The following is a 144,179-nucleotide window of genomic DNA, read 5'->3' as shown; positions in this document are numbered from 1 at the left end:
ATACAGGAGTTAAGGAGCAAGGGTTACTGAGCAGGCAGCTCAGCTTTACTCTTTTGTCCAGCTAGCCAGGCCTCCTTCCTCTTATGCTTATAGTCAAATCTGAATCCATTAGGAAATGGTATTTTGGGGCTTGAGCAACCAGCATCAGAGGATAGAAATGGTGGGGCCAAGAGGAGAGAAACTGTTGAATTCATCGGGCTGGAAGCTGGTTGAGATGGAGTTTTAGGAATGGGGAAAGGTGAAAATGGAGCAGGCAAGAGGAGGATGAGACATAGATTTTTGAGTAGATTTACTTTCTGGGCAATTGATTTATTTTTGCGGTGACGACTGAGATGGGGAAAGATGGATTTGTTTTGCAGTGGTAGAGAACCTAGCTCATAACACTGGGGGTAAGTTTGTGAGGAAGGTGGGCAGTGATGGCTGTTGGAATGAACCAGAATACCTCAAATGACAGGAGGAGGCATTTTCATCTTAGATAAATAACAGCGTGGTTGAATTCAAGAGAACATTTTTTGCCAATTGTTCTGAAGAACAATATTTTTACCAGCCCGTCCCTTTTAATAAGTACCTGCCTTTTCTCTATCGGCATTAAGATTGAAATTCACCCATCAGTGGAGAGTCATAAAAGATCTGTGACATCGTGGATTTGTAGTGGTTCTGCTCCACGAAGCCCAGCACAGAGAAGAGGACTAGTGGCCATTAACACCCATATGGGCTTTATAAGGTTTGCAGCCACTATTTCCATCCAAGGGTTGAGTAACTGACCTAGAGGGCCTGTAGGGCTGCCCTGAGCCTGCGGTTGTATAGGAGAAGAATTCAGTTCTCCCCGAGCACCTACAGTGCTCTCTGCACAAAACCTTTTTACTCCAGCATTGTGGAGGCAGCATGGACTCCTCCCCTGGGGGAATTGTATTTGGGAATTAACAGGTTAACTAATTCATACAAAATGGTTCTCCACAAATTAAAAAAAAGACTTCTGGTCTTCCTGTTTGCAAAGCACATGTAGAAATGAAGTTACATGTTCTCAGAGGCATATTTAAAAGGACATTATAAATAATCTGATTGACATTTAACTTCCTCAAATTTATCCATATTATCCAGCCCACACAGCACAATTAAAAATACTTAAAATCCCTTTATTTTATCACAGAATTAAACTATTTATTAACATATCCATTAATTGCAATATCTACCCTACATTTAATTTAATTATTGATATATCTACCTGTTAATAAATTCTAGTTAAACTTTGGATGTATTTACTCCTGCTAAGATCAACATTTTCATGCTGGGGAAAAAAAAAGACTGCTGAACTCAGAAGGGAAGAGTGATATATGAGTGAATGAAAATGGAATAACAGTAATTGAAATTAACTGAAAAATATCTCAATGCAAAACTGTAGTTTTCCTGGAAAGGGAAGAACTACCGTCTCCTCAGAGACTGGACGAGAAGGTCAAATCGCAGTTTCTTCTTCACGGGCAATTTGAGTTCAACTCACCAATCAGAGCCATCGCATTATGGCGTCACTAAAGCTGAAAATACTTAATATGCGTGAGCATGCTGCTACTGTAGGTGACTTGCTGGATTTCAAGCTGACAGATTAATACTAAGTAAATGGCTTTCACCTCAGCATTTTCCAAAATGTGGCTGGAATTTAAAGAACTTTCCAACTATGCCAATCTAAAGGAAAGTGCAATGCCTGCTTTTAGGGTACTTATCTGTCCAGCCTCAAAGAAAGGACAAACCAGAATTAAATCAGTGGTATTGACAACCTTAAGCATTCAAAAATCATGAGCAAATTTCCAAAAATTCATGAATAAATTTGAGTTCTTTTTATTTGCTTTTTGGTTTATGTTTTCAAGTTTTTCTCCATGATCTGGTGGACTAGCAACTTATTTTCATTTAAAATGATAGCTGAGTTTCTCATGTAACCACGATTCGAGGAGCTGAAATTTTAAGAAAAACACTAATATCACAAGAGTTGGCAACAATGAATCTGATTTCTTGAAACGGAAAATCAAAATTGCGCAAAAATCCTAGGCCTTCCTGTGAGAAAAGCTAACTGGGTTAGAATGTGATATGTTCAGTTACTAGGGGAAGGAGTTAAAGCAGAGAAATAAAGGCCTTACTTTGGATATAGTCAAGCAGCTCTAAGGAAAATTGTGACTCCCAGTGTTCAGAGTCTGATTTTGACCTCATACCAGTTTATATGAGGAATAAAATCATTTTAATGAATGAAATTACATCAAGTGGTCATGGTTGCTGAAAACTTTTGAAAATCAGGCCATAAATGTCTGTAAACATCCCTGAGGGCTTCTTCAAGCCTTTTTTTTTTTTTTTTTTCTTTGCTGCTCAGATACCATGGTGACATGAGCCTCAGTATTACCAAAATTAGATAAAAATAGAAGCCAGTTTATTATTCTACCAATCCAGTATCCACACAGGGACCTGAGATATTGCTGCATAGTCACATGGAGGTTTTGTATACCAAGAAAATAAAATTGCGCCTCAATTCTAATTCGAAGTGTCATATGTGCCTCTGGGCTTTAAGGTGTAAATATGGATGGCGTGCAGGGAGGGCATAAAATGCCTTTCCTCCAAACTTTCCAGTGTGACTAGAAATTATTGTTTGGAGTGGTGTCTCTGTTCCCCTTTATTTGTAGATCTGAGCTGATATAGAAATAATGACCACCCCTGGGTACCCAGAAGATGCCCATTTACTACATGAATTCTGACTAGTTGAGATGCATTGTGTTTTGATGTAATTCTAAATATTACTACTTTGGGAACATTTTAGATGAAGTGAGGCACAAACAATCTGATGGTGAAAACACAAGTGAGAGGTTCTCTAATCTCTAACCTAGCCCAATGTTCAGGAATTTTAGCATTAGTTGGATTGTTTTGGCTCTTTTTTTTTAAGAACTGTATTTTGTCCTAGCGAAAAGGGACTATGTGAAGTTCAGTGAATCAAGCTTTTGGATTAGCTGAAATGACAGTAAGAAATGTGCTGAAGTTAGCAGGAGTAAATGCATCTGAAGTTTGACTAGAATTCACTATCAATGGGATATTTTAATATTAAAAGTATATGCAAGTGCAGACATGGTAATTAATGCTCATACTATAGTATTTTGTAATTTCTTGATGAAGTAAAGAAAAGATTTAAGCTCAAGGAATGCTGTCTTCATAATTGAGCCAAGTGAGCTGGAAAACCAAATAAGTTTAATTTTTAATTAAATACATACAATTTTAATACCAGATATTGTGTTAAAGATGCTTAGAGGATACATGCACTTATGTAACTAATTTCTACATGTGTTTGCAAACAGAAATGGTAGAATGCTTTCCCTACTCTTAAACCTTTGTATCTTATTTGTATGTGAGCCATTTCCAAAATACATTAGCTTGTCCTAGTAATTACTGGACACAATTCCTTCATTAATGACTTGCATAATGGAGTAGAATGTATACATAGAAAATTTGCAGATGATACCAACTTGGAGAAGTTGCAAGCATTTTGGAGGACAGCATTAGAATTCAAAACAACCTTGAGAAATTTGAGATTTGGTCTAAAATCAGTAAGATGAAATGCAGTAAAAATGAGTGCAGAGTATTCATTCAGGACAGAAAAATCAAATGTACAAATACAAATTGGGAAATAACTGGCTAGGCAGTAGTACAGTTGGACTATGATCAATTGTTCTTCATGTCCATTGAAGGTAGGACAAGAAGTAATTGGCTTAATCTGCAGCAAGGGAGATTTAGGTTAGATATTAGGATAAACTTTCTAACTATAAGGATAGTGGAATAGGATTCCACAGGAGGTTGTGGAATCCCCATCACTGGAGGTTTTTAAGAACAGATTGGACAAACACCTGTCGGGGTAGCCTTGGTCCTGCCTCAGTGTAGGCAGCTGGACAACATGACTTCTGGAGGGCCTTTCTAGCCCTACATTTCCATGATTCTATAGTGACATTTAAACCCTAACTCCTGCATAGAGGTCAAGTAAATCTCCTTCATTCAGGGAACTCTGCAGAGCTGGTGCATGTATGGCAGATTTTCCTCTCTGTGGTCACCATTCCAGCGTCTGCCCCTACACACACCCTATACAGAGGTTTTGGAGCAGTGTGTCCTCTCCTGGCCCACATCCAGCCTACCACCAACAGCATTCTCTGCATTAGTGTATTCAGAGCCAATGCAGAGGCCACCTCTATGGTGTACCATGGGTACAGAGGCCCCTTATGCAGACACTCTATCCAGATATCTTCCTCAGCACCACCACCCCAGATCTCACAGGCAGAGCAAATATAGGGCTCAAATGGCACAGAGCACCTATGCAGGCCTCTTTGTTTACTTAGACTTTGCCTCTGATGTCAAAAGAGGAAAGACCCAAAATTGTAAAAATGTTCAATTGAATTAAACAAGGCTGTTTGTTTTTGAAACCTGCCCTGCCTATTGCTCTCCCCACTCTCTCCGCTTCAACTCAGTCTCTCTACCTGCTTTACCCATTCGCCCCAGTTTCCTTTATTACTCATCTCAAATTCCACATAATTTAACTATTTACCCTTTTGCAAAGTCTCCTTGTTCATCCTCTCCCATTTGACCTGATGTCATTCTGTATGTTCTTGCAGTGTGATTTAGCTCTATGTAAACAGTGTCAAAGGAGAGAGGACTCCAGTGAAAATGCTGCTTTTCAAGTGAACACTTCATTGGTAATTACACACTGTCAGAGGCCAGTACACGTCTCTCCCCAAATGCTACAGGTTATAACAAATGACAAGGGATGAACTTACTCTCCTTACTGTCCCTTGTCCCCACTCTTTGTCCTCCAATCCATATCAATTTCAAGGGATCCTAGAGGGCCATCGATACATCCATTGCACCGTGGCATGTTCTGCATATCCCAGTACAAACTCACAATATTTATTATTAATTTTACAGCACCCAGAAGTGTGCAAAGTGCCTTATAGAATAAATAATAAGGCACTATACATAGTAACAGTGCTAAAGAGGTTAGTCTCATCGTAAATTCAGTGTGATGAATGCTGCTGACAAACTGTAAGGAGGGGAGGGGATGAGGAAGAGAAATAGTTAAGTTAAAAAGATCACCTGTTGTGAGCATGTGTACATCTTGATAGTTCACTTAAATTTAACCTTTTAAAATTTGATTGTAATAGCCTAGATTGTACACCTCTTACTCATGCTGGTGGGCACTTATATGAGTAGTCCGATTGACTTTAGTGGGACTGAAGTCAATCATGTGACTAAGTATTCATCAACATGAATAAGGGGTGCATATTTTTATTGCTGGGGACTCCATCGCTACTCTTAGAAGCACGTTCTACTTCCTAGTCGATCTTCTAATTAAGAAGTGTCTTATTATTTAATCAAATCTCCCCTTGCTGCAGCTTCAACTTATTATTTCTCATCTTTTCACTTTTGGCTAATGAGAAAATTTTTTCCCTTTCCTCATTACAAATTATGAATGGCTTCTGCACACAGCCAGTAAGAAAGTTTAAACATTTATAAGTTGTAGAAAACACAAGTCACATTTTTCATTGCAGTCCTATACAAATTATTGTGAAGAGTTCAGTAGTTCGTACTTCACAATTCTATTGCACTTTCTATCTAAGGATTTCTAAGCATTTCACAAACATTATCAAGTTTAGCCTGAAGACTACGCCATTTCTTCAGTTATCATCCTCATGCTATAGAGGAGGGATATGAGTCACAGAGAGGGTAAATAGCTTACTAAAACTTATCACACCGGAAGTCTGTAGTAGAACTGGGAATGGAACCCCAGTGTGCCAGCTGTCAGCTGCCAATCCAGTATCTTAAGCACAAGACCATCCCTCTTATGGTTGGAGCACTGTTGCTCACTGTACAGAGATCTTTTAAGAGATGACAAGCATTTTTTACTTCTACAAAATACAAAGCCAGGAGAAAACCTGACCCTCTTCACATTGATCATGCCACACAGCAGATTAAAATAGTTCTAGTAAATTTTAATGCATATGTCAGCCCTAGGTCTATAGTAACTACCATGACCTCAGAGGCCCTAGCGTGCAGAGAGGGAAGGGACAAGAATAGGGAAAATGGTATTCTCTCTCCATGACTATACCCCAAAAAGCTCCACAATTCCCACTTGTGAAACTGGTGATGATTCCTTCTTCCCTGGTCTGATTTGCTCCAGAACAGGTCAGACTGGAACACAGCCGCATACGTAGGATTACAAACAGAGACCCAAATAGCACTGCACTGTATCTTGCAGTCAGAATAGGGCTCTGAGGAATATAATTTAGCAAATGCCATTGAATCAGCTTGAAAATGAAGGAAGTGACTGATAGTATATTCAAGCCTAAAATGACCAAATATATCCCCTCTTTCCCGTTTAAAAAAAAAAAAAAAAAAAAAAAAGAATAAATCTACAGCAGCCCTAAAGCAAAGGAACATATTAAAAAGGAGCCCAAGTTAGCATTTGTTGTCATCTCCCTCTGTCTGCCTGGTCCCCTAGCATCAATGAGAGCTGTGCTGCCAGAAGGCTATCTTTAACCTGTATTAGAGGAACTTTGACAGGACAATTGAATTTAAAAAAAAAAACCCAAACTGATTTGGATGCTGCAACAGAAGAGTTCACAAATAACAGTTCACAATGAGCCCTTACCTCATCCCGCTCCCTTTCTGTGCAGATGCCTTTACCTTGCAGTGGCTACCCCCAACACCTCCTCAGGCTTGATAGAGGCATAGCAGTATTAGTCACAAGATCTTTAGGGAGTGAAATGCACCCCTGGGTAGGGGTTTACGTGGGGTTTAAGAGGTTTATAGGCCAAGTGATAGTCCTACGTACAAGGGTTAATTTCACCCTAGGTAGTTATTGGGTAAGAAGGACCTGAGCAGCTTAGGTCCCACTGATCCTTCCACTCCCATCTTTTCATTCTTCCCTTGCCAACAACAAAATCAAACAACGAAGTCATAGCACCAAGAAGTGTCCTCTGTTTTACCACTAAGGTTTTGTCTACACTACCACTTTTATCAGTCAGGGTGTGAAAAAAACACACCCGACTGACATCAGTTTCACTGACAGAAGCACAGGCGTGGACAGCACTATGTCAGTGGGAGACGCTCTCCCATCAACATAGCTACCATTGGAGGTGGTTTAATTATGCCAGTGGGAGAGCTCTCTCCCGTCAACATAAAGCAGCTACATGGGAGACCTTATAACGGCACAGCTGCAGCAGTACAGCTGTGCCACTGTAAGGTCTGTAATGTAGACATAGCCAAAATCACGGCTTTCAGTTGTATCCCATTCTTCATCACTCATCTGTAAGCTCTTAGACAATAAACTCTTCAGGGCAAAGACTTTATTTTCTCACTGAACCTGATACAATAAAGAACCTAAGTGCTCTGTTAAATAGTGATAGATTATTCATGCTTAAAGTTAAGCATTTGCTTATACGCTTTGCTGAATCTGGGGCCATTGTCTGTTAAGTGCCTTATTCCTGTTTAATTTTCTCTGTTTCTATGTTATTTTTCAAACATTTAATTGGGTGGTGATAGTATTTTGAGTTTTCCCCTTTACTCTGCTTCTTAGATTTTAATATAGGATTTATCTTTTGTTGACAATGACCAGAGTGTTTATGTATTTTTAAAATATTAATTCTGGTATTAATCCTGCTATCCCTGCACACTCGAGTTTTCCCTTGATGTTTATGGGAGACTGTAGTGCAAAAAGACTGCAGGATCAGGCCATATGTTCTTAAAGAAGTAAATACATCCATAGCCTTAGGCAAAAGGCTCATAGTGAGATAAATAAATATGCTGGGCTTCATTCTCAATTACAGTACAGCTTTAGCAGTGTAAAGGGGTCTTACCCCCTTTAAGGCCAAGTTACAGAGCCTGAGCAAAATGTAAAAGGATCTTACAATAAATATGAATCAGGCTAAATTTTTAATGATGTATGTACTTACACTGTATGAGCATTATTCTTATGTAGCTGTATGTGTGTTATGTAATGCATAAACCTTAATATATAATGGTCCACTTGCCTTGTATAAGCATCCCTGGTGGGCAAGCATATTTGTGCCCCCTACTGGGTTTTTTTTTGGTCATTTTCCACCCCATTTTTCCGCCCTCCAGGCTTCGTGCTCTGGGCAGCTATCCCGCTCGCCCCACCTTGCTTGCGGCCCTGCCACCATGCTTACACTAATTGCAATTTTATTATTAAAAATATTTTAAAACAATATCTGTTGAAAAAATAAAACTAAGTTAAGGAATGATGATTTGGACTAAATTTCTTTTCTCTTTTTAGTTCCTAAAATAATTAATACTAAGCACAATCTTCTCCTTTCTTAATTTATAAGCAAATGCAGCTGGCAGTCATCAACTGTTTTCCATAATAACTATTTTGTCAGTTTCTTTTAATTTTCGCAATTTGATTTTCTGTACTATGCACAGAATTGTACCTTATAAAAGAGCAATAATGAAGATCCTCATTAGTCTGCTTTTGTTTTGTTACTTCTATCAAGGCAATGCCACTTAAAATTCAAAATACAGAAATAATTAGTGCTGTTAGTGTTTCTGGAGCACTCTGAAATGGTTTAGTTGAAGGCCACTCTAGAAATTCAATACTGAATTGTAACCTTTGCATATGGCCATAAGGAAATATTACATTTCAGTGTTTAACCAGAAGATGACATAAGTTTTTTCCTCACAATACTGCACCCACGTAGAAATTAAATATTAATATTTTTAGATTTATTTACTTATATACATGACAATGTCATCCTGATAGGACTCTGTATTTTACTATGCAATCATTTTATCTAACTAAATCTAATAGCTTTTAATGACCAAAACTAGGCAAACCTATAGACAACTCTCTCTAAAACAAGATGACCACTACTGGATTAAATGAGCACACAAATAGGCAGGTAATTTTAATCCTAGCATGTTCGTCTTTTCAGCACCTCAGAATAACCTTGAGACCATTCCTCCTTGATTTTGAAGAAATTCATTGATTAAAATGTGTTCCACTTAATGAGCATTTAAATTGTACAATTAAATATTAAAGGATAACTTTTTTCCCTTTCTAAATGATTAATGTATAAAAAATGTTAGTTAGACTCAATCTCTTTTTTCCTTGAACCTGGGAGGATTTTCATTACATCAGCAGGAGGTTAGGATTATTGGTTCCACTATCACATTCTGTCTTTTTACAGAATTTTCTGTCTTCAGACTCTCAAGTATATGCCAAGAGAGTGACCTTTTGTCAATCTGTAATTATGCATTTGAAAAAATTTAAAGAGCAATGCTGGGAATCGGCTTGTTAATTTTAAGAATCTTAACAGTGATATGAGACACATAAATTATCTTAAGAATAAAGACGATCTCTTACTTGGTCCTCAAAGGAGAGCGCCTGTGCAACATCTCTTGGAAATCCATCAATAACTATACCCTCTTCATCAGGAATCTGCATTAATCTCTGCTTTATCTCTGTTATGGTTGTTTCCTTTCACAGAGAGAAATAGTTTTAAAAGATTTTTTAGTGATGCACATTAACAGAGCATATAGAAACCCTTACAGAATAAATACCAAATAGACGATATTCTTAGGAGTGTTGTACCTGTGGGGCCAGTTCTCCAGTAGTAATTATTTTAGCAATTAGGCTCCATTTTCTGTTGCTGCTTGTGTTGTGGATCTTCTTCCTTAACAATTCACCAACTGATATGTATTCAAATCCGTAACGTTCTGCTATTTTCAAACTCTGGGTTCCCTTCCCACTTCCTGGGCCACCTATTATTAAAGATAAGCAAAAAATTGAGCTTTCATTTGGAATGCCAAATTCACTATGACATCCCTGCCATCAGCACCAACTTCCCAATGCACTATCAAATCAAATCCTGCCGCTGTTGCATGGTTAGCACGCTCATCAAAGTCAGTGGAAGTGGATCTATTGCAGGATGGATCCTAAAGTTAACAATCTAAAATAAAATATCTGCTTAGGACAAAAAAGATGAGCTTGGTCTTTCTGGGCCCGATTATCCATTCACTTACCTCCCTTTATAGCAGTAAAACTCTAACCTCTTTAATGGAGCTTTACCTGGTTTATATGAAGAAGAGTATCAGGCCCTCTTCTACATTTAGGTTAAGGAAAGCTATTGCTAACTGAATCCGAATGGAGGGACAGATATTCTGATGCCCTTACTCACATTAAAAAAGCACCTTAGTCTACAAGTGGGCGACTGAAGTCAATAGAGTCATGGAGTCAAGTCATGGAGTAGGATTATCAATGTCTACTCCTAAATATGTGTGCAGAAAATTCTGGAGTTTGTAATAATGAACACATTTAAAAATGTTAAACGAGTGGAGAAGATATTTCCCCACTGCCTGCCTCCCAGCTGCTGGAGACTTTCCCTGCAGTGGGCAAAAGAAAGGCTCTGGCAGGGAAGAGACAGCAGGGAAAACCTTCAGTAACACTCCCGCCAAAGTCTTTCTCCACAATGGGGGAAGGCTCCAGCAGCCGTGAGCTGGTGGAGCCTTTCCTCACTGCACATTCTGTTCCCCTTCCCCACCCCGGCTGCTGGAGCCTTTCCTTATGGCAGGTAAAGGCTCCAGCAGCAGGGAGGCAATGGGACACTACACTGCTAAAGAGAGCCATGTAGACGGGGAGGCATGGAATGGGTGTGTAGAGAATATGTACAGTATGTACTCACATACACAGCACATAGCACACCAACCTACACTGCTATTTACACCTGTGCTAGGGGGCTACGTGGGTACATACCCTACACTCCTCCAAAAGAAACGTAACTTAAAGGTGTATTTTAAACTGATTTAGTTAAACTGCCCAACTTTGCATATGGACACTCTGAATTTAAACCTGGCTTATATTATTTTAGGTGCAAGTTAAATTAATATAAATCAAATTTCTACTGATATAAGTGTCTGTGCAGGTGCTGTGTGTGTAGACAATCCCCAACACTTTTTTAAATGCAGGCATAGACAGGGCTTAACACCTTTTAGAAAGGAGTTAGCTGGTCACAATTAATCTGAGCTCAGCCCCATCCTTTAGTCTCTGTCTAGAATAAGAAAGGAGATGTTCTTTTTAAAATATGTTTGTTTTAATTAAGTACAATTTAAAACATGTTAGCAACCTATGGATTGCCACAGCCAGTTAAAATATTTTTAACTCTACATGTCTACACCAGTGATTAAAAATGTATTATTTAAAACATATTAGTTAACACATTCTTAAACCCAACCTCCTTTTTTCTCAGTATAACAGGATGTAAGAGATTGTTTCCACTGAGTCAGATACATGCCAAACTGGCTGATTCTATCTGGTTTTTTTTTAATGTCCAGGTAGAGCTGGTGGGACCACCAGGGCCATGGCTCAAACTCTTTTTGGCCTGGCCAAACCTAAGTAACGCTGCAACCCTGCACGCCAGCTTGCATTGCCACTCACTCAAATTTGGCTCAGACACCCCTCTGTCATGACTGAGGTTTGGCCAGACCAAATCTGATTGGCACTCTGACTCTGTGAGCCAGGTAGGATTCATGGGCAAGGGGGCAGCACACACTGAAGGGAATAGGAGGATCAGGTGGGGGGGAAATCTTTAAATGGCATTCTGCAGCCTCTGTGTCCAAGAACTTGGTGAATTGCTTTATAGCTTTATGGCTTTACTAGTTGCAGGTAGATCTTTCTATAAACACAGACAGAAAGAAGAGGGGGACATCCCCTTCTATGGTTTAGTTATCAATCACATAGAAGGAAGCTGATTTTTCATAACAGGTTGTTATAAGGATGAAAAACTTTATAAAGATGAGAAAATCGAAAAGCCTTTGTGGAAATATTAAAAAGACCTCAAGGTCGTGAATCAACAATTCACCTTATCTGTAGAAAAGTAAACTTCCTCCTTGTCTTTTATCCTTCTTCGTCCCAGAAGTCAGTGGAGCTAATAATATGCTTCAAGTTAGGGATGCACTTATGTAACTTGCTGACCTGCAGCCTTACTGGGTTTTTTATGCCAACTGAAAGGAACATAATGAATATGTCTAGTAAAGTGCTGCTGTTTCTACAGATTATTATTTCTGCGGCTGTCAGGACAATTGTTTACACAGTCCTTTTTCTCTCTGTTATTCAGCATTAATTATATTGACTCTTACTATGCCTAGTGCGCCATTTTCTCATTGTAGAATGAATTACCTTGGGAGGAAGTTGAGTTTGGTCAATATTTTCTGGATAATGTACAGAATTTGAAAGCAGCTGTTATACTGCACATACAACAGAGTTTCCATCAGATGATGGATGGATGCGTGGAGGATTCTTCGCCTGTTAGGCTTCAGAGCCACTCAACGGGGACTAGTCAGCCCAATGGCTGAAGTACTCTTTGTGGGCTGCTTACATGGTTCCGCTTGTAAGTGGGAAACAGAAAGATCTTCACAGCACCCATGCCCTGCTCCCTACATGCTGTCAGGCAGAGAGCTTGCACTGAATAGGACTCCACCCTGTTCCAGGGGTGAGTGCACACTATGCACTTCACCTACATCCAGTCTTCACTCACTTTCCTTGTGCAATGGAACCACATTGATTCCACTGCACAAGGACCTTCCATAGCCACAGAGTCGAGGCCTGCATTTGCTCCCTTATGAAAAGGACAACCATCTATTTGTTAAAAAAAGAAAAAGAAAAGGCATTGGTGTTATTTCTCCATCTGATGTAGGTCATATAGTTCAAAGAATATGAAGGCTCTGAAATCGTTCCATGTTTTGATTTCTGTTTCAGAAAGTAATAGCAATAGGCTGAAGAAAACACTATTGTCTAGCAGCCCTATGAGGGGTAGGCACCAGTAGCTATGAAAATGTGATGCTTTTTTGTTTAATGTGCATTGTACTTTTACATTTTTAAGAACTCTCCCTGTATGCAGAGCTCAGCAGACATTTTGTTCTCAGGTTTTTGCAGTATACGACAGAAGAGACACACACACTATCCTTGCTCATGGAGATTGTATTTGTTCCCTTCATATAACTCCTTTTAGACTGAGAATCTGATTCTTCACAGCTTTGCACCTTGTATAGTCATTTACACCTACACCTATGGAAAGTAAGTGCAAATACAAAACACTACAACCAGTATAAATGAGAGGAGAATTCTGATTTGGCAGCAATTTACACTCATTTTGCACAGCTATAAATGACTAGATATGGTGCAAAACATTGGAGAATAAGGCCCTGATATGGCATTTGGGAATCGGACCCTCTTGCCATATGGAAATATAACACCCAGACAACAAAAAACATAACCCAGATAAGTGAAATGCAAATGATTCATGGCCACTGGACAAACTATTGACCTGGATTTAAATTGTAGGTGTATTAAATGATTAACATATTTTACCTGAAGTTAAAAAATTATCAGTTTGCTTGCAAATGCGACGGAGCAACACACAATGGTGAATTTTGTGAAAAGTGTGTAATTAACTACTTCATTCTTAGTGAGGAGCACATTGGACACAATTGGCTGAATGTAGCTAGAGATGAATTTATCAAAGTAGTGGGCTGAAGAGCACACTTTCACTCAAATGGGATATGCTGCTTAATCAAGGAATTTTAAGTGCAGGTCACAACATACCGGTATTTTCTTCTCAAGGGATGCTGCTTATCTAATTTTACTTGTGTTTCCTTTTCTGTGGACAACTATATTTTCTTATCTGGCAACCTATGAGACATCGGTTGCACTTGGACCATATTCTTTTCCTATCCTAAGTAGAAGGTTTGCATTTAAACACTGTAGGCATCTGATTTATTTACAGTATAAATACCAGTGCAAAGAGAATAATAATAAGGGTTTGTCAAACAACTGACCCTCACTTTGCCTTCATACCTAAGACAAGGATGATTTTTGGTCGAGGTCTTGCAGGATCAAATACATCATACTCCTCAATTAGCTCCGCAGTTTCAGAGAGATCTGTGTCACTTTCTATGGAGAACTGGTGGATTGGAGGGAGTCGGTCATATCTTCGATAAGGAAAGTTAGGATTGTCAGGCATCACTGCAAAACAATAAAATACATCGGAAATAATGGAAATAAATAAAGTCAATGTCATTTGCATTTGCATTTTTTTATTAAATGAGGATGACACAAAGAAAATTAGTGTTTCTGTGATAAGAAATATGGTGGTAACAAAATTTCTTCAATATCTCGAATGCCATTTTACTCACTGGAAGTACTTGGTATTCAATCTCTCCACCCAGCTGGCTTATTCAATTTAAAACAACTATTTCTCAGTTTATAAGATATCTTGTGTGCCGTTTGAAATGTATAAGCTTGCATTTATGGTAAAGTATTTTTATTCTTCAACGAAAATCTGCCCTCCGAGACAGCAGGCAGGCACAAGCACCTGAGCAGACGGCCCTTATCCCCCGCAGATCCCCTGAGATCCATGGTTTTGTGAGTGGAACCGTCTTTTATATTCCATGTTGCAAACAGCGATTGGATGGGAGAAATAACTATGGCAACTTGAAGAGGAACTAATTACTGATCATTAATGTTACTAATATACGAATGGCATGTATTGGTATGACAGATTTAGATTTACTGAGACGCAACCAGTTCTAAATCATTTCTTCATATATGTTATATTTAGTAAATTAATGTACAGCTCTAATCATTGCTTAGAACATAAAGGGGCAAAATCTCAGTTGGTTTCACTGATGTCAATGAAGATGTGGCTCATGAGGATCTGGCCCAAATACTGTGAAAATCTAAGGCCGAATTATATCTATATCTATGCAAATAGTTAGGGAGGGTACAAGGAGATCTCTCTCCCACCATTCAGTGTACCCATACAACAAACACCCATCATTTGGCTGTGGGATTATGGTGGCCAATTATGGCATGGTCAGGAGTGTTAGCAGCCTGGAAAGGAGCACATGTGTGCACCAGCAGAGCTGCATTTCCTTTCTGTCCAACACCAGGTGAACCTTTTCAAATGTTTCAAGGGCTGCATCCCAGAGCACTTTCTCCAATACCAGTTGAGGCATAATGCCTCCAGGAACACTGCTTTGACAACAAACTTCTTCCTCATCTGTCTCAAACTACTTCCTCAAAGGAGGTATAATTTTGATCAATTTTTCCCCTACATAATAACCATTATGAGAAAACAAACACACACTCACAAATAAATAAAAGCCCACCCACTTCTACAAACCAAAAAACAACAAACACCTCTTGAAAGTAGTTTTAAAATAATGAAAGGAATTACCATTTCAGGCTTGATTGGTTATTAATTATAAATTTTGGTGTGTGTGTGCCTATATTTCTACAACTTTTCCCCCAAAGAAGTTTAACATCTAATTTGTCATAGCAGTACAAGATAACTTGTGTAAATATACATTTTTAAAATAGTGGATCTGAAACTGCCTATTATTACACTGATAAAATATTCAGCTCAAGGATATACATTACCATTCCTGAAAAAGGATCTTCTTGATTGTCCTCCATTGAGCGGGGGCAATGTCCTCTTTTCTTGACTAACAAAGGTGTCCCATTTCACTTTTTCTGACCCTCCCAGTTCCTTCACTTTTTGTAAACAGCTTTCCAAATATTCAATTGGGTCATCAGGTTTGTAACACATTAATCCATTCAACAGACTCTGCAACATAACATCCAAAAATAAGTTATAGTCCCAAGGAGATGAAGATAAACACAAGCTTGTATTTTGAATTTAATTTTACTGCACCCATTTCTTCATTCCCTGCACACCCAAAACCTCCAGTTCAAGTTGATATTTGGGGCATGCAAGGAATGTAGAATTGGGCCCAATGAGGTCACCAATACAATTTAGAATAGAAAGCTCCTGGGTATATCTTTATTTTCCTGTTTACAAAAATGGAATAAAAGCTGAAAATAGTAACAAGTTTTCTTTAATCTTTCTTTGAACTACATCTCAGACTGGCAAATATATATAATGTTTCTTGTAGAATCTAGATAAACCCCAAAGCTTATGTTTTCTAGTTTACTTAGTTCAATAAAATGCATAATTTTCTGAAACGCCAATATGACCACAAGCATTTTACTCATATTAATGTTTGAGAGACAACACTATAATAAAAACTAGATCAATTTTGAAAGCCCTGACTGGTGCTCAACCATCATGTTGATGGGTGTGGTATAAGAAGCTGAACTGACCACAGCTACAGTCATTTAGAAAATTTCCATCATGTAGTGATTTAATAATTTAAGCATTATGCCCCGATGTATAGAAAATCTCTTTAAACTGTGTATTAGATCATTTTAACATTAGCATTAATTAATTATAGTATTGCACAAAGTGGTGCAGGATAAATGTGTGTGAAGGGTAGAGTGGACTATGCCATCCTCTGGAGCAGACAGGATTGTTTTTTGTTGGCTGCCTGGGTAGCTATATCCAACCGCTATGTTGTAGATGTAGATGGGTAGACTATTTCCAATATGGCAATTCCCACTGTTAGCTCTTAAAATACGTTTTAGGATGTAGTCCTTTCCATTGCATTTTTCAGCTTTCCCTTATTTTTGTGCATAAAGTTGGATGCTACAGTCGAAATCAGTGTAATACATGAAAATACCTTACATTCATGATTCAGTATTTCTCTGTGTTATTTTAAAAGCTACAGTTTATATGATTGCTTCAATATTGTTTTTCACATGCATTTACAATATTGTAAATAATTTATGTGCCTGAGTTACACCATCAGTATAATTAAATAAATGAGCATTGCAACTATGTACATGTTTCTGTGGAAGAATGCATACCCTTGTGACACCTTTTATTTGCTAATACAAGTCTTGCATCTCTTTGATGCACAATTGCATGTATTCATAATTAAACCATTTATTTTGTAAAACTTATGAATAAAACATAAACATAGTGTTTATATATATAGCCTATATATGTCTTTTCAATCATTCATTGGGAAAATCTTGTTTCAAAATAGCCTAAAAATCATATTTTCATACTGATGAGACAAGAGATTAAAGTAGTTTACGCTGGAGGAAAAAATCCACCTTGTACGGGAAAAAGCAAATGACTGTTTATTAACAGATACACCAGCTAGCTTGCACTAAACCACTTTAAAAATCTGATGTTTAAGAAACCTCATTAAATGGTCTGGTTTATCGACCAGTGAACTGAGCTCTTGAACAATGAATGATCGCCTGGAGCTAGGCGATGATTTCCTTTTCCTAGAGGAACTCACGCCGCATAGGGATTTAGCTGAGAGAGAGAGAGAGTGTGTGTGTTTTAAACCTAAAAAAAAAAAAGGTTTGGTCACACACAAGCCGTTTTCTAGTGTTGGCTGGAGGACAAACCGCTGAGGGAAGAGCTACTACCAGCATGCACATTGCGCCGTCCACGCAAGGCTGACAAAGCGCCGAGGAGCTGCGCGGAACACGAGACCTGACACCCTCCAGATCCCGAGCGCACGTTCCGCGCGCCCAGCCCAGGGACGGCTGCGGGGCGGGCTGGGACCCGAGCACTGAGCACAGAAGGGCCGGAGGGGGGCGCATGTCTCAGTGCTTCATGAGGCAACCCCAGCCCGGTCCGAGGAGCCAGGAAGCCCGGGTTGCAGCGGGGGCACCCGCACGGCGGCCCCTCGCCCGGCGCTGACGGGGCGGGCATGCCACCCCCCCCCTCCCCATCTCCAGCTGAGGAAGGCAGCGGGAGCCCGGCCGGGAAGAGCATCTCCCGGGCACCGGAGCTGACTGCCATGGGGCAGGCTAGACGCCTTCTCCGGCCCTCGGGCTACCCGGGTGGGCTCCATCCCCGCCAGTCCGGCCCCTCTCTCCTGGATCGGGGACACGGAGAGGGCTCCAGCCTCCTCATCCCTCCCAGCCTAGGTCGGATCCTGCCGGCCCGGGCCATCCAGTCTCCCCCTCCCCAGGCCGGGCCCCCCTTGGCTGGCTCAGCCCCTTCCCCGCGCTGGGGTCCGGCCCTGGGTTCAGGTGCAGCGCCCGCGGGGCCGGGCTCAGACGGGCTCTCGGCACCCCCTGGGGCTGGGTCCGGGCGAGTTCGCCCCGGGGGAAGCGGCGCCGGCCGGGCTCCCGGTCAGCGCTGCGGGGCGGTCACTGGGCCCCGCGGCGCCGCCCTTACCTCGAAGAGCTGCGGGATCTCCCTGCGGGCCAGGTACTCCTTGGCATCGCAGGTGTTCATGCCGCCGGCCGGCCTGAGAGCGGGGCGACGGCTCCGCTGCTGCTGCTGCTGCTGCTCCTCCTCCCCCGGCCCCGGGGCGCCTCCTCGCTCTCTCCCGTGTCCTCTGCAGGAGGAGCCGAGGACACCAGCGCGGCGCCGGCTCCGGCCAGGGGCTGAGCGCTCCGGCGGGCAGAGATTTGCCGGCGGAGGCAGAGCCAGCCCCTTCCTCAGCTCCCCCGAGTTCTGATCTGGCCGCCCAGCCGCGTGTGTGCCGCGGGAGCCAGGCGCGCTCCCCAGCTCCGGCGGGCGGTGTGAGTGGGTGGCTGTGAGCAGCGCACACCCCCTCCTGCAGGCTGCATCGCGCACGCGGCGCTGCCCAGTTCAGGGCTTCCAGGCACCAAACGCGGCCCTCTTACACAGCTGGGTTAACCCGAACGTGCCGGGGGAGATCCCCCCCCCCCCGCCCCCGCTTCCAAGCCCAGGCTCCCCACTCCTCCACCCCGCTGCACAGATCTGCAAGGGCACGTAGCCGGCAGGCGGGACGGAGGGGCCACGGGGTGCACTGGATCGAAAGTCTTTCCAGCAGACCACAGTGGTCGAGACAGCTTCATAGGCTGCAGTGCAGATTGCAAGCCAAGTTAGGACACCAGCACGGGCAGCAGCTTCCCCTGGCCGTGGTTCTCCATGCCGTGCCATTGATGATACACGTGTGCAGCTGGGACACTGCTGTTACTGGGGGGGAAGGGGGCTCCATGGCAACCCGAAATGCTCCCGCGTGGCAAAGTCATCGTGTATTGCAATCATCAGAAAATATGGCTGAGCCATTTGCCTGTGAGTGGACGGTTGCACAGGAGAATGGAGGAAGGGATGCGATGAGTGTGTCCGTGTGAGTCTGGGGATGAGCCGGTGCAGGAATTGTGAGTAAGTGCCTGTGGTACCGAAGACATAGGGCTAAGGAGACTGCGCGTGCAGGGATGTGTAGATGTGGTGGCGAAGTCCATGGGCAATGACTAGTGTATAATGTCAGTTCCAGTTCGTTCTCCCAACGCTTCCCTTCCTCTGTGTCATCCATGATCCCAGCCAAATCCTTGGGACTCTTTAAAATAAGATTTCCAGATTGGGACAGTGCCCAGGCAAGGAAGAATTGTCTTCACAGAGAATCTTGCCTATTGGGTCAAGGCAGCCTAGATACTCTTCTTAGTGCAGATCATCAAATGCTGCAAGTCATTGGTTCCTTTTCAAGGCCTGTGATTTACCATATCAGATGTTGTTGTTGTCTTGTCCCCCAGTAATCATAACAAGCCGTGAAGTTAGAGAAATAATTTAGCATCTGGTACAGGGACCTTTGTAAGGGCTTGGTGCACGGTGTTCAATCTGAAAAGCTTCATTTTCCTTACAATATCATATTCAAAATGGGGACGTGTTTAAGCCTACTTCCACAGCACCTTGCAGAGTGGATATATGTTGGTCCCATCTCCCTGGTAAAAGCCATCTGCACCTTATGTGGTACTGGGGTATTTCCAAAGGAAACATCTAGCTAATGAGGCTGGGACAGCCATATTCCCACCAGCTCCTTGTGTAAGAGAGTTTGGAAATACGATGCTACTGTGTAGGGAAAACCAACATGTCACCGCTTGTGGTTTCTGGAGGTGGTGTAGACAGATATGCTACGTTGGTTTAGCATCGTGCATTTGAATGCAATGGGCATCTGAAACCACTGAGGCGAAAAAGCTCTGTTTGAATGCAAGTGCCAGATGTCCATTGCATTCTTTTTGAATGCAATGGACATCTAGAACCATTGAGGGAAAAAGGCTCTGTTTACTCATTCCTAGAACAGTCAACACCTTTGTGTATGTTGGAGGGGTTGAGATGTGTGTCATCAAACATTTCATCCTGAAATACTGAGTGCGATGGGGTGTTCACCCCACATGAGCCTATAAGGGGTTAATGAGGCTGAGATGGGGTCAACTAACTGGATAGGCCACAGCTGAAGGGAATTAGGTGGCCTAAGTAACCGCTGAGTGATGATGGAGCCCAGCTGAAAAGGAATAGCAGGGCTAGTATAAAGCCAGGAAGCTGGTAGCAGAAGAGTGCTACAGGGAGGGAGTTTGTGGCTTCTCTCAGGATAGCAGGTGTGGGAGGGAACCTAGGTGGACCCTGAAGGAAGGGTTTCTCCAGAAGGATATTGGAGCCTGAGGGAAGCAGAGTAGGAAAAGGCTCAATGAAATGACAGCAAGGTGGGATGTTGCAGCTCTTGCCTGCTGATTTGAGGGTCCCTGAGCTGGAACCTGGAGTAGACGCTGGACTGGATTCCCCCACCTGCCACAGGGGAAGTGATACTGACTGGGCAGTGGAGCAGAAGACTTCCTGGGACAGTTGTCCACTGGGACATTGCTACCCTGGATGGGAAGGACTATAGTGACCTGGTTGGAGGGCTGAGTCATGAAGTGGGAGCATGCAAAATCCCAGAGAGAGCAACAGGGACAGTGGGGAGAATGGAAAGAGGTATGGGACCTGGAAGGAACAGCCAAGAAGAGACATCTAGGGCTGAGTGACACCTGTTGCACTGAGGCCAAATATCTAAAGGTTATTAAATCTAGTTATTCACTTGTAGCAAGTACAGTAAAAGAAACAACAAAATGTTTCCTAGAGGGAAACATGATGCAATTTGAATCACATTGAACACAGATTACATTGATGTAGTTACTTCTGTTGGTTGGAGCTGCTCTGATGCTCTGAGGGTTACACTGGCATGCTTTACTCTGGTCATTTACTGAATTAAATCTATGTAGTTTCATCCATTCAGAATCTCTAATGTGAAAAGACCTAATTAGATATGGTGAATATTTTTACACAATCTCTTGCAACTAAAAATTGTATTTTTTCAAAAAGGAACCTTTATGTGAAAAATTGTTGATGTGATTGAAAATTTCAGTGTTTCTCTTGAAATAATCTGATATTTTGATCAATATCACTTGAATTTTTTTCATTTACTAAAACCCTGGGCTTTAAGAAAAGGAAAATTGCAATAACTTCAAAAACTAATTAAGAAGTATGATAATTTCAGTTTAAAATATTGTGATCTTTCATGAAAAATGGGTTCATTTTGACCCTCCTCCCACAAAAAACCCCAACAAAAAACAGCTTCAATGTTTTGAAATTCCTTGTGAAATCACTTTTTTTCTGTTTGTTTGACCTACATCAGAGAAAAATTCCATCTGCTGCAACTTCTACTGACCTGGCTGAGTAACTATTTTTATTGGCCATCCATTGCATGCTCTGCCAGACATGGCTGAGGTTCATTTAAATAAGGTATTTTACACACATTGATGCCTAGTGGCTGAACTGTATAATATTGTTTTATCATTCCATTACATCTCCCTGTTTAAGTTCTGTGTTACCATACTACCATTTACACTATCACATTGTTTTTGAGGTTCAGTACGTAACTGTCTATTAAGTGTCTCTGAATTGTACTCTCCCCCTATTTCCCCCCCCACCCAATTACTCAACCTGAATGCATAACAATTTGGTTGTATTTGGTCCATTAGTTGTAACAACTGGCTGACTGGTTTGGAATCCTTGAGTCATCTTGTTCTGTGTATGCCATCTGTAGCATAACTTTCTTGGCTATCTGTACAGCTCTCTCACTCTTTCCATTTGCTTGTGGGTAATCTGGACTGCTAGTAATATGAGCAGAATCATATTTCATTTGGAATGACTTAATTCTGCTGCAGTGAATTGTGGTCCATTGTCCGTCACTAGTTGTCCTGGAATACCAAAGTGAGCAAAACTGCATTTCAGTTTCTCAATAACACTGCAACATGTTTTGTCTTTCAAGTACATTATTTCTATATGGCTGGAAAAATAATTCAAAGGACATCATTACCTGATCATGAATTTGCATAAATCTGCAGCTAGTCTCTTCTAAGGTGTCTCTGGTAGAGTTGTTTGCAGGCTGTGTGATCCAGCATTGTCTCAAGTTGATTTGTAGTTGATTGCCTTTTAAAAGTTCAATATCATCAGATTCTGAGTTCCTCCACCTTTCTCATTAGGCCCATTATGTCTGCCATACTGCAGCTGAGAATGTTGTTGGTCTTTGATCCTCTGATCACGTGCTCTCTGAATGCATTGCTTTTGTCTTTATAAGTTGTTAGGTGAACTGGCTCATGCAATGCAGAACATCAGCAGGGTTAGTCAGAGCTTTGTCATGTGACTTCAGCTCTGGGAGAGGTTGAAGATGATTGTAAGTCCCTTCTGACTTATCTGGATCGACTGCGTGGTCAGTAAAGACCCGCTCAATCAATCCAGAAATCGACGTATTAAGACCACCTTCTCAAGTGATGCAGCGCTGCCACGTTCCCGTCGGCGCAGTGCAGTGAAGACGGCATGCAGAACAGAAGCACAGAAGTCGATGGGAGTTACACAAGTTTTTTGCATAGTTTGTGTAACTCCGGTTGACTGCCGCTGAATTTCTGAGGTAAGTGTAGACAAGCCCTGAGGTGACTGTGACATCAGCTCTTGAGTAAATTTTCAAGTCCACAGTCTTGCCATGAATATTCAGTTTCACTCTCTAGGCAGGCTCTGTCATCACAAGTGATAGTCTAGAGCCATTGTAATTGTGAATCTATGTCATGTGAGTCAATTCCCTGACTGCTTTGGTACAGCAAACAGCTGCAAAATGTCCATATTTCATGCATTTTTGCAACATGCATTTCTGGCTTGACGTCTCTTGGGATAAGACTTTTTCCACATGTGAACAGAGGCTGGAATTTGTCCCTGTAAGGCCTGGTCTACACTAGAGAGTTTTGTCAACAAAAGTAACCTTTTGTCAACAATCCTGGTGTACACACTTCAGTGACCCTTTTGTCGACAAAACTGCCCTGTCTTGTCAACAAAATAAAACCACCTCTACGAGAGGCATAGAGATTTTGTGACAAACTTTTAGTGACAAATCGTCAGTGTGGACCCTGCTGTATGTTTTTGTTGTGGTAATCAGCCTCCGCAAATGTCCAACCATGCCAATCCTGACCACTCTGGACATCCGTTTGCACTTTGCTGCTCTGCAGCCCCCTGGCCCCACCCCTTTGCAGCCACGGTAAGTTTGAAATCTTTATTCCACTTCCTGTTTGGTCGGCGTGCACAGCTTGCATCTTATCTTCCCAGCTGACCATGCCAGCTCCACACAGCAAACGCGCTCTCGCTTGGAGCACATCGGAGCTGCTGGACCTGATCAGCATTTGGGAGGAGTCTGCCATGGACTCCCAGCTCCGTTCTAACTGAAGGAACTTTGATACCTATGGCTAGATTTCTCATGCCATGGCGGAGAAGGGCTATTTAATTAAATTGATGTAACTCCCTTGTCTGGGCATCCTTTAACTGGCTGAAAAGAGCCTTATCCATTGATTTCAGTTAAGTGTACCATAAAAGAAGCTCAGGCAAAAGGAGGACTGAAATCAATTAAATGGATATGTTCTTGATCTATTCTTTAGACTAGATCACAAATCTCCTTTCTATTTAATAAGTACTGAATGTTTTAGAAATTCATATCTTTTTAGTTTATATGAAGAAGGTACAGAAACATTAGCAATGTCGCATAAGAGCAATGCATTCCAAATTGCATTTATAACCTTTTATAGTGATGGTAGTCTGGTAAGACTATTCACATCCCAAAATAATTATCAGGAAAATATCTTTTCATTCACCTTCCTTAAATGCTGTAGCTTCAATAAGTGTCTTCCTCAGGACCTGAGAAATTTTTATGCCAAGTCTCAACTGACATTTTCATTGTTTTGGCTGCAAACGTCTGGACGTGTCTTGTGGTCACATAATGAAAGCTGTGAAAGTAAACACTGATTCTGACTTTTTTGGCAAGTATCTTATGTTCTTCTAAATTCCTATTAGACAATGAAAGAACTGGGGCTGACTGGTTTTGGTGCACAGAATCTAGTTCTATGCTGTACAATTTACCATCCCAGGAAAATTATTGCCCCTTTAGAAATCAGTCAGGCTTTGTGTGAAATATAACTAGAAGTCAGACTGTTAGATCTGACTAATAATGACATCTCTCCCCCGAAGTAACTTGATATACCTTTTTACTTTTGGCAAGATCTACATTATTGCAATATATAGCAAACGGAAAAAAAAATGGTATGAGACTGCCTCTGAAAAGCTCTGAAGCATAGGAGGCCGAGGATGCATTTATTAGATGTGCATGCAAGGCTGGGTAACCCAGTGTGGCTGTGCTGTCAGTTATACATGTAACTTGAAGACAGCACCCCGCCAATTAGCAACCTCAGCACATCAGAAAGCAAACGGAAGTGGTACGATCCTGCTAATTGGGAGAAAGCACAGGGGGTGCACACAAAGCTCACTACGAACAATTAAATGAATTTTTGAATTCTAAAGCATTGCCAAATTATACCTCAGGGCCAGATTCTACAATAGGAAGAAGAAGATGCAACTGGCAGGGGTCCCTTTTGTGGTACACTGCCAAAGAGGTGGAAGAAGCATTGGGGCATGCGTGCCCCCAACCTTCTGAAAATCCCCAGGGATCTTTACTTAGGACTTGAGCTGCAGCTACACACCCCAAGGGTGTTAAGAGAATTTTGCTCTCAAAAGGACAATTAAACCTTGCTTCATCACTAACCCTGGGAACCTACCTTTAAATTCCTTGGTAAATTCTATACGATAGACCTGATTCTGATCTTTCACCAGTTTGTCCACTAACATCAGTAAAGCTAGGCTGATATAAAATTTGAGAGAGCAGATAAAGGGCCTTATGGTCCTGCTTCTGCTCCCACTTAAATCAATGACAAAAATCCCACTGACCTGAATGAAAACAGGATTAAATCCTACATTTGTACCATCACTTCAGCACCCCACCTGCAATGTATAGACATCTTCCGTGTGTGTGTGTGTGTGTGTGCGCGCGCGAGTGATTGATTGTTTTTCCTCCAACCATACTCTAAAAAAACATAGATCTTCTATTGAATCAGTAGATCAGTTGTGTTTGTAGAGTGTCCACCTCAATTGGGTCCCAATCCTCACTGGACCCTCTAGGCCCTACCGTAATACAAATACTAATTTACAGATCTATAACAGGTAGAGAAGTGAAATAGTGTGAAAATGATGCAACTTCAATGCAATACAACTTTATAGGGGCAACCGCTTCCATGAAGTTCCTAGGGAACTGAAACCCTAATAGCCCTAATCATCTAAGGCCTTGTCTCAACTAGAAAGTTTTGTCAACGCAAGTTACAGTGACGATCAAAAAGCGCTTTAATTATAATGCTTTGAACAAACGTTCAGGCTAGTGAGTGGTCTGCTTAAAGAGCCACTGCACTGAACACACTCACTCCCCCCCATCCAAAAATATTTAAATAAATGGTACTCTATTGTTTAACTGTGCAATTAAAACTGCGTTAATCACAATTTTAAAATTTTTTAAAAAATCTGCTCAACATTCCACAATACATTGATTTCCATCCCATCATTCCTTGCATTCCCAACTGCGTTTTGTAGCATTTTTCAACGGCTCCCCATTTCCTGAGTGCCCACCATCTCTATCTGAAAGGATGGATCCTGCAGTGCATATTGGGCCGTAAAGGATTCCAAGACAGGGGCAGTGAGAATGCAACTGTTAGTACCAAGAAAGTTCTGAGGAAGGGAGGGGTGATCCAATTGGCCTGTGAAATACAGTGGGGGACCCTCTGGAGGGAGAATACATTCAACAGAGTGACACGATTCTATAGGCCAGGCATCCACTCAGGTATGGGACTATTGCACGTCATGCCCCAACTGCTAGTGGAGACATCAGAAGAAGGGCCCCTCCCCTCTCACCTACTCCCCCCCTTGCCACTCTCCATTGTAGGGGTGCCCTATGAAAGGATAACTGCAATTTTTAAATCATTTGATAGCCTAGAAAAAAGTGATCGTTCCTTGAAAATAAAGTTTTCATTCTCATTTCAGGGGTTTGGAGCAATGATAAAACAGTTCGTCAGTGTGGTTACTTATCTTTTATCCCACTTATCCTTTTAGTCCTGAGACTTCAAAAACCTGGCCACGAGGGAGTTTTCAGTCTTGAAAATGGGATCAGATTGGCTCATTCTTCACAGTTCTTATATTAGGTTGTGACAATCTTGTGGCTTCTCAAGCTCACGGAGTCCTTTCAGTCTGATAAATTACAGTTTAAATGTTACCAATGGTAATGGATATTTTTTTGGCATAGTGTATTATAAAGTGATCAGAATCAGGTATTTCACTGCAGTTGTCTTTCATGTTTCTTTTGTTGCCAGGTAACTGCTATACAATAACGTTTGGAATAGGTTCAAATTCTCACAGTTCCCTGAAGAAAATTCCCTTTTTTTTCCTACCCTGTCAAACTAAATCATCTCCATACCTACCTTTGGGCAGATTTTTTCTAAAATTACCAAACAGCGAGAGTCCTGTGGCACCTTAAAGACTAACAAATGTATTTGGGCATCAGCTTTCGAGGGCAGAAACCCACTGCATCCAATGCCCAAATACATTTATTAGTCTTTAAGTGCCACAGGAGTCGCACTGTTTTGCTAAAAACAGACTAACATGGCTAGCCCCCTAGAACTCTAAAATTACCTTTTACTTTAACTGACATCCTATTTTCCTGTGTAAATTGAGCTACAATTAATGCAAACCCAGCAAGCTTTCCTCTAAAACTTTTCATTTAATTAGTCTCTAGATTAGTGGAAAGGAAGGAAAAGTGAATGACAAAGCTAAACTGTACAGCTTACTGTGTCTGATATCTTTGATAGACAATAGTAGAAGGGCAATTTCTGGAAATATCCTGGATTTATCTCTCAAGTAATAATTTAAAAGAAAACACGAATTATCCCCTTTTCAAAACACATTTAGACCTGTATGTTGTTCTTCTTTATGGAGGGCAATAAATATGGTTTCTGTGAGTTCTGAACAGATATTTATCCATAAGACTGTTCTAAGTTAGAGAGGTGAAGTGGAGCTATTTCATGAATGGACATGAAAACTAACAGGGTCATTTATAGAAAAGGGTAAAAAATGAAGTGAAGAAGATGGAGGAAAGGCACTATACAAATGCCAAGAACTGATTTTTATATTTACCACAGTAGACTGGATCAGAGGTTATGCTGAGTCATCTTTATTTCAAAGACACAAAGCAAGTGAACTTCTGTATCATCAGTGTGATATGACAACCTTGAATATCTATATTTAGAAACTGACAACATGAATCTGAAAAAAATTCAGTAGTTTATTTCTTATTTTTGCAACTTGACTGAAATTATTTGCACTCTAGAAATAAGATGTGCTTCAGATTCAGAATTGTGCATTACAAATTTACTTTGTTAGATGTATGTAAAATTGACATGCAGCTAAGAAAATCTAGCAGATGACATGTGCAGCATCTAACTCACGTAGCAGAGGTTTTGCTTGCAGAACGTGAGTTTGAGAAATGGAAGACTTGTGGCACCACATGTATCTCCACTAATTGTCTAAAATGCCCAACATATATTTCCAATCTGAGGTCCTCCAGTCCAGTCAAGCTGTGCTCAGTTCAACAATGGAGGGAGGTTGACATGTCCTTTCTGTTCCCTGGATTCCAAGATTATCATAAATAAAAGCAATCTGTCTTGCATTAATTTATGCCTGGCTTGTGCACAGCACCAACAGCTGTTCTAGCTCAAAGGACCAATGGGCTGTCAGGACAGATTGGCCATTCTCTTGGCCCTGAACATTCCCCTTTTGTTTGAGGATGGGAGACAGGAACATGCTAAACTTCCTACACAAAAGGTATCAAAACAGCTGAGATACACTAGAGGATCTGGCCCTGAATCTAAATCTTAAACCTGAACATGTATATGATCTGGTCTTTAAAAGTTGTGCTTAGTGTTTTTTTCTATGCCTCTTTGCTATTTTTCTGCAAGTTCAGTATAAATTGTTTGCTCCTGTGCTTTTTCAGAATGTGCATTACTTCATAAACATTTTTTTTAAAAACTCACGTTAAAGTGCCAAAGGTTTAAATTGTATGTAGCTGACTTCCATTGAGATAATAATTCTCCAAAAGTGTCTATTAAAGTCCTGAGTAGCTGACATCAATATTCCAAATGAGAAAGTAAACTCAAGTCTGTTACAACTGTAAAAAGTCACTAGCTGCAGTAAATGTAGTCTTTTTCATGTAGCAGATTTACTGATAAATATAACACATTAGTTCAGGTCAAGAGCAGGAAAGATACAAAGAACCAACAGATGCACATTAGTGTGTGAGTAATCCTTGGTATCAATGTGTTTATTTCTTGATCATCTCATTCAGTTCCTAGCACAGAACAGCCTCGGTGAGACACATCCTTTCTCACAAAGACAATAAGAGGACAGGGGGTTTCTGGAAATTTTACTCAGAACAGGGTTGCAGAACAATCGGGGAAACCTTTCAAAACTTTCCATAGTACTCTATACATCACCTAGGGCTATATTTTTTCGTTGGCTTACATAATAAGAGTTATGTAACTGGACAACATTCACACAACCACCAGCAGTTTAAGTCCTTCTAGTTGGGTGTCATAGAAAAATTATTTTGCAAATTTCATAGCCCCCCATCAACTTTGTTACTGGATCTGTTGTTCAATTCAGTTTAATTCAGATTCTCTGTTGTCTGGCATTCTATTTAATCCCTTTGGATGAAATTCCACTCGGTACAGAGAGCCAGCAAAAGATCTAAGAACTAGCTAAATCCTAATTTAACCCAATGGGATTTCAATCGTGAATTGACCTTGTATTGGTTCTCTTCAGTGACTTCAATGGGATTGTATTGGTATAAATCACTGCAGAATTTGTCCTTCTAGCATAAATTCAGTTTATAGAGCCATACTGGCATTTTTGATTTACGGCAGATTTCATTTCCCCATTTTTGTGAGCATAGCTATGTTGTATGGTTAATATGACACAAGATTAAGGACTAAGGACAAATATGACACAGGATAAAGGACAAGATTAAGAATGTGGAACTGAAAACTACAATCCATTATAAGCCAAATAACTGGGAGGAAAAACTTGATCAGAAAAATGTTAATGTTTTGGAATCATTTAATGCCTTACTAGTTGGCCAAAACATTACAATCCCTGAGGAAGAAGGCTATGCTGGCTTAAAGGGTGAGTGAAGGCAGCTATTTTTTTAATATCGAATGGAAGAAACAGGAAGGTAGGAGTTGTAGAAAATTGATATGGGAAGAAACCTCTGGCCAGTTAAGTTAAGGACAATTAGAAGGAGTTTGTTAAATAAATACCTGGAGGCGGGGAGAAGGGAAACACCTGGCAAATGGTACCTGGTACAGAAGGCCAAGATCAAAGCTGTATAAAAAAAAATAGCTGACCTGCCCAGTTGGGGGCTCTGATTCTAGATTTAAAGTGGCTGAACTCTTAACCATTGGGTAAAACCCAGTTGTAGGTTTTTGAACAAGTAAAACCTACCAGAGCCCTAGATTGGAGTTGGCAATGACCTCTGGTAAGCTTTTTAGGAAGCATGTAGGTTCTTTTATTTTTTTAATGTTTTCTTTGTAGTGCTTTTACATTAAGAATAAATGTGCTTGCTTAGAGCTGTGGGGTAACATAATTGTGAGCAATACACCGGTCATAGCTAAAGTTAAGATTTTGTCTCGATTATTTTTAGTAAAAGTCAGGGATAGGTCATGAGCTTCCATGAATGTTTGTTTATTGCCCATGACCTATCCCTAACTTTTACTAAAAATAGCTGAGACAAAATGGGGCTTTCTAGGGGGAGGAGAGCCTGTGTTTGCATGCGCCAGCATTCGCTGCGGCTGACAGCTCTGGGGCTTCCCGCAGCAGCTTGGAGCTGAAGCAGAAAATGTCAGAGGTCTTTGGAAGTGAATACATGGCCTCTGACATAATCTCATCCTTAGTCATAATCTTTGGAGAGAAAGCAAATTGCTGGCACTGGCCTTGTAGGCAGTCTGGCTTGTTGGGGATACCGCAGTGTAAATCCAGGGAGGTGTGTAGCCTTAAAATCCACAGACAGAAGGGAGTGAGGTGCAAGTTGCTGCCCAAGAGAGGTGATCACTCTGAGCAGAAAACCTTTAAGTGGGTGCCCTCAAGGGACTACAGAGGGGGCAATATAGGTGCAGTTACCCTGAAACTGTGACATTAATATTTTCATTTGATGTATGTTTAACTCTTTCAAAAAGTTACACCAAGTGACTTAGATTTTTTTGAAAACTTTACCTGTGTATTCCTTCTCTCAATTTCTTCATGGTATTAAATCTAATACTTTCCTAATTCATGTGCCTTTTGTTACCTATTGTCTGTCACTGATTTTTCAAATGTTTGTGTTTTTTTCTGATTTTTTTTCAGTTGCTGAGGACAGTCACTTCCTAGAACAAATTACTCCCTTTGCTGATTTATGAAGTGCAATGTGATTAATATCCCTGTTACTGGCTGACATAAATATTAGTCTCTTGCATACCAAACACAAATTAAATCAGGGCCATTCCTGCAAACGTGTATACACATGGTTGGCTTTACGCACATAATTTGTCTCATTGACACTAATAGGACTATTCATGTCCTATTAGGATTCCTCAGGAGTCCCTTGGTGAATCACTCTTAAGGGTTGCTGTTAGCAATCTCTAAGACACAAATACTATTGCCTCTATTTTCAACACCAGTGTCATGTTCTGAAACCACCATGCCCCCCTGTCCATGGTAGCAGAATTTCAGGACCTTGTTGGTTGGGTTCTGTGGGAGGAGAAATCAGTGACACAGAATCTGGGTATATTCTAAGCATAATTTGCTTTATTTACATGTGTACACAATTTCTGGAATAAATGGTCAATCAGCATGCAGAACCATCCCTTCTAGGAATCTCAGCCCAACAACAACCCCCAATTTCCAGGGAGCAACTCTGCATCAAGAACTTACTCTAATCAAGAGTCTAAGGCAAAGGGCAAACTTTCCTCTTTGTTGCTCTGCTTTCTCTGTCCCAAAGCAGCTTTTACACAAATATTTTGCACAACCAAAAGGAACAACACGAGCATTTTTTCCAAGACAAAAACTTGCTTGCATGCTAAGAACTTAAAGACTAGGTCCATGTCTCAACTACAGAGTTAAGTTGACTTCAGTTACGTCGACTATCATAAGCTGCTTTAATAACATTGGTTGTGCACACCCATACAACATTCCTTGTGTCAGCAGAGCACGTCAACAGTTGTTGCTCTTGCATTAACAGAGCATTGCATCATGGGTAGCTATCCTACTGTGCAACTCATCACCTTCTGCTGCTGGATGCTCTGGAAGCAGATTGTGGTGCACCATGGGGACGGGCTCGCCATCCTGTGATGCAGTTCTTTACGTCCCATCATTCCATGGTCTTCCAACTTTTAGTTTTGCGCCATTTTTCAACAGCCCTTGTAAACTGCGCCCGCCATCTCTGCCTGACAGCATGGATCCTGAGCTGCTGCCCAGTCTGGTGATGAGTGTTCTGAACACAACCTGGCTGGTCCTGCAGTATTTCATGAGCTGCCAAACAGAGTGAATCGGTGATGCCTGCCCCTGCTATCTGCCATGGAAACAAATAATTCAGGATTACTGCTGGCATTTATGGAACAGCTGCACATGGTGGACTATTGGTATTGGGCTCGGGGAAACAAGCACTGAGTGGTGGGATCTCATCGTGATGCATGTATGGGATGACGAGCAGTGGCTGCAGAACTTTCGGATCCACAAATCCACCTTCCTGGAACTGTGTGCAGAGTTCGCCTCAACAATGTGGCACAAGGACACCAGAATGAGAGATGCCCTCATTGTGAAAAAGTGAGTGGCAATCGCTGTGTGGAAGCTGGCAACTCCAGACTGCTACCAGTCAGATTGTGAATCAGTTTGGAGTTGGAAAGTCCACCATGGGGGTTGCTGTGATGCAAGTGTGTACAGCAATTAATAGCTTTCTGCCATGAAGGACTGTGACATTTCAATAATGTGCAGGAAATAACTGATGGCTTTCAGGCAATGGGATTCTCTTAGTGTGGCGTGGCAATAGATGGAACTCATATCCCAATTTTGGGTCCAGACAATCTTGTGATGGGTACATCAACTGAAAGGGCTACTTCTCCATGGTCTTGCAGGCACTGGTGGATCACTGGCATCCCTGACATCAATGCCTGGTGGTCAGGGAAGATGCATGATGCGCACATCTTTCGGAATACTGGACTGTATACAAAGCTGCATGCTAGGACTTTCTTTCCAGACCAGAAGATTCCAACGGGGGATATGGAAATGTCCATAGTGATCCTTGGAGACTCGGTCTATCCCTTCCTCCCATGGCTCATGAAGCCTTACACTGGGAACTGAGACAGCAGCAAAGAGCGCTTCAACAACAGGGTCAGCAGGGGCTGAATGACCATTGAATGTACCTTTAGGCAATAGAAAGGTCGCTTGCACTGTCTTTTTGGCTGGCTAGACCTCAGTGAGGAAAATATTGCAATGGTCATTGCGGCTTGCTGTACTCCGCATAATATCTGCAAAGCGAAGGGGGAAAAGTTTCCCCCGGGTGGACCACTGAGGCTGATCGGCTGGCTGCTGATTTTGAGTAGCCAGCTACAAGGGCAAATAGAGATGCATAGTGGGAGGCCGTTCAAATCAGGGAGGCTTTGAAGGAGCATTTTGACAATGATTTCCAGTATTGTGTCTTTATGTGATGCATTCAGCCAGGCAATGTTTCCTTGCCTCCAATTACCTCTCTCCTCAAAGGCACATCTGTAGAAGCCAGAGAAACAATGAACAGAGACAATATTGTGAGTGCAACTCCTGCATGCATGTGGTTTCAGACTGGCTCCATATGCTGCTCGTCTATGTGCTGGTCTGGTCTCTGCAGAAATAATTGCCTGGTGGCGCAGCAAAGTTTCCTACAGCGGGGGGAGAAACAAGGCAGCTCTGACAAGGAACCTTCAGCAGAGGATTGCAGGCTACCTACAGGAAAGTTTCCTAGAGATCTCTAGGGAGGATTCCCAGGACATCCCCATGTACAATAATGAACTTTTCTGCCGTCGCCCCACTGTGTAGATGCAGAGGCTCTGTTGTTAATTTCTGTCCCTTACCCATCTTCCACCATATAAAAAGTACATGAGAGCTCAATCTCCTCTCACCATGCAGTATCAAAGCAAAATGAGTACTTACCAGAGCTCCCCTCTCCTGCATCATGCGAGCTGGAGCGCTGGGAGCGGCTAGGCCTGTTAAAAAGAGGGTCCTGATTCACCATGCCCCTGGATGAACCTGTCACGTCCCACATAGTCCTCCAGCTCGCCCACCACTTTGTCATCGTAATTGAATTCGCTGGCCACTGCCTCCAGCCCCCTCGAAGTATCCACAGGGCTCTTGGCGGCGGAGGTGAGGTCGCTGACGAGGATTGCATGCAGCTCCTTGTAGAAGCAGCATGTCTTGGGCACCACACCAGAATGATAGTTAACCTCCCGTGCCTTCTGGTATGCCTGCCTCAGCTCCTTGATCTTAGCACGGCACTGCTGTGTGTGTCTCTTTCATGCCCCTTCTCTTGCATGCCACTAGCAATCTGCCCATAGGCATCAAAGCTCCTATGGCTGGAGTGAAGCTGCGACTGCACAGCCTGCTCTCCCCACAGACTCAGCAGATCCAACAGCTCTGGTGCACTCCATGCGGGAGAGCATCTGCTGCGGAAAGCCAGCTGGGAAGATGCTGTGTGAACTGTGCACACCGAGCAAACGGGAAGAGGAATTCATTCCCAGGCCTTTAAACGGGAGGGGGCGCATCCCTGTGTACCTTCAGGCCAACTGAGATCAAACTGCTGACCAGAGTGGTCAGGATGGGCATTGTGGGACACCTCCTGGAGGCCAATTAGGATGAAGTTACCAAGCTCAGCGTCTACACTGATGCTGTGTTGCTCCAACTACGTTGCAAAAAGCTCTGTGCTGCTCGTCAAGCTGGTTTTATTATCTTGGCATAGCAGGGGACGTACCATCGGCAGAGGAGCATTTCAGTGTGTGCACCTCCACTGTTTTGTTGACAAGTCTGCTTTTGTTGACAAACTGTATAGTGTAGACAAGGCCTAGGTGTAACAGCACCACATGGTGTCACCATCACAATATTTTGCTGTGAATAGCAGTATTAAAGGCCTTGCATGGCAGTTTCTTAAGGTGATCAGAGTAGTCTAAAGAAACAATGGGCTACGAATTACCTTTCTAATTGACCAGGAGAAGGCTTAAAAGGAAATGCTATGAGTCTTACTTGTTTGTTGTTGTGCCTCTAATTAGGAAGCACAGTGAAATACCTTTTTCAAGGATGAATCATCATGAAGCAGTTTACTTTGGCAAGGAAGGAAACACCAAGAAACAAGTTGGCTCTTTTAAAAAAAAAAAAAAGAAAAAAGAAAAAAAGGGGGGGGGGCGGGAGGAGGAAGGAACTATTTTTGAGCTATTTTTCCTTTCATGTGTTTTTGTTTCAATCAATGTTTAGATGAAGGGTCAGTGCTAAATGTGACCTTCCATCTAGAAAACCAGAAATGGCTATTAATAACTAACCCATTGGTTCGCATAAAAGCAAAAGTGATATACATTCACCTGTGGTTCTGACATTACCTACTTAAGGAATATAAACAAGTTGCCATTATTTTTTCCATATTTCATCCTCTCACAATAGAATGAGTTTTATATGATATTAGAATGACTCCTTACCTCATGTAGCCAGAAGATAAAATATTGGATTGTTCCATGATATAGCATCAGAGAATCTATATTCTCTTGTTGACTGTGCTGGGGATTTGAATGCATAATTACAGAGCAGATCTGATAGCAGGGTAGAGCCCTGACAATATACGAAGAATAAATGTCAGCTGAATTTCATTTTCCTTCTGATTACTTTTTTCTATTGTTTTAGTTTGTTTTCTTATGTTAACTGCTGACCCCAAAACCTCCTTTCATTTTGTAAATACCAGTTTAGACATTATTGTTTCATCTGGTTCCCAAGAATGAGGCACCTCCAATTTATGGATGAACAACATGGGTTTTGTGTTTAAAACATTGTTCAAAACTTTAAAAATATCAATTTAAAGGTACAGTTCAATAACTTTTTAGTATAGAAGCTAACTCTATTTAGGAGTTATTTTCCTTTTTCTGTGGGGGTTGTGAAGACCTAGGGAGTTGATCACCCTGCCCAACTTATTGGTGGTTGGGTAATAGCCAAACTCTTCCCCCCGCCCAACAGAGGAGTATATGAAACATTCCACTGTGGTTCAAGAGGACACAGCTTGTTACTTTAAGTGTAACATGATATCTTTTTAGGACTAAACACTGCTCCTAACTCATGAAATATATTTGCATCTGATCTTTCAGATTGCAAGATTTTCACCTCTGTCTATTTTAGGTATTTGAGGAACTATTCTATAGGCATCCTTCTCAAATTCTGTGGTTCTAGATGCAAGCACACACACGCTCACTACAAGCGATCTGTTGTCATAAGAACAAAATACAAGAATGCTGAGGTAGAGGCATGTGTCCACTAATAAAAACTTGAAAAATGTAAAGAACTGGATTTTAACTACTAGATATAGATAGTAGCAAGCTTCCTACACCAATGTCCCTCCAGTCCGGACTTGAACATGGTGGGGAAAGATAATTCAGTCCTCCCTCTTTCTGCTGAGACTATCAATCAGTGTGTTTGGTTTCTGCCAGATGTGGTAGTGGTTTGTGTGATATGGTTACTTATCCATGGGGAGCAGAAGTGAATTAATCAAATAGCCATCAGCTTCTGATCACTACTAACCTGGTCTGGATCTGAACCAGAAATGTAGTAGGCTCTGCATTTCATTAAGAATGCCCTAAGCCACTCATTAGCCCTCCAGCCTCCACTTCCACCTTTTTTTAACTAAGCTGGGCCAAAGGAAAGTAGGTTCTTCTTACAAATGCTTTATAAAACCCTATTTATAGTTGATAAAGTACTTGGCAATTGCAAAGGCATCTTGAAGCTTAAATGATTCATGGTTACAATTAAAAAATACAAGACAGACTATAAGCAGCTGTGGCAGAAAAACTACTGTAGCACCGACAATGGTTGTTATGTGGCTATGTACCCACAGAAACTGTGACATAATTGCACTCTAGCACCTGAGTTCTCATTTTAAAAAGATTGAGGGCATGTGGTTGGACAGGTTCCCACCTTGGTCAGGAAAGGGTTAAAGATCCCCTCTGGACATAATCAGACCCACCCTGGGACTGCTGTGAGGCCTGTTGCACCTGGAGAGGTGCAGCTCTTTTAAAAGAGAGGATCCAAGCCCAGTGGAGGTGGGCTCAGGTGGTACTCAGAGCTCCTTCACTGTACAGAGCTGGGGGGCTTACCAGAAAGCTACTGAAGAACCTCTGGAGAGGTAAAGAGACTATCTGTACTTGGCAAAATAAATAGCCTCTGTGAAGGGGGATGAGTTCTTAAGCCTGAGTGCCTTGGGCTCTAATGAAAAGAAAAGCAAAGAACAGAAGACAGTCCAGGCTTATCCTGCTGTTTTACTTAGAACACAGCTCCAGCATAAGGCTGGAAAAGTATTCTTTGCTATGTTCCACCCAATGTAGTTTCTAATGAAGACCAGACAGAGTTCTACAATCAAGTCAGCTTTTGTCTTTCAACAGTCTCAAATCATGACATCCTCACTCTCCCTGGTGACTTTGATGCTACTGTTGATTTGTGTGCAGCATGGAGAAAACGTTAGTGGACCTGTTACCCTGGATACCTTCAATCACAATGGCAAATTTCTTTGACAATTTTATGTCTCATGAGCTTGTCGTTATGAACACCTGGTTTCACAAGAAGCATTACTCGACAAAGTAAATTGGTGAATTCAACTGTCAGGAGCATGACTGTGATGGGAGGTCAGAGCCATACAGGTGGATAGGCCTGGAGGTTAGAGCTGTGCCAGGGTTGAGAACCAGGGCCCCAGGACAACCAGCAATGTAGCTGAGAATAAAGTCAAGGGTCACAGCCGGGGATCAGAAGACAAATGCCAGAGCTAGTGGGTGAGCTGGAGGTGTGGTTGGGAAGTGGAACTGGGGGTCAGAGTTGAGGCCTGAAGAATAGAGATAGCAGGAACTGGAATGGGTACAACAGCTGGAGGGGAATCGGCGCAGGCATAGGAAATCTGATCAAGCACAGCTGCTGTGTCAGCCTAATTGAGCAGCCAGCAAGCTGTGGATGCTGCTGTGTTAAGTAGTAGCTTAGCTCTGCCCCTCCACCAATCAGGAAGTGCAGTCAATCAGGCAGCCTCCTGCCAGGATTAACTATTTCCAGTGAGTTGCTAAGAAATTGACCCTGCTGCAGCTGACTCCCTGACAGTATTATCCTCTCAAGAGCCCAGTGTTTCTGGGTTCGTCTGGTGAAAGGCGGGTATGAACTCCAGGGCATGGACACTCCCTTCTTGTTCCCAAGACGGTTCTTCTGGGCTGTAGTCCTTCTAGTCCACCAGGTACTAAAGTTCACCTCTGATTCGCTTAGAATCCAGGATTTCTTGGACTTTGTATTCTTCATGACCCGGGATCTCTGGGGAGGAGAGGCAATAGAGCAGAGCAGCCAGGAAAAGGATTATCTTTTTAGGGCTTTAAGAGGGCCATGTGAAAAACTGAATGGGCTTTCAGGAATTCAGGCAGCTGGCACTGGAATGCTGCTGGATGGACTTGTTCACCAATCTCAAATGGACCCAGGTATTGACGCTCTAATTGTCAGATGGGCAGGAGGATCTGAGATGTTTAGCAGACCCAGATCTTACCACCCACTCTTAGTATTGGTGAAACCTGGAAGTCTTGGTCAGCATGGCATTTATATGTTTCACTGGCAGCCTCCAGATGCTCTGTACATTTCTGGGGAACTTAATGAAGATGGGTAATGAGGTCTGTTGCAGAAGAAACTTGTGAGTCTGCAGGTGTGACTAAATGGAGATGAGGGTAAAAACCATAGTTGGAGTAAAAGGGACTGTATTGGATGGAGGTGTAGATGTAATTGTTATAAGCAAATTTGGCAGATGGCAAGAGAGTGACCCAGTCACCTTGGCAATAGTTAAGGAAGCATGGAAGGTATTTATTCAGGATTTGATTTACTTGCTTGTCTGTGGATTGTGAAGGCCGAGGACATGAAGAGTTCACACCAGAACTGGGAAGTGAATTGTTTGCCCCGATCAGATATGATTCTGGTTGGCAATCCACACAACTGAAAAACAAGTTTTCTTTTTTAAATTTGATGTCCATTTTATTTTTAAAATTCTTGAAAATGAAACAATGTTTCCTTCTACCCAAAATTATTCTTTTTTCCCACCTGATATTTTTGTTGGCCACTGACCTAAAAAAAAGTTATTCTCACAGCTCCATGCCTAAGTCACTATCGAAAATGGGCCTTAGGTTCCTAAATCAGGTAGGTTCTTTTTTAAGAGGTTATTCTAAATCTTTAACCTTCATGGTTGTGAAGAAACGTTCAAAATATGAACTGTATATAAACCAGTTGTAGTGATATTTGCAAACAGTCTAAAATACTTACTACATTAATTTAAATGAAATGTTAAGTATAACAATTAATTAGGCTAGTTTAAATGTCAACATCTTTAATTATTTGATTGCTTTAGCAGAAGCATCAAGTTAATGTTTTCATGGTTGTTGGTTGTGGTGGAAGATGTTGGATCAGGGTAGAGTGCAATGTTGCCAGGATTTGTTGGTGTAGGAAATGAGATAAGCCCCTCACTGCCCAGAAGGACTTGCACAAATGCATCTGAAGGTAAAGATCAATCACCAGACATTTCTAGCATTCTCAAATCTGTATTGTATCTGTTTTTATCTACAAAAGATAAAAAACCTCAAGCAATATAAAGTGGGAAATATCCAGAGCACTTTCTTTTCTTTTTAAAATTTTTTTGGCAGTGTATACTTTGACAGTCTGAATGGAAAAAGAGAAAATCTACATTTATTCTTTATATGATGCTAGCACTAGGCATGCTGTCTGTTAATGAACCCTTAAACGATCCTTTTTAAGGATGGAGAATAACAGTATATTTCTTAGACATAAAAATTTAACATATCTTTCATTTGATCCACTTGGCTTCATACAAAAGAATCGGGTCCAGGTAAAGGAGCTTTAGAATACCCTCTTAAAGAGATGAAAGACACTTTCCCCAGAACTCCCAGAAAGATCTCAAATTCGGCCAACAGAATAGACAATTCACAAAGGAAAAGAAACTCTCTTGCTGTCAAATTCAGGCATGACATGTAAGTTTATCATCCATCACTGGTTGGCTTCATTGTTTCTTCTTACAATCTCTGTGTAACTATTTCAGTGAGTGATGAGGAGGCTGTGAAAAAACATTACAAATATTGACTTAAGAAAAAATTTTTGCAGGTGTTCACTGCAGGTCTTCCTTTTCCTTTTGAAAGTGTAGTAACTGACCATAGATGTTTTAATTTATTGTATTATTTGAAAAGGAATAGAAGATTAGAGAATGCCTACAGAGCCTCAGGCTGCAATTACGAGTCTGACAATAAAACCAAGAAAGTAGTATAAGAAGGGTAGGAAAAAGAGAAGACAAGACTGTGGAAAAGGAACTAGGGAGTATCAGCAAAAATAAAGCTGCTTAATAGTTTGTTTTTTGTGAAGCGAATGAGATAAAAAGGATTCCGGGATTGAGGGCTCAGTGATAGAGTTAAGGTTGTGGCTGGATGAGTTCCCCTGTGCTAGAGCTGGAGTCAGGTCTCCTCCACTGACAGTTAGAATTTGGATCAGTGGGGTTCCCTGACCTAGGGTTAGTGTTGGGGCAGTTATGCTACCTTGGCCTAATGTCAGGGTTGGACCAGTTAGGTCTACCCCTGCTAAAATCTGGTGTGTGTTGGGCTTGCTGACCTAAGGTTGGTGTTAGGGCAATTAGTATGACCAGGCATAGGGTCAGAGTTCAGGAAGTTAGGCCTCCCCAGCCAAAGGTTAGGGTGGGGACAGGCGTGTTAGGGCAGTTACGCCTCCTTGTCCTACAGTTATGGAAGTTAGGCCTCTGTGATGCTTCCTGGGGTACTTTGTCAGCCCTCCCCCACCCCGTCAAGAGAGATTTGCTGATGTTAACTGGGTGTCAGCTCTCTGGTATCTATTAGCCACCCAAACAGTCTCCTCTGGGCAATGATAGCCTTCACTTTGTTTGGCACGTTATCGATAGGTGCATCCCAATCTCTGAGTCTCAGTAAAGTTCCCTGGCCTACCTTAGGGTAATTAGGGCATCATGACCTTTGGTTAGAGTCGGGGCATTTAGGGCTCTTTGGCCTAGTGTTAAGATTGGGCAGTTAAGGTTTCCTGCCTAATATTGCCTGCTGGGCCTGATCTGTTAGGTGTGCTCAGAGCTCACCTAAACCTACACGATATGGGCAGCAAATGTGTACAGAAGGGGTTTGAATTTGTGTCTCCTACCTCAGGAGTGTTCGAAACTTTGTTGTATTGGTTATTTTGGGGTGTGAGTGTCAATCTCTCCTTTTGAACCTGTTCCACTGTGTATAAATAATTAAACATTGTTGGAACCAGGTGACTGAAATCTGGATCTCTCATTTTCCAGGTTAGTGCCCTAACCACAGGGTATAGGGTCATTCCAGTTCTCTCATTGATTACTTGTTTGTTTAAACACCGTGGAACAAATTCAACAGGAGAGACTGAGGGAGCCAGGCCCTAGAATAACCCTTAGCCTCCTGGTTGCTGCACTCACCTGAGGAGAGACCTCCAATGCAGATCCTGTCTCCACCACAGAGAGAGGGGGGAACTGAACCTGGGTTTCTCACACTGTGGGTGAATGCTCTAACCCATTGGCGTCTGAAGGCCAAGCCCCACTGCCCAGGCCCGAAGCATGTTTCGAACATAGTTTCATGGAGCTCTGGGCAATTGCCCTGCTTGCCACCCCTTAACACTGGCTCTGCGCTTGCAACCTCCCTGGGTTGAGAAATACTGATCTAGAGGAGCTGAAGTACCCCCTGGAAGACCTCTGTGTACCCACAGGGGTACGTGTACCCTGACTGAGAACCACTGCTCTAACCAAAGGGCTGTTAGGGTGGCATCGTCTCTGTTTTTCTTGAAAAAGGTCTAATTCCAGGCAAGAGTGGTTAGGGATCCCAAGCGAACATAGGCACCTCCCTCCATTGCAGGGCAGGAAGTTAGGCAACCTGCTTTTTTTCAGCATTTCCTACTGGCTAACCTCAGGTAGCTTTCTGCTCAGTTTGCTGGCTTTTGTGAATCCTGTGTGTAGGCACCCCACTCTCCGCAGGCATTGAATAGGGAGCCTGGGTGCTGCCCACAAATAAGGCTGTGAATTCCCATGGTAGGGCCCCTAAAAGTTGTGTAGCAACACTGGCAGTGCCTAAATGTGAATCCCACCCCATAACTATGGCATTTTCTAATTCCTGGGTGCTTCACCCTGCAACCTGAATGGTTTTAATTGTGTGTGTGTGTGAAGCACCACAAATGCTTAAAAGAGCTTTTCAATATGTGCCTGTTTCACTGTCATGGTTCTCTGTGTGTGTGTTCACTCTTCCCCCAGCCATTACTTATTTTGTGTTACCGAAGTGGCTGGAGCCCTAATCTTGGACCGGGATCCCAGTGCTTTTGTCGGTGTCTAGACCGGATTTCAAACAAACAAACGCTAACCAGGGTGGTAGTACCTGGGTTGATTGCCCAGCAGTTAATGGGGGAGGCCTGGGTTTAAATCAGCTGCGGAATGGTTTATAACACGTGCCTCTACGAGCGGTGGAACACACTGGCCTGGTTTTGCATCTGGATCGGGGCTGGGGAATAAACGCAACAAGGGGGTTTGCCAAACCCGAATCTGGCGGCGGGGGGCAGAGCGCGCAGCAAAACCAAACCACCCATGGCCCGGCCGGCACAGACCGAGCGCGCCGGCTCTTCTCCGCGCTGCTGCAGCCTGCCGTGGTCGGAAGGAGGGAGGGACGGACGGGAGGCGGGGCGATGCAGCAGGAGGCTTGCCCAGGCGGCCCGGAGCTGCTGCTTTACGGCGGGGTAACGTGCGTGCGCGTCCTTCTCTTCTTCCTGTTGTGATTTGGAGCCGGTTCCTATGGCCGCTGGCCTGTCTGCTCCCCGCTGGCTCCCCGCAGTCGCCGCCCTGCTCTGGGCGTGCTGCGGGTGCGGCTCGGCGGCCACCGGCGGGGTCCAGGTAGGGGAGCTGGGGGAAGCGCGTTCGGAAAGGCCCCCGGAGGTTCCAAGCCACGGCTTGGGGCTGGCAGCCCAGCGCCGCCCCCTGCCCCGTTGGGGTGCCTGGGCTGTGCCGATGGACCTACCCCTGCATTGACTCCACGCAGAGTCACCGGGGGCAGCTGCTGTGTAGGGGAGGGAGAAAACCCTCTGCGGCCCCCCCCCTCCTCCCCTGCAGCGTTGGGAGAGAGACTTGTTCTGCCGACCTGCTTTATCCATCGTGGGAGACTGGATCTTTTTTGTGGAGATTCCCTATTTCTTGCTCTAAAATTCCTTTCTAATGTCTAGATGCCATGAACTGCCCTCATCTCCTTCCAGCCCAAACACTGTCAAGTAATCCGGGGCTGTCTTGTTTTTCATTATTTGCTTTCTTCTGACCTGTATGAGCCTAGAAATGCTCCTATTTGACCAACTCTCAGAGTAATAAATAAACAAATTATGTAAATGTACATCTTACATTTATAAAGACGGGAATAACTGATTCTAAAGTATATGTACCACGTTTTGTTTAAACTGCATAAAAATTATAAACTATTTCAGATGCATCAACATTAATTTTCAGTTTCATTCCCATGCACCAGTTCTCTTTGAATAGGGAATATTATATAGAGAGGTTTTTTATCCCTTTGAGTTATCTGCCAGTTGGGTTTCTCACTTTTCAGTAAACTGTGCTTGTTTGGTTAAACATACAAAAATAATATTGTTGTTCACTTTTGTGATTAATCCAGACATATTATGGTCAATTTGTATATTTTTCACATGAATTTCTCAGAGCTTCATGGTTTTTGTAAATCAAATATTGTCCCTTCATCAGGAATCATTACAACTTTGCCTTTTTCATGTTTCAATAATTATACCTTTTTACATACTGCACACTTTAAATCCAGATATGGTGTTTATAATCTAATCTGATTCTCATATTAACATTTTGATAAAGCAGAAAGTAACTTTACAGTCAAAAGATTTCTATAATGCACAGTTAACAAGACTAATAAAATGTGACTAAATAGCTAATGGAAGTAAGATGAAACATTTTAAATATTAATTTTAGAACCTTTTAAAGTTACCATTCAAAGCTGCAAAGAAGAGTGCTATATAGCTCAACAGTTTCTTTCATCAACAGAAATTGGTCCAATAAAAGATACTTACCTCACCACCTTGTAGCTCTAATATCCTGAGACCAACATGCTACAAATGCTGCATAAAGCTGTTGTTGTTTATCCATCATTGTACTTATGCTTCTAGACTAGAAGGTCCAACACAATCTGGTCTTTATTTTAAATCTGATTTAAATGTACATGATATTTTATTTTCCAATCTGCTATTTTTTTAAGGGAGTGGGGACAGTGAAAGGAAAAACTCATCCAAGGGTCTTCACTTTAAGGAATGATTGAGGGCTGATGAAGCATTTCACCTGTTACTAGGTGTGTCCTCTAAAACAGAACAATGTTTGTGGCTTTAAAAAAAAAAATTAAATTAACAGAGGCTACCACCGCTCTCTTCTTCCACTTGCTTTAGCACAGGATAGATTCTGAATGCTTACACCACCTTCCATCTTTTTTTAGCCTGGGTTCAGGTATGTGGAGTCACTATTTAACACCTGATTAGACACTTGTAAATGGAAAGTTTCTGGGTATAATTAGTCTTTCACAGTCAGATATTGCCCTTTTGGACAATGGGCAATGTTTCTTTTGCATTCCATATCTCCCTATCCTAGTTTGCTGCCTCTCTCTTGCCATCACCACCACAAATCTGAATTTCACTGGTTTTGTTCTCACTGCCAGCCAAGTGTTTCCTGAGGTGATACCAAGCATTGAGAAGGCATTTGTGAGAGAATCAGATCACGTCTGATTTTAACATGTGGACACAACAATGCAAAATTAATATAGAATGCATCCTTCTCTCTGGCATTAGGGGGGATACTATAAACCAGAAGAAGTAATATCTTCTATTTAGCTGGTTTTAAGTTTTAATACCATATGACATTAACATTTTATTTTTTGTAGAACCAACCAAAACAAAACAAAAAAGCTGTGTATTGTAGTTTTTTTCCTAAGTTTGTTTCTACACAAGTGTTCCAATATTTTCTGTCTCTTGCAGGACCAAGCAGAACAGTTCTTTAGAAGTGGGCATACAAATAACTGGGCAGTTTTGGTAAGCATTCTGTAGACAATCTTCTTAAATAAAACACCGATCCTGCATTTGTTGCATTCTGGTGCCATTGCAGTCTGCCTATATGCAGCAAGTTGCAAGGTCAAGTGAGTAGCAGGACTTTGAGTTATCCCTGCTAGTTTGCTATACTACGTTACTATTATCTCTCCGGCATAACTTAATTACAAGCATCCAAAATATTAATGCACATTTGAAGCACTCATACAATTAAAGTTCTAACTAGAATGAAAACAAATGATTATGCTATATATTATTACAGTCATGTTGCTGCTTATTCCTTTTTAAATCTGCTTGACTAGAAAGGTATATAACATTCCTGATCTTGTTTTGTTTTATTACACTTGCTAACTTCTGACAATAAACTTTCTTCTTTTTTATTTTAATCACCTAAAATCTTATTTAGGATAAGAACTGTTAGTATTACTTTTTTATGTGGATAACTTCAGATCATATTATATAATCAGTTTTTAATCAGACTTTCCGAGCTTAATGACTAATGATCAGCTCTAAAATATTATGTGAGCAGTCAGACATCAGTGTTTTCTAAGTATTAAAATTTACCAAAATGATAGTTCAGTAAGACTAATAGATAATTAATTGAAATCATAATAATCATTCCCTTATTCCCTAATGCATAAACTTAAAATTATTAACATTAAATACCTATTTCTATTTCAATGCTAAAAGTAAGCAGAGAGTTAAAATACAATTTTCTTAGGTCAGAGAAATATACTTGATATAAACTGGTAATAGTAAGAGAAGTAGAAAGTTCTTGGTGCTGAAGGTTCAAAGAGATCTGCTTCCTATTATCTTTGCCACTGATTTTCTATGTGACCCTGTGCAAGTTCCTTGTGGCCAGACTCTGTATTCCTTGCTCTCACAAATTGCCCAGAAATTCAGGCTCTGTTCTCATGCCAGCTATGCCTCATTTTCTCCATTTATGAAATGGGGGTGAAGATGCCACTTTTGAGGCATAAGAATAAATGAACTAAAGCACTTGGAGGTCCACAGAAGAAAATGCCATAGAAGTGCAGACTATTACTAGTTTGTTGTGATCTGACTAAGTCTTTCTACTATGCTCATCACTGTATCATCAAAAGTCAAGAGCTTGATATTCAAAGGCCTACTTAACAGTCTGCTTTCTCTCTCTTGCTTAGAGAGAAAAGCAACTTAAAATCATCTCTTCAAAAGATGCCCCTAATTGAATGTCTTCTTTCTCAAATACTCCTTTTTAAAAAATTTTTTTTTAAACTGAGTATCTTGCCTCCTGCATAGTGTACTTTGTTAAAGTGTACTTATTGCAGGATCTTATTCAATTGAGGCTGGGCAATTTCTTCTATCTGATCATGAATGATTTCTTGGCATTGTTCTAGTAGCTTTAACCTTAAAAAATGTCTTGTGTTGGTCAGTCTTCCATGGACACTTTCTGTGCTAAACAGCAGCTACTTTCATGGCTCTCACTGGTTGTTCTGGAGACAGCTTGAGCCTGGTTAGAAGCTAGATCCTTAGGTTCACAGTTCAGAAAGGGCCTGGGTCATAATTCAACAAAGCAATTAAATATGCTTACCTTTAAGCATGTTTGGTAAAATATTGTTGCATGACCTGGTCATCTCTCATGGGTTGGCACGAGCAGGCAGAGTCCTGAAATTGTGATGCAGGCATGAGCAAGGCGGATAACAGAATCCGTGTTTTGGGGTTTTTTTTTAATAGTGAAACAGGTTACAGAGGCAGCTCTCCTCCTGCTGGAGGTTGTACTGACACCCAAAACCCTTCGCCTTCCCCCCCGGGCAGGAAGGACACCCTCTCTACCCCTTCCTCTCAGGATTATGTCCTGGATCCCCCTCTGGCAGGAGCCACACTCTTTCGGGGCTGTTGTTGGATGTGCAACATACACAGACCCAGCCAGCATAGTAACTGTTACAATATTCAAAAGCATTGAAGTGATTTAAGAGCCTAACTCACTGTCATTGGGAATTGTCTGCCTAACTCCATTATGCCCCTTAAAAAATCCTAGCCTTAAAAACAAGCAAGGCAGGACAGGAATCCTTCCAGGAAGCTGGGGACGGCAAGAGGTAGGGGTCTTATGATTCTCACTGAAAGTTAAGTTGTTAATTTTTCATGAGCAGATTGAGTAAAAATGATGCAAAACAAAACATTTACCTTGGTCTACGTCTAGTCAACTTTTAAAAAAAAGAATCTGAAGTACTATACCCGCCCCCAAATCCTCCCTGTCCCTTCTGTGTGGCTGTTTTCTTCTATTTTAAAATGTCTTATCTTTTCTCATCTGTTCAAAGGACCCACAAAAATAGCAGGAACTGGCTATAAAGGGAAAACTGCTACTGACTGTACAGAAAATAGTTCTTTTTTTCTCATCTGAGTTATGTTTTATTTAGATGTAATTTGTAAAAATAGTAAGTGAAATCTTTAAATAGAAGTGATTATTTTAATATTTGTCTGATTTATGGTATATTTTTCAGTTCTCATGCCTCTGTTACAGAGGATTGCAGGAAACACGTTTTATTTAGGAAGCTCACTTACAGATTTTAATATTGCTCTCTACAGCTGAAAGCTGCTTTCTCAGAAGCTTTTAGGCCATGTCTGCACTAGAGACCTTACAGTGGCACAGCTGTGAAGTCTCCCATGTAGCTGCTCTATGCTGACGGAGGAGAGCTCTACTTTCAGCATAATTAAATCACTCCCAACGAGTGATGGTAGTTATGTTGGTGGGAGAGCATCTCCTGCTGACACAATGCTGCCCAAACGGTGCGTCTGTCGGTTAAACTTATGTTGGTCGGGGTGTTGTGTGTTTTCACAAAAAAAGGACAAAAGTTTTAATGACAAAAGTGCTAGTGTAGACATAGCCTTAGTTTTCTGTTCGAAGGCTCTGTAATGTGTATAAAACAATTAATGCTGCTTAATCAGTTTCTGAAAGTTACTTCTGACACTTTCCTTGTAGTTGCTTACTAACATTTAAACAAACCGACACATTGGTTGGAAATTGTTTGAGAGATTGTATTCAAACTCTGTGACTGGGGCCCAACTCTAGTATTATATTTGACTGCTTAAAAACCAGACACCCCAGCAAAAGTTCTCCTCTACCTATATGTGGACCTTGTATTTATTTGCTTGTACCTTACTGCAACAGGTCAATCATAGAAATTTGAAATGGAGACGATATTAAAACTAGCTAATCCACTTGCCAGCGCTGGATTATTCCCTACAGTACTTTAAAAAAAAAAAAAAACTTTAGCCAGCTTTAAATGAGAATTTTCTCTATGGCTCAATATATTAACATTTATTTTCAAAATATGAAAAAGCTTTCTCTGCAGAGAAGGTATATACTATTTACAGCATTGATTTCTTGCAGTTGCTAGGCACTGATTGTTGGGTGACTAGGTTCTTGACGTCTCAGCAATCAATATCTATTGATACATACTAATGCCGAATGCATTTCTTACACCTTTTAATATGCATTTATTTCTTTTTAACACTTAAAGGTGTGTACCTCTCGCTTCTGGTTTAACTACCGTCATGTGGCAAATACGCTTTCAGTTTACAGAAGCGTCAAGAGACTTGGCATTCCTGATAGGTAAGAAAACCTTGCAGAGCACAATTGTTTGTTTAAAGTTTGATTTTAAAGTAAAAGTTCAGTCTCATCTTCTGAAACAGGACTAAAAGATTGATATCTTCCTTTCATAACCAGGTAAAAGGTAGAGAGCAGAGACTTAATTACATTAATTTACTGAAAATTGGAACAATATTATTGGAAAGGAAAATGAAAAAAACAAAAGTACTGTGATGCTTCAAGACAGAAATGGATCATTGGATCAAATGATGTGATGCTAACCAACCGCTGAATTGCACTGCTAATTAGATTGGTGAATGGACAATGTGAGAAAATGAGTAAAATGTATTCAGAATTGACAGTGCAACTCTTTGTCATGTACCTGTTACTCTATTGCAATTTCATGTCTACATTACAAACCTATGTAATGACTGTGGGGGCTGATGCCACAGTACCTTCCTTCTGTTGGTGGTATGCGTCCTCACAGGAGTGCTTCCGGGGACTGAAGAAGGACAGTGTGAGGGGAGACAGCTGGGCTCACAGTGTGGAGCTGAGAGCCAGGACCCCAGGGGCAGAAGGGCTCCCCAGTGGGGAGCCCAAGTGGTAGACCCAGTTGGGAGCCTGGGTGGCAGCATGGCTTGGAGCAGGAAAGCAGGCTTTCTTGTTAATTTCACTGCTCCCAGCCATGAAATTGACAAGAATGACAGCCAACAGCTGATGTAAGTAACAGGGTCTACACAGACACTGCATCGCCCTAACTACACCCACGTAAGCTTTGCACCTCTTGTGGAGGTGGAATTATGTTGGTGTAGTAGGGCACTTCATCAGCGGGAGCAAGGCTGTAATGTAGACCCTGCCATAACTAAGTCAACATGAGCTGCCTTATGTTGACCTAAACTGTGTAGGGTAGACCAGGCCTTTTTAAGGTCTTTTTAATGTGCCTTTTGATTAGAGAACACTTCATTTAATGGGCAAGACTAAGTAGAAGTACAGTGCTTCATCTAAATCCAAGGCACACTGTTAGAATGGGACCTCTAAACGATTGGTGTCTAACAAAGAAGCTCTTGCATGTCAAAAACAATATTAAAAAGGCATTTTTGGCTGGGTTCAAATGAGCCAGGGACCTTTTCTACATGCACCAGTGGTGCTGCTTGAACTACAGTGAAAAGTAGCAAACCCTGTGGAGTGAATGCAGTTATATCCGTATAAAGGGGTCATAGAAGAAGGGAAATAAGCAATATTGATATGACACCTTTATTCTGGTATAACTGCATCCACACCAGGCATGTACTAGTATAACTGTTTTGGTAAATAGTTACCTTTGTACCAACAACTGTGCAGATCGGTCCTAAGAGTTGGGCAACCAAATCCCATTGGATGTCAATAAGAATAAAGCACCTAACTCCTTTGGAAATTGCAGTCTCATTTTTGTTATGTCAGAATGGAAAAACTAGGAGGATCTTTATAGTGGCTGACTCTGAAAAGGAAGCAATTGTTTCATTGTGAAAAAGCCAATATCACATTAAGTTAATATCTCCCTATTTCACTAATGTAATACCATGGTGAGACTATAGTGCTGAGATTTATGTTCCCTTTATTTACAGGCAATGTGTAGTGTTCTCTGAGAGCTTAGCCCTTATTCTGTGGTATCACAGGGGACTTGCTAATGTGTGAAGTGTGTGGAGGGATGTCTTCAGTGTGTATTTAATATTGTCTTCTCATACTTTTTGGTCTTGTTTTAAATTTTAGTCTGATAGCTTTATAGGCTGTGGGCTACTGTTAAAATGCTGAAAGTTTAATCTTTGACTTGTGAGCTTTTTTCTTCACTCGACTTTTCCAAATAGCAGCTCTCTCGATTTAAAAATAGTGGTATGTTTTTATATGCATTGTATTCCATCCAAACTATGCTTGTGTTAATAAGCTCAAATTGGCCAAGGCCCGTGGTGTAGATGTGATCTATTGTGGACTTGACAATACACCCTTTTTTTGGGTGGGTAGGGAACATTGAAAGACTGAGCAGAACAGTCTTTCCTCTTCTGGTTGGATTTACATGCAAGGGTCTTAGATTTTTTTGTGTTTTTGTTTTGGTTTAAAAAGCTCTTACTTTATAGTGGCTCCTTCCAGAACTTTTGTTCCCAAAGGACAGTGAGGACCAAATCCCCAGCTGGTGTAAGGTGCTGTAGCTCCATATTTGACCCTCACTATCTTACTAAACAACATGATCTGGATAAAGAAACATGCATGCAATAACTGTGCTGGATGGGGTAGAATCAGGGCAGTAGTGTCCTTGGAGACTAATGTCTTGCTCATCTAAGGCTACGTCTTCTCTAGCAAAAAACGGTTTTAGTAACTGCAAGATAACCAACAGGTGTTATCTGTCCTGCTGTAGAAACATAATGGAGACAGAACACTGTATTTTCTCAGTGAGTTAAACTAGGTGAGGCCAATCTTAGAGGGTTGAGGTGAGGGGTAAAGTGTTGACCTTGCCTGGCAACCTTATGGTAAATTGATGTGTGCCTTGTGTCTCTGTTTAGGATTTTACAGTGATATAACTATTGCACATTAGTGATCTCACTTTAAAAAACAGCTTTGTGTCCGTAAAGATGCAGCCTAATTTTGGAGGTTTTTTTGTGGTGTTGGGAAGGGGAAAGAGGGTGCTATTGAACTGGGACCTTGCTCAAGTGGTGGTATGTTGTCATTTGCCAGAAGAGTCCCCAGTAAGTTGTCTGCTCAAGCCCTGTCCTGTACCTGCATGACTGTGGACAGAATGGGTTAGTGTGTAAGTTAGGGGTGAATCCGTACACTTACACACTATTTATATTTGCAGGACTCAATCTTTCATGCCCTACATATTCCCTATATGTAATTTTTCTTAGCCTATGGATAGGATCTTGCTATCTATCACTTGTTAGTGACAAAACTTAGTGACTTCTGTGGGTACAGGACTGATCACTAGACACACAATCTCATTGAAAGGCAAATCAGCTTTCTCCTTGTCAAAACTATGGCAAGGGAGTCTGATTGATTGCCTTGCTGTTTCTGTTTGGCAAAATGAGAGTCAAGACTACACTACAGACATCTGCCACCACAGCAGACAGTCAGGGATGTGAAGAGGTCTGATTCCTGATCAACGTCGCTATACCAACAGCAGTCCATAGCATAGACAAAGCTATGCCAACAAAGCTGCATTTTTTATCTGTATGTCTCCCTGGAGGTGATTTAACTATATTGATATAGTTGAGCCTACACTAGGAACACTTTGGTGGTAGAGTACACTGGCATTCCTATACTGGTAAAGTGCTCCTAGGGTAGACATAGCCAAGAGCTCAATTGGCTTGAGTGAACAAGCATTTTCAATTCATCAGAGGAAGCCAACATTCTTAGTCACTGTTGAAAGTCAGAGTTGGGAAAGGAAGACAAAGTCGCAGCTGTGTGACTGCAGGCAGGCTTACTGTTTGAGAAACTTTTTATAGCCTGTCCTGATACAAAGTACCGGTAGGATATCTATTCGTGTACATTGATAGCATGGGTATCTGTCTGATGATGGATAGAGCTGTCTAGGTGCCCTTAACTTGTTGCTGTGTGCGTGTCTGGTATTCAGTCTCACCTGGGCCTGGTTTTGTAAGTGCTGCATAGAAGCTGACTCTTGGAGTCTCTGCAGCAAGCTTGCAATGGTTATATATTTGGTTCCTCACAGAACAGTGGATAAGGTATTCTCCTTTTTGGAAAAGTCGGTGCTGGAGGGGTGTTTAAGCTGCTGACTGAGCTGTGACCTTGGAGGTGTGGATTTTCCCCTCCTTGTGTTCTCTCCTTTTGTTTGTTTTTAGTGTAGGTTTCTGTTTTCCCTTCAGGCTGCAACAGATCCAGTGGCCTGTTGAGTATTAAACTTATTCCTCTTTTTACTTTTAAATAATACTTACAGAATTCCATATTTCATTTGGTGTAGGACTGTGTGTTCTCCTTGTGGCATGTCTGTGGCCCTACAGAGAATTTCAGACATTATTATTCATACATACTGGGAGTGAATTTGCAATCTCATATTGGGCTTTTCAACGATGTCATTGCCTCCCACAGTCCCATTAATACTCAGGTTTATGGAAAGCAGCAGATCTCTTCCCTTTTTATTGTCTCCCTTTGCAAAAGTTTTGTGAGGGGAGAATAATTGTTACCTTGTCCTCTCGCCTTCTGTTTCACCTGGTTGTCTTGTCGTAAACCTAAAATGTCAGCTGTCTGGGCCAGGTTTTCTGTAGTTCTGGCTTGCTGAAAGTCTACTGCAGTGGGGGCCATTGTTGAGGATCCCAGAAGCTACTGTAATACAAATAACAGTGCATAGCTGTATTCATCTGTTAAGCCTCTCTGAGGAGTAGAGGGGAACAAATTGAAGTGAAATGGGATGAAGAAAACCTCAAAGGCAACCAGGGTCAAAGTGGAACCAGCAATTTTATGCCGAATGCTCTTAGAAGTGGTAGAAGACACCATAAGTAAAAACGATGGAAATGATGTTCCTCGTAGCATTAACTCCTGGTGCATGATTTTCCCTCCCAATAGAGGTTCAGGTGGGTCTGAAATGGTTGAGGATGGCCTCCTAGTTCAGTCTCTCTGCAGGACTAGAGCTTGTATTCCACATGGATGCAGCAGGGTTTGGAAGCAGTCTCCTCAACAGCCACTCAGATCTCTCCTTTTTCTATTCCCATAGGAAGCTTTCTAGGTCTGCTGACCTGCTTTGGAGGGGGTTTTGCTGTAGGAGGACATGTTAAGCCCCCCGAGTGCTTTATTTGGGTAGAATAGCTTTGTGTTATCCAGAGTTGTGTTGTATTAATGTTTCATCAAATCTAATAATAAAAATGGGGTGTGTTTTTAAACAAAATAAAAAGGGAAAATGTTCACCAGGTCAGTATTTGTGCTAGTGGGAGAAAAGCTTCTTCCTGGAGTGATTCTGCATCTTGGAAGGCTTGTCCTCATTCTTCAATGCTCTTCATATTCTGAAGAGAGATTGCTGTGCCCAAGGGCTTGCGATGAAGAGAGAAAAATATTCAAAAATGTCTTGCTGCTGTTCAGAACAGTCCTTAGGCATTAATAACAGTGAGTGTATTAATAACATCCTAGAGCTTAAAAGTTGGGTCTTGAGTACTCTAAACTAGACACTGAGGACTCAACCCCCCACCCCCAAAAGCTATCTAGTGAATAGTGCACTGAGTTGGGAGTCAGGAGACCTGGACTCTGTTCTGAGCTCTGCTGGGTTACCTTGCACAAGTTACTTTGCTTTCCTGTGCTTCAGTTTCCTCATCTGTAAAATGGGGATAATGAGATTTCCTTTCAGATGTATGAGTGAAAAGCTATATCAGAGCTAGGTGGTGGTGGTGGTGGTGGTGTTGTTACCCTCCCTCCTTCACAAATGTTCAACGTGGGTGAAATTCACTCTTGCCAGTGTAAATGAACAATTAAGCTTTATGTGGGGAACTAAGCTGGGGTTTTACAGTTCACTCTCTCAACCTGTAGCATGCCACAGGAGATGTACTGCTGGGCCTCTAACTGTTGCAGCCTCTTACTGGAATAGTGTTTGATTCCCCTCCCTTCCTCCTGTGTGGAAATTTCTGACTTACGTTCTCACTCTCATTGCAATGAGTCTGTCTCTTGGGAGGTGCTACTCTGTTTTCTTTCTCCTACTCACTGTTATATATCACATGCCACAGGAAATGCATTCAAAATGTACTAAAATGCAGAATTTTGAGAAATATTTTAGACATAGAGAATGACGAACAGCAGCAATGCTATATCTTAAAATCAAATTTATTAGGATCCTCCTTGGGTTTTTAAAAAAATGATTTCCATCTGAAACCAGATGTATAAATTTCAATCTGGTGGTTTAAATAGCCAGATTTGTCATCCAACAACAGAAGTCGTTGGAAAAATCCTGTTTGATTTCCCAGATCTTTGGCTATTCCTGTTTGTTGATGTGTAGCACAGCGCTCCCATTTGTAGAAAGAAAATTGTTACAAAACTGAATAAAACTGATTGTTTCTAATTGATTTAATGGTGCACCATGAAAAAGTTATTGTAATGGCAGTAATCTAATTGGTCAAATTAGACACATTTTCAATTGAATAATTACGTTCTAAAATCACCACAGTGAATGCAGAGTGGTAGCAATTCCATTGATATTTATATATAGTGGCACATTGTGTGTGTGTGTGTGTGTGTGTGTGTGTGTGTGTGTGTGTGTGTGTGTGTGTGTGTGTGTGTGTGTACACGTTTCACATGTATTTTTAAATCTCTAATGGGCATGGTAGCTTGACATGTGCCTGTATATGTGAAATTCATTTTCCCAATAGTATGTAATTACTCATTTTTGTCTTTTTGATAGAGCATCACGCAGTCTTCAAGAACATAGCGCAAGGTGGTAGAGCTAATGGGTTCATAACAGCCTCAACTAAGAATTAATTCTCTTGCTTTTGAGACTGGGACCTTGTGTATTTGAAGTTTGTGCACAGATTTTTAACTAAATCTGTCATGTACAAGCCCCACACTCTCTTTAAACCAGTACCGTTTAAAACTCACTGTTTCAAGGTCTGTAAGAAGGCTTTATAATGGGGGTTGGAAAAAACAACATCTTCGCTTTATTTTTTTTTTTCCTGGTGTGACCCACCTTCTGTCTGACTTTGAACTTTTAAGTTCTTTGGGACATCAGCCATCTGTTTTTGGCAAGTACAACATTGAGCATGATGTTGGTGCTAAATAAATACCACCATTACTTTAACAAACAAAAAGCTTTATGTGGTAGCCTTGTGATAGTGACAGAGTTCCCTGGGGAAATCAGATATTACCAAAGTAACTCTCTTATCCCCCAGACAATTTTTTGTGAATGTTATGCCATCTTGTTTTAATAATGGGTCATCTTTGTTGGCTCTGCTATTTGCAACTTTCCTTTTGTTTGTTGTATTAAAATAGAATATCTGAAATGGTGACGTTTTGTTTTTCCTAGTCATATTGTCCTGATGCTGGCAGATGATATGGCATGTAACCCCAGGAATCCCAAACCAGCAACTGTGTTTAGCCACAAAAACATGGAGCTAAATGTCTATGGAGATGATGTGGAAGTGGATTACAGAAGCTATGAGGTAACAGTGCTTTGTTTATCTAATCGGATGTTTTTCTGTAGGGTTGCTTTTAAAACCTGATCCAAAGTCTGTTGAAGTCAGTGGTAGTTCTTTCCATTCACTTCCCTGGATTTTTGGATCAGGCCCTTATTCTCACTTTATATATAATAAAAAGAAAATTCTTACTTAGTTTCATAAGTTGTTACAACTTTGTACATCTTTCTAACCATTTAGAATTTTTTTACTATACATTGGATATTTTAAAGAAAACATTCATTCCCCATGCCTGTTGTTGCTGCTGCTGTTGTGAGCTGTGGTTAGGAGATTGAGGATCTCCTACTGTATATTAACAATATAAAATTTTTTACTGGGTTTTCTGTTTTGTTGAAGTACCATAAATTGCATCATTGGTCAAACTGCTAACATTTTCATTACTTTGAAGTTAAGCAGGTGTGTTTGCACTTTGTTGGTTCAGTGCCTCTTTTTAATTGTTTTTTTCCAAATAAACCATGTCATTTCTGTTAGTGACCCATTTCTAACCACATTATAATAACTAGTAAAAGGAAATATCTGCAGCACTTTACCATGTCCTAGTTTTCAGAAAATGCTTCTTGCTGCAAATTTTTTTTCCTAACTCTTTACTGGACTGACTTTAGACTTCAGTTACAGAATTTTAATTAGTATCACATAATAAAAGGATTAATAAAGCAAAAATGTGTATTTTACAGGAACAAATTAAACCCCCTATTGTATTTCTGTATTAGAGTATACAGTAGACATCTTGCTCTCTGATTTTTCACGTCCTGATGGCATAAAGCGCATGTTCAGATTATAGTAACAAAAACAACTTGCTCTCATGGGTCTGAATTTGTTGGTAACATTTTTGAGCCTTGTAAGTCTGCATTCAGAACAAGTGGTTCTAATGTTTAATTAAATGTTTTATGGTCGCTGTCCAGATGGACTACATCTGATCTTTCAGATATTTGTGCCACAGGAATCTTTTCCTTGCCTGAGATGCATGGAGAATTTAAGCCTTCGAGTATTATTAACATTTCTCCATGGTAACACGTACTATTGTTGCAGAGTTTTGTGAATGCATAAGTAGCATTGAGGGAGTAAAGCTGTACAGCTGTAAAGCTGTGTTAAAATGAATGAAGATGTATTTAAAAGATTATAATGGTCATAGATGTGTTTAAAATAGTTTTCAAATATTAATAAAGCAACAGGGTGATTAAAAAGAACTGATTGGTGAGTAGTAGCACAGGAAAACCTTGAATAGAAGAAATCTAGTAATGCAATTTGTACCATCTATTGGTGGACCTTTTTATATAGAGTGCATAGTTTGTGTCATTATTTTATGGAACCAATTTAGTAGTGGTCAGTAGATATCCCTGGTGATAGTTAGATATTACTCCATTTCCATGTTTGTAGGTTACTGTGGAGAATTTCTTGCGCGTATTAACAGGAAGAATCCCGCCAAGCACACCTCGATCCAAGCACCTACTTTCCGATGACAGAAGCAATATTCTAATATATATGACAGGTACTTACAGGAATGTATTGGTTTTGTTGCATGGTAGCAGAGTGAAATTTCATGAGCATGCCAAACGACACTGAAAAATTAGTAAAACATACATGGTAATCATGGATTCACATTAGTTTGAGCAAAACATCTATTTATTAATAATAATTAATATTATTAATCCAGGTCTTACACTTGTATTCCACAACTCTGGGTATATGGTATATATAGAGCCAAATTTGTAACGATTCTGGAAGTTACAAAAATCTTTACTAGGTGAAGGATTTTTTGCATAAGAAGTATTCAAGGAAGCATCTTCAAAGCAGGATCTATTTATTTATTTATAAATGAATAGATGTATTCCAGCTTACACTAGACATGTATACTGTCCCCATTACCCTAGTATCATGTTTTGTCATTGCCCCGCATTGAAGAGGAAGGGAGATTGCATTTAGCTGTTTCTTTTGGCTCTTTGGCAGAAATATTTGTGTATATATTGTACTCCTATCTTTAATATATGCTTATTTATCTTGTGAATTTTTCTACAAGGTCATGGTGGAAATGGTTTCTTGAAATTTCAGGATTCTGAAGAAATCACTAATGTCGAACTTGCTGATGCCTTCGAACAAATGTGGCAGAAAAGAAGGTAAAAACTTATTATTTAGCGATTAACTACAGTATGTCACCAACAGGTGTAAAACTTGGCTGGTAGCCTTTCATTCATCCATTTCATTCCCGTTGAAACAGCACTCTTACTGAAGGGTGGTGAAATTATTTTTATTTTGAATGCAATATTTATATTTAAAAATGCAAACAATTACCATCCCTTCAACAGTGATATTTAATAGCTGTTGTCCTTGAGGTTGCCTGAAGCTCTCCTTTCCAGAGGAGAAGAAAAACTACATTGTGGAAATGTATGAATGAAGACAGTCTACGGAATGCCAGATGTGAAAGCTGTTTTGTTTCTTTCAGATACAGTGAATTGCTGTTTATTATTGATACCTGCCAAGGAGCATCCATGTATGAACGATTTTATTCTCCAAATATAATGGCCTTGGCTAGTAGCCAAGTAGGAGAAGATTCACTGTCAGTAAGTATGAGTTCACTTGGAGCTAGGGGTAGGGCTCAAAATCCTAGGGTTAAAGTGCCTTTCAGTAGGGCACTTGTAACCAGTGTTTGGTTCCTGTGGTTAGGGCCCTCCAGCCTAGGTTTAGGTTTCCTGTGGGTAGGGGACTTGGTGTTAAGGGCAGGGTATCTAGAGCAAGGGCTAGGATTCCTATGGGGAGGCTTCCTGTAGGTATGGTGCTCAGAGCTAGGCTTTGGGTACTTATGGGTAGGGTACTTGGAGGTAGAATAAGGGGGTGTTTTCAAAAATGCCCAAAGGATTTAGGAGCACAGGTTCCATTAACTTTCAGTGGCACTTGTGTTCCTAAATCTTAGGCATTTTTGAAAATGTTCCCCTTCACTGATTCCTAACATAAAGGGTGTTTAGCCTCTAAAGCATCACTCGTACGATGTTGGATGTACTTTTCACGTTCTGTTGTGCTGCCCAAAAGTGTGGGGATTCATTAGCCTGGCTAATATTCACCCCTAATTTGATTTGCAGTAAGTCTTGCAATTCAAACATAAAATAATGAATTTAAAATCGTAATGATCAATGCTTTTTTTTCTGCAATGAGAATAGATGATGTGATTTATTGCACGATGGGTTGTGCACTTGAAGAGGGACGTTAGTCATCTTCTCACTAAACCTCCAAGTGGGTTAAGCTACATCTTTCTGACCTTAGGCTGTGGCTTCATATTACAACCTGTTTGTGAAACCACCCTATTCTGTAGCTGTTTGATTTTTTTTGTTTTGTTTTAAAGATGGTGAGCACCATAGCCCCAGTAAAGTGCTCAACATCTCTGAAGATCAGGCCCTACTCATGTGCCTAGTGTAACTTTTCATGGTCCCCTGGAGCCACACAGGCTTCTCTCCTCCCATGCTCCCACTTGTGCTCAAGAGGAAGTAGTAGCAGATGCTACCTCAGTTCTGCACAGGTGCATAATGGAGGAAGTGGGCTCCCTGAAACCCAGGCAAACACAAGACTAGCCAGAATGTAACCTAAAAAAGTGACGATAACATACAATGTGCAGATTCATTTACACACACTATTGTTTTTTTGATGGCTAGTAATCTTTTTTTGCATACTACTGATAATTTTACTAAGAGTAAAGAGAATTCATAGATTTGACCCTTAAGTGGTCCTGTTTTACTCAGTTCCCATTGCCTATCACCATGTTTTCGCTATCGAGTACTCAGTAAGCATATATGTTTTGTTTTTAAGCATCAGCCTGATCTTGGGATTGGAGTTCACCTTATGGATAGATATACATTTTATGTCTTGGAGTTCTTGGAAGAAATTCACCCAGCCAGTCAGACCAACATGAATGACCTAGTAAGTAGCGTATTAAATTCATTAGTTTGCAAACTGCTCCTGCATTCTGAAAACCAGTGCATTTTTGCAATGGGAACATTGCAATGTTTTTTGTTCTCCTACACCTCAGAAAGAGTGTTTTGTTGTTTTGTTTAGTTAAAATCATTGTATACTGACATTTTGGAAACTTAAGTCCCCAATTTGAAATTGTTCCTTTGCTTGATTTAAGGAAAATATTAACAAAAATAACCTGATTGTTTTTACTGAAAAATGTCTTGTATGTTATCTCTGCATCCCATGGAACTGATCCACTTGCATGGTACCTAGAGTCATGGACTGCAATCACTTTGCACGTGTGGGAAGGCAATCACTGGCATTTGCTTTGCAGAGGCAATTCATATCTTAAAATCCTAATCCTGCACTCCGAAGCACATGAGCATAGCCCCATTAACTTCAGTGCATTTCCACATAGTTGCAACAGTCAGTCTGTACAAAACCATTTACGAGTTTGGGGCTTTATTCGTTCTCGGGCCAATATTATTATTGCTAATATGATCCAACAAAAAAATCTCTTGCTGAAGTTTAATGAAAATGACTTTTGAATAGTTACATACGTTCCATCTTAGATACCGTAAACTGAAAAGCAACCACATTTCAGTTGTTCTCCTGGCCTTGAATAGGTCAAACGTTCCTTTTTTTCAGGGTAATGCATTGCGCTTTTGTGGCTTGTTGCAGTAAATTCTGTCATCTTCCGTCCGAGACACAAGAGCCACCATTGACAGCACACATTAAATGTCCATTTCAGTAAAAGAAGCAGCTGTTCAAACACTTTATGTCAATGTCTGTGGAGGCTGGTGTCAGCCTTGCTGCTAGATGATGTGTCGTAGATGTCACACAAAACAGCCCCCATTGATAGAGTTTATGTTGACATAGAATTGATTTAGTGACTAATGTTCTGACATTTTACTACCAAGAGTGTGAAACGCCGTTTTATTACATCATATTCTAATTTTAACAACTAAATGAGGATGTGATGTGGAGAATTTTAGAACAAAACTTGTGTCAGAAGGATTAAGTAGCTGTTCTGTTGATTATGTACACATTTTAAAAAACATTATTTGGCTGGAACACTCAATCAGTCAAAGGAATTAATTGTCTTATAAAAAGAAACTGTACCAGAAATTCAGCAGCACTTTAAAGTATATAAGTAACCGTCTGCCAAATGCAAACTGGTTCAGCTAGTTAGAAATATTAATCCAGACCTTGTTGATAACATAGTAAATCCTCCTTCCTTCCCCCATTTTAATGACTTGTAAAAATGTTGACAGCCACAAAATAACATAAAGAAAGAAGAGTCCTGTGTATTCTAATCATAATTGTATGGGTCTTTCAATGGCCAAATTCAAGGTATTCAGCAATGCACTGCAATAGTACAAGACTTATGGTAGCATACTATAACCAGTTATTATTTGAGAGATAAGGAGACTTACATAGTGTATAGCATATCTCTCTTTTTTTTTAATACAGTATGTCATGATTTGCAGTCAGAATACATTGTATTATCTTGAGACATAATGTAAATGGGTTTCAGGGAACCAACTTCCAGCTGCAGAAGTCAAATTCCTCCAGGCCTTCATCGTGAGGGATTCCTGAGCTCCCTAACTATAAAATAATCAGCTCATGTTCGTGTGAGACATTAAAGGGAATACTTTAATCAGTGACTGAATCACACTATAGGGTACCTGTTTGAAGAAGGACAAACTGCTTGTCTAGGCCTGATTTTTAAAAATTGGCACTATATAAAATCCGTGTAGTGCACATTAAATGGGTTAAAAACTGGTTAGCAGACAGATCTGAGTAAGTCAAAAGTAATTGTAAAAGACTGAAAAAAATCTGAAAGACTTGGGGTCATCGTGGTTAATCAACTGAACATGAGCTCCTAGTGCAATGCTGTAGTTAAGAGGGCTAATATGATTCTTGGTTGTATAATCAAGTGACTATCTGGTAGGAATAGCGAGGCAGCATTGGTGAGACAGTTACTAGAATAATATGTCTTGGTCTGGTCTCCATCCTTCTAAAAGGATGTTGAAAAATTTTGAAAAGGGTCAGAAGAGTTACGAGAATGATCTGAGGTCTGGAAAATTTGCTGTGCAGTGGAAGGTTTTGGAAGTTCAGTCTGTTTATCATATTAGGTTAAGAGGTGATTTGGTCACAGTTCATAAGTACCTACGTGGTGAGAAGATTTCTGATGGTAGAGGACTTAAATGCAGAAGACAAAGGCATAAGGCGATACAGTGGCTGGAAGCTGAAGTAGATAAATTCAGGCGAGAAAAAAATATGGTGCAAATTTTTAAACAGTTAAGGTAATTAATCATTGGAACAATTTGCTTAGGGATGTGGTGAATTTCCCATCATATGAAGTCTTTAAATCAAGATTGTTTTTCTAAAAGATGTGTTCTAGTTTGATCGCAAGGTAGGGCTTAATGCAAGAATTACTGGGTGAAGTTCTTCGGCCTCTGTTATGTAAAACATCAGATTCTATGATCATAGTGGACCCTTCTGGACTTAGACTGTGAATCTGAGACTTCTGCCACAGTCTTCCTTCTTGCATCATTTGTCGCAGGTCCTCCGTATATTAGGATGACAGCTAGGAGCCACATCATTATGGGGGCAGGCAAAAGAATATTATGAAGTCCTACCAAACCTTTGACAGAATGATTTGTTAGAGGAACCACATTTCCTTTTCGAGTGATTGCACATATACATTCCACTGCAGGTGTATGTGTGCCCAATGCACTTGAGTCAGACTTTTGCCAGCAGTACCACTAAGCACGCGTATGCACCTGCATCCCAACCTGCATGCTCTCAGGAAAGGGCATAAAAGGGCATGCATCCTTCTCAGCTTCTTCTCACCACTCACGGTGAGAATGGAGTTGCCAATAGCGTTTGCTTCCGTTAGCCAGCTTTCAGAACTTGAGTGTGTATAGTCAGTGAATATGTAGTTAATATGTGGTGTAGTAATATTTAGTTAATATGTAGTATTATGTAATGTAATATGTAGTACTACACTTTTAGTTCTTGTAGTTACTTGGAGGCTTTATTATGAAAAAATCCCCAGGTTTTAAGCCGTGTACCACGTGCGGGGCCTCTTTTCCCCTGTTACAGATAGGCATAAGAGCGGCTTGATTTGTCCTGTCCTATTCTATTTGTACCTCCTTCCTCACCAGGACTAAAACTGACTGTATCATCTTAATGTCCAAGACGTGAAGAAACCTGCATTGGAGCTGAACCCTGATCATGATTCAGGGGACTCAGATTCAACCAGGAAACACCTCCCCCTTACCCCAGCACAAGTCTGGTGACAGACATCATGCTTCGTTGTCTCTATCTGTTTCAAAACACTCCAAATGTTCTGATACTGATAAGACCCCTAAGTCAATCTTCTGGTGAGTCCTCCGGTACCAGTTTGAGGCTTCATATATCCACACACTCACTTTGGTCCCATCTGAGGCATCACCACTGACTCGAGCTCCTTCAGAGCAGTCCAGACTGGTGTGTTCACCTGTGCCAGATCCTTCTTCTGATTAAGCCGACTCATTGTGCTTCAGCTCCACCAGCACCTCGGCATCATCAACACACCTGGCACCATCAGTTAAATCCCTGTCATCTCTCTGACTAATTATGCGAGCACTGATCACTTTGTTGGCTTTCCACCCACCGCATCTCTCACTTTCTTTGGAGCCTAATATGTCTTTTATGCCCAGGTCTTCTAGAACTCCAGCAGGAACTGATCCTCCCTATTTTGAGTAGACTTGCATTTCTTTTTCCCACCTCACCTTTGAGATCATTTAGATCACCTTACAGGCCTTTTTCCACTACAAGATCTAAAGGTCAGGACTGGCCTTCCTATAGGGAAGTTCCTGCAGGGGGTCCTCCTCCATGCATGGCTCAGTGTGTACAATACCCTCCATGGCTTACTGGTCTTGGGCTGCTCCAAGATACTGTCCATCACAATCACACCCTAGGAGAGAGACTCCTATTCCCCTGCTACAGGAAACATCTATTCAGCATCCTGTTACCACCCTTCAACCCCCTGAGCTAGACACGATGGATGAGGGCAAAAGTTTCCAACTCTGCTCTGCTCCACCCATTTCCAAACCCTCCTGCCCACCTGCATGGCTAGGGGATGTAGTGGCTCTGCAGGCTCTAGCCTCTCCCCTATACCCATGCTTCATGTCACTAGAGCAGAAGGGGAACCTTGTGGCCTTTTATGGCCCAGTGCCACTCTGTAGCCCAGGCAACAGTTTGGTCATTAATCTACTCTTGGGGGTATTTCAGTGTAGACCATTTATGGTATAGTTAGGCTTATTCTTCCTTTTCTTTTTTTCTTAATTATTTATTTATTTAGGAAGTTTTTAACAGAATTACAAATCCTTATTGTGTAAATACTGGAGACAAAACAATAATCATTACAAAAGAGCTTTTGTTTAGAGAGAAACACAGTAATTTAGTAATTAAATCTCTATATAACAGGGCATTACTATATTACAGAGTGAGCATCTTTACTTTGCCCATGGCATGTTTCTGGTGATAGCATGTTCTGAGGCAAACTGGATCAGGTGTTTGTAAAACCCATGTTTCCTAGATGTAACTTCATAGATTCATAGAGTTTAAGGCCAGAAAGGACCATAAGATCACTTAGTCTGTCATCTTATATAATATGGAACATAGAGTATCACCCGTTCACCCTTGTGTTGAGCCAAATAACTTACATTTGACTAAAGTGTATCTTCCAGAATGGCATCTAGTCTTGATCTGAAGACATCAAGAGATGGAGAATCCACCACTTCCTTGGGTCGTTTGTTCCAGTGATTAATCACACTCACGATTAAAAATCTGTGCTTTGATTTCTAACTTGAATTTTTCTGTCAACTGGCACATATAATGCCTTCTCTAGATTAAAGAGCTCTTTAGTGCTTGGTATTTTCTCTACATGAAGGTAATTATATGCTGTCGTCATTTTATCTCAATTTGATTTTTAATGAACTAAACTGATTGAGCTCCCTAAATCTCTCACTGTAACACACTTTCCTCATCTTTTTTGTGCCTCTTCTTTTTCAGCATGTCCAGTTTTTCAACATCCTGTTTAAAATGTGGACATCGGAACTGTCTACAGTATTCGTGTTGGTCTCCCCAATACTGTGTACAGTGATCACCTCCCTGCTTCTGCTTACCACTCCCCTCTTTGTACATCCAAGGGTCACATTAGTCCTGTTTTCCATTCCATCACCCTAGTTAGCTGAACTAATTTATAAACTCACTTTGAAATTTACTAGATTTAAAGTTGATGGCATGATTTTAAGCATGATCAAATGTAACAGGATTGGGCTGAATTGATACTTCAGAGTTCTGACTTTCTGAGGTCTACCAACTTTAATTTTATAGTATCTATTTACATGTATTCGCTTTAGCTTGGGAGCTATTGAGTGTGGCAGAGTGAGCTATCCCATACACCTAATACTTATTATTATTGTATCGTGTAACCAGGTTTTCTTTTAACACCCATGACGCTTCCAATTTGATATTCAAGACTGATATCAAGCCTATAAAGGTAGTAAATAGTTTTGCCATCTATGCTTAGCAGAGCAAAACTCTTCTCAGGAATTAAAAACTGATCTTCACTATAACAGATAGTTGAATGTTGGTACAGTGGATTGAAATAAAATCTAGTTCTGGAAGCAAAATATGCTCTTCAGATTAGCAGATCAGTGAAATAATTGAATTGGTCATTACTTATCCTCTGCAGTTACCTTAACTTTAACCCTTTCTCTTGCAGTACTGGCAAGCTGGTTATTTTTTATTAGACAATGTATAGTTCTTGTGATTTTATTTTTATTGGTGCCTACAGAACCTACCATAAGGGCGTTAGCGTGATGGAGGAAGGTACGCTGAGGTAGAGAAGGGGTGCTCTTAGAGTTGCAACCTGCTTCCTGGGAAACTCCTAGGGTGGCATAGCTACACATCACCTTTTGCGCTGGGCTTGTGATAAAGGCACAATTGACCTCAAAGAAGGGTGGTCTTGGGTATTTTAAGATGTGTGTTTAAATCCCTTTCATATACAGATTATCACCGTCATTTGCACAGATTTCATTCACTCTTAGAATGTACCCATTGAAAGAGAGAGGGAGAACTTTTTAACTTGGCAATTTTATAAGAATAAAACGGAAGAATTTGTCATGCCTCTTTTACCAATGAGCAGATCAATGGGCTTTAAGATAAAAGAACTGTTGTTGCTGTGTGCCTTTAGTCGTTAACATAAAGAAGAATTTGTAAGCAGCTTTTGCGCTGAGTTCTTTGAAGCTATTTGCAACAGAGTCCACGTTGATCAAAAACCTTTGGTGCTAGGTTTGAAATTCTGTTGAGGGCTGACAGATAAAGGTTATGATGTGATGTGCTTCGAAAAGTCATTGGTTGGTGGTTGAATCTTTTATACTCCCCCATTCATGGTGTCGACATTACAGAAATACAAAATTGTTACAGTTACGCAGTGTTTGACATTCCTAGCCAGTGCAGTGGCTTGATTGCATAGCTACAGTGTAGAAGACTTAAGTCTTGCATACATTGTGGACTAAAAAATACAAATATTATGGATATTCATGGGCTTTAAAGATTTAGATTTTAAGCTTGTTCTCTTTGAGAAGCTAAGAGTGAAGGAAAACGACTCTTAAGATGTTATGACTGCAAGATGGCTACAGAGGAAGCCTCTTGTCTACTCACTTACCAGAAAACTTACAGCCAAACTCATCCCTTTGCCCAGCTCTAGGGCCAGCAGGTGTCTCTCCAATTCTAGAGTTGTTAATCCTGGAATATTTGGTTAAGAACAACCATAGAAAACTAGACCTCTCCTGCTTCTGATCACTTTCCTATGACAGTGAAGTTGGAACAGTAAACTAAGGGGTTGCCTGCAGGAGAAGGCAAAATGCTTCGAAGAATGGGCTGGATATGGGTGGGATACAAAGTTGGTGAGTTAACAAAGAGCTGGAGAGTAGCACAGTTCAGTGTAGGTGCCATGCCTAAAAACTCGAAGATGACACTAGCTGCACAACCAGCGTGCACCCCAAGTGTAAATGTGATGGAACAGACATGGGTATGGATAGCTATGTGATAGAGAAAAACAAAATCTTCACTATCTACTATGAATAGGTCTCATCAAATGGGCCACTCTGATTTTATTGCTTCACAAGGCTTACTGTTCTATTTTCTATACTGCTACATCGTGCTGTATGAGCCGTGTTAGGAGGACCAGGATATGTGGCTGGTGACGTAGTTGTCTGGCTTCTTACGTATTTTCTACCAGGTACATAGGAAATACTACTGAGATGTTCCTTCTAATTTGTTTAAAGCAGATTTTTGGCAAGACATTCTGGTTCAAAAATGCAGTAATTTCCAGGGTAATAAAAGGAACTGATAATACCTTTTGTGCAAATTTTGCTCCAGATTGCTTAACCAGCACCATCTAGTTACTGGTAAATCATGAAGTTTCAATGGGTGGAAAGAATACTAGTCCAGCTGCCTGGTAGTTTGCTTGTTGCCATCCTTAAAAGGGGGCCAGTAGTTGGAGGAATCTTTACTTTTTTCTCTTCCTGTCACTAAAGAATTGTTCCCACCTTCCACTTCTCCATTTGGTTTTGTATTTCCAATGTCCTGCCAGAGGCAGCAACATCTGCTGGGGAGTGGAAGACTGAAAATCAGGAGAGTTGGGTCACATTCACAAATCTGCTGCTGATTTTGGTGTGTGACCATGGACAAGTAACTTCTTTTTGTCAGTGTCTTCATTTTACAGTTGGAAGAATAATACTTAATCTTGAGGTCTTTGGGTAGAAGGTGCTATATAAACCAAAGTATTATTCCAGAACTGCTCCATGCTATATCCAGCTATTGGAGTCTGCAGTGGTTGTAAAGATTACTAGTATTCATTTTAGGTTGTAGATGTGTGCTTTCCCTAAGTGAAGGCAGGGAGATGGTCTTGGGTTGAATTTGTTGTTTCTTCTGGGTTTTGGAGGATTATAATTTGGCTATCTGGTCCTAGCAGAAAGATTTATAGCTGGAGTCTTTGCCAGCCCTAATAGCGTGTGGGTGCATGTGTGTTTAATTTATGGTCAAGTGGCTTTTCCTGAACTGGGCAGTAACACATCCATTGCCTGTAGAGATAAGAAAAAAGAGGTATGTGGGAACACCCAAGTGAGATTTGGAGATACCCCGGTGCGATACATCAGATGGGAATTCAGACCTGGTTAAGCTGTGGTTTTGGAAAGAAGGTAGATGTCCAGACCTGAAAAGCCATGTTTATAGAATTACAGAAATGGGGTGGGGTGGCGGGAGGGAGGAGAGGAGGATGGACAGCAATGATGCATAAGGGCTATCCTCCCCTTTTGTGCCCCTGCTTTCAGAGGTTACTAGAACCATGTTTTACTGTATTACTTATTTAATAAACTTGCTGCCTTTTATAGCCACTTGAAACACTAAGCTGCATGGGTCCCCACTGATGCCTACCTACCTTCCGCAAAAGCTTTGCTATACGGAATTTCTTGAGGTCTAAGGAAAACTTAGATAAGCTTGTTGCTGCCTCCTTCCCTGGATGGCTGTACCTTTACAGGAATGTTTGTGCTGCATTTTGGAATTCGGCATAGCAGTGGAACTGACCTGTGGCTAATACGCTGCATGAGCTGCAGGCACATCTACCCTAACTTAAAATAAGTCTTAAACTATTTTTAATATATGATGATTCTAATTCCTAGTTTAAATTACAGGCTGTAGAAGAGACAGCTATTGGGATTTTGGCTCCTCTAGACCTATGTCAAGAATCCAGCTTCTTACTTCATTTTTGCAACCTTTTTAATTAGCTACTGAGTAGACTTTCCAAGGCTCGCAAGCACTTATGTAACCTCATTTGCCTCCCTTTGATGGACCTGGAGGATTCCCACCTACTTTTATTTTTCAGAAGTTGCCACAGCTTGTTCTGATTGATGGCTTGTTTTCTCCTGCAAGAGATGCATATAACTCCTTTTTAATATTAATTTTTCATTAGAGTTAATGGGTGTTACAGGCACATCAGGCGGGAAAGAGGTTTCTTAATGCATAATCATGACAAAACAGCACTTTAGTTAAACTGCCTTTTCTAACCATGGAAAACCATCAGATGTGTTATTGATACCAGTGAAATCAGTGTTGGTTTTTGTTCAGTGGTCGTCTCTCCGTTCCCAACAATATTCTGGCAGACACCTAGAGAGGCTAATTTAAAGAGTAAATGTGCAAGCGGAAAATGTAACTGTCCTTTCTGTGTTCAGTTTCAGGTGTGCCCTAGAAGTGTGTGTGTTTCTACACCTGGACACCGGACTGATCTTTTTCAGAGAGATCCTCAAAATGTTCTGATAACAGACTTCTTTGGCAGTGTACGAAAGGTGGAAATTACAACAGAGACTGTTCCTCTGGACCCTAACCTAGTTGACTTGGAAACCAGGTATATTTTTCAGTCTTGGTTCATATACCTTCATGCAGTATAAATAAAGGACATATAGTGTAGTTGTACCAGTCTGTTTTATACTGTATATGAAATCTGTGCACATTCAGTATGTCTTAATGAGGAAGGCTTTGATTCTCTACTCCGTCTGAAATGGGGGGCTGCAGTTCCCTGATTCAGGGTTGCCCACCCCCAGTGCAAGTTAAGGCTGCTAGAAGCACTTCTGCTTTGTGTCATTGAGGGGTCAGGTAGAGTGGACTTCTGCTCTGCCACACCCCCTTTTTGTACCACCCAACACATGCCCCGTTTCCCCTTGTGCGCTGCGGGGGTGGGGGATGGCTGTGGGTCCAGTAGGCAGCAAAGCCTCCTCTTCCATCTAGCCACTGGGGGAGAGAACAGGCTGGGCAAGAGGAATTCTCCCTGTGTTTATCTGTCTGGTTTAAGGCCACTTTCTGCTACATAGCACAAAGTGGTTTTAGCAGACTGGATAATCCAGCCATAAGGAATTTTACAGATATAATGCTGCTGCATTTTGGTACTCAACACAAACTGCTTGGATCTTTTACTGTAGCTTTTTAGTGTGCAAGCCCAGTCTGCACGGGACTTGGCTTGCGTGAGAATATGTCCATGTTTATTTTCATAAAATTGTGGTGGTGCACCAGTGAGATCTCACCCCTTCCTCTGAGAGAATGTACTTTGTTGGTTTTTTTGTTTGTTTTGTTTTTAAGCTTAATTTTTCATTGACAACCCAGAGGATTGCCTTCTATGTCTTCTAATATGATATTTTCTTTGAAGATAAAGCTTCTAAATCTTCAGAAGTAGCCACAGAGAAGTGTTCCTCAGAGAAGCAACTCTGCATTAATGTTTGGGATTTTGAAGCTGCAAAGTGCACACTGCTTGATATGTATGTATGATGTTCAAAGTAGAATGAGGGGTTTCAGGGAGTGTCAGCCAATTGATGTAATATATTCTCTCTCTTCAGTATAATTAAAAATAGGACTTCTAGTTTTCAGTATAAATTTATACGCTGAGGTAAATAGTCCTAAAATCTAAGGCTTTAGAAAAATCTTACAGTTTGTGTTTAGAATCTCAACCACTGCACTTTCAGACATCACTTTGGCCTAGTTCCAAGCCAGTTTCAAACAGCAAAACGATATATTAGTTGATAATTGTGTCTGAAGTAAGCTGAAAAGTGCCTGGAAAATGGGTATTTGGGGGTTAAATACTTATTGGTTGAAAAATTCTCCCCTCTCTAAATTATGTTGCAAAAATATAGTCAAAGATCAAGATACTGCCATCAAGTTTTTTAACAAACTGGTGTTTATTTTCCTTGTTAGAAGCTCTTGTTAAATAGGCCACAAACATTGCTTTACTCCATATCGCTGTTAATAAATGATATGCTTCATCTTGCCTCTGAGCTGGACCATCAGGTAGCTTGCTATACACACACACATTCTGCCATGTTTCCTATCAGACACCTTGGCCTTGATCCTGCAAACACTTGTGCCCTTGGATAGCTTTGTACAAGTTCCATGGGCTTGAGTGAGGCTACTCATGTGAGTAAAGTTAGTTAGGCGTAAGCATTAACGTTGGATCGGGCCCACTGATAACCATTTTAATGGCTTCTTGTTTCAATAAGAGTTAAGGAAGGCCTTAATTTTGTTGTATTTTTGGAACTCTGTTGCCATCTATTGGGAACATGTACAAGAAGACTCATTTGTATTGTAGAGCTTCCTTAATGTTGTATTTACCTTTCTCATACAGCCCTTTGTAAAATGACCTGAGAATATTATGTGATGCCATTTGCCAGGAAGAAAATTGAATCTGGTTATAGACTGTTATATATAGGGATATAAAAATGCACTAATGCGCACTAGCTTTTCCTCAAACTCTCAAAAAAGGCTATCCACTATTCCTTTCCATAATACAAGGTGATATTTTACACCATGAGCAAATCTGTACTAATACTGGCTTGGTGTGTGTGACTAGACACTTTTCAATATTATCTGGATGAAATACTATGACTTGTGTTAGAAGTTAGTGACCATAGTGTTTCCTCCAGGCCTGAAAAATCTAGTTTTGGTGCTGGCTTGTAGATAGCGGAAGGGACAAACTACTAGTAGTAACAGCTAGGTGAGTTCTTTTTAGCTTAAATGGGAGACACCTGCATGTTTGGTGCTTCTAGTCCCAGTCACTTAATTGTAGATGAGATTTGTAGCATAATTATGTAGTGTCTGCAGGATAGGGATCGACTATGTGCTGGTTTTCTGTAAAAGAATACTAATTAGGTGTTCTACAATATTCAAATACTTTTTCAAGCAACAATGTATTTTTTAGTGCTTCAGGTCTCAGCCTTCAGTAGCTCTGTTGGAATGGTTTAAAACGTAACATTTTTGATGGAAAAAGCCTGTTGGAGCATGATAGAAAAACTGTGTGGCTTTCTGGCATCATCTTCAAGGACTGCTGTGCAGATGTTTAATACGTTCCTCAAATGAATTAGCTCTCGGTATCATGAAGTCTTCAAAGCAGTATTTTACTACAGTGAACAGCTAGGAAACACAACTTTAAGTGCAAAAAAAACCCCCAAAAAAACCCCCACTTAGGAATGTATTTATCTACCAATTGCATTTCACAGTATTGCCCTCTGTAAATGTCTGGCAGATCATCCTCCCTTCTCAACACACCCTTGCCATAACCCTCAGCAGCTGGATTGGATGGGGACTGAGATGTGAGGCAAATATGAGGGTGTGCTAGACACATAAAAGGATAATAGCAGAAATGGTAATTAGTAGAGATCAAAGCTTGTCACACTGCGGAATAAGTGTTCCACAGATCTCTTGGTGTGGTGGTCCTTGGGTGGTCCTGTGCTGGCTTTCCTTTCCAGCTTCTAAATCACATTAAACTAGACTGAAATTCAGTAAGTGCCATCTTAATAATGCTTTTGGACATAAGTGATTGCTGTAGATGCCATATAACATTAAGTAATGGGACTAGAAAAAATAAGGGGACCAGAGGCTGTCCGCACCTTTTTTATTCATGAGTGGGGCTGGGCTGTGATTGAGTCTGAGAAATAGTCAGGTTTTTTTTTTAACGTTGTTGTATCAAAAAACAACTTTGTAGGCCCTGCTATACTAAAAATTACGTGGGATGTTGTCTGAGGAACTTATGAAACCTTCTGTACAGCTGCTTGTCAAGGTGATGTTGGAAAGCCACAGCACTTTTCTAATGACATTAACTTGTAACGGGACACTTTGAACATTTACAGTCCAGATTAATGATTTAATTTTCATCAGATGAACATAAACATTGTTTCTGAATTAAAGAATATGGGTGAATGATCTCTCTCATGAGGAGGGCTCTTCTTACAAACTGTGCACATTTTGGAAATGTGACTTATTCAAAAAGTGCTTAAGTGATTTAGGAGTTTATTTGACCACTGTTTAATCTCTTTCTTTAAATTAATATGTTTGGGTTTATTATCCTGGCATAGCATACTTAGTGAAGTTTATTGACGGTAATATAGCTATAATGTGGCAGAGCACCACCCTCTCCTATGATTGCACCAATATATGGGAAACACTTTTGAGAAATTGATGTGACTGCAACCTTTTGAAATTTTTTAATGCAAGGATTTTAGGTATTCCAAGGTCTCTAGAACTGGAAGAGCTGTTTTTAGATAATTTCTGTCTTGAATTACCTTGCTGAATTTGGTTCCTCATTTTATATCCTGAAGATAATGTGTGCGTCTTTTAAATATCCTGTTTAATGTGTTCTTATCTATATCCCCTAGGCTGGTTGCAGTAGCTTTGACTTTGCTGTTTTATAGGAATTGTATTGTGAGCAAACTTTGAACCTAACGGGTATTTCTAAATAAGATTTTTATTTTTTCCTGGTATGTGGATAGGAGACTATGAGAAGAAAATCGTTGGCATATACCCTGAATGTATGTCTTCAGGCTTTCAACCCTCTGTTGAAAAATAACAATACCATTTTTTTTTCCAAATGCCAAAGTCCTCTTACTACCCCAATTTAGGCAGAAAGGAAGCTTATTCAAATGTATATCTGGCCCCCAATGAGGTTATTTTGGCTAATTCTGTGCTTATTTAGTGGTGGTGGTTAAAAGATTTCAATGGTAAATTGAGTTGTTGTACTCATTTCTTTATATACCAGAATATTAACTCTGAACCTTTCAAATGTTCACTTGCACTAACTAAGGGTTCTCTTTTGAAATTTTCCCTATTGCTCCTATCGCTTGTTAATGGCTTTTTAGGATTAGTCTCTTAAAAATTCTGTAATGAGCTTTTTTTTCTCTTTAGTTGCATACCAGTTTGTTCTCTTAAGAACTGTAAAGGACCGAAATTATATAAATTTCATAAGCAAGCACAATGTTTTCCTTAATATTAAAGAGGAAAAGGTTTTAAAGAAAATATCAGAAAGTAACTCAATATCGAGTTAGTGCTCCCTCTAGTGTTTCTACACAAAGGTGTTTTTAAATATATATGTGTAACATATATTTACGTATAAATGTATATAAAATACATACCAGTAGTACTTATTTTAATCTATAGACATTTATACATTTGATTATTGTATATCTGTGTAATACATATTTTTAAAACTTAACTGAAAACTAAAGACTGTGTCAAGTTGCAAAATTTGCTTACATCTCCTTAATGGATATTTAGATCCAGATACTTCTATTCAGGCCCATCATTACTAAACCTCACATTTTCACCCTTGCCTGTACTACTTTCCTTCTCTGCTTTTTTTTTAAAGGTGGCCTGTAAAAGACATTTTTTAATTGGGTTTATGCTGTTTCCTTTTTCAAAATCACTGCCTCTTGTTTCATGTGAGGTTTATCTTACTACTTTTCCAGTCACTACAGAGACTTCTGGGTAGGTCAGACCTGAATTTTTAATTTAAAATACAAAATAAAAAAAATCTGGCAATGAGGAGAGAAGGGGACACATCTTTCAGCCATCATATAACCTCATCATAATAATAATGAAGCAGAAAAGGAACTCATGCCCCCTGCAGTGATTTCTCCCATTTGTAGGTCACCTTTAACTTTTGAACAGTGTCGTTTAACTGTAAATATTTTCTGGCTTACTGGAGGGAGGGGGGTTTCAACTCTCCCTCCCCCTCCAAAAAAAAAAAAAAAAAAAAAAAGGGGGGGGGGGGAGAGGCTGTGGAAAAGTTATATTGTGTGTTTGTCAAATTAGATAATATATGTAATCCATGTTTTAGGGCCTTACCATTTTTTAATTCTGTGTACATCGATTCTGTATTGTAGATGGAACTAAGCTCAGTCCATATTAGTGAAGTCGTGTCCTCCCCTCCTCCCCCCAATAGTAACTAATGTTGAAGGACACAAAGGAAAGGTCATGAAATGAACAAAGCAAGGGGTAATACCAAAATATGTAACAGTATGAGGGGTTACAAGGCTTGCGTTGCTGATTGTGTGGGAAGAACTGCATAAATCACTGTGGCTCTGCAACTCGTCATGTAGCAATCCTAAATTTATGGCAATAAAATCTTGATAGCCCTCCAACCTGTCGCATAGGGCAGGGGTGGCCAACCCGTGGCTCGTGAGCCGCATGCGGCTCTTTGCTCATACAAATGCGGCTCGCGAGCTGCATGCAACTCTTTGCATGCGGCTCTTTGCTCTGCGCATTGTATGGGGCGCCAAAGTGAAATTGACAAGCTGCCGCCGAAATGGACGGAGCAGCGGGAATTGGCTCTTTACGGTATCTATAGCTATTTTTTGGCTCTTCGTCTCTGACTGGTTGGCCACCCTGGCATAGGGTGTGTCTTCACTGTAACGTCTGGGTGTGAGCAGCCGTACTGCAAAGTTTAGCGTGAGTTACTGTCTGCTTACTGGTGCTGCACTCACCTGAGTATGTTGCTAGGACTTCTGGAGGAACATCCTATAATTCTTTGTGCTGCAGTAAGCTGAGCTACTCTGTCTTTCCCAAAGAATTGTGGGAAAACTCATCTGCCCTTCCATGGGGGTTAAATTACAGGATGACATTAGAGGGCTAATAGAACTCATGTGTTAGCCTGTTTCCTCACTACAAAGTTCTTGGATTGTGAATCCAAATGAAAATGGAACCCAGGCTCTAACCCACCACCACAGCTGTGCCAATTAGTCTGGGTTGAAAGCTCAGGTGGGAGGCTTTCTCTGTGTATGGGAGGGGCGTTGGGAGTGAGAGCCTAGGCTAACGCTGTAGCGAACATACACTCATAGGCAGTTACTTTGCTCAAAGTTAGCATGATGTTATCAGAATTCCTGCTGCAATGTCTCCTCCCTTCTGGCTCACAGATGCCCATACGTAGTGAAAATCCCAATTATCGTAAAGAGTCATGTTTCTGGCATACCTGTTGAGCACTGGACAAACTAAAAAGTCTACTGGATTCTCCATCCCAAATTCAAATTAGCTTCTACCTGTGCAATTAATATTGGACTAAAGTCACCTCATATAGCATAGTGGGGTCTAACTGCATCTCCTGTGCCGGTGGAAGCAGTTGCAACTCTAAGGGATTTCCTCCTGGGGAGTACAAACATTGTTTATGGCCCTGCTTTCCCCAGGGGATCTGCCAGACAAGACAGCATTCATTTGTAGCTGGGGTGCCACAGGAATCAGCACATCCTCACCAACTAGGCCAGAAGCTGCCTGTAGGTCCCTCCTGGGCATTTGCCCAAGCGATCTGTTTATCCTACTGGGGATGTCTTCCTCCAGCTTGTTCCATTTTCTCAGCCTTTAGCATTGTTCAGGAAATAAAAGGCCCTTGTGGGAGATGTGACTCCAATTCAGTCTTTAGTAGTCAGCATAAAAAGGGCTCTTGTTTCTATTTAAACTTGCTAGAGTCTAATGCATATAATTAATTCAAACCGATAAGGATTGTTTTTTTAAATGCTGGTTACTCCTGACAGGTAATAAATATGCAGCCATGTATTATGAGGAAATTCCATCTTGGGATCATAGAGATGGCAAACCACTGAAGGTTTTTTCTCCCTCTCTTTTTTGACTTTGCCAGAACTCTTCAGTGGAACTTTGTCCTTTGCATTACGTGATTGCTTAGCTGTTGTTCTTATTACACAGTCACACGACAGCTTGTTAACTATAGCTATACTACCAGCAGTTTCACCTAGAGCATCAGCTATGATGTCTGATGCATTTAGCCTTTGAAGTTTCACTTGGCTTGGGCTCAGACTTCTGTGAAGTGAAACCAGCTTTCTTTCTACCTGAATCCAAATAGTGAAATATTTGTGAGTAGAATAAAAGTTTCATTTTAAAAAAAACACTAGTTTCTTTCTCTGTCTGTCCTGTCTGTCCGTCCTGTCCTGTCTGTCCGTCCTGTCTGTCTTGGAAGGTCTTGGGATCCTGGGACCTCAGTTACTTTATTTAAAAAAAAAAAAACCTTTTAAAGTGAATTAAAATTATCTAATGGAAACAGTAAGAGGTGAAAGAAATCCGTTGTTTTGGAGATGTGGGATTTAAGGTATTTATCAAGTTTTGAGCCTTCAGTCTGTCTCACTCAGGTCAGAGCTCTCACTAGCCAGGTTGATCTCTTCCTCATTTTCAGCTCATGTCATGAGGAGATCCCTAACCATAGAGGTGACAACAGAATGGTAGTGTAAAGTGGATTCAAAATAGAATAAAGTATAAATAAAGAATAAAGTAAGAATAGAATAGAATAAAGTAAAGTCATCTCTAGCTTCATTATTTTCTATAATTAAGCTGCATTGTTTAATACTTTCCTAAGATAAATGGTGGAGGTTCATATTGATTTGGATAAATCTCTGGAAGTTAAGTTTCAGACACAGCCATGGGAATGGGCAATATCTGTAAAAGAAGTGGCCCCTTAGCTGGAAATAATCCTTTATACTTTTCACACAATAAATTATAGGCTTGACATTTTTATTTCTATTTGTTATGATTTTGGTAGATTTTGTTAGCATTTTTTTTAGATTTTCATCAGCTTACATTTTCCCAATCTCAGGAAATCATGGCAAGGTGTTGAACAGTGTAATTATTTAATGACCGACAATGCGATTCAAAAAGCTAAAGTTTTATAACCATTAAAACACGCATTGGCAGCATCCCATGTCAAAATATTCAAAGTAAATATCATACTCTGAATACTCAAGCAGCATTTTCCTTACTTTGCCGATCTGAAAATAGTATGTGTGTGGTGCAGTTGACATTTACAAATAAAAAAATCTAATCCTACCAAGCCTAAATAAAGTGAACAAATTTAGGTAACTGAAGGTCCATTCTTACTGTGTCAATGGCTAATATTGCTGTTACTCTTCTTAATGTTTCCTTGCTTATCCTTTCTTCTTCTTTCTGCATATCCAACTTTATATACCAAATAGGTAGAGGTCCCAAATAGGCAGAGGTCCTCCTGCTTGTAAGGAGGTCAGGCTTTGGTGTGACTGATAGGTAGTTCAACTGAAGGTTGACTGGCAGAGACCTTTCTAAAACTAGGAGAACATGGCTGGCTAGTTTGAAGATCACCAGGTTGATCTGTGCACCCACAGTTGGAGGGTTTGTATTCAGAACTTCTTTTGTCCTTACTTTGGTAGCTCTGCAGGTTCTTGTTCTCTGTAGAAATGCCCAGTTATTTTTTGAACCCTGTGACTTTCTTGGCCTCAATAATTGCTTTATCATTGCCACAAGATATCTCAGTATTTGTAGTATTCCCTGGCTATTCTTTATGCTAGGGCAATTAAAAGCTTTTAAGGAAAGCCTCTGTCATTTGCCTGTCATTTGGTGCCAGTTGCCTGTGCTCTGTTTAGTCCAATTATGTCAAATTTCTCCTTGTATAATGTATTCCACAGACCTCTTACACCAAAACCTTGTACAGTAAAAACCAATAACATTAAAATGCTGAAAGTTTATTTTTGTCGGGGAAATGTGATTTTGGGTATTCTGTCTCTCCAGTAGGATACATTGAAATGGTTTATGTCCTAGTATGGAACTTTATTAGCTCCAGTAGTAATTGTGTGTTAGAACTGGGTGACTGTTTGAACCAGAAGATGGCAGTGCTGTTAAGCATGAAAATCAGTCAGCATTGTTTTATTTAGAAACATTGCAGATTATTATGTAGTGCCCTGAGGTAATACGCGGGATTAATTCCTTAACGCTACTGAATGTGGAAACAGTTTTTGTATTATCAGTTTATGATTTTTTTTTATGTCAGGAGGAGGAAAGGAGGACTTGATATTTTTATATAAAAACCCTTTAGTTAAATAAAATTGATCATTAAAGAATAATGTATACCTATAAGTTAGCAGATCCTTGTTTGGAAATGGGAACAATACTTCATCTATGAGGTTGTGAATCCATCTGTAGGAGTGCGGTAAATTGCCAAGCGATTCTGTTTATCTGAAACCTTTTAGGATAAGTTCCACCTACTATTTATGAAACAAACTGGTAATTACAGACCTATTGCATTTTGTTTAACATCTGTCATTGCAACACAAAAATGTAATTGTGGTTGCACCAAATGTGGTGGTGGTGTTCATCAAAAGATTTTAAAAGCTTAATACATTAAGTGCTATTGGTACTATTGCTAAATCCTCTAGTTATAAATATATTTCTTTTCTCTCCACCTGCAAGACATTAATTGACCCTATAAAATTGGTGTATAAACGGCTATATTTATTAATAGAAAATAAAGAGAAATTCATAGGGGATCAGTGGTGCTCTATCAATAGAACAAATACAGTGGCAGAATTATGACAATAGAGTAAAAGTTACGTAGTGAAAAGTCAAGTGAAAATAGGAATGACAGGATCATTGGGCGCTCTAACAGGCATAAAAGGAGTTGGCTAGATTTAAAATACATTACGATAGAAAATGATGCTATAGATCAGTGCTTCTCAAACTTAATTTGATCGCGCCCCCCTTCTTTGTGTCTGGAGTAGTTTTCGCCCCCTCCCCCTGCCACACAATTACATATACCGATAAAAAAAAAACCAACATTCAACTCTCACTAAATATGAAAGCAGCAAGGCATTGATTGAAACAGAGCCCACGATCCATTGTAATAAGAGCAAAAGCAAAACTGCCCTGGTGATCGATGCTTGCAATTAAATGTGCACACCACGTTGTAGCAAATGGATTCAAGTACAGATGGCAACGACTTTGTATAATGCTATGCAAGCTTAACAGAAATCCGTCCAAATGTACAGTGCCATCTTGAGTCCAATGAACAGCGCCAGTTGAGGACCTGATCTGTCTGCAGAGATCAGTTGTACAGAGCTGCAGAGGGGACTCTGTGTGGAGGGCTAGGCTGAAAATTTTATATTACCTACAACTGTGACTTCATTTACTCCAATGGGGATTACAAAACAGCAGCCGGCTCAGTCCCTCAAAACAATAATTACGTCAAAGTCCAAAAACGTGTGCGCGTCACATCATGCGAGTATACGGAGTGCTGTGACTTCTGCGTCGACAGCAACACGTGTCGTGCGTGATGAAACAGCCTCCTGCAGCCTCCTCCACCAAGAGCCTTCTCTGCACTCTGGCACGTAATGAAGCATGTCATTCCAGTTTCAAAATGTCACTCTCTGCTCTTTTTAGGTTAGCTCCATTTTATTCCTCTGAGGGAAATAAATGTCTCCGAGATCAGGCAAACGAGTTCCGATTCCTGCTAGTATGTGCTCTGGGGTGGCTGTCCTACCAGAGAAGAATGTTGTTAAAGATGGGAAATTCCTATTAGACTCATGGTTCTCAACCTATTTACCATTGTGGGCCACATATGCAGCTCTCTATGTTATGTGGATCACATCCACACAATACATATACTACCCATATGGCCCTGAGCACATCCCATGGGCCGCAGCTGTGTGCTGATTTGGGCCTCAAGCAGGCCGCGGGTGGAGAACCACTGTATTAGACTGGATAGTCTATCTCCCAGGCAAGGCAGGCTATAGCTTCCCCTTTGCTTCCCTTAAAAGAGGGCATGTCATATTAAGCTATTTGAGGCTGCTCAAAAGGCCCTTGGCATTTTATAAGCTGAGTTGCAGTTCATGGTTACTAAATTAATGCCGCCAACTTGAGGATTCCTACTGCTACATCTTTTTCATTTTTAGTAAAAGAAATGATACCAGTGATACCTTTGTATGTTTTCAGTATACATTGATTTGCTATCTATATGAATGTAACTTTTTAATAAGCTTTGACATCAGAGAGAACTGTTACTGTGTGATGGCAATGCATATTGGGAGTAATGCAAAAAAACTCCACTAAAAACCTGATCCAAAGCCCTCTGAAGTCAGTTTTTATAGGCGTTGCATCAGGCCCAAAGTCAGCGTGCATTTTCTGTTAGCACTTACCTGCCCATTGACGATAATGCTAACGGATCCAGTTAACACAGATAGATAATGTCAAAGATAGTTATTTAGTTAATTGACAGATTTGGAAAGGGCTGGTAAGTAAATTTTGAAGCAGATTTTGACAGCACTTAGCAGGAGAGAATATCTAGGAATCTGCTTCATGGGCAAAATGACCATTTGCTCTGTCTGTTAATCTTTGTCTCCCACCCACCCACTCTTACTCATGAACTCTGTCTCCTCTCTTCCTTTGCGGCATTTTTCTTTCTTCTATCTCACTATTTCTCCTAGAAATTTTTCTGTGAGATCTTTTCCTCCTTATAGTTCTTGCAGTCAAATGGTCCGTTCTAAAAATCTGGTCCCTGATGTACTCTTTACAGACACCTTGGATATCATGATTTTGGAACATTTTTCTTTGCTGCCAGCATGCTAAACACAAATCCATTTTTCTTTTTAGGGTGCACTTCTACAGTTATGCTCAGTTTGCTGCCACTCAAGTAAAATGTATTAAATCCTGATCTGTGTAGTGCTTGTGCACAACACGGAGACCAGAATGTTGATGCTATATAGTTTTATGGGTTTCTTTAGCCCTTTGGGACAGCATGATGTACTATTCCAATAAGGATTATTTATAGTGTTACTTGTTAGATGTTTCCAGTTGGAAGCACTAGAACTGCTGCTAATGGTTAATGGTTAGAATGCCTCTTTTGATGTTTGTGGCTTAGAAGATGAGAGCAGTGATAAGATGATGATGAGAATTGTAAGAAGGTAGAGCTGAGAGGAAAAGAGCCAGCAGTTGAAATACCTAATTATTCGGCTATTAGGTCTCTGGCATGCTGGTAAGCAATTTATTTTGCCATCCCTTAATGCCCTTGAAAATGGACCTGAAAACATAACTATGAACTCTGGAGGGCTCCAGGGCTCAAGCAACTTTAATATTTTTGTGTTTGGCATTAAACCATATGCAAGTGCTCTGTCGTTGTCTAACTCAATATTATCCTAAAGTTTACACTATTTTTTGAGGTTCTGAGGGATTATCTTCCAGATGTCTGAAATCTCTGCCACTTAAAATTCATATCTTGTCCAAAGCTTGGGGTGGGGCGTAGGGAGAAAGGGCCATTTTACCTGTCCTGTTCACATACTTAAGTGACAGCTGAAAGATCATAACGGGTCTCTTTTTCTTCTTTCCCTCACTCCACAACTTTAATTCTTTCTTTGTGTTTCATAAACTAAGACTAGACTTGTCGTAACCAAGACTGTTACTTAAATTGCAGTTATTGCACTTTGTGTCCTATGGGCATCTTTGTATTGATTTCAGTGGGAGTCTGTTCAGGTCTCATGCTGCAGGAGGATCTAGAAGGTGGAATCAGTCTATTTTTCTACATTGTACTTTCCTGAAGTCTTCCTATTCTGCAAATGAGAGAGATGCTCTATGGTGGGGGGAGGGGGAAACCTGAAAGAAAGGGAGAAAAGAAAAGCTGAGTACTAAATGAAAAAGGTAAAAGTATCCGTAGCAGAGTAGAGGGATTTGATTGCACCAAAGACATACAGGTAAGTACCTGAACACATACAAAGGCCAACCAGTCGCAGCAGGAAAGAGTTTTCATTCCCTATTGCAGGACCAAAAAAGAGCATAGAAGAAATGTTCTTGCATATCCTTCCTTCATCAGACAATTGGATGTCCACTTTGGGTACAGAAGCTGCAATGTTATTTGTATCATAACAAACTTTAGTTGTCATCTACAATCTGCCAAGGCTGTGACATTCCTAGGGCAATCAGTGACCATGATCAGGACTATGGACATGCAGTTTGAACTTCATAGTTCAGCAGCTAGATTGCCAGCATGCAGGCTACAGGCTGGCTATCCATCTCTTTTAGGCCAATCAGAGGTTGAAATGGCTAAACCGATATGGCTAAATTGGCCACACATTTACAAAACAGTGAGAGAAAATGGAGTTAAATGCAAAAACTTGTAAAGCTAACCATTAAACTAGCCCAGCAGAAAGGGATAGCACCACACACCCACAGCCCCAAGTTCAAATCCTTTTTGGAACACAAAGGCAAGATGGGTTCTTCCACCTGTAGCATATAATGAATGAACCTGCTGTGTGTAGAAAAAGTCATATTTTAAAATTGACCATTGGAATTTGTGGTGGTTTTCAGTGAAAATAACTTTGGTGATCTGAGCAGAAAAATACCCACATCCACTGATTGAAGACCTCTGCAAGCCTAGCAAAACTGAACCCTTTCCAAACTTGTTTATATATACAAGAGGAGGAAAAATCACTGGAATTGTTAATAATAGTGAAGTCTAGGGGATTGTATTGCTACCATCATTTATTTTGGTGATGATTTTGGCCCCTGTCTTACTTGACAGGTACTTACAGTACAGCATTGCTTGGATGGCATTGTAGTAGCTGGCAAGAATGAAATTGAGCAACTCGGAGAATCTAGATACAGCCCTGGAGGTCTGAATGTCTGTGAGGTCAAATGCAAAGTTTTCCAGTACTCCCTAGCATATTTGGAATATGTAATTGATTCCAGTAGCTTTCACAGGGCACAGATAGAAGTCAAGACCATAGTGTTCACCTCAGTTCCTGAAGATATGAAGTTACCTTCTTTTATGGGTGTGTCACACTTTTTTTGGGCTTTTCCAATTTTAATAGAACATCCTTGTTAGGGGAGGGAATATATTATGTGTTTGCATTTTGTGTTGCTTTGGAATAAATAATTTAACAATATGGGATGTCAGCAGTCAGTTTAGGTTTTGGTCTCTTTGAAGAAAAAGAAAACAAATGTTCAGCTTGTTACTGAACGTTTGCCATGGTCCCTTAATTGAGCCTGCTCCAAGATTAAAGGGACAGACAATTAGCAATCTAGTCCATTTAAAAAGAAATGACTTTTAGATGTTACAGCTTCCCCTGACTCCCACTTCCAGGTTTTTGGTTTTATAATCCTATTTTTAAAAAAGTTTTCTGTCCCTGTTGCTGTGTGAAAGACCTACACATAAAGGAGAAAACTGACTGTATGAGGCAGTGAAACTGATTAAACATAGTGTCAAATACCCAAACTGAAAAAAGAGGAACACCTTTTTCTCTAATCTTTCAGTTACAGTGATTTCAAATATAATTCATAATAGCAGCAGGTGGTAAATTTTCTGACAGGGATGTGATGATATTTTTTTTTCAAATTGAATGTCCCGTTAGCTTTTTCTGTTTACTCCTGCCTGGCTTTTTTTTTGTTTTTTTTACCCTTGGCAAACTCAGGATTCGTCACACCTTTTTATATACTACAGTCTCTCAAAGTTATTTTGATTGCCCACGTTAGTTCACTTCAGCCCTGATCCCAGTGCAAGCACTTAAATTCAGGCTTCACTTTAAGCATTCAAATAGTCCTGTCATAGTTAAGTACAAACTTGAGTGGTTGTGCTGGATCAAGGCCATGAAGTCACACACGCTTTGAAGTAGAAAAGCCAAATTAGCTAGCATGATGAGCCATTCTAATAAAATGCATAATTTCTGTGGGCCAGCTGGTACGGAGTAGTTCATTAGGCAGTGTAACTTACACTAGCAAAACATGCTGCTCTCATAGGAAAGGGATTCACTGCTGGAGGAGAGCAGATGGTCTTTCCACTCCCATACTTGGGGGCTTATACTCAGGAAAGGGCAGCATTAAATTGTGATTAGGACTCGGTAGTTTTGCTGGCAGAAGCTATTGAGGGCAGGCACTGAATGCTCCCTGCTGGCTCGCACTTCTGCTTTTCAGGTTGTGCCAGCCCCATAAGGACCCTCAGAAGGACCAAAGGGTTGTGGCTGCTTTGTGCCAACACATTTTATTTTCCCCAGGGCTGACTGTCTGCTGCTGAGGAACCTAGTGTCCTGGCTTATTCTGGCAAATCTAGCTAGTAGTTTATACCTGTGAGTTTCTTTATCAATAGCAGAAGAAATGAAAACAGTCATTTGCCATGTGCTAGGAAAGAGAGAGCAAACAGGTAAACGTACACTGCACAAAAGGGGGAAAAGTATGAGTTTCAGTAATTCCCCAGTGTACATTTCTGCCTCATCAGCCAATTTCATCTGATAAAGTTATTAAAGATAAGTGTCTATTAACAATCTGAGAGGAAGATAGAAAAGATTGAGGTAGGGTTGCCAGGTATTGTCAGCTGATTTCCTTGTCCTGCATTGCTGACAAATGAGAGGCAGTGCCATTGGCGTATTAAAACTCTTTTTAAATTTCAGGAATTTTCTATTTGAAGTTTTTTGGACAAATGTTACATCTTCACAAATATCTTGCAATTTATGGATCATTTTAGTTTGTGGGAATTCAGGAATAGCCTCTTACCGTAATTATAGGGGGTTCTCCATTTAACTGTAAAATATATTTAAACTTCATAGCTCTCAGCTGAGTTTTTCTGTCGGTTATTTAAGAAACTAAACCATGACTACCACACTAGAATAGAATACGAATGAAGACCACTTGCTGTAGGTCGAAATTTTATTTGGGGAATTGGAGCAGAACAGTCACTAACTGAAACTGCTTTGAATCTTAGCCATAGAGGACATAACCTCAGCTGTCAGATAGTGCTCTGGGTTCCTTTTTTCTTTGTGTTTCCTCTATTAGAGCTTTCACTAACCTAATTTATTATGAAAGATTCTAAACTGTCGCCTTTCTTATTAGATGCATAAAAGCATTATAAATGTTGCCATAAAATATGTGATGTACCTGTGTGATGGATAAAACTGCTATATATTGTAGTTTTCTAGAAATGAACAGGCATGCGTGTGCACAACAAGGTCCCCCCTCCAGTGTGAGAGACTGGACAGAACAGTTTCAGTTAAACAGTGTTTTTGCATAATTGCTTATGAATCCATCGTTATGAATACATTAACAATGGCACTGTCTGAAAAGAAGTTTAGGAAGGAGATGGGTGGGAACGTTGCCTTGGCTGGATGCAATAAGGTTTTTCCGATCACCGATTGAAAATGGCTTAGCTCATGAGTGGCCCAGAGTATGTTCTCTTAACACTTGCTAGTGGCCTACTGTATGTGAAAGGTGTTGGTGGTCTCACTCCTGTTGCTAGTGGTCAGATAGCTGGTCCATAAGACAAAAACAGAACCCACACTTATTGTTCTTGCTGATGGTTTCAGCAGAGTGATCAAGAATTGAATGTGCTTGGAGACTGGAACTACACTTTCAACCTTGGCGGTCTTCCTTCCAGAATGGGGGAACATGCTTGTGATACATTGTGGAGAAACTTGAACTGCTGCTCTGCAGATAAATGATTTCAGTTTCTAGTTATATCAATCTATCATTGTCCAGTATTAAATTTATATAAACATTTAGTCTTAACAGCTACTTAATGTGTAACAGTTGACCTTCTCAAAGCAGGATACAGATTTGGACTCTGGAAAGCTGTCAGCAAAAAAGCCAGATAATCCCCTGTGTTGCTATGAGCAGAAGAGATGAAGTCCTCTAACACTGATGTGGGGAGCACTGCCTCTGCAATAGCCATTTCTCTTCATCCACAGTAGACCTATGTGGGCCAAGATCTGTTTGTAGGGAGGAACTGAATGTCAGCCTGTCACCTCATAATTGCAGTCATGCCCCCTATCCTTTATTCGTACCCTTTGGAAAATCCCCATTTAAGATAATGTTGCCAGTGGGTGGGTTTAGGCATGTTGACATAGAGAGGGAAGAGTTGCCAACGAATCTGAGTTTCCTCCTCTTCTTCCCTGACTAAGTCAGACACCATCCTTTTAAATCTTGTCTTAAATTTTGATTGCCTCTCCTTTACAATCTGTCTGTACAGTGCCTAGCACCATGGGGTCTTAACCTTACTGGGACTTCTAAGTGCTACTCTTAATACAAATACATAATACATTGTGGGCATTAAGAGGTATGCTCAGTCGTGCTTTTGATGCCTTGTGATTCTGAGTAATGACCCCTGCGTAGCTGATTCTGAGCCAGATAACAGGGCATTTCAGAGAAGTATCGCTATGTTTGCATCAGTCAGACAGATGACAGTTGTGTTGTGGAGTCCTGAGGATGAGGAAGGGGTGGGTGGCTTCACAGGACTCTGTGTGAAGGATGTAAATGACTCTCCTCACCCCCAAAACTAAGGTTGTTTTTTTAAAAAAATTTTCACAGCAGATCTGCTCTGCAACAGCGAACAATTCCTGATTAACAATGTGACAGAATGTGCATTATATATTGAAAAAGATGATTAATGTGGTGGTGACACTGTCAAGTTCTGACAGCTGTTACATTTGTTGTTTGGAATTAAGAGTGTGCTTTTAAAAATGATTATAGGTAATTCTGTATCGAACTTTGTGTACATGTACAGTGGTTTTATTGTTCATAATAAATGCAAAGGATCTCTTTAATACTAATTCGTAGAGTGGTGTAACTTGGAATTGATGCCTGAATATTCACCTCTGATGTAATATAGTTCAGTGTTTATATGCAGCATGCAATTTTTTGAGGGGTGTGGAGAGAAGATACTATGGTTCTTTTTCTGAGGATGCAGAATGAGGCCTTGTTTAAAATAGAATGCTTTCACAAGACAAATGAACAAAACTTAAACCAAAAAAGTAAATGACACTTCATGAATTCTGAATAAATCTGTCGTAGTATATACTTTAAAAAATGCAACTGCTGAGTGAGAGTTAGTGTCAAGAGTATAACTGAGTAGTTCTGCTGTTTCTGAAGACATAAACCACTAAAACAATTTGTTTTTATTTACGGTAAGCAAACATCATATATGATAGTATATTTGACATGTACATTTGTTGTATGCATCCCATTTTTAGTCTAAAATCACAACAAAGCTAATGTAATTAAACTTGAGACCATGGTTAATAGCATCTTAATGCACTTCTATAGTATTTTTTAAAGGGGGGCACTACATTTGCTACCACAGTCTGTATTTGCAAATCAAGTAGCTTCCCTGCTCATTTTGTACTGATACAAATGCATGTGTTTCATGCACAGAAACTGCAATCAGAGTTTTAGGGGTGAAGCTGTGACTACATTACAGACTTAATTCTCCAGTTCTGTGACAATGCTTTGTACCCTATTGTGTGTTCTCCAAAGTTTGTTTTTGCAAAATATAATCTGAATTGTGCAAAAGGATAATTATATACTAAAAGTTGACATCACCAGAAATATCCAGAGAAAACTGAAATCAAGTAAGTGAAGCAGAGTTTATGGCATTACTTTTAATTCACATTAACTGTCTTTTTAAAGAGAGAGTGTGATTTTTAAGGTTCACTTCACTCAAACTGAATTGGATAAAACAAATGAAAGTGAAGAGGAGGAAAATTTGCACGTCTGTATAACACTTGAAAAAGATGATCCATCATTGTCAAGCCAAATAGAAATTAAATGTGAAAAAAAAAAAAGTGCTAATGTAGGTGGCAGAATCAAATCTTCAGAATTTCAGGAGATTCCAAAAAATTAAGGCTTACTCTCCCAAGGTAACACTTTGTTATATATCCTTTAATGTGGAATATAAAATGTCTGTTGCCCCTTTGCTGAATCGTTAGGTGATCAAGGTGTCTTGTTAGGTCCGTTTCCCATTGAATGAGAAATCAGTGACACCATCTGGGTACTGTCTTAATGTAACTCATCACAGTATGTAAACCAGTCTCGAACAGAAGCGTGAACAAATGAGCTACAGGCAATCCCCTCTTTCAGCAATCTCATACTAAAACAGAGAGCAAACTTTCTTCCTGTTTACAACAGACCTACCAATACAAACCTGCATCACGAAACTCACAGTGCAGCATTTTCTCACGGCCTGTGCACATGCTAGAGAAAGAACTCCTTCCGGGGCCCTGGATCCTGTAACGAGGAGGAGGAGGAGGGGAGTAGATAGAGTTCGTAGATGCCTTCCATCAGCATCATGGGCTGAGACAGAGCAGTGTTTCGCAGGGGCAGGGCCTGTCTTCGTGGGAGGCAGCAGGATTTCTGGGGCATCCTCACAGTCCCAGAGCCCTACTGACATCACAGCCTACTCTGCATGCTTGTACTTGGGACATTTTCCTCCAGGTGCCCTCCTGAGTAGGGAGAGGTAGCTGGAGCTGCTAGGATTAGGGGCCTTTGTAGGAGGGACCTCCACGGGCTTTGGATCCTGAGCAACTATTGAGGAACTTTGATATCAGCGCTCGATTTCTTACTGTCTCTCTCTAAGCTCAAGGTAGCAATTAAGGGTCAAGGGAGCAGGTGGGAAAGGTAAGGCAAGAAATGCTGAACCATCCTGGTTTAGTTACTGAGTTCAGGCTGATGGGGGCCGAAAGGGGTGTTATAATGGCAGACCATTATCGATTATGGATTTTTAAAGCAGAAAAGAATGACTCAAGTGACATAAGGAGAGTGCAGCTGGAGAGAATTTTATATTTTTCAAAATACCTATAGAGCCCCCAATATGTCAAGTTGTGTGTCTGCCATCACCCTGGTCACTCTGCTTGTGTGTGGTACCCCTTACCCTCACTCTTCATGTGCTTTTTTGTCTTCAGCTTGTGAGCTCTTTGGGGCAGGGACCATGTCTTCCTGTGAGTTTGTACGGCACCTAGCACAATTGGGCCCTGATCTGGTTGGGTCCTCTGTGTGCTGCAGTGATGCAAATAACAAGTGGTAAATAAGTCCCCTGGTCCATATCTCTGTGACTTGCCGAGTTTATAAGATGTGCATCCTTCACAGTTGAGTTTGAGAAGTTCCTTGCTTTGGAACACATAGGCTAGTGCTGCTGGAAAGACACTAAGCTTCTTTGGTGACCGCACATGTTAGCTTTGCTGCTTTCCAGTTAAAACTTTTGAAGGCTTAACTGTCTTCAGTTCTCAGCTGCAATACCTAAGCATGGAGCATATGCACTGTGCTGTCCTTTTGCAGGGTGTAGAACACGCCCTCCTCCAGCCTTACTTGTTGATCTTGTAAATTCATCTGTGTAATTAGACATGAACTAGCTGCATGAGGCCAGATTCTGATCCCCTTACTCACGCTGAGTAGTTCCTTGAATGAGAGACCCTTACTCATGTTAAGCCATAAATAAATCCTCTTGGAGTCACTGAGATTGCTTGGGGAATAAGGCACTACTCCTAAGAGTGCAGTTAATAGATTTTTCTCCGATGCTCAGCCCCACCATTTCAGATGCTTCATATTTCACCTTTAAATAAGCTTTTATCCAGTTTAGAGTTTGTGGTGACCCCACGTTTGCGTTACTTCCCCCAAAAAGAAGTGGTCAATTTTTATGCAGGGTGGATTCCTTTCAGAGTGAGAGAAGGAAGTGTTGGCCTCTTGTAATACCAAAAGAGCAGAATGATTTTCTTCAGTTTTTAAATTTTTTTTTTTAAAGTTACCTTCAGGAAAAAAACCATCCGAAAGTATTTTAATCTAAAATCTAAATATTTTGGGAAATTAAGATGGGAGACCCAGATTATAATGGAACACCGTCGCAGTTGGCTGAATTTTTATGGGACACCAGCTGTCATAATGAATAAATTATGGTCATGTATGCCTCACTGACCATTATTTTTTGTGTGGAATGCAGCCCAGTAGCATGCTCTATAGTCTAATCCTTATGAAATATTTTATAAATCTGAACAAGGATATTTTTTCCCAAAATAGGGAAGCCATGAACATAAGGTATGATCTGCAGTTATACCTGATTAACTAAAAACTTACTTTTGACAGCTACAATAGAACAGTTAATTCTCAGTGCACTAGTCCTCACATGTTCATGAGCCACACAAAACACCAATGGGTGATGATGAGGTTTGTTTTTCTCTCAGCAAAACTGCAATAGCAAGATGCTGTAAAAAGGTCTCTTATTACTAAGCATCATCACTTTTACAAATTATACCATCGTACATTTACTACTATTATGAATTATGGGCATATTTTAAGTGAGCAGTGGTCAAAATACATGAACAAAATACATATTGTCAGACCACCCTTGGTTTATTAAAAATCGTTTTACTTGCTAATTCACAATGTTGAGTTGTTATTAGTGATGGTAATCCCAGTCAGTAGTGTGATTTTTAATAAAGGTCTGCCATGGTATAGTATATTCACCTTTCTCAAGGAACTATTGTCCTGGAGCAGATCACATTAAAAAAATAGTTATTGGTTTTGATGAAAACCTGTATGAAGGGGTGAGGGGGGGGGAACCAAAGTTACCATAGCAACTACTACTGCTGAAGACAGAAGCTAGGTAAAAAGATTTCAAAGCAGGAGAAATGTAACTAGAAAATAAGTGAGCACCTTGCTAAATTATTAAAAAATCCAAAATGAACTTTAAACATCTACATGTAGAGTTAATATTCATCCTTTATTACTTAGAAATCTTTTAAGTGCTGTTTTCCTCCTAAATTAAAAAAAAAGGGGGGATGGAGATGCTTAAATTATATACATAGCTTCAGTGATAGTGGTCAAATAAGCCCCTTCCTAAAGGAAATATTTTTCTATAATATGGTGAAAATTGTATTGAAAATGGCTTGATACCACCAATTCTAATAAATGAATATGCTTCAATGTAGTTCCAAGCATTGTTGTGATTTGATCCAATGTAGTAGAACAGGCCCTGTAAAGATCTTACATAATACAGAGGGTGTAGACCAACTAATTAAAATTTCAATAATGAAAGTAGTCACACCATGTGATTCTGGGAGTTCTGCATGTGATTTTTTTATTAAATGTAGTTACTGCCCATAAAACTACCCTTGGATACTAGGGTGGGGCAGGTGGCTTTGTAGCTTCTTTGGAAGCATCTCATTCCCGGAAAAAGCCACGTTGCTGAGTTCCACCTGCACCCCAGCAAAAAAGAAATTGAGAGGTGATATATAGCCAATAGTGTGTGCGCGCAGGGTCAGTTGTCTGAATCTTTGTTTGTGCTTAAGTTCTAATAATGCCAGTGTCTTTAATTTAAAGGCTCTATTTTGATTTTTCTCTTTTGCACATTCCAATGTTCCACAATGATATTGGGTACTAACTTTTACTGGTGTTTTGCCCCTCTGTTGCTTTGACATTTATCATTACGCACTAGCCTCTTGGAGGTAGTTTAAGATTCTATCTAGGTGAACACTACATTCACATGTAGTCATAAAGCAAATATATCTTTCCATACATTCTTGTGCAATTACCAAATCCAGATTTGATCTCAGTCCTCATTGATGAAAATGGCCCTTTTTGGCCTTTCCAAAAAAAAAAAAAAAAATCCATGGGACTCAGAAATGCACAGGAATTTTCATTCTGAAGGGAGTTCTGTATTTGAATTTTGAAATATCTGGTAAGATTTCAGTGCTCTGTTTGAGTTGAAGGAATGGATCGGAAGTACTCCCCCTCCCTGGAAAAATTGCCCAATAATTATTGACTCTGTCTGCACTGCAAATAAGTGTGAGAATACTTGGTTGCAACAGACATCCCACTGACACTATTAAAATATGATTCTTTCAGTGCAGATGGTACATAACCACCCTAGATTGTACCAGTGCCTGGGGCTTCTCATGCACATCAGTGCCATTCTAGTGCTATTGTCTGTTTCTTCATTTTTGCTGAAGAAAACATTATATATGAAGAATCAGGGATTTAAGATATATACTTCTATAGAAGTATGAAATAAATACTTCTCTCCTTTCTACCAAAATTATGTGGAAGAGAAGTTTTTTGCTGTTTTTTTGTGCCTGTGCATCCTAAGCTAAATACTCTTGATCAGTCTTTCATCAGAAAGATGATATAGTAACTTTTCCTCTCTAGTGTTCAGTACACATCCAAAAAACAACAAAAATGCATTACATTGATACCAGTGTGTGTTAGGTGAGAATATTACTGATACTGTGAAAGAGTGGGGTGGGTTACATTCTTCAGAATGCATAATTTCTATAAATTATTTAGGGTCCTTTCCTGCAGCCCTGACGTGTAAATCTATAGGGGATTTCAATAGGAGATTTCTATAGGAGATTTCAATAGGGGATTTCAATAGCACAAGGGCTGCAGGATTTGGCTCTTGTTTAGTCATTTTATTGTTTTAAGAAGAGGAGTTTCAGAGGTTATGAGAAAATGCCCGTCTCTCTATAGCCTGTATTATGCATCAGAGGAAATGCAACACATTTTATCTTTTCACCCATTTTCTTAATCCCTGAATGCAAATTGACATCACTATGATGTCCACAGTATGATCCTTTATATACAGAAAAACTATATATATACCCAAGTCGTCATAGTGTGGGGATGGGTGTTTTCTGGATTCCTTTCTTTATCAACCTGTTAACATTAGGCACAGTATGAAACAGGGTGTAGTGTAGTATCTCTTTAAACTCAGAAATCTGTGTTGTGTAACAGCTTTTCCCACAACATTTTTATTCTGATACTATCACTTAAACTCGTTTTGTACACTGGGATTGTAGGAATTAATAATGTGCCTCTTTTAATAGAAGCAATGAAACTTATTTTTGTAGACTATACAGATTGCATCATGCAACCTTCATTAAGAGATTCTGTACTGGGCATGCGGGAAGAAAACATGGTGTCACAAAACAAGAATGTCAGACTATTTCTGCGGTAGAGTTAACATCCCAGTAGGTGATGCAAAGAAATAAATCACAATACAGCATGCTTCTCTCTAGTCTAAACTAATGAATTTGGGGGAGGGGTATCAGTCTGATGTTTCTCTTCTTGAATTAAAACACCATTTTTGGATTTTCTTCAGACTGTGAATGGTGTATCTAAGGAAATGAATTACTGCATTTTGTGTTTGGTCATGCGCTTAAGGTCACGGCTCCGCACATGCCGCAAGAGAATGTATCCTGTACTTTGTATGGTCTTGTATATCTAGTCTTTCATATATTTTAAGATGATGAAATGTCATACACATCATATGAAGAAGCAGCAGCAGAGAGCTGCAGTAGGGATTTAGGAGTTCCTAAGGGCTCAAGAAGGCTTTTTCAGACTCCTGCTTCCACATGGAGAGTTATCTTTCAGGAGCCATGCCATCATGTTTTGTCATTGGCATTTTTATTTTAGGTTTGCTTTACTGCACTGAAGTATGGTGTATGTACAATTAACTTTGTGGGTTGTTCATTCATGAGTCAAAGAGCTTTCAGACGATTAATTGCAATAGTCCACAATATGTCTATTGTCCTGATGGAGGGAGAATGATGAAACAAGGTGCCCAGGTGCTGCAGTAGATTTCTTTTTAAACTCTGCTGTATAAAATTTGATGTATAATTATGGTATGTGTAATGTAAGATGTGTATAACAAATGAATGATTCTGTAGGGTTTTAGTGGGAAAAATCTTGTTTCCACTACAGAGGCTATGCTGTTATGATTTATATAGTGGGGTTTGGTCAGATTAATAGTGTTCCAGTGGTAGGTGTTCTTAACTCTTTAATAGTTATAATTTTTTCTAAAGAGCCTTTGAAGGAAAGCCAGGATTTTATTAAAGATGAGCAGTCTGTAGGTTTTTTGTAGACTCAACTTCTTTATGGTCACAGAACCATAACCGCAAAAACATTTAAATGAAGAAAAAGTCCCTTCTTTAATAAATAGAAGCCACAGATGATGAAATTCCCATGATCTCAGTGCACTCCTCTGATAAGGAGCCACCATCACTATCTGCTACCTCATGAATTGTGTTCTACCAGATAAACACAGAGTATCTGCTGTTCCCTAATGGCCCCACACCGTATCAGTTCTGCTAAGGGTGATGGGAGCATACCACTGCTATAATAGTAAGACAGCCCCAGCTTGTGATGAAGGGTGAGAGCTGCAGTAGGAATTTTGTAGGCTATTTTGCATTACAGCAAGAGTTGGCAGGTGCCCCAGTTGCTGTTTTCACCGTGTCTTTTTTTTTTCTTCAAGGCTTTGTCTCCCAGTGACTATGGTGCATCAATAAATACCACATTTATCAGGGTTCAGTCCAGCTTTCTGTAACAAGACAATAACTGCAGTCACTAAGCAACCCTCTAGTGAAAGTTCAGTACTTTACAATGCAGTATATTTACCTAAATGGAAATTTTTCATTTCAAAGCGTCCTATTATTTATTTGTTGGTGAGGATGAGTGTGTTTGTTGCATTCATCCTTGTCTCGATAAATGGAGCAGCAGCAGTGTTCTTAGAAACATAGGGCAGGAGACATTACAGTGTGAAAAGTAAACCCAGTGGTAGTTAACATAAAATACTATACCTATGGTCTATGCTGATGAAATCTCATTTGACCAACAACAATTAAAAAAAAAAAAAAAAAAAAGCACAACTCACAGACAATGGATATTCAACTTTTTATTATGTGATCTTGGAAGAATGTGTAGTCCCTGATACACAGGGAAGGCAGTGACAAACTGCTGCAGAAGTACTATACTTAAAATGCAGGAAGAAGACATTTTCATTAATTTTTCTGGTATCGGACCCATGTGTTCTAGTGGTGCTGCGCAATGCTGCATACCATCTATTCTGCAACCAGACTAGGACTAGAAGCCGGTATTCTGGAAGCATGTTTTGTGATCTGTATATGTAAAAGCAACTTGGTAGTACCATTGATGATGAAACTTGTACTTATGCTATTTTTTTTTTTGTATTATTATAGTGCCTCAGTCTAGTCATGTACCAGGGCCCCATTGTGTTAGGTACTGTACAAACAACAAAAAACTGTCCATGTCCCAAATTACTTACAATATGAGTAGCCTAAATACCAGGGAGATGAGCATATTAGATATGCAAAGGTAGATGAGAGAGAGAATTTCTAATTCAGAACTCAAGGCCATTTTGTAACACACAAAAAAAGCCAACCTGTGAATTTTCTACTTAGCTCCATACATGCTACATTAAACCTTGCAGGGGGGAAGAAAAAATCAATTTTTAGGCATTTTCCTTCTTTCTACCTGCTCACTTTGGATTTTTTCCTTGAACATGTGTGCTGGGTGATTCCAATTGTTCTGTTTGTATATTTGTTTGTTCTGCCATATGCAGCTGAGAGCAAGAAATCTGTACTCATTATCTGACTGAACTGAAAAAAAGCTTCTTAAATTTCTTACCTCAATGTCACATTACAGCATGTATTTTATATACAAGCATTAAATGCATTAGCTGTGTGAGGCAGTAGTTTAGGTAAATAAGGTATATTGTGGGTATAAAATTTTTAAATGTTAAGTGTGTATTTGGTATTGCAATATTTTTCTGCTTTGCCTACTTTGTTTCCACTAGAATTCATTAATGTACAGAACTGAAATTCAGATTTACTAGTGAATGCTATCCAGGGTAATCATATTAGCAAGAGATGATTATTTCAGTTAATGGGAGGAACCACTGTCAAGCTAAATCTACTTCTAATTTTACTGGGGACTGTAGCTGTAGTTAAAGTTGCAAATAGCTTCCATTCTAAACCATTATTTTCAGTCCACAGTTTTACAAAATATCCAACGTTCCAAATGAGTGATAACTTTAGAATTTTCTTTACTTGGCCACTGCCAGAAGGTGATTTTTTTTGTGGAGGAAGGGGTGGAATTTGAGTGAAAACAGCTCAGCTATTTTTTTCCAAGTAAAAATGGAAAATAGAAAACCAGTTTTGAACAGACTTACAGCTGAAAAGGTTGAGGTTTGAATGTTACAATTTAGTATGAAAAAGGTGCTCATGAAGGAGCAGTGTGTAGTTTTCCTCTGGAGGAAGTTGATTTTGATTTTCCTGGGGTTATGAGTGCTTTTAAATGGCATATTGTGCATGTCCAGGAAAGGGTGGTTTGGGTTTTTTTTTTCTCTCCTTCCCAATGGCTTCCCCCCCTCCCCCAACTTAAATGCACACCTAAAGCAGGATGTTCAATGTATAGGCAGATGGAGTGGCATAATTTTATTTTGTATTCTGTGTATTCCCCAGAGTAGATCCAAAGTGACCTAGCCAACTTTCCTTTGGGTAAAATTTTTGGAAGTTCCTAAGTTTCTTAGGCTCCCAACCTGTAAATCCCCCTTGGCACCTATTAATATATTTAGTTGCCTAAATACTTTTGAAAACGGGAAGTAGACTCCTAAGTCACTTATGTGCCTGAGCTTTTGAGAATTGTATTATACATGTTTAGTAATACCAAAGAAATGGATTCCTCCTGCTCTGCTGCTTTCCTCACCAAGGTACCTGGCCTATGTCTGCATGTAAATGGATCAGTGTGTTGACCCTGATTCAGGGAATATCCCTATTCAGAAAAGCATTTAAACATGTGCTTAAAACCCACCATAATCAATGATATTTAAGTTAAGCATATGCTTAAGTGCTTTACTGGATAAACATGGACTTAAGCATGGACTTAATTGCTTTTTCTGAATTGAGGCTATACATTTTGCCTTTCATTGGTATTCTGTAGTCTTATTTTTACAGTGTCTAAAACAGTGAGATCTATGAACTTACCCATTCATCTCAATGGGTTTGTTAATTCTGAAACTTAAATACTTTACATGTCAGCATTTTTAACTTGCTCTTCTGATCATTTTAGCAAAAATCTCCAGCTAGTATCATCAAATTCATTTGTTGCATTAGCTATGTGTTAACCACAACATTGGGATGAATGGTCCAGTTCATACTTTACAGCTGTTGTTTGATTTGTTTCCAGATTGAGGAAGATATCATTGCATCAAATGAGTTGGTTCATGTTTTCAAGCTCTGCTCCACAACCATGAATTTCCAACATAATATTGATAAAATGAAAGCTCAGACTTCGGAGCATCCAATGCTTATTATATAAATACATGTGTGTCAACAAACATTGACATACAGGTAGAAACAGTTATACCTGTCAATTAAATAAAAATAAATACACTAGCTATTTCACTCCTATTTGGTAAAAATATAAAAGCCAATTTTCAAATCTCAAAATTAGGAAATCTTTGTCTAGAGGAAAAAGATACTTAATACAACAAATGGTACTTTAAAAGGGTCCATTTAAAAATGTTTATACTGATAAGCTCAGATTTGTTTGAAAATTCACAGGAAATTCATTCCGTATCAAGAGCTGTACATTTGGGAACGCATTTTGTATATTATTCATACAATTCAAAGCTTTAAATGCAAATCTCACTGTTACTTTAATTATGGAACCATTATAGCATCCCGCTAGTGAGAGGAAAAACAGATCCTGTAACTGATCCGTCAATTAGATTGTGATATGCTGGATCATTATGATGATGAAGAAAATCTGAAGATAGTAAACATTTATATCCATGGTTGTAGAAGTTTTTTGCCGGAGTATATCATCATGTAATACACTAGAAACTGTTGCTGGTGATGTTGCTTACAAGGGGTACTTTTTATAACATCGCTATAACAGCAAAAGCCCTAGAGTAGATTCAGTTTATACCAGCAAAAAGGTGCTTTTTGTTGAGATAGTTTATTTCATTCGGGGAACTGGTAGAAGCTGGTGAAAGCACTCTTTTGCCCTTATAAACACCATCTCCACTAGGAGGCTTTGCTCGGATGGCTATTCTAGTGTCCCTTTCCTATGCTGACATGGGCTGAGGCACTTAAGTGCTTTTGAAACTTTTACCCTTAATCTTGTAAAAACATAACATTGCACAAAAGTAGCTTTTTGCATTTATTAATTTACAATGAAAATCACAAGGGTTTTAAAAATTGCTTCATATTTAAAATGTTAATGATTAAGATGTCACCACATTGCAGGATTTGAACATAATGGACTTTGTATTAATTTAGGGTTGGAAATAAACAGACTTCAAAAAAAGCTCCTTAGCATTAAATGTTTTAATCTCTTTACTTTTACAGTGAGCCATAAAAATGCTTCATAGAAGTGAAACTATCTGTGAATAACCCTGTGAATGAGTTGGCATATCTGCTTAGGGAGTTTAAGGATGTGGATTCAGTTATCCTCAGAAAGAAAAAACTTGGGTGTGAGGAAATCCATGGATCCATCAGTATGTTATGGGGAACTTGCATAACTAGATCATTTCATATTCCATTTCAGTTCAAATTACCTTAAGTGGGGAGCGGTAGAACTGCCATGAAACTGATTCCTCATTGTAATTCATATTTTTAAATCCTGAATAAATAAAGATAGCAAAGCAAACTATAAAATGGCAATATTGAGAGGAAGGCTGACTGTTCTTTAGGATTATACATTCATTAATCAGTCCATGGTCCAATAGCCTGAAGTCTCTTGGCTTGAGTGAATATATTTATAGCAATGAGTTTGGATTTTGCAGTTTGGACTGTTATTAAAAAACACAAACAAAAACAAAGCAAATAAATACAGAACTCCATAAACTACTGAAAATCACAGTTTGGGAGGAAAGAAAAATTAAAAAATACCCCTCCTAACAGTCTGTCATATATAGCAATGAACATGAGCAATGAGCACTGGGTAAAGTTGCTTAGGCCTTCTGAAGCACCACATACTGGCCATTGGTGCAGTCATGATACTGTACTAAATTCTTTCTGGCATAGCAGAAAGTTCTTGGTGTACTTACGGTAGTTTATAGAAAGGAACCATTAAAAACAAAATCCTCTTTTAAAAAAGGAAACATGGTTAGCTAACTTCTACAGTATATTGCCTCTGACTTCTCTATGTATCTGTGTTCTTTTCTCTATGTATATACTATTGATAGTATTTTATCCAAGAAGATGAAATGCTGCATTTAGTTTTCAGGGAAGATCTGCCTGGACAGTTACAGTATAGTAAAACACCTTTTAGAACACAGCTGTTCATTTTCAAAACGCCCAAGATACTAGGGGGTTCTTTGGACATACTGGCTTACCCATTATTTGTACTGGAATGTAGTCTTGTCAAATATACTCTTACATTCCTATAAATATACACATCACTAAACTTTATTCCCTGTCACTCCTGTAGTTTAAAGCTGCTGGTCAACAGTCTCATGAGAAATTAGAGCTGACTTGGTACATTGCATGACTCATAGAACAACATATTATTATAGGTGTGGAAAATGTGAGAATTTAAGATCTTTTTTGAAAAACTTATTCTGTAAATCTAAGCATAACGATTTTTAGATTTCTGTGGAATTCAGTCAGGTTTCTGGATGGTGTTGATGTTTGTTTTCATCACTTTTTTTTTGCAATTAAGCAAGCATGAGGAACAAAGGTAGAGAGTGAAATGATGCTCTAGATCAGTGGTCCCCCCCCAGGAGGGCACAGAGGAATGTCCAAGGGGGTGCAGTGGAGCTGGGTCATCCCCTATGAGGCGGCAGGGAGGGAGTGCCACCCAGCCCTACTTTGCCCCCAGCTTCACTCCGGCCCAGCTGCAGCTGTGGCCCTTGCTCTGCCCTGGCTCCGACTCAGCTGCTGGCTCCCGCTCTTAGCTGTAGCCCCCAGCCTGGCCGTGACTCTGCTCCTGGCCCAGGGGGGTGCAGACATTCTATTACTGACAAGGGAGGGACACATAAGGAAAAGTTTGGGGGCTACTGCTCTAGATGGATCATTGTGAGTATTGTCATGAGTGGAAGAGGCAAAGATGGGGATATATCCCAACTATACTGGCTGTGCAAAATGCCATGAGAAGTCAGGCAGTGAAATGCCACATGGGTGTGTAGATAGACATTGGTCTTTATACTGTTATTTAAAAAGAAGCAGAGCTTTAAACTCAGAACATGGTAATATTATTCTCAATAGAAGTGGTTTCCGCCAGTGTTCCCGTTTCCTAGCCCTGTTTTGAATCTTGCTTTCATTCATTAAGAAAGGGATTGTTAACTAGAAAGTGATACCAGATTTAAAGTAAAACTAGTTGTGGATTTATTCTCAGATGTGATTATTTGTTTTGCTGGTGGGACTGTAGGAGAGCATTCATCAAAACTCTCTTGAAGCACCAAGGAGCTCTGCAGTTTTTTCCTTCTCCACACTACTGAACAGAAGGGCTGTTCTATGCTGCATCCGGAATGCGTCAGCAGCATTACTGAGTTTGCTGGAGAATTTGGCAGTGTGTGTGAGTGACTTAGGGCACTCCTGGCCTTCTGTTTCTCCCAAATTCTGCTGGTTTAGGAATGAAGGAATCTAACCTGAATATTAAACAGAAATCACCTGTTTGTTAGCTGAGGTTCCAGTGGACTGCTTTTTTGTATTAGAGAGACAAGGTGAGTGAGGCATTATCTTGGTATTGGACCAACTTCTGTTGGTGAAAGAGACCAAGGTTTCGAGCATACATAGAGCTCTTCTTCAGGTCACGGAATGTGTCACAGCTAAATACAAGGTAGAACAGATTGCTCAGCATAAGTAGTTAACACACATTTCAAGGGCCCATTCAAGGTGAAGTGGCCCATTAACCCCTCCTCTTAGCTTCCCTCCCCTCATTCCCCCTAAAGACAGGAGAGTTAAGTGGGTTATAGATTTTTATAACCATAAAATCCAGTGTGTCTATTCGATCCATGATTTTTAATACCTAGCAAAGTTACGAATTTAAGCTCTCAGGTCATCTTTTGAAGGTGTTGTGCAGGTTTCCTTTGATTATGAGGACTGAGGTCAGATGTAGAGTGCTCAGTTTGTGAAAAGTGCTCACCCAGAGGTGATATGGGTTCTGTCTCTTATCATTTTTCTGTGTGAGTTCACTCAAGAGCATAGTGATTGTCTGGTTTCACCCATGTTGTTACTGAAGCATTTAGTGCACTAGATGATAGCACATGTTGTGATAGGCATGTGTAGGACCCGTGGATCTTGAAAGGCATGTTGGGTGGGGGGTGTTGATCATTGTAACAGTGGAGATATGTCTACAGGTTTTGCGTCTGTTACTCTGGCAGACTCTGGTGCCACTCTGAGATGGAGTCCTGAAGTGTGGGAGCTTGCTTCTGATGATGAGGTTGGGAGATTGATTGAAGGCCGGAAGATGGGGATCAGGAAAGATTCTTTCAGGATGTGGTCTCCATAGAGTATGTTAATTGTTTGATACCCCATAAGATTTCCAGTGTAGGGTGGTAAGTGACAACTAGGGGTGTGCAGTTGGAGAGAGTTTTATTTCCATATTGTAGTAAGTTCTCTCAGGGTATTTGGGTAGCCTGTTTCATGGTGTGATCTACTTCTCTGGTGGAGTGTCCTTGGTTAGCAAAGGCAGTTTTAAATGTGTGAAGATGTATATTCCGAACTTTCTTCTCAGAGCATATTCTGCAGTATCCAAGTCCCTGGCTGTGTGTTTTGGGGTGGTTACTGGGTTTGTAAACAGAAGTGAGATGATCTGTGGGTTTCTTGTGTATGGTGTCGGTAGGATCCAGTGGTGAAGCTGATTGTGGTGTCCAGGAAGTTGATGCGAGTGTGGGAGTGTTCTAGAGAGAGTTCGATGGAGGGTGGTGGTGGCGGCGGTGGCTGAAGTTGTGATGGAAATCTATCATGGAATTTAGGTAGTCTGTCTAGAAGATGAAAATATCATTGCTATATCTCAGGTATATCTCTGATTTTTGTGGTGCATTTGTCCAGAAATTCTTCTTCAAGGTGGCCCATGAAGAGGTTGGCATTTTGGAGAGCCATCCTAGTTCCGATGGCTGTTCCCAAACACGTGGACAAAGTGTTTGTTGTTAAATGTGAAATTGTTATTGGTGAATTTGGTGATGTGTTTGAGGTGAATATCTGAATGTTGTCCATTATCTTGTAAAACTTTGAGGCAGGCAGAGTGCCGTCATTGTGAGGGATGTTGGTGTAGAGGGATGTGACATCCCTCTGCCTGTCCAGCATTGAGATTAATTTTTTTCATGGTTTCAAAGATTATTTCTGACTTGGGTGTACTTTTTCATTATCTTCTAGATGAGGAAAATGTATTGTTTACATATTGCCCTGTAGATTACTTTCTTTTTAAAAACATCTTTCATGCCATGCCACTACTGGATGAGGTCCTATAAGCATCATGGAGCAGAGGTCATTGCAGATTCTCCTACTAACACATTTTGGCATGCCTGGCAGCATTCATGAATCATGAGATGTCTGCATATTTCCATTATAGCCATAGCTTCCTCCTCTCCTCATCCTTGAATATGCACTAATCACTTGCCCATTAAAAGACATGACATTCAGGGCTCCACAATAATGATCTGCAAAAGATACATATTAGCATTCTGCTAGACAGTCATGCAAGGTCACCCAAGGTAAACTGCCAGCTGTCCAGTATACCAAGACACAGTGAAATGGAAGTGAGCGAAATTGTGTTGGTACTAGGTGCACCACACATTCAAATTTGAGATATTTGCCCTACCTAGAGCAAAATATGTTAGCCTAAAGTGTTTTGAGCTGAATATATCCTTAGATCACTTGAATATTCATCCATCTGAGAAAATGGATATAGTAAAGGAGAAGTTCTATAAGAAATCTCTTTGAAACACCTACTTTACTTTAACGTTCCCCCGTTTTATTGAAATAATATAGTTGAGCATATCTGTAGGTGAAACTTGCATGTGCTGTAAACATAAGAAAAAAGTTTGATTAGCCCCCATTGTGGAGTTCAGTTGTACTACCTCAGAAGAGGAGTAATGCTTTTCAAGACTTGGTACTTTGCACAGTGGTTGGTGCTGCATGATGTTCTTGCCATCTAAACCTATTCTGTTTAAGAACAAGTAAAGCTAGGACTTAGCTGGTGGATCTTAGCAAGGTTGGCATTAAATCAAGGTTTAATTCTTAATCTTCTCTAGTCTTGATATGGTAGATACATTTCCCAATGGTCAATTTTAAAAACTATTCACTCAAACTAGATATAACCCATTTTAGTCTCTTTTTAATGGGGAATCTAACCACTTTCTCTGATGTGATGCATAAAGCACTGGTGTTTTGTTTTGTTTATTGCCAGATGCAAACTAGTTCCTGTATTTATAGACAGAAAAGCTATTGGTGGCATACAAGAATTTAAATTAATATTTTCACCTCCATTTTCTCTCTTGCTCTGGATATCTGTCTCAAGCCATTGTTGCACTCTGTGTCCTGCTACCACAGGGTGACTGTGTTGTCATTTGCCGCATTTTAACTGTTGTGCTGCTCTTATGCCTGGAACAGCTGCTCAGTCAGTGTAGACCAACAAAGTTGGTGACTCTAGGCAGAGGAACAAATGTCTACCCTTTCTAGCCCACAATTTCCTACACAATTATTGAGTATTTTGCAGTCTCAAAGCAACCATGTGTTCTGGCTTGTCCTGTTTACCAAGACCCATCCTTCTCCACTCTGAAAAAATTCCTGAAGGCCTCCTCTTCTGGGATGAATCATATGAGCTATATTGACCACATGCTGCTCTCAGTGTTATACCAGAACTTGGCCATACTCATGAGTAATAAAATGTGCCTATCCCATATGGTAATATGCCATCTCTTGGTGGTAGGGATTTAGTTCTTTCTTTAGCATTCACTGCCTATTGCAAAACAGCATGTGCCCATATGACATTATATAAATAACAAATCTGCTTTCTCACTAAATGTCTTGACACATTTTACTAGAATTTACTAGAATTACCTTCACTTTCTGTAGCTTCTCCTCCCTTCCTCTTGTCTAAGAGCAGTCACAGCAGCAAAACAGAAATTGCTTTCAAATTGAATTTTTCAGGATCCTCCTCTTTTGATATCTCTTGCTGTTTCCTAATTCTCCTCTGATTTCACGTCTCTTCTCTCCTTCGTGAGAATCAAAATCTTCTTATATTCTGCATTACCAGCTGTCGTGCATACTGGAATACTGTTTTTATATGCTAGTGTGCTAGCCTGTATTGACACTGTTGGCAGTAGTCTGCTGTTATGCTCAATTGGGACAAAAAGGCCCATTGCTGGTTGGAAAATTAATTCAAAACGTCTGCGTGTTTATAATAGTATTATTTTAAAAGAAGATAAAAGCACAAAGAAGCCCACATTAAAGTAAATTGGCTTTTAATTTTATAAAGATCCGAGTGTGACATATAAATGAACTAAATGGTGAAGCTAGAGAATCTTGTGAAATTATAGTCCAGAAATACATCTGTGATCAAGCACCACTTCCATCAACTGACAGATCCCTGAGGGCTCAATAAGATAAGTAGTTTTTCACAGCGGAGTCCAGTTATTTTTTTTCTGATGTCCATCTTTTCTCAGAATAGATGCATGCTACAAGGCTGTGCTTTAGGGGGTTCTCTTGAGGAGGTGCTAGTGCTACCTTCCTTTGATTTCTCGGTGAAGAAGACAAGCAGGGTCAGGATGACTGTGGTGGGAGGTGACTTTTCTTCTAACCTGGTCTCATCTTCCACCCTGAAAAGGAGAAGAGGAAGCAGGGCAGCCTTTCCTATCTTGACCTTTCTCCCCTCTCCAGTGAAGAAAAGCAGAAAAGAGCCAACCTCTCCTATCATGCCCCTTCCATCTTCTGTGCCACCTCAGAAAAAGAAAAACGTGAGGCTGCCTTTCACATGGTATTTCCATACCTGAGGGCACAATGTTAGCCCCTAACGGTCTTATTCATCTTGATCCTTTTGCTGCATTCAAGAAGAGATCAAGAAGGGAAGGATTTTCAAGCTAAATTTTTGGACCCCTCTGCTGCAGTAGGACAAGAATTTCCTGTCTCATTGCCCACCTCTCTTCTTCACCAAAGGGCTTGTCTACATTAGAAAGTTTTGCTGGTATAGTTAGTGGCCAAAAACCAAACCAAAACCCAATGTCGATGCATTTTTACCAGTATAAGAGTGCTTAAATTGAAAGAGCTTGTTCTGATTTTGAAAGTGAAATAAGTTCTAATAGTATAAGGTATGTTTACGATGGTATAACTCTGTCTGCACTTGGGCTTGTACTTGTGTAACTGTACTGGTTAAAAATGACCCTCCCCCCAACAGATGTCATTGTACTAGTACAACTTTTTCTAGTAAAAACAATGAGTCCTGTAGCACCTTGAAGACTAACAAATTTCTGCGGGCATAAGCTTTCGTATAAGCATAAGCTTATGCCTGCAGAAATTTGTTAGTCTTTAAGGTGCTACAGGACTCGTTGTTTTTGCTGTATACAGACTAACACAGCTATCCCGCTGGAACTTTTCTAGTGTACATCAACCCATAGGTCTTTGAAATGTGTTCTGAATTGAACCAGGATAAAAACTTGGTATGAATATTAAGTGAAGAAACTAAATAAGGAAATACTTTCTGATGATGATGATTAATTGTTGTTGTTTATTTGTATTACATAATGCCTAGCAGCTTGTAGGAGGATTGCATGTTTAAGCGGAACGACACCCATAATAAACATGCTTAGTATCACAATGTATACACAGCTCTCAACTGAGACCATAACGGTAGTTCTGTTTTGGCTCCCTCAGAGCAGAGCCACGGATACAGGTGGTATACTAAAGGCATCAGAATGCCATTAGGAAAATAGGACTGTTCTGCAACAAATTATTTATCATGTTGAACAGTTGTAAGGTTGATGAGAGGAGAAGAAAGCTGAGAGCAAAATGACTGGAGAGGCTTTTGTAAAACCATACATACAATACGACCAAAAAAAAAAGTCGAGAGAGAAATCCATCCATCGGCCCATAACAAATTGTTTGAGGTTAGTTACTTCAGTAACCTTCATGTGCCATAATTCACACTGAGCTTATAAAAACAAGCTTATCCCTACCCCCACATTCTTGTCAAGAAAGATCTGTGAATATGGAGCCATAAGGAGTTTATGTTCGTAAGACCTCATTCATTTTACAAAATATTATACAGTAGGTTTACTGATACAATGTAGTATCATAAGTAATGCAAACTGGATTGCACACACCAAATGAGCAAAGTAAATTTGTTATGAACTGTCCTTGTTTAAATTGTTTTATTCACTAACTGGCTAATACTCAACATTTGTTGATTCACAATGGCTATTCACAGTTCAGTTGTTAGTGCAAGTTAGTAAAGTTCTGCTGTATTAAAATGTGTGTCTGCAGATTTTTTGAACAGGAGTATCAACATTTTCGTTGCTGCAGCTTAATTCAATATCAAAGAACCTTTACTTTTATCCAGTTTTATGTAAAGCATGCAAACAGATGCTCATGTGATTAAGAAGTCTCATCTACAGAAGAGAAATAGTGAAGCTCTTGTGTAGTCCTGATGGCTAAGTACAGCATATGCATGTACTAGAAAGTCTTTGCATTTAGGCAAAAATATTAACTTGGATGAATCCTTTTGAATAGATCTGAACATTACTTTGAGTTTTCCTCCCAAGTGTCTGTGTACAAAATTCTTTGGCAACGTAGATTCTGCCTAAATTTCAGAATTGGTGAATTGGAATAGCCTTGAAAAACAATAAACTCTCACATCCTTAAATGGTCACAGTCATCAGAGAGGACCCTGGGCTATCTGCCCACTCATAGCTCTACTGAGACTTGATCTGGACTATGACAGCATCACACTTCCCTGCTGTACATCTTGCAAGAACTTTCAGGATCAAAGCCGTAGTTGGTGTTAGCGAATCCAGCCATTGAAGTATAAAGAATATCAGTGACATAAAGTTTTTCCACAGTTGTCACAGAGTATGAAAAACAGGGATTCCAAGGCAGTTACATTAGTTTGTAGCAGAGATGCTAACTGTTTCTGTGCTGTTCCAATCAAATGGTATTGTCTCAGCTAGGCAGAGTGCAGGGATACTGTACAGCTGCTGATAGATAACGAGGGTTTTTTTTCCCCTCAGTTGCGCAATTCTCTGCATTCTGGTTGTGGATACCAGATTTGCATAATTACTGTATGGTTATTTCTTAATAGCTATGCTGGATGCAGATCCTTGTCCTAGTAGGCGAATAATGGCAGTTAGCCAATCAGAGTACAGGGATTTGCATAATCTCTGGAGTTATTTCCCCAAAATCACCGTGATTATGCATGTTACTCTGACTACTGTAATTCCTCTGCCCTGATTGGCTTTTGTACTAAGAATTGTTGCAGCAAACAGCCCCAAAAGACACTACCTCAGCCTTTTTCTCCAGCTGAAGCAGGACAATTCCAAAATGTAGATGGGGCAAGAAGGAGGCGGCATGGGGGAAATGGAGGGGAAGAGAATGAATGATGAATAGAGAGGTTTTAAAAAAACCAAAAACACTTTGAATTTGTTTTCCTGTTTTCTTTCGGGTCCTCATCCTTCCCTCCCTATAGGTTAATTTGTCTCCAGAATAATTGTCCTAATTATGCTTGTGTAGGGCCATGGAAGAAAAAGGCCATATATTTGGTACTAATGTTTAATACAGAGATATAAGGATACGCCTCTTCTACAAGCATCCTAACTCAATCTTAAACAGAGTGTTTGTTTTTTTTCAAAGGTAAAGTTAAAATGAGGAACAATTCATTGTGGCTTCCAGAAGACAGCCGGCACCTTGAGTTTTGCTGGTAGCCAGCCAGTAATATACTCTCACAGCCCTTCGCTGCTCAGAAGGGTAGGCAGCTACATTCTGAGCTACATGAAGGGACTGAGCAGAGGTGGCTAGTCCCAGGCAGACTATGTTTCCAAGAAGTAACCAAAGCACTGGTGACTATAGCAGGTTCTGTACAGGAGAGGACAGAGCTCAGTTTTCTGGCCAGCTGAAGATGAAAGAGTATTTCTGGCCGTTGTTGGTATCTGGGGATGCAGGAGCAGAGACCTGTCTAGTAAGACTCCAAGATTGAAATCCACTTTGGGAGTGTACACATTGGAGCTGGTTTGGACTCGGTGAGTTCCTCAGAATGGTTTTCCCTACTAATCAGCTTCACCTTTTTCTTTCCTGGAGCGATCTTATGCTAACTGGATTTTCTCCTGGGCCGTCTGTTTCTCTGTCACTATTAGAGCAAGGAAACTGCTCCGTCTGCGTTTAATGACAGGGAAGCCTAGTGTATGGTTCCAGAGGGGTAGCCGTGTTGGTCTGTATACAGCAAAAACGAGAGTTCTGTGGCACTTTAAAGACTAACAAATTTAATTTTTGTAGGCATAAGCTTTCGTGAGACTCAGCTCACTTTGTCAGATGCAGTGGTAGAATGAAAGCCGGGTATTTGAGGGCTAATGACAGTCAAACTTGACACATTCAAACTGGGTTTAAACAGAGATTTGGAATGGCTCTCATGTTACAAGAGGTAATTGCTTTGCTCACCCATTCTCACCTCCTACTCAATGACTGTCATTAGCCCTCAAGTACCCGGCTTTCATCCACCTCCCCCATTGTTCTCTATGCACTTGTATATCTGTTTCCTATTTACTGTTTTTTCTAGTGTATAGTGTCGCCACTATATCAACCTGGTAGCCAGCTGGAGGTCTTACTCTAGGTCAAGTGGACAAGCAGTGGCGATATTAAACTCACCACCACAGCTGGCACTGATTGGTACTCTTGACAGAGAAGGGAAGGAGAATGATTGATTGGTTGATTTTTATCCTCTTGCCTTTGGTGGCGTTACATTTGAGTTCTGTTGGTGGCATCGTGTGGAGAAGCTTGCACTGTCACTGCCAATGCTGCACCTGTTCTGTAAACAAACATGACTTCATTCTCCAGAGAGGTCAGGCAAGCATCTTTCACCCACACTGAATTCACTTAAAACAAAATTAAAAGGTTTTCTCAGATTTCTGTCTACTGGTTTTTACTGTTTAGATATTTGAATTATTCTAGTGAAAAACAGTAGCCATGATTAACACGTGTGTTAATTACACAAACTTGTCTTATTTTCTCTAGCTTTTAAAAAATATTTTAAGGTGAGGCATGCTTTTCTGATTATAATGAAGCAAAACATTATTCCCTCTAGACGTAATATTTCAAACAGTATTTGGTAGTAATATAGTTTTTTTTGTTTTTTGTTTTTAATTCCAATAGTTTGGTTTTTGTAATAATTGTAGGAACATTTAGTAATACAAATTTCATTTATTTTCAGGGTTCCAAATGATGAGATGGCAACAGAACCACTACAATACGCTGAACAGCTTCCTGTAGCTCAGATTATACACCAGGTATGCCTTTCCATTACAAGTATTTGCTTTCAGAATAGGCAAGATTCATAATCTTTGATTCTGTAAAACCTAACAAAAAGTATTACATTTTAATGTGCTTATGCTAAAGACACATGCAAGCTTTATATCCTTATTTAGATGACAGCTGTTAAATCATAAAAGTCTTATTCAAAGCACAGCAATGAAAGATGCTTGCAGGATGACACAAGAATTCTCACTTCACTCATGGCACCAGAATGCAGCTAAAATGTTTTAATTTTTTCCCCTGAAAAAAACCAAAAACCTAGGTTTCTTCCGGCTTGCATCTTGACCCAAATCACAAAATGCCTGCTGTCTCTGAAAAGGCAGCTAAACTACAGTACCATTATCATAATGTATTTGTAATGAAGAGTTGAACAGGAAAAACAATTTCCCTTCCCAATATAATTCTGAATGAGGTCTGAGTAACTTTTCCATTTCCAGCTATGCTTTCTGTTCTTTGCCTAGCATAGCTGTTATAACAGCAAAAAGCACTGTTGGTAAAGTTTTTGCCATAGCTATTTCATTCTAATTGGGCTGTAATTAACTGCTGACCCATTGGGCCAGATGTTGATATTGTCTAGATGGCAGATAATTTACAGCTCTGGCCTTCAGATGCAATTGATTTTGAACCATGATAGATCAACGTGAGAAAAAGGAAGTCCACCAAATGTCAAAGTTGCTGAGAATATCCTATGAGTATTAATTGTTTGTTGTTGTAGATCTTTTCAAATATCTTTGTCAATCAAATCAAAGTGTTCTTTTGCAGTTCAATTGCTTGCTGCAGGCAATGCCAGTTTTAGCTTAAAGGAAACATAGGCTTTATTTTAAAACTTTCAAGTGTATAGGCCTTTTCTACAAGATGTAAACACAAGGGATTTTAAAATTTCTTGGCTGAAATCTGCACCTCCGGGAAGAATATCTGATGTGTTCAGAACATGGGAGATTGGAAATCCGGACCAGTTTGTATGTCAGGAATTCCCTGGTGTTGTCAAAGCTTCAAATGACCCAGTAGCCTGCAAATGTCACATTTAAAATTCTGTCTTCATGTCTGACTCTCAGCATAAATGAATTAAACAACAGAGCAGACAGCAAGTCAATATGCTCTTAACAGCGAGAGTGAGCAGTGAAACAGTTAGTGGGTTATTTGGAATAGGTAAATAGAAACTTCACAGATTGGTTCACCTAGAGGAAAATCTGAAACAGGAAAAGAGAATTAACCTTTAAGAAGGCTGACCAGATGAAATGTCACTAATATTTTACAGCATAAAGAAAGTAATAACCAGGGACGGTTCATTTGGTTATTGTGTGATGTCTTGCAATGGATTAGTGCATTGTGGGAAGGCAGAATATGGTTTTCATATACTTTTTTCTCCTTGCTGTAACAGAAGCTTACCAATGGTGTAGGAAGGGTCTGGTCCTATCATCTGGTGCAAAGCAACAAGACAGACCTACTTACCTGGGGATTTCCCTGTCATAGCATGATGTAAAGTGCTCTTTCACCCTCCCTGGAGGCTCTTATCTAGGGAGCATGTGTGGGGTGTAGTCACCTGAATGCCCTGGCAATCCCTGCTGCTGGAGTAGTCCCTGGGGTGACCATTGCCAAAGGTGGAATTTAGAGTAACTCTGAAACTGCTCTGCATTATGCTGCATGCTCATCTCTTACAAAGAAACTGCTTTCACGTTCTTGTGAGATCTATAGACACACACAGAAATGAAAGGATAAAAACCAAAGGGAGTATAAATATTAAAATGTAAACCAAAAGTTTCTGAACATAGACCAAATCAGACATGCACAAAAATGGAAAATAATTGCTTTACTAGTCTAAAACAAAAAGCACAAAAATAAGATTTCTAATTTTTTTAAAAGGAAGAGACTGGACAGCTATTAATGTAAAATGTAAATCAGCTATAAAAGAAACAATCACATGAAATGGACACACAATCAGGTTTTAAAATATTACAGTACTAGGTAGAAGGAGCTGCGGCAGCCTACCTTATTGACAGCATGTACAGAATGTATTGCCAAAACATTAGAAATCTACATGATGGCTCTTTGATTCTTAAAATATCCTGTAAGTAGCATGAAGCAATCATGTACTCTTGAACAAAAATATTTAAATTAACTTTTAAAATAGCTTAGTCAAGCTCAACAAGAACACTACAGAAGACATCCTGAAATGTTATGAGGATTTTTTTTTGTACACCAATATATGCAGACAAATTTAGATTGAGTTTGTGGATAAAAAGGCAAAAAAGTTAGCATGTTTTCAGTTCTGCCTTTTTTCTAATTCTGCTTTTATTTTTCTCTAGTGAGAGGGAGGGTGGAGAACATTGTTAATTTAAGTCAAATTTGGAAGAAAAAGAGAAATTGCATATTGGAAGATTAAGTTTTGTTTATCATATACAAAACCTTCCTTCGTAAGGCCTCACTCCAGCAAGGCATTTAAACATGTGCCTAACTCCAGTGAAGCTTCTCATGCACTTAAATTTAGGCACATGCTTATATACCTTGCTTAATCAGGGCTTAGAATATTAATGACGTGCACTATCCTCATAAAATGTAACCCAGCAACATTACATACATTTTATTGATGAAAGGGATATTTCAATGATAAGCGTCCAATTGTTTAATTTTATTATAATTGAAAGCTGAACTAAATGGCAACTTGAGGCCAGAATCACATTGGATGCTTATTTCTTCCAGACCTTTGTTAAATAGTGATCATATTAAGAGAAGTGGTACTAAACACTTTAGCATTATGGAACAATACAATAGTTTAGGTTTTTGTTTGTAATAGTAACTTTACGGTTGAGCACAACTTGTCAGTCTGCTCTAAGGCTGGGGGTTGGGAGGCCCACACTAGGGGTGCAACTTAGAATGCTCTGCATTTACTTCTGAAGGGTTGAGCATTCCTATATGTCCTCTACTTGTCTGGGGAAAACGGCACACTGCTACTAGAGACTAGTAAATGAACATCCTAATTGTATCTAGTTTCCCTTTGTTGCTTTTTTTTAGTACTTAAGCTCAGCAAATAAATTACTGTTGTGTTTCCCCATAGAACTATTTGACCCTAATTTGAGAAGACGAAGCTTCAGAATTAGCAAGTAAAAAAAAATTGCTTTTCTAGTAGTAACTGTTAAGGGGAAAAGTCTGACTGCAATCCCAAAGGATCACTGCGGTGAACTAATTCTGTAGGGTTAATGTGCCTTTGCATTGCTCTGCAGCAACCTGCTTTTCCCATTGAGGTTCCCCTTCAGCGAAGCTTTTAAGTCCTTGATAAATTTTAAGCATCTGAGTAGTTAGGACTACTTACGTTAGTTAAACGTTCTGTTGTATTAGTGTCTTAATGGACAATTTTTGACTGTCCCATCCAGTTCATAGATGGAAGGCGGAGGACTGCAATATGGGGAATCAAATGAAAAATTAAAGAAAGAAAATGGGGCCTTCAGAGTTATAGAAGGGGAGCAGAAAGACCAGGGTTGTGGTTGGAGCAATTAGTTGCAAAGTTAACTGGGGAACGACTGTGCTAAGCCGTTCCATAATCACCTTTGACGATCACTAAGGTCTCATTTTCATCTTATCAGCCCTTATCTAACGTTGGCCCGCCCAAAAATAAAAAAAAACAACCCACCTCTCATTTGTTTATTCTCAGGACCTGATTCTGAGCTCTTTAGTTGTACATGTGTATGTAAATTCATTCATTTTCAGTGAAGTTATTCCTGTTCTGTCTCCATTTAGCTGGGAGCAGAATCATGCCTGCAGTCTAGAGGAGGGTGTTTTTTTGCAACATTTGAAAGAAAAGACCGAAACCATGTTAGAAAACTAAGAAAGTAAAATTTACCAGTGTTCAGATTTCTAAAATGCTCTGTTTTGTGCTGTTCTTTGTGGGTGCCTACAACACAGAAATACTTTAGTTTTGAGAATTCAAATATACTTTAAAAAAAACCAAAAACCAATCCAGTGCACCAGCTGTTTAGAACAGTCAAAATTGTCAAAATAAAAACCATGTTTTTATCTATTTTGTAAAATGTTAATATGAAAAGAAACCCTTTAGAAGCCAGTACTAATTCTGATAAGGGCTTTCAAAATGTGGTTCAGTAACCATAACTGAAAGCTGCCCATGATGATGATGATTCCTTGCACGTCCAGTGCGTGCTACTTTGGCAGAGCTCCAACGAGATCCCATTCCTGACAGCTGGGATTTTCAACCTCACTTGTCTTGGCTCAGAATGGAATCCTTGCCCTCCACACCTACCCCAAGACATTTCCTTCTTGAATCTAGTATTTTACCAACAGCACTTCTGGGAGAAGCGGTCAGCACCCAAGGACTTGAGCTGTTGCCTCTCCTGGCTTCCTCCCTGAGGAAAGAATGGATGTCTCCTGTCGGCTCCCATAGAAGAAGGCTCTACGGCGATATTGCTCCCCTGCTTTTTTCACCCAGAGAAGAATTGGCCCTGCTTTGAGCAGGGGGTTGGACTAGATGACCTCCTGAGGTCCCTTCCATCCCTAATTTCTGTGATTCTGAGCCCTGGTCTACACTTACCTGGAGATTTGGCAGCAGTCGACTGGTAGCTTGCGTAACAGGGTAGCTTGCGTAACTCCTGTCGACTGCTGTGCTTCCCTTCTGCGTTCTGTCTTCACTGCACTGTGCCGGTGGGAACTGTGTTCCCGTTGACGCAGCACTACGCCACTTGAAGGGATGGTTTACCAGCGTCAACTTCATGATCGATTGAGCGGGTCTACACTGACTGCTCAATCGATCCAGAAAGATCAATCTGATGGCGGTGACTTTGCCGCCGTCAGTATAGACATACCCTAAGTAGCTATCACCATGCTTGTGGGTTCAAGCCAGTGAATACAAGCTGCCACTTCCATGTGAAACAGTTTTGGTGAGGCTGTCTTATGGACATAAGGAGCAGTTACTCATGTCCTGCTTCACTGGTGAAATCTTCAAACCACCCCAGCCCCTTGGGCCAATATCATGTCTCTCATGTCAATGGCACATCAGCTCCACACAGCACCAGAACTACATGTTGAGTTCTCATCTCTACCACATTTATAATACAATCTTTTTTAATTAGTTGCTTTTTATAACTTATTTAAAACCTTGCTTTGCTGAGAAATGTCTGATTCCATTGCTCTTTGGATTGGTTAACTCCTAGGAAGGTGGAGGATGATGGGAATCACCTATTGGATGAATGAGCTAATACGTGCCACTAGAACCTTGTCAGAATTTGCTGAACTAATCTTTTGGAAAACCTGTGTGAGCAATGCAGTCTGGTGTAGGGATACCCCCTCAGAAGAATAATGCAGGAGAAACAGATGACATCCAATATAATTGCATTTTACAGTTACTTAACAGACATTAATTTGCAATTAAACTACTCAGTTTTTCCTTCATAGTTTGAATTTGAAATTAAGATTTTAGTTTGACTTATAAAAAAGGGTACTTTCTATGGAAAATACTTGCAGTTCCGTCCTGTTTGTTAAACCGTGACAAACAGATGGGTCAGAATTCATTTGTTTACATGCTATTAGGTTAATTTTACTTTAACTTGTTGAAAATAAAATGGTGATTAGCACTGAATAAATTTTATTCATCTTTTATAAAATGAGTTAAGGGTGTTTAAAATTTTAATCAGACACATAAAATGCTTAGTAAGAGAACAAAGGCAATACAGGTTTTAGTTTAGATGCAGACACCAATATTCTTGAACTAGAACAGTTTATCTGGAGATGAAAATATATCAATGAATGAAACTCACATAGATCTTACTTCATTTTTAAATTTATAGACCATGATTTTCAAAAGCAACCAGTGATTTTTTTTTTTTTTGGGTGCCCAACTTGAGACACCTCAAAGTCTGTTGAGGAATTGCTACAGACTTACCCTCTGAAAATCAAGGCCCTTTAAGATGGGCACCCTAAATTACTGTGTCTTTGTATACAAGGTACATATAGTCTACTTGTAGTATGTAGTCCCTCTGTCTAGTGAGGCCATGAGTCAGAATCACCAGGCAAGCGGTCAAGAAAAAAAGACCTGCATTCCTCCATCTCTCACTATGAGCTCTCACAGTGGAGTGCCTCCTCCTCTTCTGCAAGCTTGATCAGCAGCAGCCATGTGTTTGCTTGGCTGTCTCCTTTAGTGTTGCCATCTCCTGCGATTGCAAGAGAGTAGATAGGACATCAGCGGCTGTGCCTGTGCTTCTGTACCCTTGGACTAGATGTGGGCAACCTTTTGTGCTTGGTGGTCCTCAAAATTTGTGATTTTGCTCTCCTCCAGTGATTGACTGTAGGAAAATGTTAAGGTTAGGGATGCTGGTTATTTTTGTACACTGTGGCAGAGTCCAATCTATTGTTCTGCCTTTTCAGTCTCTATGGTTTGCGGGGTCCATTAATGCTGAGGAAAGTTATAAATGGACACTTCGAGTGTCATTTTCATTGTGTGTGCGCGCCCCGCATGCTAGGTTCCATCTCCTTTTCACTTTATAAGTACAAATATTGTACTTGAGCAGTTTAAATTTGTGCTTTGTTTGCCTGTACTTGTAAACTGGACAAAAGGAGGCAAATGGAATCCTGTTTCGATGTTACCCAGTAAACAACAATTCTGAGAGTCGCCTTCTTAAGCTGTAGCTGCTGTGCTGTGAATCTAATTTCTTTCACTAGTAGGCTTATGTGGGAATTGTTGGACTTTCTATAACTTCTGCTTTTCACGCCTCACAGCCTAACAAAACTCCATGGGCAAGAGAAGTAAAACAAACATTCTGTCAATAGGATCAAATGCTGATGTAGGTTATTGCCAACTTCCACGATGTGTATGGACATAGAGCACTGAAAGGATATGCTGCCAAGACTGTGTGCATGAGAGAACAAGCTCCTGGCTGCCAATTGCTCATTTGGCTGCTCCAAAAGAAATGTGGATGAACTCTGATGCTAACGATGATGAAAAAATTATGACAGGAATACCACCTTATTGCCCCCAAACTGGAAGGCTCTCCTTACGTTCATGTGATCATGCTTGCTTTATAAAGTCAAGAGAATGATTGCCATGATAACTTCCACTTAAGTTATACGAAGCTAGCTGAGACAAATGGTACCATCATCTATTTCTCTGGCTTTCACTTCAAGAAGCCCCCCACACACAACAAAAAAACAAAAACCCAAATGCTGAGTTGCTTGCAGTTGAATTACAGAGCCTTTAATGTCAGAAATTTAAAATTAATTTTCATTCTTTCAGTTCTCACTGGCTTGCACTTTCTTAACATGTACACCTCATATGAACAAACAAAGGTTAAATAGCAGAATGCTCTAACAAGTTATCTTACTAAACAAAGTTGTAACATTAATGTACTACAGTATTTCCCAGAATGCTGTGAAGTATTACCATAAAGAATCAAAATTAAGCTACATTTGTCAAATAAATGAAATACACTGTTTTGATGTGGTATCCTTTTCAAGATACTCACTAATTCACAGCCCTGTGTGTGAATTAGTGTTGTTCTACTCTATTATGGTGCCATGGCTGACTCTTTTTAAAATGATCTTTCTGTCTAAGGAATAAATGAAACTAGAGAAACCTTTTGATAATATCAGTCAGTACTTTATAAGTTTGACCCATCTCATACATTCAGAAGAAATTTAAATTGCAAAATAAGTGCAGCACTTCCATAACCATTATCCATAACTGTTATCTAGCAGACTTGGTGGAACTGCTTTGCATTGTACTGTTAGTGGGTTCTGCCCGTAAAGCTGGCATAAATGGGCATGAAAGCATCACCCCAATATAAGGGGAATCTTCCTGTGGCATAGAGTATAGTGGTTCCTGTACCATACTCCCTTTCTTCTTTTAGCAAAGTAGGTGTTGGAGGAGTTCCAGCCATGACCCCTCCAGGATCAGTGCTGTGTGATCTTCAACCACAGTCTAGGATCTGATTCTTCATCTCTGTTTCATCAAGTCAAAATTCTAGAGAGAAATTCTGTTCCTAATCTTCATGTTGCAGTAAGAATAAGTAGACATTTGGAACCTTCATTGACTTCTTATCTTCAAACACTGCTTCCTGAATCCTAGAAATTTAGGAGTCATTATGAGGAACTTTATTTTTAGGACCATGGATTATTCATGCTGTGGGATATACAAACAGAAGGAATTTTCACATTCTCTGTTAGACCCACAAAGGCAGCAGTAGCGCTTTTTGTTATCCTCTGAACTTCAGGAGGAAACTGAATGTAATATTACAAGCCGTGTAGTGTGGTAGAATGTACTGAATAACTGTGTTGCAGGGAAGCTTACATAAGGCACCCAAGCAGTTGTATTTCCCTGCTTGGAGTTCTGTTTTTGGTACCAAGGAATGCCTTGGTCACTAAGCTTCAAGCCTTGTTTTTGTTTTTTATTACCCAAGCTGATGCCTGTGAGTGACCTGTACTCTAGCGGTTTAGAGTGCCTGGATGAATCTCACACATCAAATTTGTAAGGACTTCAAGCCTAGGAGCAAAAAAGATAGAGAGGCCAGGCTGAAGTTTCTTTTGATGGAAGCTCTGCTGAGACCACCATTGGAACCTTCCCAGATGGAGAAGGGAGCAACCTCTTCATCTTGAATGAGAAGTGCTCTGCCAGTGTTGGAGGAGTCCTCGCACCAGTCAGTCTCCGATGCTGAAGAAGCATAAAGCTTCTAAGGAAGAAGCTGGAAGAGAAAGATCTCCAGCTCCTAAACCACACCAAGAAAGGGGGCAGAGAATTGAGCAGAGTGCATCCTTAATGTAAACACTCATCCATATTATCAAGTCAAGTCTTGTCAAGTCTCGTAACCTGAAGCAGCACCTGTATCTTCTCTGGTGCTCTTGTCTTCGGTTACTCACCAGAGAGAGACCATTCAATTACTAGCTATGCCAGAGGTGTTTGTGGCGACAGAGGATTTGTCTTTATTGGTGCTGGTTTCCTTAGCAGTGTAGGAAATTGCTCTCACAATATCATCAGCTCTCACTGAGTCAGTTCAATCAGTGCAGTCCCCAGTTCTGCGTTAACTGCTTATTTCTCGGAGCTCTCATCCTACGGTACCGTCAAGGGGAAAGCTGGCAAGGATAGCCTACCTTCAGTCGTCTCTGGGTTCTTGGCACCAATCCTCGGTATTGACAGGGAAACCCCTCTGGAGTCAGATGGGGCCGAGTCTTCATCTTTGGACTCGGAGATTGGCTCCTCTCTCTTTCTTTTCCCACCCTCCTCTGGGGTTGTTGCTGGTGGAGTTATGTGGCTGGGAAGAAATTGGGGCCTACCACCTTTTCAACAGCCCTTTTGGAACCTATCTTCCCTCTCATTTCCAGGTTCTCCCCTCGCCACTGTTATGCAGTATCTTGTCTAGGTGGATCCTGTGCTAACTTGTGTTATCCTTGTGTTAACTGCAAGAGGAGACTCAGCCTCAACCTCTGGCTTCCTCTTCCCTAGATGAGGTTGTTTCCACAGGGAGGACCTTACCACCACCTGATGGCTTCATGGCTCATCAGGTGCTTTTGAAAAGAGTTGCTTCAGCCTTCGATATCCAAGTGGAAGAAGTTGAAGATTTGTCCCATAGACTTGTTGACATTTTGGCTGCAGATGGATTTTCTTGTATGGCTTAAACCATTAATGAGGTGATTTTTGAAACCCTCCAAGACCCTGTGGCAAACTCCCTCCCACATCCCAGAGGACTGAGCATCAATACTACATACCCTCCCACTCCCCAGGTAGACTTCTTTTGCAACTAGAACCAACAGGAAAGTGTCAGCAGTTTTGCTCCCTTCACGGTCATCATCATGGTTCCCTCACAGGCGCTTTCCTGCTATCCTGGACGGGCAAACTCCTGTATACTTTCCCACCAATCCCACTGCTTCACAGAGTGTGTTGCTAGGAATCTGTCTGGGCCATGCTCACGTTATATGTATAGCCTCAGCTTGGCCTTGGTAGCACAGGTTCTCCACTCTCCTCTCCCTTTTGGTAAAAGCTCCAATTTCGCTTCTGTTGGACCCAGGCCCATTTTCTCAAGACTATGTTTATGTACTCCACTCAAACTTGCAGGCGCATCATTTAACAGCCTGGATGCTCCATGGCTAGACCCTCAGGAAGAGTCTTGTTCAAAAAAGGTTCAGGATGTGCTTTTAAAGAGTAGGAAGCCATCTACTAGATCTACTTACTTGGTGAAGTGGAAGCAATTTTCTATCAATCTGAAGTCTTACTGACACATTCTTCGATCCAGAATATCTTGGACTCTTACACCTAAAACAACAAAGATCACCCGTTATCTGCTGGGTGGACTTTGATAGAACTTTCTCCAGCTTTCCACCCTCAAGTTGATAATCACTCTGTATTTTTCTAATAAGATGTCAATTATATTTTTGAAAAGCCTGGAGTGGTTATATCCTCACATACAAAATCCTGTTCCCCTATGGGATGTGAACTTGGCATTGTCAAAGCTTGTGCCTTCCTTTTGAGCTTTTATCTACCTGCTTTTTACTGCATCTTTCAATGAAGGTAGCATTTTTGGTGGCCAACACTTCTGCTAGGAGGGTAGGTAAACTACATGCACTAATGTCTGGTCCTCTGTATATAATTTTCTTTAAATGTAAGACTTATCTAGTCCTCATCTAGTTTGTTTCAAAAGTGATGTCTAACTTCCATATGAACCAAGCAATTTACTCACTGTCATTCTTCCCAAAACCTGACTCCAGTAAAGATGAGGAAAGCCTGCACACTCTAGATATCAGAAGAGTGTTGGCTTTCTGTCTTGACAGGTCCAAGCAGTTCCATTTGTCTTCACGATTGTTCGTGGAAATTGCAGGCAGGATGAAAGGATTCCCAGGCTCTTCTCAGAAGATTTTGTCTTAGATAGCCGCCTCCTATTCACTTGTGCCACGACTTGGCTCTTGTTACTCCCCCATGCAGAGTGAGGGTACATCTGAGGAGATCACAAATGGCTTCTGGCCTTTCTGGCTCAAGTGCCTATCATAGACATTTGTAGAGCAGCAAACCTGGTCTTTTGAAGCACATGTTTCCATCCCATTGTGCCATCACTCAGCATTCTAAAAATGGTACCAGATTTGGGAGAGCTGTTCTCCAGTCCTTGTTCAGATAGACTCCATTCCCACTTCCTGATTTCATGGCTTGAGAGTCACCAAGAGTGAGATGCACATGTACAATCACTCAAAGAAGAAAAAAAGTTACTAACCTGTTCTGTAATTTTTGTTAAGATGTGTTGTGTTGTGTATGTCCATTCCATCACCCGCCCCCCTACCCCTCTGCATTTGAGTTTCTGGCAAGAAGGAATAGAACCAGGACTGCTCCTCACTTTATGCCTGCTAACAAGGGTGAACAGCGACAGAGGGCGCTTGATCTGATCTGATGGGCTGCTCGGAGGGAAAAAGTTTCCAACAACTGTGTGCAGGTTGCATGCGCACCAAGAGTGCAATGGACTTGTGTAACACATCGAAGAACAACAGTTATGGAAGAGGCTAGTAACTGGGTTTTTTTTTTGTTTAGCCATATTTTAAAACCAAAAACAAAAGTGGTAACTCCTCCAGTTGAGCCGATCAGGCACTTCATGATCCTCTGCACACAAAACATTCAACACCGTGTTGATCTTCAGACGTCTTTACTTTGGTTTAGGGATGGAGAGTACAACAAACATAGCTTTAAATAGTCCTGTTTATAATCTGATCACATTAATGGCTTTAGAACTGTATTATTTTTACTGTGCCATAGATGTGCACTAGGAGTTTTACAAACTGAAAGGACAGGCCCTTGCCCCAAAGAGCTCGTAGTCTACTCTAAAGTAGACCTGACACAGTAAGCGGACAGTAAAGGTTGGGGAGCAAAGGATATGGATAACAGTGAGAGATGCTTTCATAGATTTAAAAAAAAAATTTTTTAAGGCCAGAAGGGACCATTATGATCCTCTATGTGCTGCATAACAGAGGCCCTGAATGTATTTAAACATTTCTTCCCTTTTTTGTTAATATATTAAAATTAGGGAGCAAGGTGAGGAAGAGGGTTGGGATGTAGGTTAGTGATAAAATAGTAAATATTTTTTTTAGGAGGGACTTGAAAGAGGGGAGAGTACAATCAGGGAAGATGTTGCAGGCATCCCAGGAGGCATAAGAAAAGTTGATTGTTCCATGAGATAGAAAACCACAAGGGAAGCAAGCAGAGTTGCTGAATTGGCTGAGTATATGGTGCAAGCAAGCAATCGGAGCTTTATAGACAAAAATAAAATGCCAGCCTTTAAAATAAATTAGTTTTTTAAGCAATTTTAGAGGCAGTTAGTTATTTCCACTAGTTTATCACATTACTGTGTGAAATCTTGTGTTCAATATGTTTTAAATATAGAATGTTCACGTTGGAAGGAGAGGATTCGGACTTGTAGAGACACCCCCATTTTATGTGATTAACGCAAGGAAGAAGATGTTTTTAAAAATGCAAAAATACTGTGACTGCTGCAATGACATGCAATTTCATAGTTTCGTGATGCTCTAAATACGCTAATTATCATTGCAGTGTGTTATCCATAGATCTTCTAGTGCAGAGGTTCCCAGACTTTTCTGTTGCGTACCCCTTCCAGTCTACCAACTGCCTGCATGCCCCTACCAGAATACAGGTTTTATATTTTAACCCATTTAATGCCCTAGCGTTGTACAAAATGTACAAATTGTAGTACACATAAACACATAATATATCGGACTATAATAATAGTACACATCATTTACATTTTTAGTTTTAATGTATGCTTACTTTTGACCAACTTAAACAATGGCTTAATAGTACTGTACTACACACAATGTGACTGAGGTTGTTTGTTCGAGCACAGGCACATAATGTTTGGAGTGACAGGTGATAGTTTGAGTTGTAAGTTGTTTTCTACATAAAGACACTGACGATGTTTTGATTTCATTCCAGTGAGTGATGAAAATCCACTTTCACACATGTAAGTTGTAGCAAACGGCATAAAACCTTGACAGCCCTGTCTGCCAATTGGGGAAACTCTGCTTGCATTTGGATCCAAAACTCAGCCAACTGCTTGTGTTGGAACTCAATTTGGAACTCATTTTGGAGTCTGCTGTCAGCTGAGATATCCAGAAGATTCTCTTGTGGTTTTTTTTTTTTTTTTTTTTTTTTTTTTAACAAGTCTTGTGGCATTGGTACTGCAGAAAAATTTGTGAAAGGATAGTGGACTCATCTGTTTGCGTTTCCCAAGTACTCATGTAATTGCCTTGTCAGTTCAGTGAGATGTTGCTTGATGTCACCTTTAACACTGTCGTGCAATTGTAGTTCATTTGTTGTCAGATATTCATGCATGTTTGGGACAATTTCTGTGTGGTTTTCCTGCACACAGTGACCCCAGAATTCCAGCTTTTTTTATCAGTGACTCAGTTTTGTCCTGGACATTGAAGATGGTTGCATTCAGTCCCTGAAGTTCTAGATTCAGCTCATTCGGGCGAGAGAATATATCTGACAAGTAGCCCAGCTGTGAGAGCCAAGCTGCCTCATGCAGACAAAGAGAGTGGAAATGGGTGGTCTGTAAGGAATGCTTGACCTTGGAGTGAAGTTCAAAGAAACATGCCAAGACCTTGCCCCCCATGACAACCATCAAACCTTCATGTGGAGCAATCGATTGATGTGCTTGTTTCCCATCTCATTACAAAGAGCAGAAACGATTCTGGAATTCAGGGGTCAAGCTTTTATATAGTTGACCATCTTCACAGTGTTGTCCAGCATTTCCTTCAGGTTGGTAGGCATGCTTTTGGCAGCAAGTGCTTCCCTATGTACACTGCAATGCACCCACATCACACTGGAGGAAGTGCTCTGATACGTGTCACTACTCCACCATGCCTACCAGTCAGTGGCTTTGCTTCATTGGTGCAGATGCCAGTACATTATGACCAAATGATATCATGTTGATTTTATGAAGCTGTCAGACAACTGTAAAATCTTCTCAACTGTTGTTCTGGTTGGCAGCGATTGTCAAAACAAAATGTCCTCCTGTATTGCACCTTCGTAAATGTACTGCATGTACACCAGAAGGTGAGCTAAGCCTGCTACGTCTGTGGATTCATCCAGCTGCAGAGCAAAGTACTGGCTGCTAATGACGTGGTTCACTAATTGAATTAGGACATCATTGGCCATGTCATCAATTTGACATGACACTGTTGTTTGACACTGGCACTAACTGAATTAATTTTTGGGCCTTCTCTCCAAGCATAGTTGTTACCATGTCTGCAGCTGCAGGTAGTAGTAGTTCCTCTGCTATGGTTGGTGTGAGGTTTTCCTGACTTTGCGACTCTCTAATTCACTAAGTATGGTTCAAGGGCCTTAATGTTTGTCAGCAGCAGAGCGCAAAACTTTCTTGCTCACCATTAGTTGTGCCTGCATCTGCTTGAAAAATTCTGTTGGTTTGTCCTTGTTCTCTGTGTTTTGTTTCCAATTGTCTGCGTAGAAGAGATGGTTTTAAGTTCTTATTCGACAGGACTTCACCACATAACAGATACAACTGCAGCTGAGGGTATTCACTGTCTGTTGTCCAAATGCATCCCATTTCGATGTACTTTTAGTCATATTTACATCTCTCTGATATAGATCCTGTTTTGTCTCTGGTGACAATATTTAGCTTCACAGGCTGAGAGATGCATGTTGAGTCACTGGTTATTGTCTCACCAGCGATTTCAGCAAGTGCCACTGGTACTGGTGAGACAAATTTCAACACTTAGCTTCTCATCACTAATACTTTGTGTGTGCCTCTTAACACTACCTGTGTTTAGCCATCTGTCCATATTTCACTGTTACCTACTGATAGTTACAGTGTGACATATACACCCGAAAAAAAACCCTGACAAAGTTCCGAGCTCAGTTAAACTGGACGGTTGCTGGGCAACCCTGCTGTATGGTGATTGGAGGTACGTCAGCGTCTCTGTATATTCACTGGTACATCCTGAAGTAAATTAACTACAGTAATTTATAACAAATTTCTCACAGTTTTAAAGTTTAGTCTGAGCAGCCTATTATGAAAATGCAATAAATAAAATTAATAAATAAAATCCTTCATTACACAATTTCTCCCGCATATCCCCCGGAGATGTCTCATACCCGAAGGGATATACGTAGCACACTTTGGGAGCCCTGTCCTAATGGATTGTGCTCCATTCCTTTCCCAGGTTCTATGCTGTGATGTGATAGTGCACAGATCTCTGTTTGGTGTGTTCTGAAGGGACTCTGCCAAAGGACCAGTGTTTATCATCTAATTGTTAGGAATTTCATTTGATATTGTCAAGGGTTTTAACCAAATGCAATCCCTATTGTGCTCTACAAGGGTCTCGAAATTCTGGTGGCATATGAAGTGTTGCAGTGTCTAGACAGAATGATACATAGCTAATACTGCTGTTGCTGTCTGAATTCTTTTGCCTCCATTAACTGATGTCAGAAGAACCTTTTTTCTATTCAGAGGTCCAAATGAGGGTAGGTTGTCTGATACTGTGTTCCCTCAGCAGTGCAGTTCAGTGTCTTCTTTGCCCTCATCATGACAGCAACACATTTGGCTGAGGCTTGAAGCTTTTTGGTGCAGTGACTCAGATTTCTTTCTTCTCTGTGTGATAGCCCTTTTCCATTAAGCATATAATTTATTTTTTTCATTATTCTTTGTTCCTGTGGGATGCATTATGCTACATTTGTCTGCATTCATCTGCATTTGTCATTTATTAGCCCAGGTTCTTACTTAGATATTCTGAATCTTTGTGCATCTGTCTGCATCAGTCCTCGTTTATTTGCCATTCCTTCAAATTTTAAATCAGAAGAGTGAATACTATTTAGGTCACTCTGGTGAGTTGTCTCCTGTGGGAATAACTGAATAGGTTTCCAGTGCATAATGATATGCAAATAATGTACTTCTACTTTGCATGGGAATAGACTAAATATATATGCAAGCTTTGTATGACCGTAGTAGGGTTGGCAGCATCATAATATATCATGTTGCTGTTGTAGTATGGTGTACAATATACATATGTGTCTGCATGTTCCCACTGTAGCTGAGGGCACAGGAATCTATTTAAAATATTTATCTGAAAATTTGAGTATGTGAGCAACATGCTGTACTCTATATGGAAGTGTTAAAGCTTGTGGTAGGTCTTATTTACTTTGCTTGCATAAGCCACAGGAATTACATTAAGCACCAAAAATAAAACTGAAGATGCCTGTCACATTAGCTTAGTACACTCTAGTTGACATCACTAGTAGAGCTTCTCCATGGGTGCAGAAGAATAAACTGAAAAAAGATGTAAGTTCAGAAACTTCTTTTAAAAATTGCTTGTTCCACTAAATCTTGTGTGAGGTTTGTGAGGAAAATGTTTTTAAAAAATGTTTAGAAAAAGTTTTAAAATTAAACTTCTTTTTAGCTGCTTTTATACTAGTTTCCTAGAGCATTTCAGAGAACAGGTGTTTTCTTGACAAAAAGCCTTGCTTTAGTGAGCCTTTCTGTGTAAGAGTGCATTCTTCCTATAACTGTATTTCACTGACATTAACTGATATTTCCACTGAGAATGGCTTATATTAAGCACAAAGGGAGGCTTAGCGGTTTAGACTTCCATCAAATAAACTGCATAACTAAAGAGAAGATGCCAAGCCTCACGCTCTTGTACATGAAAGTATTGTGTTCCCTCTCATGGGAACTCAAGATTAGAGAAATTATAAAGGCTTTGCACAAAAACAGAGAGTTAGAATTAATTTTTGCTTAAGCAGGGAAGTGTCAAAAGCCTATTATGGTAATTTTTCAATTTTGTCTTAACTATTCACACATTTTAAAATAGTTGTACAGTTGAGAATAGGCATAACTGATGTGGGTATTTTTTCCAGTCCAGCATAAAATATTTAGATGCACTTGAGGTTTCAGGTAAAGTAGGTGTGCTAATTAAGTTGACATTTTTCATATCCTAGTGAGAAAATTTTGCCTAATGGTTGAAATCATATTCTATAGAACAGTTTTCCCTATTGTTAATTACATCTATGTACAGACATCAATCTGAGGTGGAGACAAATTAACTGCCAAAACACTAGTAGAAACAAAAGTGTATTTCATAGTGCTGGAATTTTCAGCTGCAGAATATAAATGATCTTCATTATCTGTTAATTAAACAACAATGTGGAAAGTCAACATGGAAACAAAACTTTTGTAATCTAATTAATTTTTCCAGTATCTACTAGAAAACGTTGACTTTTAGAAGCTGAAAACTTCAGGAAGCGAAGAGGTTCTAATAGGTTTTCTAATAATTAATTTATCCATTAATGGCCTAATTCAATTAAAGTTTTAAAAAGTGTGTCTACATCTCAGCAACCCATACTGGGGAAGAGTTAATGTAGTTTAAAAAAATATGCTTGAACCAAGCAAGAGTTGGAGAGACTTTTCTAAGTAAGGGAAAACCTTGTGACTTATCAAAACTTCTAAATTATGTAATGGAATTGGTTTTTTATTTTGGTGAACGTGATATTTAACCATATACATGATGAAATGTACTTACGCCTTCAAAGTTACTCTGACCCTTTGATCAGGTTAACTGTGCTGGATCAAACTCTTCCTCATCTCTTTCAGTGGGACAAACATTTGACTCTCTGAATGCTGTTTGTAGTATTAAATACTAAAATGTACAATGCTTTCAATTATCTTTCTTGGCAGCCAGGTTTTGGGAATTGTATATACAGATAAACAGCAATCTTTCCCGCTCAGAGAGCCAGTAAGTAGATTGTAGCTTGGAGCAAGGTGAGAATTGACCAAGGAAGAGTGGGAATCTCCTAAACTCTGGCTGGCTAAACCAGAGTTAATCTGTGGTCTTGTACACTTGGAAATTTCTTTCTATTAGAAGGGCAGAGATCTGTTGCAGTAGTTTACACAAGCTGTACCCTGTAAAAGAATGGCAGAGCTTCCCCTATGTTCTCCCCAGGGCTTTTGCTGACATTTGTGGCTAGCTGCTGCCTAGAACTGCTTTCTTTCTCTCTCTCGCCCTCTTTCCCCCCGTTATGCACGTTGTTTCCGCATGCTTGTTTCCGCACTCCTCCTTTTCCCATTTAGCTGTGGATGAGAGTTGCCTGGCTTTTCACCAGAGCACTGTCCCGTGTATTTTCTGGTGGGACTTGGGTGAAGGGTCATCTTTGGTGTTGGCCTCTTCCCAGTAGGCTTAGTTCTGTAATTAGCAGGGGTCTGGGATGTTGCATTTATTTAAATGTATTCCCAGAATAATAAAATGAGCAGCTTTGTGAAGTACTTGAGATCCTCAGATGAAGGTGCTGTATGTATATGCAGAAAACATCAGTAGTCTTCATTACCTACTTTATTGCATTAAATGCTGCTACTCACGTCTGGCCTTAGGTCCCAGTTTATGCACCTGCTTACCTTCAGACATGTGACTGACTCCACTGAGTTCGGTGGAGACCACTTGTGTGATTAAAGTTACACACATTCAGGATTGAGGCCTTTGTTAATAAAACATGATTATTCAAGCAGTGTACAGAGACTGCCCAAGAAATAAGATGTAATTTCAGTTTTCTGACTATAATTTAGTGTTCCTGCACATCTTCATTACCTTATGTAATAAATAACCTTGGCATTTATTAAACATGAATTTGACTTTTTTTCTGTTGTTTCCTTCTGTATGGCAGCTTCTGTAATAGGTAATATTTACTTAAATAGGATTTCAGTGAACAGTAAAATTAACAATTCTGGCTTTGCTAATTTAATGTTCTGTGCACAGCATTTCTTCTTCTGAGCTTGTACAGAAACAACAGGAATTGTTACTTATAAGCCCATATTGGTAAGGTAATGCTGCTGCTATTGCTTCCGTGTTTTGATGTAAATCTCATCAGTTTAATCTTGGTGTGTTTTAGCATTGTTGTGGTGGCAGTTATCTTTAGACGCTGTCAGGTATAGACAGTCCTAGCTCCAAATATATTTACATATTTATCTCACTTAATTGTCATGTAATTTTAATGAGCTGTTATATTGGTGGGTTTTGTGCTAAGTTAATTATATTTTGTTTACCCTTTGGTAGCATGTTGTGAGGACTGTGGCAGAGTAAGGCGTAAGCCCATCTTGACAGAATTGATGAATAGCTAGAGAGAGAGGTATTGGCAGGCTGCTCACCAGTGCCATGTCTAGAATTTGTTTTCCTTAGTAATTCAGAAAGGCTGGAATTTGATCAAATCATTTCCATTTTCAGAGTGAACAGAGAGGGTAAATGAATAAAGACTCCAGTAATGGAACCGTTGTGTTTGCGTTGTCAAACAGGCAGAGCAGCGTCACATTTTATTGTTCCCTGTGAAAATTATTTGTGTGTGTGGTTTCTTTGCAGAATCAGTTTCTGCTCTGTTGGCTAGATTTCTCTTTGTTGGGTTCACTTTTCCTTAGTCTAGCCTTACTGGGTGTGGTGGGGTGGGCCCATTGTCCTTCAGTAATTGTCATCCACGGCTCAGTGCCCCAGGAACAGTTCAAGTCTGTTGGCTCCACAGTGTCGTTTTGTTCGTGGCAGCGCCTTTCAGGAGGTTGAGACAGAGAGTGCTCCCAGTACCGGCAGAGTGCACACACTCTGCAAGGATAAAAATGGGCTTGTGAACATGCGTGATATGGGAATGGCTGGAGGGAACTGGCTGTTTAATTGCAGGTGGGGACGGGAAGCACTTTTCCTTAAATTAATAAAAAAGAGGTTTAAAATGGTGCCTGAGGATGAATGGATGCTTTGGAGGAGTGAGCTGTTGTGATGGAGCAGTGCCATCTCCGTTGTTTTTGTTTCATCTATTATTAATCTTTCTTTGTAGCATTCATAAAACTAATTTTTAGTCAGTTTGCTGCTTATACATTTAAGTGGACTAATGGCATTGAGTTTGGATCAGACGTAGCGAAGACAGGCAGTGCACACAGAGAACTCTGCCACTGCTCCTAAATCCTGACCTGCTACACTGCTGTGCTTTTCAAGCAGAGGAATTAATATAGTTGTTGCAATTCAAAACTCCTCTGTATCCACTGGTTACAGTATCCCCTGTCAAACACTAAGGGGGATGTAGTTACACCCTTAGTATGTCCTAGTCGTGTGTGTGTGTGTGTGTGTGTGTGTGTACACACATCTGATTGGTAGGATGAAATGAATTTATATTAGGGTGTACGGTATATCCTGTCAGTCACTCTAGATGTTGATATTGCAGTGTTCTGATGTTGGTCACTTTATGGTTAAGAATAATAAACAAATTACAAACATAAACTGTTGTTTATCCCTTTTTATTTAGAAATGGCTATATGTTTTCTATTCGTTTGTGATGTGCTGTCTCTTCTTGTCTTTGTTTCTTTTAAACAGCTATAACTTAGTTCCCCCAGATAATATTCCTTGTGCCTGTAGAATACCTGCCTTGATCGTCAGAGATCTTTAGCGCATTTTGCTCTGAAGGGCTTTGTGTTCTATTCTGAATACTTTGAAGAAGAGAAATATTTCCTGCCTCTCTCCTCAAGAAAACTGATCATGAAGAGTGGCAGGTTTTTTTTTTTGGTTTTTTTTTTGAGGGCTGTGTTTGTGCTAAAGCTACCGTCTTGGTTGTGCCTGCTGCTGCCCTTAGAGTGAGTATGGCACCTATGCTGTTGAAGAGATAGGGATTGGCCATCACTGTAGATAGTCACAGATCAATATATGGACTTATGAATGATGGGTAGAGTTCCTAAACTGAGTGATTTCAGAAGGAAGCTGGAATTTTTGCCAGACTTGCATATACTAAGTTGAGTGAGTGAATGCAAAAATCACGTAGCTGGTGTGTGTGTGTTGGGGGGAGGGGGCTGCGAGGCGTTTTTTTCTTCGGTCTCCATTGCTCTTGCCACTCCGATCTCTATGTTCTTCCTCTTCTTTCAAAAGGAGAAGCTTCCTTTATTTAGATAGCCCCCTGTGCTTTCTCTGCCAAATATGAATAGTGCCCGAGGGGGGCGGGAAGGAGGGTGCATCTTGTTCCCAAGTTCCTTAGTCTGGCTGTGGCTAGTGTACACAGTTCGAGACTCTTCCAGCTGAACTTAATGCAGTCAGGTATGGTGAGTAGCCGGCAGGTGAAGTGCAGCCAGGTTATCATTAATTTATAAGAGCTGTAATCTGTATCTTCTTAAAAGCCTTACTGCTCTGGAGGTAAACAGGTATTGTATAATACAGTGTGTGTGTGTGTGGGGAGGGGGGGAGTATTTACCCATCTTAAGAGCTTTCCCTTTACAAAGAAATGCTCTGTATTCCTAAGCAGGTAGCATAAAACACTGAATTAGATTAAAAAGTATCAGATGAATATCGGGTGGGAGCACCAAATATTCATGGCACTAGGATGCACTGATACGTTCGCAGGCTCCCCCCCCATTTCTTTTAATGACAGTTGCCCACACAAGCCCCTCCCTGACAGGCACCTGCCCTTTGGGCCTCTCTGTCTTTTGATGCTCAAGCATAGCAAAAACACCCTGCTTAGGTATGCACAATACACACACACGTGGCTAGTTCTCCTGTAGCAGACTGAGCCCATGTCTCACGATGTGTTGGCAATGCCTAGGTTTTAGAGGAGCTAGAATACCCAGCAGCAGAAAGTTGATTTAAGGACAGTTTTGTTTTGTTTTGTTTTGTTTCTTTACACGCACAATCTGTTCCTGTCATTCTGCCCTGTGTGGATAAACTTTGTAAATATCTTGGCTGACCTGTGAATGGCAAGCAGCTGAACACATCTTTGCTCGTAGAAAGGAGGCAGATCCCTCTCACCTGCTTCCCCCTCCACCTGCTCTACGCATCTCTCTCCTCAGTGTAATGCAGTTTGAGAACTGCAAGCTAATTGTAATGGTAGAACCATGAGTGCCTCTGTTTACATGCATAGCGTAATGCACAACACAGGGCAAAGGAGGGTTTCTTTGATTCTAGCTGTAGGAATCCTGGACACGTTTTAAAAACATCTCATACTAGCAATGAAGTTTCCAAGAAGAGGGAATATTTATTTGGATTCTAATGCCTCTAAATGTAGGCATTGGGATGTTTGATTAGATTCTGTATCTGTGTAGAATGTTGAGTATAAGATCTAAAGTTGTCTAACATCTGCTGTTAATACAGCCTGCCACTCGGAAATACACGGATACTCATGGGATATCCAGGGGACAATACATGGGTAGAACCTTCCCTAATCATTTATGAATATCACGGTTTCTCCACGTAAACAAGCACATCTTTATTTGTTTTTGTGTGAACCAGGTTACATTTGGAAATGGATGTTTTGGGGCATACAGTTAGTTTTTATAAGCATAAGGAAAAAATATGCCTTAAAGAAACTCAGTTTAAAAATAATTGCATGGGCTGTCCCAGTGGTCCAGGGTGGCTATATATTGTACTTCCATATGATGGATGGGCATCTGAGCAGGAAAGGCGAGTGCTCTGCCTCTTAGAAATGACAACATGTGGCTGGTACTTGGAGTAGCCTTGACAAGCGGATATGGAAGAATGCCCATAGTGTAATACACTAGCCAAGTGTATGTTATCATGGCTCTCTGTAATTGCTATCACACTGAGAAGATAAGAACATATTAGTTAATTCTTTTGCTCAAGTAGCTTGAACCATTTGTTTCCAGGGTCTATCCCTTTATAGGAGTAAGCTCCTCTGTATGCCATTGAAATGAACTTCCCCAGAGGAGGTGGGGCTAACATGGTGTCCTACACCAGGTGTAGGCAGTGTTATCTAGTGGTCGGGGTAGAGCCTAAAGGCAGAACTGGAAGTGTAGTCTGCAGACAAGCCATGGTCAGAGCCAGAAGTCAGGATAGTTGGGGAAAGGTAGAGACTAGGGCTGGAGTGGGAACAGGTGCAGGTTGGCGCAAGGTCTGGTGCAGGAAGCAGGTTTGGTGCAGCTGCAGGCATAGAACACATTGAGCAGCTGCTGTTGCTACAAGGCTTATAAATGATGATCTGCTAGCTCATCTACATAAGAAAGACCAGACAGGCTCAGACCAATGTTATGTCCAGCCCAGTATCCTGTCTTCTGACAGTGGCCAATGCCACATGCTTCAAAGGGAGTGACTAGACCAAGGCAATCATCAAGTGATCCATCACCTGTCATCCAGTTCCAGCATCTGACAGTCAGAGGCTAGGGACACCCAGAGTATAAGTTTGCATCCCTGACCATCTTGGCTAATAGCCATTAATGGGCCTATCCTCCATGAATTTATCCAGTTCTTTTTTTAATCCAGTTATAGTTTTGGCCTTCAAAACATCCCCTGGCACAGAATTCAACACGTTGACTGTGCATTGTATGAAAAAGTACTTCCTTTTGTTTGCTTTAAAGTTGCTGCCTATTAATTTCATTAGGTGACCTTGTTATGCGAAGGGGTAAATAACACTTAACTCCACACCATTCATGCTTTTATAGACCTCTATCATATTTCCCCCTTAGTTGTCCCTTTTCCAAGATGAATAGTCTCAGTCTTTTAATCTCTCCTCATATGGAAGCTGTTCCATACCCCTCATCATTTTTATTGCCTTTCTCTTTACCAATTCCATTTCTAATTTTGAGATGAGACAACCAGAACTGCATGCAGTATTCCAGATGTGGGTGTACCCTAGATTTATCTGTCTCATCTATCCCTTTCCTAATTGTTCTTAATGTTCTGTTAGCTTTTTTGACTGCAACTGCACATTGAGTGGATGTTTTCAGAGAACTATCTACAATGACTCGAAGATTTTTATTGAGTGATAGACCCCATCATTTTGAATTTGGGATTGTTTTCCAATGTGCATTACTTTGCATTTATCAACATTGAAATTCATCAGCCATTTGTTGTACAGTCATCCATTTTTGTGAGATCCCTTTGTAACTCTTCACAGTCTGCTTTGGAATTTAACTATCTTGAGTAATTTTGTATCCTCTACAAACTTTGCCACCTCATTGTTCATCCCCTTTTTCAGATCATTTGACTGTGTTGAACAGCGTTTGTCCCAGAATAGATCCCTGGGGGACTCCGCTATCTACCTCGCTCCATTGTGAAAACTAAGTATTTATTCCTACCCTTTGTTTCCTATCATTTAACCAGTTGCTGATCCATGAGAGTTCCTTCTTCCATGACTGCTTAGTTTGCTTAAGAATCTTGATGATGGACCCTGGTAAAGATTTTCTAAAAGTCCAAGTACATCATATCAACTTGATCACCTTGTCCATCTGTTTTTTGACACCCTTACAGAATTCTAATAGATTGGTGAGGCATGATTTCCCTTTACCAAAGTCATGTTGAGACTTCTCCACCAAATTGTGTTCATCTTGTGTGTGATAATTCTGTTCTTTAGTATAGTTTCAACTGGTTTGTTTGGTACTGAAGTTAGGCTTACTGGCCTGTAATTGCCAGGATCGCCTCTGAAGCATTTTTTAAAAATTGGAATCACATTACTGTCCTCCAATCATCTGTACGGAAGCTGATTTAAGTGATAGGTTACATACCACAGTTAATAGTGCTGCAATTTCATATTTGAATTTCTTCAGAATTCTTGGGTAAATATCATCTGGTCCTGGGTGACCTATTTAATTTATCAGTTTGTTCCAAAACTGCCTTTGTTAATACCTCAATCTGGGACAGTTCCTCAGATTTGTTACCTAAAAAGAATGGCTCAGGTTTAGAATCTCCCTCACATCCTCTGCAGTGAAGACAGATGCAAAGAATTAATTCAGCTTCTCCGCAATGGCCTTGTCTTCCTTGAGCACCTCGATTGTTTAGTGGTCTCACTGATTGTTTGGCAGGCTTCCTTTTTGATGGTAGTTTTTGAGTCTTTTGCTAGTTGCTCTTAATTCTTTTTTGGCCTGCTTAATTATACTTTTACACTTGACTTGCTAGAGTTTATGCTTCTTGCTATTTTCCTCAGTAGAATTTGATTTCCAATTTTTAAAGGATGTCTTTTTGCCTGTAACCACTTTTTTTATTCTGTTGAATTTTTTTTTATTCTCTTACTATACTTTTGAATTTGGGGTATATATTTAATTTGAGCCTCTGTTATGGTATTTATAAAAAAAAGTTTCCATGCAGCTTGCAGGCATTTGACTCTTGTAACCGTTTTTTTCATTTGCATTTAACTAGCTTCCTCATTTTTTGTAGTTCCCCTTTCTGAAATTAATTTTGTGTAACTCCCCTATCTGTTGTGGGCTTCTTTGGTGTCCCTCCCCAAGACGTTAAATGTAATTTTCGTATGGGCGCTATTACTGAGTGTTTCAGATATATTCACCTCTTGGACCAGATTCTGTGCTTCACTTTAGGACTAAATCAACAATTGCCTCTCCCGTGTGGGTTGCAGGACTAGTTGTTCCAAGAAGCAGTCATTAATGATGTCTAGAAACTTTATTTCTGCATCCTGTCCTGAGGTGACATGTACCCAATCAATATGCAGAGAGTTGAAATCCCTCATTAGTATTATTTTTAGTTCTGTCCAGTCAGGGAGCACAGTCACTTAGGGAGACCTTATTGGGCCCAGCCAACCTCAGTACCTGGAGCCAGCTGAGTTCCTGACACATGGTAGCTAAATGTGTGTTCAAATCTGTCTGTTGTCTTGCCGTATAAGAGCCCACGTGAAATTAGTCCTTTAGTTCAAATTACAGGGGACTGTGTTCTTGGTGGTTAAGGTCCTAGGTTTTATCCCTGCTGTGGATTCTCTTTTTTGGTTTGTTAAAATTACAGTGGAGAGAAAATGTGAAGATCATCTCAAGCAAAGTAACTGAGCCAGATGTTCAAATATAAGTATTTTAAATAAGCTGTTCAAATCCCCTATTTGAATATTTAACTTGACATTTATAATAGAGATACAGGCATCTTTCAGTCACCCAAATCTGAAAATTGTGACCATGGTGTTGTGAAAAACTGTATTTGATTAAAATACAGAAAATTAGCTCTGTGGGTCTTGAATAAATTGGGGGATTTATTGAATTATAGGTGCATTCTACAGAAGACTTCAATTCTTCTGTCTCCTAAACATACACATGCTTGTTTAGCGTCCCTTACCTGTATCACAGGGGTGAAGATTAATGATTAATTGCAAAGCACTTTTAAGAACCTTAAAAGTGCCATAGAATTTTGGAGAAACACCTGATCAATAAACCAGGTAAAAGTAAATAATGAAATTGTGACCACTGCATTAAATAATAATTTTGGAATAGAAGTTCGTTATATAATGCCTTATTGAATAAAAATTTTAACACAGAAAATGACAAGCAAAGCCATCATGACATAATTATCATTTTTATAGTGATCATTCAAATTTGAAATCAAATACATTTGTTTAAGATGCACTTGATGGTGTTAATGTATTTAAGCATAGCTGGCATTTTCTCCTTATGTTACCTGAGTTTTTGTTGATCTTTCATAAGTATTTTACTCAAAATTTGGGACCTCAATAATCATGACATTATTGTTAATAAGTAAAAACTGGTGGATAAGATGAAAATGCTTTAAATTGTTTTACAGATTAAGAGGAATTCTTTATGTTGAAATTCCTTTATGACTTTAATCTGACTGTGAGCACCAAAGAGGATTAAGTTATTATTAGATGGCTGGAATTATTTTCCTTAGGCCCCAAAATCAGGAACAGAACTGACAAACGAGAAGTTCATACTTTCATTAGATGCACGGGGCATGTATATTATGGTATGATTGCATATAGTGTATATAGTTCATTTTTGAGATTGAATTCTGTGCTTTCTTTTAAGAATTAGAATGATTACCTAATTTGAAATGTAGAATTGCAGCTGAACTTGAATTGCTGTTAGAATGTCCATAAAAATACATAACATGCATGCAGCTTACATGGAGCTCTTTGTAATGAATCTGATTGGCCTTTCCAATGTGAATGTTGAATTTCTTGTTCCTCTTGTTCATTTTTTTTTCTGAGGGCACGGATATTACCTTTTCATTCTCTGAGCTGAGGAAGCCTTGTATTTTAAAGATCTCTTTTGAAATGTGGACCTATTTTGTTTCTGACTTGAGAATGGAAATTGAAATGTCAGCTCTTTAGTGCAGATCACAAAATATAAGAATGCCGCTTTGATCCAGGTGAAGAAGAAAGGGGGCCTTTCGTCCATCAGTTGGGGAGAGAAAGAGGAAAAAAATAATTTCAGAAAGGAAAATTACTGGGAAGAAATAAAGAAATGCACCAAAAAAAAGTTGCATTAATCCCTCCCTGTGATCTAGTAACAGTCCTACACTTCCAATCAGGAAGCTTGCTTCAATTCTCTCATCTGATTGCTGACCCCTGGACCATTGGAACACAACACTATATTATTTCTGTAACAGTAGATATGGATATTCAGCCCTTACGTTTTGTGACATAAGCAAACACCATAGGCTACCATAGGGACGTAAGCACCTAACTGCCACTTCAGATGACAAATTCAACATTTCGGCACCACTGGCATTCATAAGACCTCTGCTCAATTCCTACCTTACCCTGTAGCTGCCTAAATTTTGGCAGCTGGGCATGTACACACCCTCCTCAGTCCAGACACCACCCAGCAATTCAGTGTCTAACTCATGCCTATGCCCCAGCAGAATTCTCAAACTGAACATTCCCCTTCCTGTCCTGTCTTTGGGGTCTGATCTGGTGGGTGGGAGGATGGGGAAGTGGTGGTGCCCTCTTCCTCCTTCAACCCAGTGGTTGGAGCACTCGCATGGGTTAAGGGAGGCCCACGCTCAGTTCCCCCTTCTCCCTGACCTGGAGCAGAGATTTGACGTTGGGTCTCCCACCTCCCAGGAGAGTGCCCTAACCAGTGGGCTGTGGGGGTATTCTGGGGCAGGGCTCCCTCAGTCTCTGCTGCTGAAGCTGTTCCATGGTATAAATACTTAAATAGTCATTGGGCCAGAGAGCTAGTGAGACTGGCTCCATCGGCCAGGGGTTGGGGCACTCACCTGGCAGGTGGAAGACCTGGGTTTCAGTCTCCCATTTGTATACATAGAGTCGTTATAGCAGGAACAGCTTCAGCAGGAAAGACTGAGAGACCTGGCCCAGAACGACCCCTCACCCACTGTTTGAGGGACACCTGGGAGGTGGGACACCCAGGTTTAAATCTCTGCTCCAGATCAGATGGGGGTGAGAGGGGGGAGGTGATTGTACCTGGATCTCCCACTGCCAGGTGTGTGCCCTAACCACTGGGCCAAATGTTATAAAGGGGCACCATCACCTCCACTGCATCAGTTTCTCTTGAAAAAAAGATGACCTGGCTTAGGAGTCTAACTCCAGGAGAGGTTTCATGGCTGTGAATCTTGTGTGGAGATAGATGTCGAACTGCTTTTGAAAGTTGGGTCATAGGCCAAACTCCTCTCCTCAGCATTTCCTACTCCCCAGTTTAGGCAGCTCCTTGCTTAGCTTGGTGGCTTTTGTGACTCCCATTTGAAGATGTCTAACGCTCCTCATGCATTAGGGAGCCTGCAAGTCTAATTCAGGGTTATGAATTCCGCTACGTGGTGGGGCACCTAGGAATTAGTTATTGTAACTCCTTAATCCCCTTTGTGAATCTAGTCCAAATGGCTGGGACTAGGAAGAAATTTTCCCCTGTAAGCATGTTACTGCATAAGAGAGGTCCCTTTTGAGGCGTGCTCCCTTCCTCTGAAGCATATGTCACAGGTCACTGTTGGGAATAGGCTACTGCACTGATCGGGTATGGGAATTCTTTAGTTCTTGACCAAATGCTGCTGTAGTTACATTCCGTGAATTGCAATGCCTGCAGTCGCCATCAAAATGTGGACACTTGTGTTTAACTCAGTCTTCTGGCCAAATATTTGTTCTTTTACAAGCAAACCTCCACATTGAAATTTTTGGGCCGTTTTGCCTGGGTAGAGACTAAAGGGTTTGGTCCTTAATGACACCTTAAAATAACTTTTTTTTTTTTGGCAAATGAAATATAAATGCATGCTGGTTTAAATCTTAACTTTTATCCTGAAACCATTTTCTAACATAATTGCTACTGTAGCTTTAGTCATTTTCTTTATCATTCTCTTCCATAAAATGCATTTTAACTGCAATAACATGTACTGTATGTTATATGAAAGGCCCTCATTGAAAATCTTGGATGCTTTCCATCAGGATCCCTACAGACCCATCCAATTTGAAAATACACTGTTTTATTCTCTCTTTAATTACAATACTTGGAGCAGCTCTCTGTTAACAGTTTTGAAGTTCCATAGAATAATGATTCTATCAGAACTATAAAGAGCATGACAGAAAATATTCACAGTAGGAAGCTCACTGTTGCTTAGCTACCTACCTTTTTAATTCGGAGACTCTAGCAATTTGATAATGACTCTTCTGTAAGCTACTAAATGTATTTGTTCATGACACATTATGGCATTTTATGTGTGCATTTCACCTTTGTGTTACTGCTATTATTGTAGGAATAAAGAGGGCGTTTATAATGGGGTTGTATGTACTGAAAATCAAAAGTCCTAAATACATCAATTATACAAGCCACTCTGAATAAAGTTCTCATCTGGGTACTATTCAGGTTAAATTGCCAGACACAGAAACAGTCCGAACTAAAAAAAGTTATGGGCCTGATCCTCCAAATATTTACCACTACTGGGTGTAGTCCCCGTAAAAGTGATAAAACTACCATTATTAGTAAATACTACACCCAGGGTAAATGTATGCAGGGTCAGGCTCTGAATCTTTTAAGTGCACACACACATCCCCCTCTGCATAATTTATAATTATATTTAATTAATTGCAAGTGAAAATATCACAGCATCCTCATTTTATCCATCCAGCCTTTTACAGAGTGTGAAGTGGTTGGGTTTAGAAGGAGCTTTGCTTGAATAAGGACTGTAGTATAGGATCCATATCAACCTGTGTGCGTAACTGTGCACAAATTGTGCACAAATGCAAATATACTGGATTTTAAAAGAAATCAGGAGGCAAGGTTTGTGTGTTGATAATTCCTTTCTGATCAGCCCTCTTCCTAATATCTATACAGGATCAAATTTGTCAAGAAACCTCAATGTGTGTCCACAAAATTTGTGTATGCACTCATTTGTGTATACAAGTGGTACATTCACACTTAAGTACTGGTATTGCACAAACCAATGCCCCCGTTATGTAGATGCAAAGGGGGGCTATGAAACTTTTGCCCCTGAGATTTGAGCAGCCGCTTTGATTTAATATATTCTTAAAGCCAGAAAGGACTGTTACAATATTCTAGCCTAACCTCCGGCATAAAACTGGCCATAGAATTTCACCCAATAATCCTTACGTTCTAGCTCAACCAGTAGTTCTGAGCTTGCTGCATCTCTTAGAAAGACATCCAGTTTTGATTTAAAGATTTAAAATTTGGTTGTTAGCAAGGGGGCACTTTATAATTACTTCGTTCTCTCTGAGCACCTATTTGCATTCTGAAAACTAACACCACCTTCCTACTTCACTCAATAAAGAGCGGTATTTTTGACTGAAAAGAAACGGACCATTTTCAAGGCATGGAAATGCTTAGACTAAAATATTAATCACTGTAAAATTCAAATAATTATTCTAATCCCTGACCTCTGAAAATTGTTTTGCTTACCTACACCTGAAATTCTAGATGTTCTGTGTTTGAAAAAACCAAACAAACCCTTTTGCCTATATGCTATACCCTTTTAGCCTCTGTCTTGTCTCATTATTTATAAGATTGTTTATGCAAATTTTAGCTGTCGTCTTGTGTGTTTTTACATAAATTGTGAAATATGGCTCCATGTAAATACACCAAGTTGAGACATATGCTCACTTTCTCTGTATAATGTGTTTTGTTTCATAAATGAGCATTAGTGGACAAAGCGAGTGCTTATAACAATTTGATTTGACTCACATTTGCCTATGTGTTTATTTCACTGTTTTTATTTGAATTTTGTGTGTGTTGTCATCTTTATTTTTGTGGTTACTCTTTTAACTTTTAAAAACTCATACAAAGGAAATATTTTTCCAGTCAAAATTATTTGAAACACACACTTGATAATGTTTAATGGAAATCAAGAAGTAGAAGTGATTTTAAATAAATCATTACTGTATTTAATATGCTAAAACATCATCTAAGTTCAGATATCGGATTACATTAAATTAAACTGAAATTTAAATTATTTTAAAAACCCATCCCAGTATTGTTTCCTTGTACTCCTTCTTGTCTGTCTCTGTATCCAGCTGTGGAATCTTGTCTCACGCTTAGATTGTAAACTCTTTGGGGCAGGGACTGTGTTTTTGTTTTGTTTCTACAGCACCTAACATGTTGGGATCCTGCTCCATGACTAGGTTTCTGAGGTGCTAGGGTAACTCAGATAGTTGTTAATAATAATAATAATAAACCTCATTCTTTCTCTTACGTTTCTGGTATTTGTGTTATCTCAATTGCTGGAATAAAAAGAACGGTGAACTCCTGGCCCTGTTGAAATTAATGGCACAACTCCCATTGTCTTCAATACCTGAAAGTCTGTAGTTCATTATTTTTCAGGATCTTAGAGAGGTAAAGAAATGTGTTTAAAGTGGAGCACTCTACATTTTTAAGCAAGCCATAACGTTTTTTTTGGAATCTTACATACAAGTTTTGAGAGTTTAAGAAAACCATTTCAGTTTCTCTCTCCAAGATGTACTTTGCAGGTTTAAATATATTGCCTCACCCATTTATTTCTGTGCTCTCACTTTTTATGTGTTCAGTAGTTATGGGACATCTATGTGCCACCATACTTGAAAATGCTAGTACATTTAAATATAATTGTGTACTCAGTTAGCTGCATTATTGACATTTTAGGTGTGCAACAGAGGCACAGTTTTTGCACATAGCCTGGTTTAATTCACATATAGCTTTCAGTCTGTAAATCTGTAATCCCTTTCCTCAAGATACATTTATTTTTAAGGTGACTGAGCATTCAGTTTCACTACTCCCAACTATTTTCCTTTATGTTGCTTTAGTCTTTGTATCAATAATATATCCAGTACATTTTAAAGTTGTTCTACATGGCTTTGAACAGATTATTTTGTGTCCTTGAATTCAAATGTTGAAAGCATTACTGTACCCGACTCCATTTTCTCTTGGAATTTCATGGGGAAAGCTTCACTACACGGCGTGACAAAACGTAAAACCATACTTATAGGTCACCTTATAAATATTTATTCATATAAATTCTTTAAAGAAATTAAATTGTATTCTATACAAAATAGAAAAGAGGCTTTTAGTGTCACTGACTGCAAATTGAAGTCATTTGTCTAGAAGGGTCAGGTACCACTTTGTGGTAAGGATTTGTCTCCGCTCCAAGAAGAGAGAGATTGATTGATGAAATGAGCAATATAATATGCATACAAAATTGTGGGTTAATTAGGAAAATTTAAACAAGAAAGTTCCTTTGTGTGGAGAAGTGTTTGGGAGATGTGACTCAGAACTGAGGTATGTTGGCAGCATTGCACATTCAGAGTTGATTTTCATGAGATATTTACATGCAGATGTGTGGTTGTGAATATCAATGAAGGGGTATTAACAGCAGATATGTTTTAGAGTCAATGATAGTTTTTTAGCAAATGTAAGGATTCATATACATACTTCGTCTTAAATCTTCAGCTTTGTTGTTTTTAATGTAGATTGTCATCTGAGTTTCTTGATTCTTCCAGCAGGGAAAATAAATTTAATAACATTTCATGGGCTTGTTTCTCTGGTTTTGTTTCTCAGGCCTTTCTGTTTCCATTTGTTTTGTTTTTGCATAACAAATATTACATTAAACAAGAAATTTTCTCTTGGTTAAAAAAAACCAAAACCAAACTATCCAGCTTTGGAAAATGGAGGAAGAGAAATCCAAAAGCTTTTGTTGACTGAAAAACTGTTTTGAAAGAACAGGTGCTGCAAACTGCACCTATTGCTTTAAAGTTCCTAGCCACCTGTTGCATTTTGTGGGAAACAGCAAGCTTCCTATAACCAGTTTCATGCAGCAATTGGAGCTGTGGAGTTGTTTTGTATTTGTGATATTTATTTACCTGACTCTGAGATGACTGAATTTGACTGAATGCTACAAAAGCAGAACACCTTTGTATGCTCATGGTGCATGATGAAGAAGAACGTGGTGCAAGCTACAGGTAGAAAACGTATATAGTCTGTGCATGACAGATGGCTTTTCTAATAACAAGAAGCCAACTCCCACAGCAGGAAATGAACAAAAACTAAGCAAGGACTTCAGTATTTGGCCCAGATAGGCTCTTTAGAGGTGGCCTGTTTCTTTAGCAATTCTCTTTTAGCAGCATGGCTTTATTTTTGTTTCAGCAACTCCACCTCTTGCATACACATAGGATTCTGCATTACTGTGTATGGTGTTATATGTCTACTATGCAGGCGGGGTCTCATAAGAATTGCAGCTCTGATATCCCTGACTTCAGCATGTTTTAAATTCTCAACCAAAATGTTGCATGTGCGTAGCATTTCACCGGTCTGAGTCAGAGTTCATTTCCCACCACAGACCATTCAAGATCTGAAATTTTCATGGTGCTGAGAAAAGAGCAGAAGGGATTCAAATCTTACCATTTAGTTTGTATCAGAAGGGGCCTGACAGGTCTGGATGTAGTTCACCTGGCTGCAGATAATAGGATTGTTCAAAGAAGGAGCATTAGGTGAGGACCAGACAAACACAGGCTCTTGGGCTCCCTCAGGCGTAAATCCTTGGAAAACTGCTATGTTCAAATCTTGTGTTATAGTCGTTAACTTTTAATAATTATTTATATATTTACATGACCATTAAATAACGGCGCATAGAAGGAACCATCTGAACATTTCTTAGATGATGAAAACCCAATGCTGCATTTTGTCAATACTTTGCTCTTCTAGTGAAAAGATCTTATTTTCCAGTTGATAAATTCAATGAGTATTTAGCATGAAAAACTAACTGTGATATCATTTTTTATTTTACAGAAACCAAAACTGAAAGACTGGCATCCTCCAGGGGGGTTTATTCTCGGACTCTGGGCATTGATTATCATGGTTTTCTTTAAAACGTATGGAATCAAGCACATGAAATACATCTTCTAGGTTTTCTGAGCAACCAAAATCATTGAACTGACTGCAACATCAGATGAAAAGTGGTGTTACCAAAGGTTCTTTATTTGTATATTATGTCTGTAGTGAAAAATAATGTTGAAACCTCACACCTAGATGTTCTTTTGATGATGTGTCATCTGTCCTTCTTTCTGTAAAGAGACTAAAATGTGGTTGTACAATTAGATGATTTTATACTTTGTCTCATTTAAACACATTTTAATGCTGTTTCTGAGCAATTTTTCATCCTGTTTTCAGAGAGAGCAGGAAAATTGAAGATCTCGGTTGAATCTTTAAAATGTTAAGGATGCTTATGAATTGTAAAAAGGGAGAATTCTTTCCTTTCCACTGCAAAGTATATCTTTTTTAAAGTTATCCTATCACTGGAACAAAAGTATAGACAGTATGCAGAACTTTAAGATGTCATTTTACCAATAAAAACTTAAGTCACTCTGCAGCCTTCTGGTATGACCTATTGAAAGCTTGCTCACCAGACACAAAAATACGGTAGAAAATATTGATTTTTCTCTGTTAAATGCAATCCTTTAGATCAGTTCTTTTACCTAGGGCAATTTTGGATTTAGGGGTCTATGAGCCATTAGAATTTAAAACAAAAATATGGTCAAATAGTGACCTCATTGAATCTAGTTGAAGAAAAAGCTGCCAAAAATGTGTAAAAATATTATTTCACCTTGTCTGTTAGAAACCATTCATTCATAGAACAATTCATACACCTTGCAACACTGTCTTTTTAATTCTGTGCAATATGGATTAGAGGGTTTCCAGTGCTTTAAATACACTGGATCTTTGCATAGAAGAAAATTCACTCCAATATCAGGAATTAAAAATGGTTGTCAATTGTACTATTGTACTCAAGAGTTTCTGAGCTGTATTTTAAGTCTTGTAAATTCTGTTTTGACATCTCTTGATTTATTCTTATTAGATATTTGCTGATTAATGTATGCTAAAGTGGGCTTTGTCGTTAGATTTTACCAATATTAGGTGACAGGAGCACAAAATCTGTTTATATACAGGAACAACAAATGCCAGATAAGAGATTTCTGAAGACATTTTTCCTGAATGCCAAAGGGGTTCTGCTCTGTATCTGTCAAACATAAAGATTAGATGTACAGGAAGGGAATAGTATATCAGACATAAATATCTAAAAATCATTAGCAATTCTTTGTATTTAGATTACTAAGGTGTATAGAGGGCTGGATCATTGTGTTGGAGAGAATACAGCATTC

The 144,179-nt window shown here is 40.0% G+C and overlaps 2 protein-coding genes across 5 annotated transcripts in view; one reads left to right on the top strand and one right to left on the bottom strand.

Annotated features, from left to right (window-relative positions):
- AK5 (adenylate kinase 5) overlaps positions 1–18,530 on the bottom strand; it is a 131,623-nt gene extending 113,093 nt beyond the window's left edge. Inside the window, exons 1-5 of the mRNA XM_067563421.1 lie at positions 18,126–18,530; positions 15,464–15,650; positions 13,880–14,047; positions 9,620–9,789; positions 9,392–9,505 (exon numbers count right to left, since the gene is read on the bottom strand). Of these exons, the coding sequence (XP_067419522.1) occupies positions 9,392–9,505; positions 9,620–9,789; positions 13,880–14,047; positions 15,464–15,650; positions 18,126–18,185 (699 nt within the window). The 5' untranslated portion in view covers positions 18,186–18,530. The remainder of the gene's footprint in view (positions 1–9,391; positions 9,506–9,619; positions 9,790–13,879; positions 14,048–15,463; positions 15,651–18,125) is intronic.
- An 18,293-nt stretch (positions 18,531–36,823) lies between these two features.
- Positions 36,824–143,389, top strand: PIGK (phosphatidylinositol glycan anchor biosynthesis class K). Of its 4 annotated transcripts, none has more exons than XM_067563417.1 (11): positions 36,824–36,904; positions 44,505–44,558; positions 48,074–48,165; positions 55,124–55,259; positions 56,670–56,781; positions 57,310–57,406; positions 57,733–57,850; positions 59,088–59,198; positions 68,525–68,697; positions 108,804–108,879; positions 142,810–143,389. In XM_067563417.1, the coding sequence occupies exons 1-11, from the start codon at positions 36,839–36,841 to the stop codon at positions 142,924–142,926; spliced, it is 1,152 nt and encodes a 383-aa protein (XP_067419518.1). In that variant the 5' UTR covers positions 36,824–36,838; the 3' UTR covers positions 142,927–143,389. The 4 variants fall into 4 exon arrangements, with proteins under 4 accessions (XP_067419518.1, XP_067419521.1, XP_067419520.1 ...); XM_067563420.1 differs by lacking the exon at positions 36,824–36,904 and adding an exon at positions 36,969–37,659; XM_067563419.1 differs by lacking the exon at positions 36,824–36,904 and adding an exon at positions 37,802–37,894.
- The last annotated feature ends 790 nt before the right edge of the window (positions 143,390–144,179 follow it).

Source organism: Emydura macquarii, unplaced genomic scaffold (assembly GCF_026122565.2).
Source record: "Emydura macquarii macquarii isolate MOO-44397 ecotype Brisbane River unplaced genomic scaffold, CSIRO-AGI_Emac_v2 contig_2481, whole genome shotgun sequence".
Taxonomy (NCBI): domain Eukaryota; kingdom Metazoa; phylum Chordata; order Testudines; family Chelidae; genus Emydura; species Emydura macquarii.
Note: the sequence above shows the minus strand (reverse complement) of the source record. Positions and strands in the feature narration are given on the sequence as shown.

Bases quoted from the DNA above. Each gene is read 5' to 3' on its own strand.
- PIGK (XM_067563418.1), top strand. From the start codon at position 42,268: ATGGCCGCTGGCCTGTCTGCTCCCCGCTGGCTCCCCGCAGTCGCCGCC. The intron at 57,851-59,087 runs GTAAGTATGAGT...TTTGTTTTTAAG, and splicing joins TAGGAGAAGATTCACTGTCA to CATCAGCCTGATCTTGGGAT. The intron at 68,698-108,803 runs GTATATTTTTCA...ATTTATTTTCAG, and splicing joins CTAGTTGACTTGGAAACCAG to GGTTCCAAATGATGAGATGG.